The sequence below is a fragment of the Pagrus major genome, chromosome 4 (assembly GCF_040436345.1).
Source record: "Pagrus major chromosome 4, Pma_NU_1.0".
NCBI lineage: Eukaryota > Metazoa > Chordata > Actinopteri > Spariformes > Sparidae > Pagrus > Pagrus major.
This window is the reverse complement of record NC_133218.1, coordinates 23650014-23786122: the sequence shown is the minus strand read 5'-3', so window position 1 is coordinate 23786122 and position 136109 is coordinate 23650014. Positions and strand designations below refer to the sequence as shown.

Sequence of the window (136109 nt, the reverse complement as noted above, 5' to 3'; positions counted from 1 at the left end):
GGAGTTGCACTTTGTTGGGCACCAAATTGCACAAAATGCCAATTTCTACATAATGTTACTTTAAAAGAGAGCATCGAATTTAAAGCAGAAGCTGCTCCATGACCGCTGACAAACCGACAGATATCTTTGCTAATGAGTTCCCAGCTAATGCTAACTAATCCACTGTTGGCTCTAAACTTCAACAAACATGTTGGTGCATCTCTTTAAATTTAATTTAGCTAAGTGCTTTTAGGGCATCTGAAAACACCGTCACTTTCCGTCATGTTCTAGATAGCAGATTTGAGGCCAACACACCACCAGGGTTAACTAAGGAGATGAGCTACACAAAGACATAGTTACTTATTTGATTACATCTAAAGTCTGATTTATTTAATCCTCATCGGGCAAACACAGCGTTATATTCAACAGGCCTGTATCTCATTCACTGAAAACAAAATAAACTGAGCTGAAACGTTGCCTTACACCTGAACAAGTCCATGTTTGTTCTCTCTGTCTGCACATGTAGGGACGTACACATTTCTTCCTCCACTTTTCCCACGTTTGTTTCTTTTTATTTTCATTCAGAAGCGGCCACACGAGTTTTCACTTCACCACACCGAGGACTGAGAATTAAAGAATAATGACGACTCTCTCTAGAAAATATTTGTTCGTAATTCATGGGGAAAGGTGTTTTGTCTTCTTGTGTGTTTATGCTGCTGTATTTCTCTTTGATTATAAAATGTATATGTTGTTACTGACTTTGACTTTGTTTGGCAACCAAAAGGATTTGATATTTTGAATGATTTTCAGCTGGTTTGGCTTTATGACCTTGGCACTAGCAGATCAGAAAATGCTCATAATGGTTGTTTTTGGAAGCTTCTTTGACCAAAACAACAAAAAAACAGGATCTACAATAAAGTCACTAAGGGCTGAAAGCAATTACAGTTTGTCTGTGTATCTTGCAGTAAAGTCTCGAATAAATATAACTCAAATCTTTCTCTCAATTAAAAAAAAAAAAGTTGAATTGTCCTTCATGTTGTTGTCTAAGCAAATGTTCATAGCTAAGACCTCCAAACTGAAGTATTATTATTTCCACTTTCAAACAAATATTTGGTCCTCGTTTCTGTCCCATTTTGCTCATGAACATCCTCGGAGGCCCAATCTCTTTCAGTGAGCAGATACTGACCTCTGCATCTCTGTCTTTTCCCTTTTATAAGGAAACTGAACTGAACTGAATCTGATCAATAAAGCACATAATAAAACAGAATCCACCTGTGTCCTCTTTAGTCTTCAACCTATAAAATCTGAAAAGAAAAACACTCTCCTGATGCGTTCGAAACTGTTGAGGAATGCACTTAGAGCTCGGAGGGTTAGGTTGAATACCGAAAAAACCCAAAAGTACTTCAGAATATGAACTAAACAAGTCCTTGACTGTAAAACCAGTTTGTGTCCTGAATGAAAGTCCTTTATCGCCCGGCTCGTTAATTGAACTTTTCAAGTTTTTAGGTATCAAAGAGTCTAAAGACCAAAAAGCCTTTTTGTATTGAAGATGAGAACATTTAGCTGGGTCACATGTGGAGACGTCTGAATGTTTCTTCTCTCACTTCAGTCGTTAATGGGTCATTTTAAAGTAAAGTTAGTCATTCAACACAACAAATGTGAAGTAAAAAGTCACTCAGAGCAGGTTTAACATAGTTTTTGTAGTTGACGCTATTAATTGACCTCTGTGAGTCTGCCTTTTAATGTATCTTACCTTTTAAATACATAAATACAGGGAATGTTGAGAGCCTCTCGGGGGTCGAATCAGCAAAAAACCATGTATTAATATTATTATTAAGTCTTCAGGAATCAGCTAAAAGTCATGACCTATAAGAATATTTTGAATAATTCATTAATTGTACAAGTTTCTCAGGTGTTTCGTGCTCTCTCCTTGCAGAAAAAAACATGATGAAAAGGGGCAGATTTAGAGTGTTTGACCATACAAACACAGCAAATCAGCAAATAAGGTAATCCTGAATGAGTTTTGTCATTAGCAGGAATATTTAAGATATTTAAGATATTTAAGAGAAACTGCCCCATGGATACAAAATGTATTAACAGTATGTTGGACTAGATATTTCAAAACAAAGCTGGTGCTCTGATTAATTTCTCCCAAGAAAATATGCCACGAAGTCATGAAGTCGCAGCCTACTTTTCAAGAAAAAGTGGTTTCACAGATGTGTGGTGCTTCGATGTGAAGTGCTGTTTTATGCAGAAGTCCCTGCACTTTGTCTGGGGAGCCGTTTGTTTACTGACCCCTTTAATTTCGTCTTCTTTTTTATTATTAAATGACCTTTACTTAAGATGCAAACAGGAAACCGAATAGAAAACAAGTTATACAGTGACAGTGATTAGTGTTCAAGCAAACAGAGCAATCAGAGCCTGAAATTGCAATGAAATTACAGAAGCTGTGAAAGTTGATGAAAAAATATAAAAGCTGGGACGAGATGAATCTAAAAATATAATGTCATTATTTTAGCACTTTCACGCAAATTATCCTCATAAACAGTCAAACACAGATGTCCTAAAGGAGGGAGACCATGCTGGCCGGGCTGCGCGCGGTAATACTGCATTATTCTGCTGGAACATTTGTTTTTACATTTCCTCTGAGGAGAGAATTATAACCTTCACATCACAAAGTAAAATAGACAGCTGACATTTAAAGTGATTTCTTCCCATATTTACAGTATTTTGCAGTTAAGAAGTTGTTATAAGATAACATTTAAACAGACTCAGTTGAGAGCAAACCTCTGCTGCTATATAACATTAAAACAAACATGGTTAAAAAAAAAAAAAAAAGACAGTAGCAACAGGCCCACACATAACGCTGCATCATAAACCAGCCCTCTGTGTCATACTGACAAATGTAAGGAAAGGAACATGTCTGCTTCAGTCCATTTGACCAGACAGCAGCAACATAGAAAACCTCTTTTTAAAAATAGGTCTGTACTCATGATCACGGAGCAGGAAAAGTCCTGTTTTTGCTCAGTTTGTGAAATCTGAAAGGAAAACAGAGAGATGCTTTTTATGTCATCGTAAAACTGTAAATACGAAAAAGAAGTTTGAAGTACATTCACTAATATTTACATTTTAAGCTCCACTTCATCTCAAAGGAAATTTTGTAATGTTTACTCCACTACAGCTGTGCTTTGGAAATGATATGCAAAACATGTTATGGGCTTATAAAATATGATGTTTTGTTAAAGATTAAAGGAGACCTATAATGCTTTTTCAGTTTTTTCCTTTCCTTCAGTGTGTTGTGGTTCTTGGGCATGTAAAAGAGTTAAAAGGTCAAAGCCTGCACCAACAGAAGCTCCTCTCTCCCACAGAAAACACTGCTCCTGAAACGCCTCCTCAGTAGTCTCGCCTTTAATGCCATGACCGCAGCGTATGTACTGTAGCGTATGCGTAGTGGCTAGTATGGCATGTGAGAATTGATTTAGCACAGCTGCTCTTTTGTTGTTTGCTGTGCTGGCTCAGGCGTGTGTGAGCTGACCACACAGAGCAGACTGGGTATTCTGGAGGGGGGGAGGGGGCTTAAAGCAGCGACAGTGTGTTTTGAGCATTAAAGCATGTAAACCTGTTCTAGTAGTAACCTAAAATAAAATTTTGAACCTGAAAATGCATTATGAAAAAAAATTGTTAAAATTAGCTTCACCTAAACTGACTACAACTGTAAAATGCAGAGAAGAAGAAGAAGAAGAAGAAGAAGAAGAAGAAGAAGAAGAAGAAGAAGAAGAAGAAGAAGAAGAAGAAGAAGAAGAAGAAGAAGACGACGACGAATGGAAATTGTTGTTTGGGGAAAACAGGAAATGGACAAATAATAAAATGTGTGCTAAGACCAGAAAATAGGAAACGAAGCAGTTTAAAAGACAAAATGAGCTGATGAGGTTATTAAGAATCCAAAATAACTGAAGGTTAAATGTCTCTATCGACTAATTAGTGCTCAAGAAAACAAATAAAGGGGCTTTTATTTCTTTTGAGTCAGTTGATTGGAGCTTCTGATGATAAAGCTGCATTTTTCTAATAACTGTCCATTTTAACTAACTGTATAACGCAATGATGTTTAATGTTTGACTCATCTGCTCATCTTTTTCTGCCTTTTGTTGGTTTTGTTGCTCCGTAGCTGTTTGCTGCATGGTAATTCTTTGTTTCTTTTGCAGTGCGGTATTTAAACTTCATCCGTCTAAATTTGCAAACATGCCACAAGGTATTCAGTGATCATTTCTTAAATCAGCAATGTACATTTTTATGAATGGGAAGAATGCTGTTCAAGATCCTTGAGCACACCACACGCTGCCTCTCCTGAATTCAACAGGTGCTCGGAGCATAATACAAACATCTTTGATTGCATTTTTTAAAAGCCACCCTGGATGTTCAGACATAAATGCCTTCTAAATAGTTCAGATTTTTGCTTTTATATGAGCCCCAAAATCTCATCATCACTAATTTGAATGTGATGTTTTAATGTGGCCTTGCCGGTTACAGTAATAATTACTTTTGTGCATCATGATTTTTATATATTGTGGAATTTCTCTCCGTTTTATTTCAAAAAAGCTACCATGGAGGCACATCTTAAAAGACTGGCCAGACACTGTGTGGGTCATTGTGATTTGGGTGAACTGTTCCTTTAATACGCTCACAGGGCATTGCCATCGACAATTCTCATGTTTCAATTCAAAACAATCAAGATAACTTCATTCAGATAGGTCAGAGTGACAGTGAGTTTGGCCAGACCTCTCTCGAACATCATGAAGAGATGCTGTTTGTGCTGCAGCTCCGGCGAGGCTAGACTATTTGAAATATCTGGAACCAGCGAGTGAGAGGGAAGAAGACTGAAAGCCTGAAAATGGCCTCTGAATAAAACCTTGGAAAGCACTCCTATGACATGAAACATGCATGAAAACACTGTTCTTGTTACATTACATTTGCATTGGTTATTTCCAGGAACACCCTTCAGTTTGGATGATTTCTTCCTGGAAACTGAAGCATGTAGAACAGCAATCACATGTACAAGCTCTCAAAGCTAAAATCACTATTCTGGTTAATCGATTGTAACAAAAGAAACATATATTTATTAATTTAGATAAAAATGCCACCTAATGTTACAATATGGTGTTTTCTCACATAAAACTACAACCTGCTTTTTGTATTCAATTTAAAAACCATCACACATTATTCTGGGAAGCTGATGGCAACAGATTTAAGATGTTCTCCTGCCATTATTTGATATAATAAGAGATTAAAAGAACAAGAAAAGACAAAACCGAGGGGCTACAGGTGCACAAACCTCTCCATCTACTGGAGAGGAATTAACTGAAAGGACAAGACAGTGAGATGGAGAGCTTCCTCTCCAAACCTCTTTGTTTATGTCTGTGTTGAAAAGGTCATTATTGGTCTAATCTTTCCTGCCGCTGTTCCCACAAAGCTCTGAAGTCAAGTTTACAACATACTGTAGGTATAAGTTGATGTGTAATATGTACTTCACTATGGGAAATTAGACTTTGATTGAGTGCCAGACACTAAAAAATTAGTGAATATTTAAAAGATGTTTTACTAAGGATATATCAACCAGAAAAATGAGAGAGAGAGAGAGAGAGTGGTTTTCGTGCCAAAACCTAACCAGAACATAGGCACAGTGTTGTCACACAATAAAATTAAAAAGTGAGCAGCAGAAGAGACAAGCAAACTATGAAAACCCCTGTAAGTCAAAATTGCGAAATAGTGAACCTATCCTTTAAACTAATGTGCCTAAGCTCCCCTGAGGGAGTGCTTGTGTGTGCATTTGGTTGCAATTATTTAAAGTAAATCTTTTCTTCCTGTAACTTTGAAACCCTTAACGATGTTAAACAAGTCACTCAAACTATGATAGATAGACTGACTCATGAGCGATACTGGTCAGGGTATTACATTTAAATTGACTGTTTTAGCTGAAGTGTTGTGTTGTGTGTGTAACAAAATAAGTAGCTACTCCCACCCACTGTCAGCCTGTGGTGGAATGGTAACTAAGTACATTTACTTAAAGGGTAACTCCACTAATTGTACACATTAAAGTGTGTTTCCAGGTCTTGGGGAGGACTACTGCATGTGTGGAAAAAAAGTAGTGTAATTTGTGGCTCCAGATGAAGCTGCATGTAATCTGATAAATTGCCTCCAGTGATGTCACTGAGTAGCTAAATTGCACTGTGGGTAATGTAGGCACCAGGCTTTGAAATGAAAGAAGAATGTGTGGAATAAAAAAGGGGATATCTCTGGTTCTTGCTAACAAGTTTGCCGTATGAACGTAGTGTCAGTGCTTTCAGTTATTGAAGGTTTAAGTGCATGATCACTGCTGGCGATGCTGCAGGTTATACACTGTAGCACTGCCTCTTAATAACGTGGGTTTCTGCCACGGATGTTTCAACAAGTCTCACCATTTTCTTCAGCCTTTTAGTCTGTAACAGCTCTACTTTAAAAGTAATCATTAGAAATTGAGCTCATTATTAGGACACTGCAGTTCCACACAGTATATCATTTTATTATATATATATATACATTGGAGACGATGATAAAATGCTACTCAGGGCTGTTTCGGTTCATAGCATCATACCTGCTGCTCTTAGTTTTGGTTGAGTATGCTTCTATAAATTGAGCCCTCTATTTCTTGCCTGCCTTATCTCCTGACATTTAAGCTGGGATAGTGACAATGCATTTCAATAGCCCATTGTTCTGAACCACTATCACTATCAGAGCCCAGGACCCAGGAGCTGTGCTTTTTCACCAAAAGCAGAAAATGATCACCCATAATCAGACATCATAAGCAAAGATGTCTTCAACAGGAGCATTTCCAGCCATTAGGTGCAATTACACTCCTGTATCTGCCTTTATATACCACTGTATTCATATCAAATAAGCCTCTCTGCACATGCTAAGACCACAGTCCTGTGTTTCCTTTATATAAGACAGTAGTTAACAAAAACACCCATAAAAAGGTAAGTGTGGCAGGACCGACACTGAGGATGAGTAGTTTGTCTCTATTAGAGGTCCAGGAACTTGTGTGTGTGTTTATTATTGATTTGTGCTAATGCCTCAGAACAGGAGAGTCTATCAAGTGTTATCCATGTTCTCCACCATTATCTCTGCTGTTTCTGCATTTGAACATGCACATTTGTGGTTCTTGATTTTCTTTTTTTTTTAAAATCAATTTCACTGCTGAGATTGTGTGCCAGAAACTGTACTTTACAATCTTTGAAAGCCCTATGCCTTTATTAAAGACATATACCGCTGCTCCTGCAGGAAACCCTCTTAGTTTTGTTTGTATCATACTGTCGGTCCAGCTATTTTGTGCCAGATGGCAGAAATTCGATGGTGCACTGATTCTTCACTGACGGCGGGACATGAAGCTCTGCTCTAAAAGCATGCATCTGTGTGATATCACAAAATCCTCGGCCTCAGATACAATCTGCGTGCACATCTGGTCATAATCACATTTTAAACATTGGTTATGCAATAATCTGTCTTTAATGTCTGTGTCCTGCTGGCAGAACCTTGTATTGAATAGACAACTGAGCTGCCAAAGAGATAAAGAGATTTGTAGGGAACCGGCAGGTATGCAAACTGTTTAAAACTGTGATAAAAAAACACCCAAACAGCTGCAGCTGCACACTGAAACATTAGAGACATTGCATTTGTGAGGATTTTCTTTTTAAATCAAGTGACCCATTTTCACACATTGACCTCTAATAACCTCCACATACAGTACGGTCCAGGATTTTTTGGGGTATTGCTTTTGAGCTTCACACCATTTTTCCACATTGCAACTGTTTTTTTTATTTTTAAATCCTAAAGGGACACTACGTAGTTTGGGAGAACTCAGAATTTTAATATTTACAATATCAATGAGGTAATAACACAAACTCAGAAATATGTATTTTTTTCCAGAACTGAATAAACAAGCTGTTCTCAGAGGAAAATAAGGTTTAAGAACACAGTTTGAAGCTAGAAAGGTGGCAGGGTCCGCCAAATGTAAACAAAGTAAAAACAGTAGGAAATTGTGTTGTCCTTTAAGATCTTTCTGATTTAAATGTCTTCGCCAAAACTACAAAGTGCACCTTTAAGGTTATTAATTGATGTAACTGTAATTACACATAATATCAATTCTCAAAATAAAAAAGAGATGATACAATGTACTATTTCGTTTTCACAGATTCATGCCGGAGCCGATAAACCCTAAAAGCTTCTCAGCAAATCCATGCAAAATAACCAGATAACATATTTATTTTGACTCTTTAACTGTATGTGGGAAAAGAGATTAATTACTAATATATGTAGTAAACGTAACAGGAACATGTCAGTTAATTAAACATACAATATGTAATGTCTGCCGCGAGTGGTCTCTATCAAAACAAGCAGTCGGCGCTGGAGGAGTCGGGTGCAGAGTCAGACCTTCTGGTTGAATAAACACCTGGAGTCACATCAGATTCTGCTCATGATCCAGACCGGTTTACTGACGGGAGGAGAGCTCAGAGATTAGTTTGAAACTTTTGGAATCAAAAAGTGGATTTATCTTCATGAACGTAATGTTACAGACAAGAGAGAGAACCGTAGTCTGCGGTGAGTACTGAGTTCATCGACTGACCTGAATTCAAACACACAGGTACACACACAAAATAACTTACTGCTAACGTTTGGTAAAGTATACACAAGTTATCCCGTGGTCAAACTTGCTTTATTGGTGGTGAACACAGTGTTAAACAGTCACCATAACTGATGAAAATCTATCTGATGTGACTCAGGCACAAATGCCCACAGATGTGTTAATGTTTTAAAGTATTATCCACGTTACATTTGGTGTCATTCGTCGACCCTCTTCCTGAATGAAACGCCTTACCTTGAGCAAACTTGTGGATTTCTCTGGGTTTGAACGGGATAACGTAACTTCACCACTTAACAAAAGAGCTCATTGTTTTTTTTAATGCAGAATTCTTACGTTATGTATTTAATTGTATAAAAATTGTTTGTTTTTTTTATCACAAAGAGCCCTCATATCAAACAAGTCTGCAGTGATGAAATATTGAACGTGATAGGCTACACTGAAGCAATCACTGCCGTGCATCTCTGTACACCATGCGGCAGTAATTTTCATTCATTAGGTCTATTGATGGTCAACTGCAGTCCCACCGCCTATTTAATGAAGCCCTGTCTAAGTGTGTGGGAAGAGCGGTGGGCACCTGGTTGTACTACAAACGTTTATTATATATTGCATAAAATAAATCATCACAGACAGGAGAGTGATTGTGTCAGTCTGAGAGCATGGCATCGTGCCAACAGGGTTTGTGTCTGTTCAGTCAATTTTAGCTTAAATCCTGTTCATTAGTCTTCACTTTGATTCAGAGGCAATCGTTTCTTCCATATTACGACCATGAAGGAATGGTCACTTAATATCTCCAGAGTTGGCCGGTTAGGAGGTGGACTGTTTATTTTAATATGATTCTTGGAACCTGGAACAAGTACAGGAAGTAGTCAGAAGAAGGGAAGAAGGGACATCTCCAACCAAGGTATTTTAAGACAATCCTAACCCTAACCAAGTGCTTTTTGTGCCTAAACCTCACTAGACCATAAGCACAGCATTGCCACAACATTGAATCCAAAATTGAATTGCAATTTTAAAATTGCTCTTGAGTTTTGATGCAGTTTGCACCATTTTGTCCAGATGTCTCCTTTCTCGTGTTGAGGAGTTTCCATACCACACAGGCAGTGAGAAGGTGAGGATGCTCATAATACCAGCATGATAAAACTGCATCATGCCCTCCCGCAATATGGAAAACTTGTACAGCTCTTAAAAAGCAAAATCTTTAGTTGTACCTTGGCAGTTTACATATTAAGCAAATATGATGCTGCTGAATTTTTCAAATCTATTTTTTGGCGCTTTGAGCACCACAAGCTGAGTGTCAACTAGTTCATTATATTCCAAAGGAGACCAAAAACAATCTAAAAGGAAGAGGGAAAAATATGTATTTTTGATTTTGGGGGGGAACTATTCCTTTAAAAAATGCTCAGTTCTGTCAACCAGCTTTTGTTAAACAAAACCCAAAACAGACTTCTCAAATTTACTACAAATCCTTTGCATTCTTGTTACAGAATATCAGAATGACTGATAATGATTAGAAAAAAATTCTTCTGACATTTATATAATTATAACATACAGGAAACTCAGACTGTTGTAGTGTAATGTATTTGTGGTTTACTCATCTTCTGTGATATCTACTCATTTACCATGTGAGAATAAATCCTTATATGTAAAATAAAACAACAACAACAACAACAACAACAACAACAACAACAACAAACAAACTAATACCAGCACTTCAACACAAAAACAATGCATGAAATAATCAGAAGCTCTGCTGATGTGTGCTCCCCCACTCCTATTCATTTAACCCTTAAGTGGCTCTCACTCGTCCTTCTCTTATCTCTGAACAAAGCGAATCAGCGTGGCTGGCTGAGTAGTCAAAGCAGAGAGCCAGGGAAGCACCTGGCCTTGCACAGCTATCTGATTAGAGGAGGTTGCAGGCCAGACTGAACCAGACCAGGCCAGGCAGTGGCAGGGCAGATCTGGGGTAAAATGAACTAAACCAGGTTAATTCTATTGCGCCGCGGTCTCCCTTAGAGGCTTCGAGCAGCAGGTTCAAATCAAAGCAGTGCTGCAGCACAGACCAGCCTTATCAACCCAGGAGTCAGGAATGAGGACGGCGGCGGAGAAACTGTGGCTTCACTGGTTCAGAACAGCTGATTGGTGTTCTCTGAAGCATGCATTTAATGATTAAGGTGTTATTATCGACGGTGTCCCCGAGCTCCCAAATTGGCTTACTATTAAAAAAATGACATATTTTATCTCAGAGATTAGAAAATAAAAGAAATGTTAAGAGTGACACAATATAGTGAATGCATTAGTGAGAGTTCTGTACACACACAAATAAAAATTAAGATTAGAAGAGGGTTTGGAAAGGGATAAGTCCCTTTATGCTACATAAAAGAAAATGAAAGTGAAAAATGTATTAAATCATAACAAAGACGCTTGGTTGGTAAGACCCATGGAATATAGCAGAATTATCAAAATCGGTGCAATTCACCAGAGGTTGGTGACTTGAGTCATATGACTTGCATGACTATCATTGATAGAGATATTGAGAGGTTATGTTCTGTTTTTGAAGCACGCCTGGGTAATTTATATAGTGCAATGCATGCTAACCTAGCAGCCTACTATGAGGCAGCAGACCAGCGGAGGTCAGCTAAAGAGGCAGCTGTCACAGAGGGGGCTAGTCCAAAAAGAAAAAAAGATTGGATTCAAGGGTTATGTTGTCAATTCTGGGTGTAAGAAGAGAACAGCTCATATATCAATGACACAACCACCGCAACATCCAACCACATCTATCACTCCAAAAACCACAAAGAAATGCGAATGTGTCTCACTTATTGCCTGTACAACTGTGAGCTAAAGAGCTCATGTCAAGTTTTGTGTGACTTGCAACTTCCTTGACCTGAGCAACGACTTGACTTGCTTGAATCATAGCAGGGACTTGACTTGAGTCAACGCTTGAAGGTTAAAGGTGTAATTTGTACAATATGGCCAGAATTTGAAGGTAGCCCCAAAAACACAGGGGGCAGCATATCACCAACAACCAGTAACCAACAACTGTTGCTCCTTGCTAGCTATCTTTGGCTCTGGCTTATTAGCTCATGGGTCAGTTAGGTGTGAAGCCAGCAGCCATAGAGTTTGTCTGGACTGTGAGTGAGTTGTGAGTTTATTTTGTTCATTTATCGGTAAAAAAGTGGTCCGAGGACAGGCCGGGGTTAGCTGGTTAGCATGCTAACTTCAGTAGACACAATATATAGACATATTTGACATCACGCCAACACTGATGTTTCTGCACACTCTGATAATTTAAAAAAAAAATGTTTTTAAACTAAAATTCTGGCCATATCTTAAAAATTGCTCCTTTAAGACTTGAGACTTGATTGTGAAGAGCACAAGTGTGACTTACTTCCACCTCTGCAATTTACAGCATGCAGCTGTCATTTAAACATCAGTCACCAGATGCAGATTTCACTACATAACTTACATGTTCAGATGAGGCAAGGCATAACACATATCTATGCACACCTTGTAAGATGCATAGGTAGTATTTGCTAAGGTTGATATATTAATGTCCTGATGTGCTTTGAAGCAGCAACTGAAGGAAGGTTAACAAAACCCTTTACTTGTCACATAATGTAAACCAGTTTACCAGTTTTACAACGAACGGAAAAAGAAAATATGACAATCAAATCAGAGGATAAACCTTTGTGGGTTGAAGGTGGAAGACCAGAAAATATAAGGAGTCATATCATAGGCCTTAAAAAGTCATGACCTTTTGTTGGGCCCATCATACTCATTGATAATAGGAAGTTAGTGATTGTATTAAGCAGTGAAATTCGTACGGAAGTCTGAAAACAGCAGCCTGTGTGTAGACAGAAAGTGTTTACAGTATTACAGCGCAATCCCTGAACGACTGTGAGGCTGTGTCAGGTCAGGGTCAGTTCCATTAGCCTGTTTTTGTTCTGTTTTGGGAGAAAAAATTGACCATTTGTGGGCAAAGTGTACAAACAGTGCAGTGTAAGTGCAGAACAGGAGAGTGTAGGCCTGAGTAATGCAGGTTCCAGGTTTCACCTCTACAATGGTGAGGGCACCGTGACACCAACTGAAATGACGTCTGCAACCACATCGTATTTGTAATTTTTATGCTTTATTACTCATACTGTGTAATTTAGTTCAGCAGAAAACATAAAATTAAGAATGTATTGAAGGTCATTTTGTTTTTAATTAAAATGTTGATGTTTGATTTGTTCATTTCTTTTGTTTCCTTTTACGTAGAACTTTACAGGTTTAGTGAATGTTTTGACCTTCAGGTTCTGTCAAAGTGGGTGATTTCCCCAGGTTTACTGTGTCTCAGCTGTTTTTTTAAATCAACAGTTTGTTTGAAGAGTACAACATTAACTGATATGATAAGGGCCTTAAAGTGGGTCCTGTTTACCTGATTTTGAGGTCAGGTTGGACAAGATACACTTAATCATTTTACAGCACAGGGTTGTGTAACAAATTGTAGTATGTAGTCCCTTTATGCTATTAAACAGAAATGATTAATAAGTCATAAAAAGAAGCATATTTTTCGATATTTTAGTGTGGCGGATGAGTTAAGAAGTCTCACAGCCTACTGAAAAAACTGCCCTGTAGTCTGGTGGTATAGCAGTGGATATTTCTGTATCATTTGTCAGACTGCAGTAGGGTAAACAGGCAGTGACCCTCTGGCCTTCTTCATTTTATACTTTTGCTGTACTTTCATTTTTTATATTCCTAAATTATAGGCCTACGTCAAAATACCATGGCAGCAGATATTTTTGTACCACTTGTCAGATGACAGAAGGGTAAACAGGCATTATCCCTTTGGCCTTCTTCATTTCAATTTTATACTTTTGCTGTACTTTTTCATTTTAGATATTCCTAAATTGTAAGCCAAAATACTGTGGCAGCGGATACTTCTGTATCACTTGTCAGATGACAGAAGAGGAAAAGGGCTTTGATAAGGTGTTCTTTGTTTCAATTTTATACTTTTACTGTGCTTTCATAAATTATAAGTCAAAAATACTACAGCAGTGGGTACTTCTGTATTACTTGTCTGACGGCAGTAGGGTAAACAGGCAGAATCCCTTTGGCCTTCTTAAATTAAATTTTTTGCTTCCTGTTATCTCTGTGTAGTTTGCATACAAATAGGCTTGGAAGATTTCAAAAACAACTTCCTGTTTTCATTGAACTCATACGTGTTGAAGTAAGGCTGGCAGAGGTGTGTGCATTCACAGGTGTGGATTTTCTTACAACCTGTCTCTCATAAGGAGACCATGCGTCTGACATTCTCACATTCATTCGCTCATTCCCTGCTGACACATTTATCCGTCTTGTCTCATTTGCCACCTATACAGCTTGTACCGCTGCACCGCTCATGTGGCCACACCCTGTTACACAACAGCTGAGTGCAAGAACGGCGTCATCGTAGGGTGGGCTTTGTGGGTGAGCTGTTTGTTTTGGAGTAAACAGTTTGGTGGCTTTTCTCCCTCACCACATTCAGGAGTGATGAGGTACAATAACTGCACAGAGTGAACAGAAAACAGAACATGAGGAACTTAGATCCATAATTCAACTGTAATCATTTGGCTCAGTAACCTACAAAACACTATCCTCTCAAATGAGAGCGTTTTTCTGAATACTGACACATGTGATGAGAGCTCTCAGGGAACACCAAGATCAGTTTTAACATGTCAGCTGCTAAATTGCTACTGTACATCTCCATCTGAATTCATGTTTGGGGAAACAATAACAGGGGTTTCTCACTAAAGACGTCATGCAGCTGCCTTTTGATGATAAATAATTTGTTATTGAGGAAACAGCCAACACCCAGGACAATAGATAAAGTGATCTGGCTGCTAACAGTTGCTTTGAGTGGCTAAGATATACCATGATCTGCATTGAAAGACAGTCCCTTTTGAAGAGCATTTAAACTCCACACCTCCCCGTGTTTCACTCTCGGCTAAACGTGCAAAGACGTGTTAAAAGGTGTTGATGGATGTCCTCAAAGGGGCAGTCGTTCATCTTTATAGATCCTTTTCTTTTGAAGGATTGGTGTCAAAACACTGGCTTCTAATGGATGACTTGTTCAGACAGGACCACAGTCATGTCTTTGTCTGGTTTCTTAGTCTATAACTGTTTGAACTCACACTTCAAAAATTGAATCATATAGCAGGTCGGTGAACATAGAAATGTGTGTGCTTGTAGCAAACATGCTGCGTTTATGATATGATAATAGTTGTTTCATAATTTCTTTTTAGGGGGGCTCAGTTATGTTGTGGAGGTTGAAGAATAAAGATTCAAACGTCTTAAAGATGACATATACAGTATGCTCAAGTTTGCCGGAAATCCATAGTGCTGTACGTAATAAATATAGCACAATGCTGACAAGATGGAGAGAAAAAAAAATGAAATAATGCATATCAGGGAATTCAAAATTCCACATGCCACAGTTTGTTTAGGCTATAGCTTCATAAAGTTTCTCCACACCAAATCAGCGTGAAGGCCTACTTTCAACTCTCCCTTCCTCTCCCCTATTTGAATTTGGCCAGTCTTGTTAAGTCAGCTGCTGCCTTTAAGTACTGTAGGAAATATGGTAGCTCTAAACTGGGCGATAAGGAAAAATGAACAAGATGGAAAATGACAGATGACATAGAAACCACAACAGCAATTACATTGTTTGGTATAATTCACGACGCTCTCATTTCGGCAATCTTTTACAGAATCGCAAAGAGATTCAAATGTCAATCACACACCTTCTGCAGCACAATCTAACAATGTTACAATCATGACCACTTTTTGACTCAAATACAGTTGCTTTCAACAAAAAAAATGGCAGTCCATACAATATAATGATGCATGCAGTAGGCCTACATACTCAAGTTAACACAAGTTCATTGGTTAACACCAACATCACAGTTGTCAATGTCACCAAGAAAAAAAATAAGAATCACATTGTAAAGGGTTAAAAAAAACACAGAAACAGAATGGCTTTCTGGTTGAACAATTGTTTTATTTCATATTTATTTCATCCTGAACGATATGGAATTTGATATAAATTTGAATTTTTTTTTAGTAAAAAAACAGTTAAATTCAATATAATGGATACACATGTGTTACGGCTGTGTGTGTTCTGTGCTGTCTGTCCCATTTCCCCTCTAACTGCCCAGGTGTGCTGCAGCTTCATTGCTCTGTGAGGTGCACCTGGCCAGGGAGAGGTGCTGTAAAGCTCCTGTTGAAGCATCAGAGGGGAGAGGCTTCTGGAGTGAGGGCGGCTGGTCTTGATGCCTCTCAGTCAGGGATTTTAAATTGTTATGTTTCAGTTAAGCATCTTGGTTGTTTATTTGTCTTGGTGTCAATAAATCCCATGGATTTGGTCATTTTTAAAGGTGTCCTTTTGTGGTTTATTTGGGTCATTAGTGGAGTTATTGTTCGACACATAGCGCCGTATAATGGTGGGGCTTAGGAACATGTATGATGATTGTCACGGTATACCTTAAAAAGGGTACATTGCCGCAACACTTGTCTGTGATTGAATGAAACTAATGCAATCGCATTAAAAACAAAACTGATTCCAAAAAATAAAATCTGCACAGTATACATGCATATAAATATATAGTTTACTAGTTGTACTTCTGCTACTTAAAGTCATTTACTACCAGAAAATTACACTACTCAAAATGATGTTTGGGATATTGAGATATGGGTGCATATGCATGTGCATGGATATGCAATAAAAGTTAAATGAAATGTGTCGTATTATTTTTGGGGACAAATATATTCACAAAACACAAAATAAAAACTCAGATATGTCACAGGATGAACGATAAAGTGAAATCCTAAAATATCCCAATATCCGAAACTCATTTTAGTTTTTATGATGAATTCATGGCAGTACATTTAATATCAGATACTTTAAGACTTTACTGAAGTAATATTTTAAAACGATATCTTTACTTTTACTCAAGTACGCCTTTTGAGTAGTTTTTACAACACTGACCCTGTTCATATTGTAGCCTATACTATATACAACAGCATATCATATTTATTTCAACTCCTTGCTGTTTATTATTAGTTATATTACCACTATACCTACATTAGCCTGCACTTTACTGCTTTGTGCACATCTAGTTAGATGCTAAACTGCATTTTGGCATCAAAGAACTTGTACTTAATTCTTACACTACTCAAAATTAAGTAGGGATATTGGGATATTTTAGTGTTTCACTTGACTGTTTATTATGTGACATATCTGAATTTTTATTTTGTGTCTTGTGAATATTTTTGGTCCCCAAAAATAATGTGACACATTTCATATATCCACCCATATCCCAATATCACTAATAACTAATTTTGAGTAGTGTAATTTTGATTAACTAATATCAGATACTTTGAGACCTTTACTCAAGTATTACTCCTGTGGGTGATTTTCACTTTGAATAAAGTAATAATTCAAATCGATATCTTTACTTTTACTCAAGTACGACTTTTAGGTACTTTTACAACACTGACCCTAGCTCATACTGTTAATATCATTCATACTTCTGATATTTATTTCAACTCCTTGCTGTTTATTACCACATTACGTACATAAGTGTGCACCTTACTGCTTTTTGCACATCTGATTAGATGCTTAACTGCATTGTGACTTCTCAGAACCTGCACTTACTTCTCATATACGTGAGAAATTGCTTTTTGTTAGGGAAGGTTGCAGGATATCCCAAAATCTCACAGCCAAAGAAAACATATAGCTCCAGCTGTGAGGTTTTCTATCATTAATATAACGCCCCTCTGTCGCTACCTAGTGTAGGCTAGTCATGGTTTTGGTATGCTCGAGGTGAAGTGAGAGGGGTCACGGATAACCGTAGCTGGATCGATACTAATACAAATGGACGGCTGCGTAGCTGTAAAATCGGAGTGTCCCTGAAGGCGTCAGTTCTCGGGATGTGTTGTACCCTCCCTGCCCCTGCTGCCGCTGCCTGCTGCCCAGGCTGGCTGCCGGGGCTCGGGATGACGCCACCTCTCGCTCCGCCCCGGCGCAAACTCGCTCTTTGCGTGCATTTCATTCCTCTTCTCATTCCGAGCATTCTTCGCATCTCTGTCAGTGCGCGAAGCGATTCACCTACACCTTTCCTGGCTGGCCCAGAAACACCAGAATAACTTGACATAGTATTAAAAATACCCCGTAACATCCCCTTACCAAAAGAAAGGGACATTTTTATATGAGATATCAATAACGAGGTAAGTTTCAATGGTAGTTGCAGGTATCCAAACTGGTTGTAGACTTCTTGTTCGTGGGGGTTTAGTTGACGTCTTTGAAAAATACCGGACAATTTATGAAAAATGTCGGCTTTATGTAGGTGTTTACTCTTTATCCCACGGCGTGAAGTAACGATAGGTCGTCTGTTTTCCATCGCAGAGATAGATGGCCGATCCTGGTCGCTGTTGCAACAGGGTGCTCACTTTGAACACTCACTGTTGCAGCCTATGGCTTTGACATAGCGGCGAAAATCTTTGACATTTTTCACATTTTTTTGAAAAGAAGCCCGATCATACGCCCCTGCGAGAGCCTCGGATGCTCGTTCGTGCCCGTGTTAGATCCTCAGAAAGTCCCAAAGGGATCCGGGATGAACTAAACAACACAGCGCACGAATAACAGTTTTTTGGACAAGATGACGATTGAAAACGTTGCTGTTTTCCTCTCCGTAGTTGGCTCAGCCGGGAGTTGTTGGAGATTTCACCGGAGCATTTTCGGACCACCTCGAAGAAAACACAGCGGGGAGACTTGTTGCTTCAACACGTTTGACGGGGCTTTTTTCATCGCCATCGAAGTTTTGTGTAAGTAAATGTTTTTTTACGTGTAACTTCTCTCACGACTCTGCGTGCTGCTCTCCGTGTTACTGTGAGGAAAGGTTAGCCAAAACTCCTTTATTGTTTCACGGTGTGTCCTCCTCCTCTGGGTAACTTATCGTCCCGAAACTAGCAGTGTGTCAAAAACGAGGCGTTTGTGTAGGTTTGTGTGTTACTTTGAGGGGATTTAAGTGACATTAAAAGGGCATAACGTGACGCTTTTACAGCTAAATCTTTGGTTAACGTTCAGTGGGAAAGTTAGCTTAAAGGTGCACTATGTTGTGTTGTGGGAAGAAATTTTAAATCAGAAGAGAAAGATCTTCATGGACTTACTATTCATGCCTAAATAAACAAACTCATTGTTTTCATGACTGAATAAACAGAATAAACAAACTGGCCTGAAAGGACAACACCATTTCATACTGTTTTACTTTGTTTATATGTGGCGGACCCTGCCACCTCTCTAGCTTCAAACAGTGCTCTGGGGACCTTATTTTCCTCTGAGGACAGCTTGTTTATTCAGCTCTGAGTTTGTATTATTACCTCATTAATTTTGTAAGCATTAAAATTCTGTGTTTGAATTTGTTCTCCAAAACTCCACAGTGCCCCTTTAAGATGTGATGTTTATGAGGATTTTATTTGGGGTTTCCTTCATTGTTTTCCTTTTCCTTCCTCCACTTTGGGAAATGCCTGCTCAGCTAAAACTCAACTCCCCACCTCCCTCAACTGCAGGCCAGCTGTGTCACAACATTTTACTCCTTACAATGATTTCATCCCCATAACTTTTTGTGGACTCTGGGAAAATTACACAGGCTATTATGCAAAAGGAGGGATCGGAATAAAGCCAGAAGCTTTCATTAGCAACAGTAAAGTTGGCTTTGGTTAGTCTCCACCTTTTCCCTCTTGACACTATATTGAATATTTGCTGCTTTGAATTGTCAGATCTGGTTTCATTGAACAAGTAGCCCAGTCAGGTCATCAGGTCACAGTTTACACAGCTCAGGTATGCTCCTTGATTCAGTCCAGGAGTCTTTATTCTTAAATACATATCTATATTTTGATGTACCCTCATTTATTCTCTTTGGAGCTCTTCAGTCATGCTTTTTCAATCAGCTGTCTTTTTACACTAATCTTAACATCTCATGGCTTCAATTGTGTTTCATACTCACATTCAGGGAAATAATCAACCACAATAAATTTTGCGAAAGCTGCTGTTTTGTATTATTATAACAGGCTTAGCAGAAGAAGTGACACGACTGAGCAGTGGGGTTCAAAAAGACCTGCACAAGCTTTAAAAGGAGGTTGAACAAAATCCACTTTCCATCCCTAAGACAAGTTTTTGGCTGCAGCACCTACAGCCTCCCCCTCTTTTTGTTTTTAATGTGAAAGCAGCTGGTTAAATCAAGTTCTCTGTCTTGCTTTCATAATGCGAAAGGTGCTTTTCCTTACAGTTAACTACTGGTAAACATTTTATGTAACTTGGTAGAAAATAAAGAGATTAAAAAAAGGGACACAACATTTTTCATTTAATTAACGTTGAAAGGGCTGTTATCATTTCCTGGAAACAGTTTGAATGCAGTGAGGCGTTACCCCCAGACAAGTCACAGTGTAAATCTGCTTGCTTGGAAGAAAAAAAAATTAGGGGTAGAAATAGATGCTTTGTTTTCAGCTTATGCAACCAGTGGACCTGTTGGACGCAAGCCTGCATAACATTTGTGCAAGAATAGGATGTTGTCTTTGTTTGACCAAATGAGACTTTACCTCTGAAAAGGAGTTTCCAAACTCCCTCTGCTTTTTGACGGAGCTTAATGCAGCACATTTATCACCTGTAGTTTGTTAACAAGACTAAAAGACAGACACGATTACAGCCTGGGTCTTTCTACATATTCCAGTTTAGTTAATATTTATTAGATGATTTGGAATTCGTCATGAGCAAAACATATCAGTCATTTACGCAAGATGTTTAAAATTATGCCATCGTATTAAAATTAAAGCAGGCGCTGATAAATATCCGAATGAGACAGGGTTGTGCTGTTGTGGATATGTACTTTCATGTCTTGTTTCCTTCAGGTTTTGTTCCTTTACGCTGCCTTGTTGAGGTCTGAGAGCAGGACTACAGAGAGTGTAGTCTGTCTGTTGTGAAGTGTGGACAGAATAATGTGCTTTTGTGAAGCACAGAGTGGACTGTGTTACTTCTCAGAGAAAAGGGCGAGACTCCTCTTTTCTTTGGTTGTCCATGCTGGATATTGTTCAAGGGTTTCTGACTTTCAGAAAAGCCATATTTTGGCTAAACATTTGTCAAATACCTTTGGTGATTTTATGCCGTACGACATCGCAAATATCAATCACACAATTCCTGCTTCTGCTTTTACAAAGCAAAGATTTAATTTCTCCTGTCAGTGATGCTCTCTTGTGAGCCTGACATCATGTTTATACACACATCAGTCTCCCTGCCAGATACATCTTCATGTTTTTAAAAGCTCTTGCTGTGTTTGTGCACTGACATCAAATTTCATGCAGTCTTTGTATACTGTAATGTCAGAATATCACCATATTTACCAGCGACTTTGAGGATATATTTCACCAGATGCACCATTAGTTATAGTGTAAGGATGAGGCCTGAAACCCTGGACTAATGAAGAGACACTAATAATCTGAATGATGACAAGATCTCAGAATGAAGTAGGAATTCACACTGTCCCTCTAACCAAAATGACATTTTAATTCCACTAGTATTAATTTATGATTGATTATTTTTTTAGGTCCAACTGGAGTTCGGATACAAACAGAATATTTCATAAATTTGGGTTAAGGTTGAGGCTAGATTTAAATAAACATTTTATACAGATGTCTTAATATTGGAATTTTCACAAATTCTAGGTAAATGAAGATCAGTTAATTTGACATTTGGCACAAGAATGCAAATATAACTTTTAGTTACAGTAATTTGTGTTTTCTAGTTTACATATACATGGATGAAGAGTCATGTTATGCAGGTTCAAAGTACACCCAATCGATTTTTGGGGCTGATAATGATACTAGGAAGTAATCTATATTGATATATCAGCCATTATACACACATTTTATGCAATGATCTGTCAAATGTGGTTATAAAAGACTTGAAAGTGTGAAAGATTTGTAATGGACGCGGGATATTTTACTTCTATTGTCAAAAAGGACATCAGTGCACTGAAATATTAAATTTCACTGGGAATTTTTAATAACTATACATTATCCCAAGCATCTTTTTCTGCATTATAATCTCCCAAAAAGTTTTTATCTTGGCACATATATGCCAATACCAGTATACCTGTGATAGACCAACTAATATATCTGTTGGAATGAATATATGCCTGTTTGTGGGTTGCACCCACTTGTTGTCAGGTCTTTGTCAGGCTTTTTTTTTTTGTAGTTCTGATTATATTCATTTATTTTCTGCTGTTAAAAGCTTTGGTAGTTCTCAGTTTTTACATGATTTTTTAACATAAATTCATGCATAAACAGTATGAACAGTAAATTGATGTTCAAATTAAGGCTTTACTTGACTGAAAATACAGATGTCTGTACAACAAGGCATGTTTTCTATTTGTTGTCAGGTCCTTTGAAATTCCTCATGGGAATGTGAACACATTACATGTCCCACATTATAATTGAAATGATAATACACAATATTATTTTTGTTATGAAAATCCTGGGCTAGAAAAAGATCTGCGATCTGTAATTGAATCTGGACACAGAGTCATTAATTGTGTAATTAGATGTGATGTGTGGCAGGGGTAGAATCACATCAAAACATCAGTATGCTCCTTGGTCAAAGCACGCTTTAAAGAAGAGGACACTCCTGCAGGCTTCCAGACTGTGTGTGCCCTGAGGTAAACCCTGGTCTAGAAAGGGAATTTTAGAGTATGCGCTGCTGCTCAGCAGTTTGAGCAGGGCCCACTGAGGCCAGTGGAGAGTGCCACCAAAAAGGAAAAGCTGGCTCAAAGCCACTGACGTCATCTAAGTAAATCTGCTTCAGTGCTGCAGCCATAAAATGACTGCCAGCTACCGAATGCACTTTGGCCCTGTCAACCACCTTAGTAAGTGCAACACAGTTTTTTTTTCTCTCCTCGTGAATACTTACGGAAGACAGGCTGTGTTTAAGTCTAATGCTGTTTTGCTGAAGGAGTAGCAGACTTAGCAACAAGTCGTGTTTGAGCCTTTCCAGTTTTCATAAAATGAGCTTCTCTGACCCTTTTTGAAGTCATATGACTTTAATATTACGGCTTCATAATTTTTACCATATGGCAGACTCAATCATGTGTGCTGGAAAAAGGCATTAGAACAGCATAATGCCATAACCACTCATTACTGACGTGTAGTACCCCAGAAGTTATTTAGAAGCAGGGACATGTACTTTTTCTTCCCATTCTTATTTGAATAAAAAGACAAATAAATGAGCTGCCTTGTGATCGCACACAGATGAAAAGCAATATGCACTCCATGAATCATTAGATGAGTCAGTTTCTGAAACCACTATAAACATTTTGAGTTCTTAACCACAATGAGAGCAGGAAATCTCGGCTTCAACAACTTCCTTTCTCAGTGCTGGCCATAGTAGCAGTAGTGGTGTTCAGCTTCCCCACTAGTGAAAGGAAACCCATGGAACAAAGGCACACAGTCACTTCATTTACAGAAACTGTGTGTAATTTGTGGCTTGTATTCAAACGTGGGTTATTCAGTCTCTCTGGCACCGTATTCCCCAGTCGTTGCTTGTAATAAATTCCCACAAGACCTTTCATCAATGGTCGCTGTATTGTTATCATGGCTGACACAGATCAGGCCAGCTCTCTCTGCCCCGAAGGTGCCCTGGATTCATTGGAGGCGCAGATAGACTGGAGGGTAAGCTCCCAACATTAATATGCAGGCTATGCCCGGTAAATTAGTTTGGAATCCGACCCGAAACACAGCAACGGAGGGCGGTATTGTCCAAACTGTGTTTTTCCCTCCCCTGTTTAATAGAGCCAAATAGACATTTCCAACAAGAAGTCTTGTTGGTTTATAATTACATCATCAACATGGGTAAGCTGTGCTGTCCAAAAAACAATACGTCTGGAATTATCCCTTTTATTTTTTAGAGCATTTATATATTTTTTTGTAAATCAAATTAAAGGATAAAAGATAAGTTGCTGATATCTTATATTTTTGTTATAGTCAACAAAATACATCAAACCAAAAGTCCATTTCTCATAGTTTCTGACATGATTTCCGTGTCATGTAGCCCCAAGGCCATTTGTTCTTGATAGAGATTTAAAAATTGACGTCACAAATGTATATTTTGTTTTAAAGAAGGGCAAAATACTTCTCTAAAACTGCTCGGCACTGTAGTTTTTTGCAAGTGTTGCTCAAACATGAATTAGTAGAGCATTTGTTGGTGACTATTTTTAGCCGTGGATTAATGCACCTTTAGCTCTCTTGTGAATATTTAAGGCAGGAGGATAGTGCAGGCAAGATTTACTCAGAATTATAGTGCACAGGTTTGAAAAGAAAACATGAAGCAGCAGTAAAATATGTCACCCAGTGGAACGTCATGGCTCGTTGATGTGTTTTTAATAGTTTTTTAAAGGGGCTCTGTGGAACTATGTTGTGCATGAAGCAGGTTGTTGATAAACTATTGTTAGCTGCTGTTGCTCTCTGTTAGTGGGGCAGAATGTCTAATTTTTCATGTCAAGTTACAATCCGCTCACGTTTGGCCACGAAAAAAAGATTTTGATTGAGATACAAATTGTTACATATAGCCCCTTTAACTACACTGGAGCTCTATGGCCCAGAGGCTGAAGACATATCAGCCTTTAGCCACTCAGGCAATCAATTCAATATTTATTTTAGTCTTTAAATGGGATAACAGTAAGAAAAAACATAGACATGCGGCAGACTAGGTCTATACAAAAAAACTGTGACTGGTGTCTTCTTGAATACAAACATACATAGACAGATATTCAAGAACACATGGACTAAATTCAGTGTTCACCGTTGGCTACACTTAAGACACATAGTACAGTGTCGAACTTCACAACTACCTGCTTAGTGTCTCACAAAAAATTTCAGCCTTGGATCCCTATTTCTCATTACCCACAAAATGCCCCAAAAATTCCAATTAAAGTGCATTTGTGTTACTCTTGCAGGATCCTTGTATCGCCCCATGTGCTCGTCCTGCTGCTACGTGGAGAGCCTTCGTCTTCATACCGACATTGAACCAGATGAAAGAAGAATTTCGAAAAAATCTCTTTCTTTCTTTTTTTACCATGTTAAACGAGAGTTTTATTGATCAAGCTCTGGTTTGGCTTATGTTGATATGATCATGCCAATACCATAGTGTAGTTAGAGCGGCTTTAATACAAATAAGACACAGGTTTGACTTAATCCTCTGTCAGTACCAAAAAACTGACATAAAAAATGTCCAAGTATTTTGACCGTACATGGCCACGGGGTGAAAAGTCAAAGAACAAAAGATGTGTTATACTGTTTGTAGACATTTTTAATTTCCTTAGAATTTGGTGTTCACTGTCTTCACTAATCAATAATCTATCTTCTATAGACTTTCATGGTTGGAAAAAGTGTAAATAGTCCCTCTTAGGAAGATTTATTATTAAAAACAAGTCCAGTTCAACAGAAAAATGGGAAAAACTGCTTAGCCTTCGAGAGCAAAGCACAATTTAGGTATAGCATCAAATGAGCAATAAATGCCTTTACCTGCTGGGTATCATATGTACATCACTAATGATGATATCTCAAAAATATTTCAATACAAATTGTACGGCCCCTCTTAGTAGGCTGTTTTATTTGTGAAATGAATCCAGGCTGATATGCAGTAGTTGCCAAAGGAAAATAGAAAGGAGCAGAAAAGATGAATGCAGAGAAGCGAGAAAGAAAGAAGTATATAAGGGGATAAATGATGGCAAGAGAGGAAGAAGAAGAAAATAAATGAAAGTCAGTTTGAATTGACAGAGCCAAATGCAAATGGTGGCCTTCATGCTCATCACTGTGATTTGTTTTTTCATGCCCATCCGCACGCGTCCTGAATGAGCCAGCGGCCAGCCCTCGGCCTGCTCTGCTCTCATAACTGTCAGGAGATCCTTTATCTGACGGACCTTTATTTACAGCTTTAATTTCCTGAGCTTTATGTGTTCCGCTCACACTCCTCACCGCTGTGACATGGCTGCATGCTGTCTGGAATGCACTGCAAATTTTTGATAGGCAAATGTCTTCTGAGCTTTCATTACATTTCATGTTTGAATGGGAAATTGTATTTTCTTTTTTATATATTTTGGTATTACTGGCAGGACAGAGAAAGGAAAAATGTTGGTCCCTTAGCTTCACAGTCAATTTTCCCTCTGTTGTTGAGAGAGGGAGACCTTTCAGCTATGCCTCTTTTCTGGGCTGCCAACATATCTGATGTTGTCCAGGTCATGTTGTTGCTACCTGTTCTCAGTCTGAGGCAGGTAGAGAGGGCTGCTTTGACAGAACCTGTAAATCAATCCTATTCTCTGGCAAACAAAGATTGATCCCTCAGTGGCCTGATGGTTGCCGGGCGGTGGGATCCAGGCCTCAGATTTGAGTGGGATGATATCAGACAGATTCACGGCACCTAAGCCTGCCGGTTCAAAGAGGCATGAAATAAACACGAGGCCATTGCCAATAACAGAGGCAGCATAAGTAAGCTTTCTGGGCTCTCCAGTGGACCTGCGGAAATTGGTATTGAAAACCTTGTTTATTCATTCATCTGTACTCCAGATCTGTAGATTTATTCATGAAACCTAAAGGAAAATCCAATACAGGATCGATAGTTTTGCTCTGAAATTCTTCCATGGTTTAATCTGTTTGGAAATGTTTTTCAACATGTTTGTGGTAATTAAAAATTCTCTGCTATTCACCCCAGTTTTCTTCTCCTAAATGTAATTACAATAAGTTAAGAGTGTGCTCCAAAAATGTTTTTTGATTTAAAGGCAGGTTATTCAATGTCACTACTACTCAGTTAATTTAGACTTTTATTAAAACAGGGGCTGCATGCCTAAGCTTTACTTTAAGTGGTTATGCTCTCAGAATGGATAAAATTCTTACAGTATTTCCATAGATTTCTGGTTAATTGTATTTTGCATGTCCCTTTAACTGCATCTCAAGGTCCCCAAAGACCTGCTATCAAAGACTCATTCCATACACATGCCTCTCACAAGGTAATTATTTTTGTTTTAATGACAAAAACTAAATGGAATTTCAGTAATGTCTGTCATTGTAAATGTTCATAGTAGGTTACGTGTTGCTCAAATTGGAATACTTTTGACATCGCTGTAATAATTATGCAAAGGCCAGGATACGTCTTTACAACACGCTGAAAATGTTGAGTTTTGAAATCACATGATAATTATAGTTTTACACACTGTGGCCCTAACTACTGTGGGCCATTATGGGGTGCACAAAAGTCATTCACAGAATCATTATTGCACCCTCTGAGATAACGGCACAAAAGAACTCCACATGGAAAATTACATTTGAGACCTCTCATCTGCTATTTCATTACCTTGCTCTGTCTGATGGGTGAAATGGGTTCTCTTAATTTAAGGAGCTGGATTCCAGCTTGGTGAGTGGTTTATGTAATCTCACAGTAAGTGTAATTTCCCATAATGCCGTGTCACAGCTACTGCTCTGCTTAGCTACCGCATTCACTCATTGCATTGCAGGCCGTCTCCACACAAATAAGACCATTTCTATGGTGTACACCCTGCAAAGACAGAAGTATTCAATTATCTGTAAGTCACAAGTGTTTCTGTAGGTGACATTCATGCCTTCTTTTGACGGACGTAATTAGTCCACAGATTCTAGGGCACTAAGAGACCGCCCTCGTTCAAAACTCTGCCAGGTTATTCACATGTTGCACACGGTGAAAGCATCCAATTGATGTCACTGGATGCAAAGAATCCTTTCTGGGGACTTTAATCCTGTATTATTTCATCTGCATTTGAATGAAGATAATACAACAAACCCCATCTCCATTTGATTTGAGAAGATATAGATAAATTATCAATTTAATACATCAATATATAGGTTGATTATAGGTTTACTGATACTGAAATGAAAAAGAAAATCATGTGCACTCACTCTTTACTGCACACACATAAATAACTGTACCCCACATCCTTTTCCTTCTTCAATACAATCGCTCATTTCCTCTTCGTTACTCCACCACATCCCACATTATACTGGTAATAATATGGTATTGTATAAACATGGAGGAAGAAGAGTTGGGGTGGGATACAAATTCCACTGATTATCTAAACAATAAAACATCTTTGACCTACAAATATGAACAAAACATAGTAGCAAGTCATCAAGAATTGATGACTTGCTACTACTATGTAATGTTTGAATGAACAGCTTTAATCATCATCCAAAGTTATCATGTTAACTTGATTAACATGTCATGTTACCGAATATTTGATAACAATTAATGCTCAAATCTTTCAATTAATTATTTATGAATGGAAAATTGTTGCATTGGTCTCTACCAATGTAGAGGGATGGAATTTGAAAGTTTTATTCAGTTTATTCAGTGTTGTCAGGTTAGATGTGCTATTTGTTTTGGTTGATTTGTTTTGTTTTTCCTCAGATAATCAGCACTTGAAGACAGATTTCATCACATATTAGAGAAAAGACCTCTTGAGAAATATTGTATACGGGGTAATTTTTGGAGTAGAGGTGTATTGCTGAGAGATCTTAGCCATGTTTGGTGATCTAGAAACTTCAAAATTATGTACTTTCTTTTCTTCCCTCTCTAGATGCTCTGTAACACATCTGCATATAAGGGTGGTAATAGTCTTGCTGCGGTAGTCGTTGTCAGTGTTACACGGTCACCGATTACATCACTTGCCCACCACCCCACTGTCATTTTGCTGTTTTAAAATCATAACTTCGTTGGATGACGGATGCTACAATTACAAACTGCTGCAGGTGTATACTCCAGGCAGCAGCGGGACAAACAGCAGAGACGTGGCTCAGAGTAGCAGGAGTCCGGTTTCACTTGTAACGTGACAGGAGTAAGGAGAGGTGAGTGACACGATGATGGCTGAGGATTTGTTGTCAAATTGTTAAAGCAATGGCAATATTTCTGATTTAAACCCACTGCAAACATTAATGGGGAAAATGAGTTGTTTACCTCACTAAGAAGTTGCAGGTGTGCAACCTGTTGCCTGCAGCTCTTCATCAACAGCTTCTTCTTGTTCCATTATCCCCAAAGACTGAATAAAACTACCACTGACATATTTAAATTTGACCCGCTGTCAACAAATGCTGAAAATGACTGATATTTTGTTCTGTAGACACATTTTGATTAACGATAGTAGTGCTAAATTCACTGAACACATTGCATTTCCTGTGACTAGATTGCTTAAAAATAAATGTCAACTTGTGTTTCACAAATTAAATGCTTTTAATGTGAAGCTGCAGCTGTAGGAAGTGTTTGCATTGACCGTACATTTATACTGTGCTCTACAGATTGTGAGCGCCTTTTCTTGTAAAAAGCCGGTGTACTAGGTACGACTGGTGTTGTGATGAAAATTTTGTCTCCGTGGCAACCCTAGGTACAAATAATCAATAAGCCAATACATCAGGTTCTGTTCTTGCGTGAGCAAAAATAAAAGCGTGTCCATATTTTAAGGGGCACATTAGTCAGCAATAGCTACTTGATATTGATGTTGTCCTTACATGAGTGACAGATAGGATAGTAAGTGGCATTGAGGTTTAATAATTCATTGCATGTTACTCTAACAGTATTAACTTCCTGGCATGGCATTGTAGGAAAGCACCTAAATAGGTGGGAAACATCAGTATGTAAGAATCAATCTGGTGTGATGGAAACAAAGTCACTAAAGACTGATCAACATGTTGCTTTATGAACTACATCATAATGTAGCAAAACAGAGAATCAGTGATTATAGGAAAAATGCATGTTTTTCATAAGTGCTTCGGACGGACGTACAAAAGTGTTTGTCAATTTATGGATCAAAGAAGACAGCTTTAGTAGACTAGACATTAAAAAACTTAATTGGAACATATTGGTAGCAACTTCAAAGAAAAGTATCTATACATAGGCATGGCACTTTATAGAAACATATATTTTCTTCTGAACCTCTTCTTGCAGTAAAAATCTAAGCTGGAAGTGATTACGAGCAGCACAGTTCATCATTTGGTTGGGATGAGAGGAGCACATCTAGAAAGAGTCCCAGCCTTTTAGTGGTTGAAATGGGAATTTTTTTCCCCTCCCTCATCAGTTTGTGAGTTCGTTCTGCAGTGTCAGCAGTCAGCACACAAAAACGGAATTCAGTAAAAGCTCTCTCTGCTCTCTGGGAGTTTTTTTCCCCAACAGCTTGCTCCCATCCCCCCTTTCCCCCTCATGAACTGACATGCTGGAAGAAACATATGCTACTATTCCCACTTCCTGACAGCTTGTGCTGCTTGAATAGGGTCTTGCTCAGGGAGGAAACAGTTGTCTAAAAAGAGGGAAGAGATTAAGAAACCTGAGAACATCAGAGAAAAGTATTTTTCATTGTGAATTAAGGGTAAAGACAGTAACAGTCTGATAGTTGACATGAACTCTGAGATTTCTGTATGTTGGAAGTTCAGTCTTTTGATGTGTTTGGATTGCTTGTAAGTAAAACACAGGACGGTGTAGATTATACATTTTTACACCAAAATTAGTGTCTATATGCAGGTTTTTTAAACTCAGGTAAAAGTAGGTCGATATACTCTTTTCTCATTGCCAATGGATGTGTCTACCTTTCTGCTGTGTTTCTGGCATGTCACGTTTGATGTCATGAACGCATCAGAAAACAGGAAACAGTAGAAAGCAGCATGAAGGCCAGTGACAATGTCAGTAGGGATCGACCGATATGTTTTTTTCAGGAGCAATACAATTATTAGTAATCAAGGAGACCGTTAACCGTTATTTGGAACCGATGTACTGTGAAGTACAAAAGAAAATCTTGGTGTCAAAATTGAGAATAACCAGTGATGGATGTAACTCAAGTACAGTGATATTATACTTATGTAAAACTTTTGCGGTACTTGTACTTTACTTGAGTAGCTCAACTTTCTGCTACATTATACTTCCACTTGACTCCATTTTGGAGGCAAATATTGTACTTTTTACTTCACTACATGTAGTTGATAATTTAAATTGCAGATTCAGATTACTAATTTATTTTATTGGCAATTGGACAAAAAAAACACTGATTCCGGTAATTGAAAAAAAATGCTGATTTTGCCATTTTTGGGCTTGATCCATCCGTTAAACCTCTGCCATGTGAATCTTGCAAGTATAAGCTCAACATGATAAAGGATCTGCGGCTCTCACACTGCACATCTCAACACAAAATAATTCTTGTAAGTCAACCATTTTAATAAACTCTAAACCCTAACCGTCAAAGTTGAAGTGCTGGGTCGATCACTGTGGCTGCTAATGCCACTATGTGCAGGATGCTTTCCATTCATAAAGGCCACAAAGTGTATACTGACCACAACACTGCTAAATATCATTGTAACACACCCATGCTTCGCTGGTGCCCAATGAATGCCACGATTGGTCACATCTGTACATTCATGAAGCTGTAGTCTGTAACAGTCCTTTCCCATTATATGCGCTGCTGTTTTATGTTACTGGACATGAAACCCATTCAGCTCCCAATGACGTCACGGGATAATGACCCAGTCCTTAGTTTATTAGCTGCAGATTCACCCAGGAGCTTGTTGGTCTTGTCAATAGTTGCTGGTGAGATGAGAGAGAGTCTCCAGCTGTGTGACCAGCTTGGTAGCAGAGGAGGCTGGTTCTTGGTTTGTGCCATCGTTTGTAAACATTAGTTTTCTTGTGATGCCCACAGGTCTGCAACCTTTTTTTTTTTCCTAAAAAAAGCTTCTCTGTGTGGCTTTAGTGTCTGCTCTCTCAAATGTCTGTGGTTGACTGGTGACTGACGGTGCTGAATAGGGGCACAGAAATGATTTTCAAAATACAAATCTTGAGTCAGAGTAGGCTATATACAATTTACCCGGTGGACCACCTTGTAATCATGAATACTTTTAGCCTGTGAGTGTTTTGTGGACTCCCCTCATTTCTTAGTCATGGGTTTTATTTCCCATAATAGTCTGAAGCAGTACCACAAGTCCATGAAAATGTTAAATTGTTTAAATCCATAACATCCATTGTAAATCAAATCAACAACATTCTTGGCGATGTCCAAGCTTGTTTGGCTACTTCTGCCCCATATTGTGCTCTCACCTAACACTGTGTATACTGTGTTGTTGTTTTGGAAGCAGATGTCTGCCGTTCTGTTGTGGAGAGTGACCGTTGTGTTTGTTTATTTGGGAATTCCAGGTCTCTCCCTAGTCTGCTCCAGGCTTCAGCTTGGAGAGCCCAACCGCCACAATTGATCCCAGCAGCTGGAGCGGCAGCGAGAGCCCTGCCGAGGACATGGAGAGGATGAGTGACTCTGCAGACAAGCCTGTAGACAATGATGCAGAGGGGGTGTGGAGCCCTGACATTGAACAGAGCTTCCAGGAGGCCCTCGCCATCTATCCTCCTTGTGGACGCAGGAAGATCATCCTCTCTGATGAGGGAAAGATGTATGGTGAGTACAGATGTGTGTATGTGCAGGTGCCATGTGCTTGTGCATGTGCATCCAAGAAATGGGCAAAAACTTGCCTTGAAACCTGTAATTTTTCTCTGAGGTGTTTGTATGAATTCACTGCTGGCTGTAGTTTCATATTTAAATGTTCCATATGGTAGAAAGTAAGATTTCACTGTGTAATAAATAGATAGATAAATGTTTATAAAGCAGGTTTAGGTGCTTTATAAATATTGATAAAGTATCAAAAAGGGATATCTTGGAGATTTCCACATAAACCAAGTTCAGAAACTGTGCATCAGGACTTCCGTAAGGTTGTGATGTCACACCGTCACCTCCCTCAACCAACAAGGCTGTTGTTGCAAAAGAATTGGCAGAGCTGATGTAAAAAAAAAACAATGCTCAGGCCTGTGAGAGCTGACCAATCAGAACAGACTTGGCTTTTTCGGGGGGGACCCTAAAGAGACAGGAGCTAAAACAAAGTGTTCATACAGAGAGTGAAGAGAGGTGCCACAGCAATGGACAGTATCAGAAAAATTATGTTTTCTGAAAAGTAAATTATGTAAACATTGTCTAGTGGAACCCCAAAACAAAAGTATGAACCTGAAAATTAGCAGAATATGGGACCTTTTAATTGACAGACATGAGATCGGTGTTGCAAAAAAATGAGTATGCGTACAAAATGTCAAACTATTCCTTTAAAAAGATAAAAAAATGCATCAATACAAGGATCTGCCAAGTAATGTAATATTATAAGACTGTCCGTCTGAAATTTATCAGTGATGTGCTCTGTGATGCTGACCATACAGCCACGACGCTGGTTCACAGAAGTGCAAGTTTATAAGTAAAGCAGCATGAACTATTAGTCAGTAGCAGATGGTACTGCGGCTGCCACCAGCTGTGCCCCCTCTCCTCCCTCCATTTCCCCCCATTCCTGGCTGGGTGATGTCATGGAAAGAGGGAATGTTTTCTCTCTGTGGTGTTGGACTGTCTCGCAGCCTGTCAGTGTCAAGTGAAAGCAGAAAGCCCCTCAGAGCATTCGCTTGCAGCTGTCATGTGACCCCTCCGGCCAAACAAAATGTAAATTCTAGGAGTTGCAGTGAAACCCCTCAGCTGCCACTACAAAGATGTGGGCTCAGACAACAGGACTCTCCCCGCTGTCTCTTCCTCCAATTCCCTCGTCCCCATACAGAGCGAGGCTGCCAGAGAAGCTGTCCCTCTGCTGTGGATTAAAGCATGACAATTCAGGTTATCTGGAGTTATAAATGAGCAGTGCTAAAAGCGCTCAAGTTTTCTTTCTCGAGACTCTTAAAAGACTGCCACTTCAGATAGATTCAAAACCTCAATAACAAGGGCAAAGAAATCCTTTGTTTTTGCGGTCTTAAATCCACCTTTAAATCTGCTGAAGAGACAACTGCAGTGTTGAATAGAGTTTGGTCCTGCCAGATGTGCTCTGTGTCTGGTTACACATTGTCTCACCAGTAGTAGTATCCTTGTGCTGTCTTTCCCACCATTAGTGAGTCAGAACAGATTGACACATAAGTAAAATGAATTTCTTTCATGTTCGAGAGTCAGGAAACCTAGTGCACGGCTGCATGTTGCAAAAACTATGCTGACTGACTGTGTTCAGCTGCTGTCTGGAAAGAGCTGTAGAAAGACAGGGGATGTAAATTTTTAGTTTTTCTCTTTTAAGATTAAAGGTAGAATTACGGATGCAATCCTCTCGCCCAACATATCAGAGTTTGTTGGTACTCTGTAACACAAGACAGATTGGTATCAGTCTGATCTATGGCTGCTTTATCAGCCCTGCAACTGTTGCTGTATCCCTGTGCCAATCCCATCATGCCATGAACTGTGACAATCCCCCAAAGCTTGGAAGGCATTAAAGGTGCCTTGAGTCTCCCTGGGAGAAAGAAAAGGAGCCACGGTTTATTTTGAGTAGATTAAGTCATTTTATTATATGAGTAAAATATAAAATTAGATTAGAGTTATGGCTTTTTACAGTGTATGTGTACACACAGTCACATAGTCATTTAAGTACCAGCAATGGTGACATTGAGAGGCATCAGGACATTCAGTGCCGATGCTCATATTCACTCTGAAGTAGGGTTGACAGTCATCAACTAAGCCCTCTACCATTGTGACATCCTGATTTAAAAGCCAAACAACAAAGGACTGTTTTCTCTAAGGTAGGAAAAAGAGGTTGTTGTTGGTGGTCAGACTACATTTCCTTGTCCATTTTGATTATTTTATTATTAAATCAATTAATTTAGGCGAACTCTCGATGTTTGGTTACATCGGTAGTGACGACGTTTCTTATCTGAGGGCTGCTGTATGTGTGTTTCTTTCAAATGCGCAGCTGTCGTTGGCTTTTTCTTAACTTAGATTCCTCAGTATGGCTAGCCAGCTAACTTTGCTCTAAGATTCAGAGACTAAACACAAGTTATGGGCATGTGGTGCAGAGACAAAGACACTCTTAAACGCGGCACATAGATGAATGCCAGACACAGACAGAATATCCTCAGCTCGGTGAGAGCTGTAGGTTGTTGGAAAGGTAAGTGACTACAGTGGTGAGCTGGTCACTCCTGCCTTACGGCAACTCTGACGGGTCAAACTATCTCATATACAGAAACAGAAAGTAACCCTCTCCCCCCAAAAAATAAAATAAAAAAAAAGGATTTCATCCACTGTGGACACCATCATATGCCAGTTCGGTAGACATCACCCAGCCCTACTCTGAAGACAATAAGGCTGTAGCTGCAGGGAGTGGTCAGTTTGATTTCCTCAGTGTTGAAAGACTTTTGAGGAACGTTTGGAATGTGACTTTGTGTCCTTTACCCCTGTTATTTTCCACATTTTCTATCATATTTACAGTTTTTATGAGCAAATCCTGATGCTCATTGGTGTGGCTTTTGACTGAGGTAATTAATATGCAGCATTATGCAGATCAACAGTCAACAACATCAACATTAACATCAATATTGTAATAGTAACAATGAGTGTTCACTATCTGTTTGCAAAATAGATGTACTTTATTTATAATGTAGGAAATATATGTTTGTATTTAAATGTTCAGTGTCACAGATTTCAGTATTTGGCTTTATACTGTATGAGCCACATGTCTGACCCATACAAATCTCACACCTATCCTGTTTGCTATGGAGAGCAGAAATCTAGGATGTATTGAGATTTAAGAAATTAGGGCTGCACAATATGGAAAAAAAATCATAATGTGATTATTTTGACAGATGTTATGATTTGCGATATGATTCTCGATTAGTGGGAATGTTAATTTTTGCATCACAGAATCCACAATTTTCATGTTCACTGAAAAAAATATTAAAATCATGATGATGTTACATTTGTTGGGGTCTGTACCAAAAGAATATGTTTTCTCACATCAAGAGGACAAGATTTATAGGCCAGGGCATCTCTGCAATACTACAGTACTTCTTTAACATTGTTTTGTCGCACATTTGACCTTTATCAAATGATCGTAGCTTCTGCGATTTGGATTTTTATTAGATTAACATTTTTGTTAATTGTGTAGCCCTAAAAGAAATGGAAAAAAAGCGACGTATGAAGGCAGCTTCATTATTTAGAGAACTTAACTGGAAGTATATTTAATGAAACCAAACCCTGGCTGCATGCCCGCTATAAAAACAAAGATGCCGTCTTAAACTGAATGTGTATTCATTGTATTTTGAGGAGTGCTCCTTGCTAACTCCTTGGAATGCCATCAGAGACGATAAGTAACCATTGAAGTGGTCCTCCATGCTGCTACAAGGGATTGATTTGTCTAAAACAACCAGTGATTTGTCTTTTAAGAGGGAAAGGGTTCATCTAACCGTGGTGAGGCTGATATGAGGCTGTAATCCAGGTCCGTAGGGTTTCTAACAGCCGCAGACAGATGCCACACAAAACCTCTCGTGGCATCTGAGATGAAAGTTGGCTACAAGAAGACAGGTATTTTGTAGTTGAGAGACCCTGGGGATGGCATAGTGTTCCATACACAGAGCTCATCACAGGAGGAGCCGCCCTGAGTGCCCTTAAGCCCTTTGTTATCCTGGGGTAGAGTGCAGTTAATTAGCAACAGTCTCTATAGCAACTGTGTTGCGCTACAATACAATTTCTAATTTCTGCTTCTTAGCTTATTGTGGTGTTTACCTGAAGTGTTGTGGATATGCTGAGACCTGCGTTGGCTGGCACTGTGCCCGTTCTCTGAGGCAATGGAAGACACCACATCTGCATAGGCTTCATCACCTGGCACTTTCCATGGCCCCAGAGTTTACTTGAGAGAATATTTTAAAAAGTAAAGGGAAATAGGGGGCACTGGCCCCTAGCCAAAGGCCTAAGACTCTGCACTTGCATAATTCACCTGCTGTGCAAGGCTGCATTCATTTATCCCAGAAATAGAGTTGATAAATGAAACAACACGCCTCACTCAAATTGTATGTTTATTCATTGTGTTATATATTTGCACTTGCCCCGCAAGCTAAATGACATTGGCGAATTTTTCTCAGTTACGGTTCAAAAAAGGGATTGACTGATTTTTATTCAATTTACTCACAAATAAATTGTAAATACGTACTCTTCTCGTAGGCTTTACCACACCCATGTTGTGTTTTTCTTGTTTTTGCTGGTGAAGGCGAGGCCACCAGTGTATGACATAGTCACCTTTCCAAGAAATTTTAAAGTACCTTTTATAGCTGTGTCATTATGTTTATGAGATAAATCTGGTTCTGATGAACAGTAGCAGAGATCATGGCATTAATTGCAGTTATTTATCCTAAAGATAGGAATCACTGTCACCAATCATCCCCTCATGTTGTGATATTCACCCTGTAGGTGGACTGCTGGACACTATGCCTCTGTCCGCACATGTCTTTTGATGTAAAGCTTTTCCTATTACCACTCTGCTGTTTGCTCTGCCATCTCGTCAGTGATCCAGCCCAGACCCCTCCTGTGGGAACTAAGTGGCACTTGGTTTGCAGAGATGCCAAGGATGAGTTAGATATAATGAGCAGACCTGGCTTGCCCCCGATGGCCCAGCACTGTGCTCCTCCGAGGCTCGTCTCATCGGGCCGAGCATGCTCTGAGACAGAGCGAGCAGACCTGATCCTCCCTGCTGGGCGGATAATGAGGAATTCTGGGATCAGCTCAGGCTCCCCGAGTCACCTACATTCACTCAGAATGGAGTGTGAGGAACTTCATTGCAGGAGAGGCATCGCACACCTCCAGAATAATCCCTCATTTGTTCCCCTGCCATTGTCGGTGTTAGACTACCGTGTTTTCACACACATGGTAGTGAAAAAAGTCCAATTATTTTATGTCTTCCTCAAAAGGAGAAACTGCCGAAAGTGTAAATAGTATTGATGCAGGTATGATGAGGGAGGGAAGAAGTCATTTTGTATTAGGATTCAAGATTTTAGGGTTGTGACAAACTGGTTATTTATTCATCGCGGGTCACTATGGAGATGACTTATTTTAACCTAACAGAGCAACAAGGAACAAACATGTGCCTACGGTTGATGTGAATGGGTTTTGCAACTCTTCTCTGGAACAGGGTGAAACACATGATATACACTACTCAACAGGTGTTTCTATTGTTGTGATTTTGATTAATGTCATTGATGTTAATACAGAATCTGTATCATCAACTATCTGGTTAATGTGAGCAAGAGATATAGACTAAACAGAAACTGAAACTTGATTTTATTTTTTCTGAGATTATGTAATGTGAATGTAATGTATATAATTCTGCGTTCTGTGAGTGACAATATAAAAACTACTTCCAGGGATTAACCAGTGACATCGATTTATCATTTGAAAGCATGTTCACTAGAGAGCATCATACATGAAGTATGAAAGGTCTATTAGTTTGTTTTCCTGTCTCTCCAGGCGTGTGAAACACTCTTTAATTTAGACTGATGCATTATTCAAGACTCAAGGGCACACACAACAGCTGTGTGATTCAAATAGTATATGTTTTTATGTGGTCTTTCCATGTGCCTCTCAACAAACCTTTATCTCACGGTCCTTCGCACCAGTTGTTTTGCACTGCAAATGAGTTGCACACATGCGTGTCAAATATTAGGCGAAAATTGCCGATGATATTCAACATTTCTGCAATTCTCCTTCTCCTTATTTCTTTTATCCTGTTGCCAGGAAAATAAATTAATTGAAAAATTTGGAATTTTTGCTCTAACGTAGCTGCCTCTCTATGTCTATAGTCCACAATGTGTGGTAATGAACAGTGAAGGTGACTGTGCCACAGACGGGGAAAAAGGCAACCCTGCTTTCTGCACCACAACCTGCTGCTGGATGGGGTAACAGATTGAGGACAGGGACTCTGAGAGATGGACTCAAATATTAATACAAAGTTTTACTGGTTTTTATTTACTTTATTCATTTTATAAAACTTTGGGGGGCTACTTCGAGGATTAATGTATTTAAATTTAAGTTAACTCTATAAGTAATGCTGCTGGTTGCTCCCTGCAAGTCTTTTTTTTTTTTTTTCAAGATGATGAAAAATTGTCTTTTGTGTCATATAATTAAATATATGCTTAAAATAAGATCTTTTACTTCACTAAAAGTAGCAATACCACAGTGTAAAAACTCCTGCATTCAAAATTTTACTTCACTTAAAGTACAAAAGTATTAGCATTAATTTTATACGGGATTATAATTATTGATGCATTCATGTGTTCATCACTTTCATGTTGATGAAGCTTGTAAAGGTGGAGCTCATTGTAATTATATATGAATTAATACTAATTACTTTATGTACTGCTGGGTAGCTTAATCTATAATAATACATTATAAGCGGAGTAAAAAGTACAGTATTTGCCTCAAAAATGTAGTGGAGTGGAAGTAACGCAGAAAATGGAAATAATCAAGTAAAGCACGGAAACCCTCAAAATTGTACTTCGTTATATTCTATCACTTATCACTAATCCAGATTTTGAAACTGAGATCTGAATTTTTACCTCAAATGTATATCTGTTCCAAATATCACTCATCAGTCTCCTCGATACTAATAATCTGTATTGGTCGATCCCTAGTAGACACTATTAAAAACATTTTGACAAAAGATAATAAATAATGTGGGATCTCTTGATTTCACCATACTTGTTCCTTCATATCTTTAGCTTGTGGCCCGTGTGTGTTTCTGTGTCTCTGAGAACGTGCAATTAATGCGACTCAGCCCCCAAAATGGATCTACATTAAGAGCTCCCCTGTTGCTGAGCAGCAGAATTGATTTTGAAGTGCATATTATTTCATGGCAGTCTGTTCAGAGGGCAGATTTCAGCTCTAACTCGTGCCCATGTTGCAATGACCAAGCATGACATGTTGTGAGTCGTGTGTGAGATTCCAGTCTCACGCCTCACAGGGCTGCTCACCGTCAACAGTGTTGATAGAGGGGCTCAAGGTGTAAGCAGCACAGATGCTAACCTGACTGTGATGAGATGGACGTAGGGAGAGGATTCGATCGTACAAAAGAGTTGACTTCCAGAGGCAGGGATTGTGGGAAATTGGTGTACTGTCTCACCCTGAAAATGCTGCTGAATGCAAATGTGTCGCACAAATTAACATTTTTGATTTAGTTTCAATATTTTAAGAATTTGGTCCTAGTATTTTTTATACTGCATGCATTTCCAAAACTGCATTGGAAAGAATCTGGACAAAATGATCATTGTGTGTGTGTTTTTTTTGTCAGCCTGTGTGGAAGTGTTTGCACTGAATGGTTGGATAGCAGGCTGTGGCTCTCTGCCTGTCTGAATCAGGAGTACACGGGGTGTGTCCCTGCTCTGAGGTCTGTGTGAGGCCCTCCGAGGCGGGCTTCTGGTTTCAGGTTGCATGCTCCCAATTGGCTGCTTTTGTTGGACTAAAATACAGTGAGACTCTGGGCTTCTTAAAGATGCAGTGTCACCGCCGTGCTCTCTTCTAGAAATCATCTGTTTGATGCTGATTACATCATATTCCATTGATGAAACACTTTTATTCTGATGAGATCATCTCATACTGATGGGACCATTTTGTGTAATCAACATATGAATGGAATCTGAATGCCAGTGTTATTCTCTCATCCAGAGCGCAGGGACGACACTCCACTGCTAACAGAGACAGTCATCTCTTCCTTTGCTTTTTGTGCAATAGAGAAAGGTCTCTCAACACTGAACAGCATCCCTGGAAACAAAGGAGGACTGTAGCCACAGCCATGAAATTATCATACTAAATGCTGTGTTATGGTCTTATCCTAATATCATATACGACCAATCCTATAATTATCTCTGTGCTAGTAAGTGCATGTTTATTAGGTCGTGACTATGAGGAGTATTCCCATTAGCTGTTCGGGACCTCGCCTCTCTCCAAACTTGGATTCAATTACAATTTGCAGTCAAGACTCCCTCAGCTCACGATTACAAAAGAACGTGACATACAAGAACCCATCATAACCACAAAGTTTGACTTTTCATTTATACATATTGGTTGCAGCCAACACGTCTTCCTTTGTGCTCAGATGCTGAATTGATCCTGAGAGATTGAAAATATTGATTTGACTCAGTGTCTTACTTTGTTGTGGGGTGGGGGGGTGGGGTGGCAGTGCACCTTCCTGACTGTTAGCGTCGTGTTCACACATTGGACTCGCCACACAGCCAATTCCTCGGGAGACTCATAATTACAGCTGTCCTTTCAGATTAGTCCAGCAGCTTGTCCAACTGTGGCTTCACTCCCTGGTCATTTATTTCATCCCTTCCCCTCTCCTGAGAGGCACACCTCAACACAATGACCAGGCCAGCCTCTACCATAATGTATGTGATGATAAACACAGTGGCTCCTAATTGATAGAGTGATTCAGACAAGGGCTGCCTGTGCAAATTGGTCCCCTGTGAGTATATCGCACAGAGTTGGGACTAGCGGGTTTCAGCTCTGGTCTTGTTTGAGCATGGAGAGAGGAAATAGAATGGGCTGGACCAGCTGAGTGATAAAGAGGCTGTCTTTGCCTCCTCAGCCCCGTCTGAATACAAGCACAGTTCAGCAGAGGTTGGCTGCTGTAATCCTCTCAGTGTCTCCAGGAAGGCTCAGGTTAGTGACCTGCTGCTTTGTGATGTCTTGTAAGATTTTGAGAGAACACCTCACCTTTAATCCCCCACTGTTCAACTAACACATTAGCTCAACTGCTTGTGACCCAGCCCCTGCAATAAAGCCTTTTATCCAGCTCAATAAGGTCATTTGAAGTTAAGTATTGATTCCTTTTGGTGTCCAGAGAAAAAATGGATTTTTAAAGAGCTGTTAATTACGCTCGCACACTGCATTATATAGAGAACTTAATTTTGCAACGGCTGGATTTTTTAAACCCTGAGTTGCAGGTCACAGTAAGTGCATTTCCATCGACCTGTTTTTATGTGCATTTTCAGTTTGCAAATAAAAAGACCTGAATTGAAATATCAGAAACTTGAGGAAAAGTTGAATAACTGCAGGAAGGTTTCAAGCTCGGCAGAGTTGGAAAAGTCCGTGTATCAAAACAAAGTGTGACAAAGTCCGATGGGATCAGACTAAGTGAGTAAATCATGTCATACAGTACATAAAGAGTGTGACTTCTATGTCCCCTGAAACTTAAACTTTACTGTAGAATTGAAAAATGCAGCAAATGAAAACATCAAATTTGTGTCAATAGACTAGGAGACTGTAACCTTCCTCAAATTGATACATCAGACAAACTTAAATTGATTCTTTGGAATTTGTGCTAAATCAAATTGGATTGAAAGTAGGTCAGTGAAACAAAATGGCTTGGTGAATGAATCCTCAGATATTGCAGCTGATCAGATGTGTGCTCTGTAGTACTGTTTTGTGTATGAGTACTGATAAAGGACATACAATTAGAGAGCTCTCTATTCACAAGAATTATGTACTCCTGCATTTTTAAAGCAGTAAAGCACTATTACACCAAAAGACAGTGGCCTTCAGATCAAATAGAAACACATATCGCAAAGAACAAAAACCCTAAGATGTGCTTTCATGGTCATTAAATAGAGAAAAGTTTCATGGCAAGTCTTGTATTGTCATAAGTAAAAAATAAATATATTCACACAAAACAGAAAACTGCACTCCGTTTCTTTCCTCTATCCATTTTCTGTGAAACAATTCTCAAGCTTTATGAATGATCTGCTCTTAATTGTAGGCTTTCTAAGTCTCTGCCTTTCTTGTCTAAATGAGGACTGAATAGAGTCGTTTCCTGTAGCTATGGGAGGAACACCCTTGACCATGTTAAGCCAGGACTGAAAGAGCCTGTGAGAATTTTATGAGACATTAAAAAGACTGCTATGTGTAAATTAGATTATGCTGCAATTACCATTAAAGTCAGATTAAAATAACCATAATAATCACCTTTCACTGAATCATGTAAGTGTCTAATAAGTTAAAAGTAAATTACTGTACTTACAAAATGTACACGCTACAACAATGAAAATTAAATTGTACTAATGCGCACGTTACACCTCCTGGTTGTTACATGACAGGAACTGAATCAACATGTGATGCATAAATGCAGAGCCAATTAAATGATATATGGGCTTGAACTTTTCCGTTCTTGCCCGCAGGCATTCGGGTGGTGTGTCTGTGTGTGTGTGTGTGAGTTTGAGTGTGAGGAGGAGGGATTTCTATTGTGTCTCAGAGAATAGCTTTAGTGTTTGTGATCATTGTGGCGTCACGCATGGGACGTCTGGCCTTGAAGTCTTTCTTATGGACCCACACTTCCAGTGCGAGGGTCCAACAATACAGGAAGTAAAAGCACTTGTAATGAGCAGATGGTGGCCTGGAGTCAGATGTTATGATCAGAAGACATTTATCTTCTGACTTTCACAAGAGGTTTCCCTGCTGAAGGGGCCTGAATGCTCGGTAGCTCTGACAGGAGAGGAAAGACTTGTAAATGGCTAAAAACAAAGATATTGGCGCTACACATCGGGAAACACCTGCAGGGTGTGGCCAGCTGCAGACATTTTTTATGTAGTTTTAATTGTTTAAGCTTACATTGTGACAGAGTGTGTTCCCAACATAGCAGTTGTGTGTGATTTATTCCTGTAAAATTATTCATCACAGGAACCTTGTTGTCAGCATAATCTTTGGCCTCCCAGACAGGGCTAACATGATGCTAAACTGATAGCATGATTTTTTTCCCTCCAAAAAGGGCACTGTCAGTTTTCTTTCAAGTCACAGGTTCTCCTTCACTTGGCAAGCGGTGGTTTCCCATTGATACAGCAAGTAAAAGGCTTCCTGCCCCTGCCTGCTATTCCCAAAACCTGGGACAAATGCCTTCATATTGTTGGTTTAGTCCATTGTGATGCTAATGTCTGCCTGAGACCCTTGAGTCATCTATCACGGATGACAGGAAAGCTGGGGCCATTGTGTTGGCCCACCACACTCACTCACACACAACCACGCACACACACACAGACACGCACACACATCCTGGACTGTATTTACATAACTTTTAAAGTGGAAGAAACCAAATGGAAAGGTTTGTACCAACAGACCAAATCGAATGTTTGTTAAAATGTAGATATTGTAAAGCAAAAATGTAGAATATCATGTCTTTAACTTTGGGCTGCAACTAACTATTGTTTTCTTGATAACTTCATCATTTATCATAAATAATAGTGGAAAATGATCTGAATGAATGAAAGAGTTCAAGGCAACATCCCCAATTGCCTCTTTTGTCCAACCAACGATTCAAAACGCAAAAATAAACAAAATATGATAATAATATAGAAACCTCACGTTTGAAAAGCTTAAACCAGCAGATATTTGGTATTTGTCAAAATTGTTATCATTATATTTGCTAATAGTTGCTTTCTTTAGAAATGAGTATTGTACAGAATGTAGTGATATATAGCAGGGCTGCACTCAATGCTTATAAAATGCTCATAAAACTGATTTCAAACACATTTTCTTAAAGCGACAGGTGATCCACTGATCAGCCAATCGATTAATCAACTACATTGTTGATGATCTTTTTTTCTAAATAGTCTATTAAGCATTTAAAACTATAATCTAACGAGAATAAATGATTTTGGCTAATTTAAACTAAATGACAAAAACAGATGTCACACTAAAGGCATGTTTCTATAATTTCTAGGTCATATATTTTACTTTTTGATCATCTCTGGTCTGCGTCATTCACACTGTGAATACTGTTTAATCATTTTATAACAAGTGTTGATTAGAAACTGAAGGAGTGATTGAAGGGTTAATGATAGATCTGTCCTTACAGTCTGGGCAGCGTCACATGTGTGCTCTCTGTTCTGTGAAGCTGCCCTCTCAAGCCCTGCAGAAAGAGTGGTAGAAGCCACACACATGTAGGCAATCTGCCGACTGATTCTTGGCCAGGCCCAGCGCCGTCTCATGGCAGAGTGCTGGGCCAGATGTGACTGTGGTTGTGCCTGCATTAGAAAAAAGTGCTGTTACAGGAAATGGATGCTTTTAAAAAGAGGAAAAGAAAAAAGAAAAGACTGGAGCAGAGCAGTAAAATATTGTTGTTGCAGCTCAAAGGACATAACAAAACCAGTTAAATTGTTGAATATGCCATTACTTAAATTAGCCTCATTGTTTGTGTTACACAGGTGCATAAAGGCTTTGATAGTGAGCTCAATGTCAAGCTTTTGTGTTTTACTTGTGATTTTGGCTGTTAATGTTATCTTGGAAATTTTTTAGAAAGATGAAAGAACAAGCCATCTGGGGAATGGAGTTGCCTTCTCTTTTTATTTTATTCTAAAGCCTGTAAAACCTGTATTAATGCACAGATGAAATAGTTAAAGAAGCACCATAACCCTCTTCGGATTAAAACTCTGCTTCAGGACTGTCACCAAAGACCTCTTTTAGAAATAAGATTTTCTTAATTTGTGTCCGGTGGCTCTAAGATGGTCTGTATTAGCTTTATTATTGATTTGAGCACATTTAAGAGGTCGAAAAGCCAAGAGGTGTTTCTGAGATATAAATCACTTAAATACAGGAAAGTTTGTTGCAATCCCTCAAACCTTTCAACATGATTTGAAAAATATTGTTTGTTGAGCTGTGTTACATCCCAGCTCCTGAGGGGAGGGGAAAGGAAAGCGAAATAAAACCAAGTGATTTTGGTCAAAGCAATGTTATTTATTTGCCAGGAGCTTAGAAAATGGTTCCAAACAAAAAGGAGTGAGGCAAAACTACAGAGGAAAGGGCTAATGTGTGCTTTTATTAAAACAAAAAACAAAAAAACAAGAGCTGCTGACTATTCCTTTAATAAACCAAATATGAAAACAAAACCTCACTATCTAACCTAGCCAGAACAGACAACCCTAAATCATGTGTCTAAACAGAAGATATCTAATATTGAAGTGTGTAGCAGTATCAGTTTTTAAAATTAAGCTTGGCCCAGTCCCAGGTAGTTTAGCAAACGTGCCTCAGCCCTAGCTCACACGCTAGATTAACGTCAACACAACAGTGAGTTTACTACTACAAGACAGAACAGGATGACAAGAGGCACTCTGGCGAGCTGGCCAGGCAATAGTAGCTTCGATTTCCCCAAATTGCTGGGCATTTAAAACAAGACATTTGAATATATCTAATTAGGCTATGAGAAATTATGCCTGGCATTTTCAACCAACCAACTGGGTAACAAAATACTCTGTATCAATAATGGAAATATTTGTTAGTTGCAGTCCCTAAATACTAATTGACAGGTTTTTTGTTGTTGTTGTTGTTGTTGTTAAAGCCTGGCTTAATATGCCGAGTATTCTCTAGAAAGAACATTGAACATTGATGACCAAATAAGCAACAATCAAAGTCAAAGTAAAAAACATATATTATTTATTTAAGAATTTAACACTCAGAAACTTGTTTGATTCAAATAAATCCTGATTGGTGCGATGTCCTGATGTGACATCACAGTTTTCCAACAGATTCTTGCTCCCGTCAGAGAGAAAAGATCAGACGAAAACACAAATACAGATTTCTCTCTTGTGAAATAAATGTAGGAGCATACTGCTGATAATAAGACACTGATTGTGAATCCGGGTTTTCGAGGCCTTGAAATATTTCAAGTGAAGCTACAATGGAGATTGATAACACAGCATATTTCAGCTGTGAAAGGTCAGGGTTTGATGTCAGTCTTGAAGGACTAAAGAGCAAAAACTATACTCACTGTTAATCTAATGTTCAAAAATCATACAGGGTGTAATCCATTGTAGGAATGTAATCAGTTTCTTTACTGATAGAAGCCTTAATAACCATCACGCGATGCAGACCTAAACTATGTGGCATCTGGAATGATAGGCATGACTCTCACCATTACTTTATTGACAAACCTCATTCTCATGTACATTTCTCTTCTGTTGTGAGGCTCCTACATCAACAGGCTGATGGAGGCCATTGCTGTAAAGAGACAAAATGTAACATGAAGCCCCGTAGTTGCTCTGATAGCTCTTACAGTTGAACTTTCTAATGCTTGAACACACTGGTGTCAGAGTTTGAGGGCATAAATGCTTTTCAAAAATAACTACACTAAATACACCTTTATCAGAACTGAGGATGATTGCACTCATTTTCGATGTGGTTTTCAGAGTAGCTAGTGAAGAAGGAAAGAAGTCGAGGACAAGGACCTCATTTAGACCAACTCTATGAATGTCCTAACGCGGTGTGATTACCACTACAGATATTCTGCCAGCTTATTTGAGTAGCCCACAATTGTGAATCATAAGCTGTTGAAAGATGTAGCTAAGTAATTTACAAATGGTAGATATTGACCATGTGTGGTAACCAGTCATAATGTATCAATGTGTACTGGCTAATGTAGCAGCTCACCAAACCTACAATGTGTTATATGACTCAGTTATCAGGTAGAGAGAGAGGCCAGATGTTTTTACATAAGGAATCTCAGCAACTATTTTCATTTTTCGTTTCAAGTCATTTTTAAGCTAAAGTACCAACAATTCCCCAGTTCCTCTCAGTTGTGAGGTTTTGCTACTTTTCTTTGTTTTATGTGATAGTAAATTAAATATGAATGAGTCAGGGAATGAGATCTTCAAGCTTTAGGATGATTTACAGTCTTGACAGATGTTTTATGTCATGAAAAATGCAGAAAGACTAAAACATGAGTGAAACCTAATATTTTAAGGATTTTAATCGCTGGACAAGAATTCTAAGCCCTGAACCCTCATGCAAGACTGGCAATGTTATGCATAGAATTAAAAAATGGCAGGTTATACCATAAAGCTATTGACTATCAGTCGTTGTTTCTTCAACTAAGCAGAGCAAGGACATCCTGTTTAATAATCAGTTTCATTACAGAAAGAACTAGGGTTAGCTACCTGGCTACATGGCGGGGGTGGACTGAAAAAGTAGAATTGGCACATTGCTCACGCCCATGGCCTCACCTCTAGTAACACGCAAAAACATGTTTTTTTATGCAAAACACAACTGAGGGGAGATCACTGTGCACCCTTTGTCAGTCTCCCACTCTAGCTATCTGGAGTCCGGAGACACACCTGAAAATTGTGACTTGTGTTGTGCTTATTAGTGTCATCACAAATACTGGAATTTCTCAGTTTGACAAGCCATTTGAAGACGTCATCTTGGTTATTTTTCATTATTTTAAGACATGTCATTGACATGCATTGGTTTATCAAGAAAATCATCATCAGTTTTTCAATAGTTTTTTGTGAAATTCTCTTTTAAAAATGTCTGCTTGGGTGAAGGGTGGGTCAGGTTCAGATCAGGGGATGAGGTGTGGCTCTAGGTTGCAGAACAGAGGCTGAATATCATAAACAAGGAGACAGCCTCTGTACAAAAAGTTATTACTTGTAACTCCTTACTTTATATTTTGTAGTGGTTGTAGAGTTTAGTTCATTAAAAGTTGATTTAGTCACTGAAAGTGTTCAGAGGGGTTATGGGAAGTTATTTCTGGGTGAGGGTGATCCATAGTGGACTTGGACAATACTACACTCCATTGTTATTCACCACGGAGGGATCCTGTCCCAGGTCCATTGGAGAAAGGATGCTGAGGGCCAAACTGGACTTCTGACTGAACGAGGAATCTACTTGGGGATGGTCTAGAGAAAGTTGTGCCACCATGTCTTTGTGGGGCTGCTGCTGGGGCGATCATGCATTTCAGATCCTCCAGAGTCATTGAGATTCAGGGGAGAGTTCACTCTGGCCAGGTGGAGGACCCTCTGGCTGCTTAACAGCACAAATCTGCTCAGGGGTCACACCATAAATATTTAATCCTTTTCCTGCTGCTTTGAGTGACAGGAACACCCCATAAAGAGTTAATTTCCCCTGCCCTCTCCAGCCCTCGCTGCAACTGCGGGATTTTACTTAAGAACTTATTTCAACATTCAGAAACTAACTGACTGACTGACTTGTGCAGTAGTGACTCTCAAAACTAATATGAGAAAACATTTTAACAAGCCACCAAGGCAAGAAGTAGACAGGGCTGACCATAAAATAACCCTTGAGGTAACTACTATAATTACTATTCAGGTTGTCCCAAAAAATATAATCTTTAAGCCAATATACAAAGTATAAAAATAGTAGTATAATCCCTCAGTGTCAGTTTAAGTGGAGAATAGTTGACAAAAACTACAGACAGTCTAATTTAGTTTTAGTCAATGAAAATGTTAATTACATTTCATGTCATTAATGCTCTTTTACATTTTTAAGTTTTGTACTATTTATGATTCGAAACATTTAATCTAACACACTGATAGTTTTAGTTTACTTAATGACTATATTTTGTATTGTAGACTAGACAAAAGAAATGACTTTATTATTATGAATGTGACATTAAATACAAGAAATATTTTGCTGTGTTAAGCTGTCGCAAACTTTAATTAATGAATCTTTTATACTCATCACAGATGAATGTCAATCCCAGCTTTAATGAAATTTTTAAATCTCTCAAAACATTAAGAAGTGGCCTTTTTTTAACCTGTAAATGCAACAAATGAACTTTGATGTTCTCTTGTTTCACTGTATTCTTTAATACATATATTTTGGAGAGACACTGGGACTTTTGCTGTTTTGGTCAAATATCACAGGCTTATATCTTGGTTCTATCAGATTCAACATCATTGCACAAAATGACCTCTTTATCACGTTACCTAACAATCTGTCTCTGCCTCAGTTTTAACTGATGATGTTTGTGGCTCCACTTGCACCTTCGCCTGCAGGTCCCCTTAGGGAAAATAATCTTGATTTCTGTTGTTTAGTTTTTGACACTGAACTCGCCTGCAAACAAACCAACCAGCCAACAAATATATTGTAAGATGTGAAGTGAATTTCAAATGTCAGCAGTGTTGGTGACACTTATTGGCAGTATTTTTATGAAGAAGTGTTCACAGCTGCTGTACGTGCTACTGATGCTGCAGAATCAAGGAGAAATCTTCACTGTCTGTGGAGTCGATGAAATGACACATGCAAAAAAAAAATAAATCAGAATCTAAAATGACTTGGCAACACAAAATGTCAAGACAAAGCAAAGTTAGTATTTCTAAAAGATAAAGTCAGTATATCCTCAGCCTCAACAAAGCTAACTTTATAGTATTTAAAAAAACTCTGCCCTATATTATTTGTGGAAGACAATTTCTTTATTAGTTTGTGGAAACATTTATGAATTCTAAATGGGAAAAGCAGAGTTGTTTAGTCTTGAATGTCACATTTTTGTCAGCGATTGTTGTTTTGCAGTGCAAACACAGGCAGGCTAGCCAGGAGCCATTGAGCTTTTTTATCCAGTCTGGTGTAAAGAATGAATTATTCAACAGTAAGCAAGCTTTCAGCTGGCCATTTGTGTGCTTTGATCTAGGAATCAGGAGTTTGTATGAATGCCTGTATTGTCATGTTATGTTTCCACAGTGTGTGTGTGTGTGTGTGAATTATTGAAAATAATGCAGGCCCCCACTTCATCTGGTAAAGTTTACACTGCAGGCGCGCTGGACAGGCACGCTGGAATTGTAAATCCCCAGATGTTGTTTATTTGTCCTGCAAGGTCATGTGACTGGGTTCACTCAGGCTGGCCTCGCCTAAATGTTCAGCGTGAAAAGAGCTTCGAGGGCAACCTTGAACAAACTGCAGCTCCACGTCAAAACCCACCCCTCCTCTGTTCGCTCAGCCGAACAACAGAATGTGTAGGTGTGGCACGCAGACAGGTGCTGCAGGTATCACACATCTCATGTTGTTGACAGGTTTATATGCTGTGTTTTTATTTGAACTCACAGAGCTTTGATTGAAGCCTATAAAATGCTTTATCAGCCTGAAAATATTTTACATTCATTAACACATTCATTTGTAAACTTTTATTGCATCCATTGACCTTTCGCTTCAAAAAGAGACATTATGAAGGAAACATATGTGGTAGTGCTGAAACAATTAGTGTATGAGTTGATTCATTGATAGAAGAAGAGCTCTTGATTATTCTTTGGTTTTATCTTTTTAGGTAAAATTGGCAAAAATTCACTAGTTCCAAATTGTCAAATGTAAATAATTCCTGGTTTTCTTCTATGATGGATAATATCTAAATAACTTGAATTTAGAGGGTTGCTGGGAAGACGCAAGACCCTCTTGAAGTCAGGATGGACTTTAAGAATTTGCCATTTTTTAATAGGCTTTCACTGACTTCTTCCAACGTACAAACAACAGGCAGATAGAAAAAAATCTACCAATGTTTTCTTGTCTCTGGATTAATGCAACATGTCTGCTCTTTTCTACCTTTTGAGATGGACTCTTGTGCTCTGTCACATTCTGTAAAAACAAGATGCCTTTTCTTTTCTTCTGATTACCTAAGATACGGCTCATTAGCACATGTGTGGTTGTAACGTTGTGGTCCCATTGTGTTGTAACAAAAGTAGAGCCTTTAATTGATAATGAAGGGAATGTAGAAAAATGTTTCATTATATTAAGGGATGGGTGCATTTCATACAGGGGGTAGCGCAGATCCATGGCATTGGTTACAGCTGGACACATAATTAGAGTGCCTCCTTACCTATAATTTGTGTAATAGTTTTGGTTGGCGGCATGTTATTACCATATGAAAAGGCGAAGCAGGGGTCATGTGCATTGCTAGAGCAATTAGAGCAGAGCTGAGGGCAGAAGAATGTTTGGAGCCGTTGTTAATTGGAAATCTCTACAAAGCTATGCTTTAATTATAATTTAGTCAGAGCTGCACTGTTTTAAACCCAATATATTCAGTTGCCATTATTTTTCTGTAATAGTATGAACAGCTAGGTCTGTTTCCTTTCAAAGCGTCGGGCTTTGAAGAGAATTAGATTGAATTAGATTAATTTGAAAGGCTGTGCTGCTGTGAGGTTTTTTTTTTTTTCATGCTAATGTAACATGGTGTTCTCACAGAGGAACTGGATCTGGTTTGTTTAGGAGACGTAAAACCTTCTGATTTGCATGCACTTGAAATATGATTATGGACTTAAAGCTTTGTGTATGATTCCATAACTATTTCCTGCAAAACCTAGTGAATGAACACGTGATGGCTACTTAGAAAGGTTTTAATTATCACGTGTGAAGCCACACATCAGCTTTGCATATTCAATGTTCTCAATTCATATTTTCAGAGGTTCAGAAGTGTTTATTGACTTGTGGATAAAGAAAATAAAAAAACGACTAACTCAATTATTGTTTATTTGTTGTTTATTGACTTAAGCACATAATCTGTAGTTCACTGCAGTTTAACAGGATTAATGAATTACAAGACACGGTTCACTTTCAGTCAAATTTTCAATAGAAAGACTTAATTAACACTAAAACCATGAGCAACCAAAGTCTACATAACATCCTACAGCTAAGTGTTCAGACTGAAGAATCATAGACACATTTATACTCTCAGTAACAGACACACACACACACACACACACACACACACACACACACACACACACACACACACACACACACACACACACACACACACGGCTATGAACCTGACACCATGATGTGGTATTCACAGTGTTTTCTAGAAATTCCCTCTCCTCATTTTATATTCTGAGTTCATCCGAAATGGATTTTCTTGTCAGTATTTTAAAACACATGTTGCATTTTCCTCTTCACGCAGGTCGAAATGAGCTGATAGCCAGATACATCAAGCTTCGCACCGGGAAGACGAGGACACGGAAGCAGGTAAGACGAGAGAGGAAATGTCTCTGTTGCATGAGCGTCGGAGAGCTGTCAAATCTAAATGTGTGCAGAGTGTTCCCTTTGTTTTTGCAGGAGAAACAAATCTAGGACAGTGAATAACACAATGCTTAGCTGTCCAGGAAGACTTCTGAGGCTGAGATGGCCCCTGTCACTGCTGTGGTACATGAGCATGACATTCCAAAAAACTGTCACTCATACCGCCAGTAATTTGTACAGGAAATTGATTCTTTTACATACAAGATGTCAAACTTTAACTCAAAATGAAGCCTTTCATTTTCTACAATAAAGCCGTTACGTAAAGTAGCCTTATTGAAAATTCTATGAAATTATTAATTTGAAAAGAGAGCATCCACTGTAGTATTCTTCCTCATGACTAAACCATGGAGGTCGTGCACTTGGCCGGAGGAGAAGCCTTTATTAATATGAATGTGGAAGCCTTAATAGATTGGTATCACCTCTGATCAAAGAGCATATTAAAGAGCGCAGTCATCGTTGCAGAGTGCATCCTGTCTTCTACCACACACTGTGCACTGCACACAAACAACTCTCACCACAGAGTTGAACTCAGATTCCTGAATCAAATCGTTCATGTTATTCAATGTAAATGCAATATAAATAAAATAATATAGAATACAGGGGTCTTAGTCTTTCTCTTGTGTGTGTAGCACATTAAATAAGATAAGATAAGATAAGATAAGATAAGATAAGATAAAGCTTTGTTAATCCTGAGGGAAATTCTTGTGCCTGAGGTTGCTCAGAAATTACAATAAAATAAGATTAAAAACAGTAGAAAGTAAGTGTAACACCAGTGCCTGATGAAATACACAATATACAATACGAGTAAGTTACATTTAGTAAAATAAGTACACTGAAATTAAACAGAAAAGTAATATTGTACATGAAGTTTTAAAAATAAATGAAAGGACTGAGTTGATTCTTATTTTCTTGTGACCTGATGCTGAACAGCTCTGATGGTGCTTCACTCACCCACTGACTGATCTCCCATCTGAACAGGAAATTCCCTGTATGACCACTGACTTGAGTGACAGTGATAAACAAGCCAGTGTCTACAGTGACGTTCGATCACTGTGCGTGTGCGTGTGTGCGTGTGTGTGTGTGTGCGTGTGTGCGTGTGTGCGTGTGTGTGTGTGTGTGTGTGAATTGATCAGTCTGGAGCAGGAAGGCTGTGTTGTTTCTCTGTGACTCTTCTACTCGACACAGAATCAGACAGAGAGAAGACAGAGTTGTTTACTCACAGCTACACCAAAAAACACAGCTATATTTATCATTTGTTTAAATGTGTAATGTGTGTGTAATTGCTGTTATTTATGTAAGGGCTTCAACTAACAAGTATTTTCAATGGAGCTGAAAATTGGGCGAGATTAAATTAATTAAATTAAAGTTTTGGTAATCAAGCAACTGTAAAGTCATTTATTTAAAGAAGATTTGTCAAATATTCTTTAGTTTCAGCTTCTTAAAGGCTATTTTTTACTGGTTTTCTTAGTCTTCTTATAGTAAACTAAATACCTTTTGGATTTTGGACTGTTGGTTGACATTTCTTGGTATTTTCTGACAGTTATAGTCTAAACAATTAACAGTAAACATCATCAGTTTAATTGAAAATGAAAATAATCGTTAGTGGCAGCCCTGATTTTGATAATGTGTAAATCTGCTGGTTCTTTTCTTGTTTTTGTTATTTTCTCTAAAAAATGTCAGAAAATAGTGAAAAGTGTTCAGTGAAATTTCCAAGAGCCCAAACTGATGTCTTTAAATGTTTTGGCCGCTTGACTTAAAACCCAAAAATTGTCACGTTGGAAAACCAAGAACCAGACAGTGTTTGTAACTTTTGCTTGAAAAATTATGGAAATGATTATTCAAGTAGTTCCTGGTTCATTTTCCGCTGATCAATTAATAATTGTTTCATTCCTAGTTAATGTATCGACTTTATGAGCATAAAGATATGTTAATAATGTAAATATTTGCCCTCAGAGGAAACCCTTGATGATGCCCTTTCTGTTAGATCGCCCCGATTCTGCCAGAAAATTACTCCTGGGTGTGATTTGTGTGAAAATTGTTGGAGAAGAATGTAGATCCGGCCCTCATACCTTTCATCAATGCACATTACTTCTCTTTCAAACTGCTCCTTGCACTGCTGCACATGTGAGAATATTAAATAATGTTGAACTGTGTAAACTTGGCCGGTGAAATGCCTCGCCCCTGCTCCCGTAAGAATACAAGACTAGCCAATTGTCATTCAGCACACAGCAGATCACATCTGGGTGCTCTTAATGTGTGCTAAAGGGGCCTGCATCCTCCTTAATCAGTTCACTTAAGTGACGACAACACACAGCATAACGCTTTATTGGCTGTTAGCTTGGTGTGTGGTTTGGAGATGCTCCTATTACGCACATTATCTCCTTCAAGGGTTTTTTTTAAAACAAAGAAATGTATAATCCACTTTGTACTTTTTTTGTTTTTTCTTGTTTTTTATTTTCCATTTCTCTCTTTTTTTAATGGAGGTGTCTAGTCACATACAGGTCTTAGCAAGAAAGAAAGTTCGAGAAATCCAAGCTGCCATTAAGGTACGTCTGGCTTTGCCCAGTTGCAGGGGGCTTTTCATTGCCATGGTTACAGGCTCTTCCTTTGTTTTCCTCCCCTCCCCTACCCTGCAGGTGTCTAGTCACATTCAGGTTCTTGCCAGAAGGAAATCTCGTGAGTTTCATTCCAAGCTAAAGGTATGCGCTTTTCTGCTTTTGGGCTTGTTGGTTGCTGTGCGTCTTAACTTCCTGTTTCCCGTGGTGACACTGTGAATGCCTGGTGCTCTGATTCCCCCTAACCCCAAATCCTCTGCTGACTGAAGTCTGTTCACATCGTCTAACCCCCCTCATCCGTCTCAGTCCATCTCTCACCCGCTCTCAGACATGCTGTCACTGTCCTGTTTACTTTCATCTTCATTTTTTCACTTTTCACAACGGGGCCTTTGCTTTGAGAGCGGCTGATCATCATTTCCACGACTAAAAATAGTGAAGACATCCTGTTTTTTATTTCTATTAATAAAAATAATTCAATGGATTAATATCAAGCACACCAAATGAATTGATGCTATTTTTTAATTATACAATAACCTGACAGATGCTGGATTTTTAAGGGTAATTCCAATAGTATCAAAAAATATAATAAATAGATATTGTCCAATAAGATTAAAAATGTGTTGGTAAGCATCCCTTAAATGAGTATTTTAAATAATTGTGGCAAAGATACAGTTTGGGCTGGGCCAAATGTTAACATGCTCACAGTAACAATGCTTTAAAGTTTACAATGTTGACAATTTAGTTTAGCTAATGCTAATATTAGCTAACTAGCACTAAACACAGAGTACAGCTGAGGCTGATGGGAATGCCATCAGTTTAGCAGATATTAAAAGTATTGGATAAATTGACCTGGTGATGGCGCTGGATGAAAAGTCAGGGATCACCAATGAAGAGTGTGAACCAGATTTCTTTACCAGTGATCCAATAGTAGATATTAGATAGATATAGATATTTCACTCAAAACCAAAAAGTAAACCTGATATTGGAGAATAGTCAATAGAGGAAAGGTCAGCTGGATCTCTCAAGTCAGTTGGATTCATCCACTGGGGACCAGGAATTCTTCTACCAAATTTCATAGCAATCTATATAAAATTTGTTGAGATACTTCAGTCAAAACTAGTGTTGTTCCGATACAGTTAGCAGTATTGGAAATGCCTCCAGTACTACAGAAAAGGCTGCATCCTCCGATGTGTTAAGTTCAGGTATCAGAATCAGTTTCAGAAGAGGAAATGTCATGAAACATCCCTAATTGAAACCAAAGTGGTGACAAATTGATGGACTGACCATTATTAATAAATAATGTCCAAAATATTTTCAGAAATGTAACTTACTGACCAACTTATATGCCAACACCAGTCATAATAAGCTAACACTGGTCAACAAAAGCAGCCCAGTATCTTCACTGGTCAGTCTTTAATTTGTATTCCCTGTTTGTAAAAAATAAGTTAAATCAAAATCAAAGTGTGTAGCTGTTGGGAAGCATGCTGCCGTTGGCTGCTGGTGAGTGGCTGAGAGCTGACGGTCCGAGGAAATCGGTCTGATGGCGGCTGGCTGTTTTCTGAACTGCCCTCTCTGCTTTCTTGTTCTCCCTTCAATCTGTTGTTAACTCCAGACTCTCACAATGCCGTGGCTGCCAGCCGCTTTCCTTCCCCCCAGTTCGGATGTCGTCATTTCAGAGCGTTCTTGTCAGTTATTTCAGCAATAGTGAAATCTGTTAAAATGACTGACGAAAGCTTTTCAGAATGGCGGATTAAAATGGGAGAAAAGTATTGTGAAAGAAGTAATCTTGTATAATATTGACCTGTAATTTAAGGTATTTTATGAGGTAATGCTTGTATATCAAAGGACGCTCTGTCCATGTGCCATTTTCTTCTTTTCTCGGGGAGCAGACTATACGTTTTGACTTCTACACTCCTGTTCCACTCCCAGTATTCAACATGAATTAATGACCCCTCATTAATCGGTGTGTGTGTATGTGTGTCTATGTTGAGAAACAGAAAGAGTCAGATAAGCAGCTAACCACATGAATGCCTGGTCTTTCAAGGGCGCAGGCGGCTGTCTGAAGAAAAACAGACAGCTTTTGTATGAATCTCTGTCTTTTCTCATTTAAAGCAAATTAGAGTTCAGGGGCAAAAAAAAAAAGAAATAAATACAAGTGTGCCCTTCATTTAAGGGGGCATCAATGAAAACCTGCTGTTTCTTGTCCTGTCTATGGCATTTCAGTGAAACAACAGTCATTATGTTACTGCTCTGTTGTTTTGTCTCAAGTGGAGACTACTGATCAGATTGCGAAAATTATAGAGAGCAAGACACCCCAGAGACTACGGATAATTTGTAAATACAAATTTCATAATCCTTTGTTATTGAGTATTCATTACACGTCTGTGTTGGGTTGTTCTGTGTGAAGAAAGCTTGATATTCTCGATTAAAATACTCTGTTTATTTTACTGATGTTTGGGTCTGAACCACTGACACCTTTTAATTAATCGCTCAGACTTTTGACGGTTTGAAAATGTTGAATTAATCAAAATAGACAAATGTACAATAAAACCATGTTTGTTTGCATTTAGGTTACAAGTATGGTGAGTATTTATTTTCTGTTTGTGATGTCGTTTCTGCGGGGCTGCTAGTTTTGCATTTGCGCTCCTGCCATAGTGACACAATAGTTGCTGTTGTCCCAGTTTATCGGTGTGTCTTTGTGTCATCATACTGTAGCTTGACTCCACCAGTGTCTGTTGCCAGCATGCTTACCTTTAACTTCTGCCATCAGTGAGTTTGCATGGGTTTGCTGGTGTGTATGGGTTGTCAAACTTTGTTCATGCGCATTAACAAACTGCAGCATACAATGTGTAGTGCACTTCTGCAGGCGTTTGTGTTACTATTCCATTAATTGAGCATGGCCTTTTACAATTAATGTAGCGACATCCTGATTGTGTACAAACTTCTTGTCCAAAGACTAAAGAAAAGGAACTAACTGGAGCTGCGAGAACTCTTAACTAAATGGGATTTATGTCCTTCAGTTTTACTTGAGAAATTCTTCACAATGTTTAGATGTGTTTTGACATGAAGTCAAATGCAGCCTTGATAGAAGTGCTGCTGAATGAGTGTTCCCCCTCAGTATTTTAGTGGTAGATTAATCAACAAGCAAACTTTCATTTAAGTGCATACCTCTGCCAACCGTTGTATATTGGAATTCAGTTGGCATTGTTTGACACATTCCTTTAAAAAAAAAGCTTACACGTAAATAGCAACGTAAATGCATCTTCTATTAACGTGCTCGCTGTTCACTGTTGTGAGAGAGGTCAGTGGTGCTTTCACTGTGTTGTTTGGAGTCTGGTTGTTGCTACCCCTGCAACATGCCCCACCTCCCCCCTTCTGTGTGAGTGCTAAGCCTTTTGTGACTGCTGTTAAAGGACCAAGCAGTGAAGGACAAAGCCCTCCAGAGCATGGCCTCCATGTCCTCGGCTCAGATCGTCTCTGCCACGGCTATTCACAACAAGCTTGGACTGCCAGGCATCCCGCGCCCAGCCTTCCCTGGAGCAGGGGTAAGAGCCTCGTCGGCACCCCACTATTGATCCATCCTGTCCAGCTTCACCCGGTGCAGCCATGGGGCCAAGCACGCCGACACCCGGGCCAAATCACATTACACGCCACAGCTTTGCACAACTGCCCCTATCAGATAAGCACATGATCAAAAGGAGTGGTAGTCAAGATAACTACATCCGCTGAACATGGATGAGACATTTTGATCTTTTTACTAACAGCTGCTCACAAATGGATGTTCTTTGTTGTCTATTTATACATCTAGTTATGGCAGGGTATGATATCGGCTGGTCAGCCAGGATCCTCACAAGAGTAAGTGTCATTCTTTGGAGTCCAAAAAGGACAATTTAAGCTCTTTTCAAACAGTAAATTCTATATTTTTTGTGCTATAGAAATGTTTTTTCTAATGAGTGTGTCATTTTCTGTTCCAGTATTAAGCCTTTCACCCAACAAGCCTATCCCATCCAGCCAGCAGTCACAACAGCCATTTCAAGTGAGAATTTACCCGATTTAAAAATATTTCAAGAATTAAAAATGACTCCATGTACATCAAACTTTCCACAATTGTCAACTGAATCAGAAATACTTGAAATGCAACTTGTTTTCACACCTCCACCCAACATCATCTGTCGTAAAATAGTAAAATGTACCAACTCTTTACTGTATTCAGACTCTTCAGTTGTGAAATCTGCTCCTTTAATCTTACTGTGAGAATTGGCAGGTTATCTTGCTGTAAAACAAATACGTTGAAAGAGAAAGGCACAACAATAAAACCAGGTTTTGATACTTTGAACCCACCTACATGTACGCCAGAGCGTCTTATCTACAGTACATGTAGCTTCATGAAGGAGGAGGGAAAGTACAGTTTGAGAATCTGGTTTGAAACTAAAATCAATTTCAGTAACGGCAGATTTTAATTAGTGATGGTGACTTTTTTTGAAGCAGCTAAGGTTTTTATTTGGCTGATTAAGCCCTTCTTGCTCAAATTTTTATAAAATGTAATCAATTAAACTGCAGATAACGCTGTGATGTGACAAATCTAGTCATAAGGATTGTATTTTTCTCTGAGAACTTACTCGTAAACATTAGATGGAAAAAATAAGAAAACATCTAATTCACAAGATTTGCAAGTTTGATTTATTCTTACTCGAGCCCGACCAATATATCGGTGGGCAGATATTATCAGCTGATATTGGCCTGAGGGTAAATTATTATTAATAAATTCCCAGTGAAGTTTAGTGTCTCCCTGCACTGATGTCATTTTAGACAAAAAAGTTTATTGTTAAACTTTACAATATCCTTCCTCTGTGACATATCTTTGTCACAAGGGTTCGATAACCACATTTGAGGGATCAGTGTAAAAAATGTGTGTATTGGCCGATATATTGATACAGGAATGTTTTACTTCCTTACACCGGTATTGGCCCCCAAAAATTGAGTATCACCCGGGATTCTAATTCTTACTCATATAAAGTTTTTTGTGATTTAGGACTGATGATAGATTAGACAGGCACTTCTGTGTAAATTAAAAATAGAAACATTTTGTTTGAAACCAAAACATCTGTTGGCAGATGATATCACAAGGCTGTTCTTTGTTATTACACTGGAACATAAATGTGTTGAAATGGGATGAAAACGCTGAATTTTTCTTTTAAATTAGTATTTTTTCTTAGTTTCAGTTGTGTTTGTTTTTTTCTCACCTAGACGTTGACTACCAGTGTATTTAATTATTACTTACAAACATTTTGGAAATAAGAAAATATCCAAGAATCATCATTGATGTGAAAATAAACAAACAATAACAGTTTATTTGTTAAAATGAAAATATATCCATGATGTGCAGTAAAACAGCAAAGACAGGATGCATCCTTTTATCATTGTGGTGTTCCTGCAGGTTACGAGCCCACAGCAGCTCCAGCTCCCACCGCACCAGCATGGCAGGGCCGCTCCATCGGTACATCCAAACTCCGACTGGTGGAGTTCTCCGCCTTCTTAGAGCAACAGAGAGACCCAGACTCAGTGAGTAGAGCATTGTACTAAAGCATGAAATATCACTATCTCACGGTGTTCATTGCCAGCTCTTATCACCCGCTCCTTCCCTCTATGAATACACTGGGACATTTTCCCAGGCAGAGAGTCAGCTGAGATGAGGCCAAAACAGGCTGAGAGGCCTGCAGGGAAACACAGCACGAAAACCTGCAGAAATAATGATGAATTGTATATTAATCAGTTTCTTAAAAGGCAAGCCAAAACTGTTTTTACGCTGCTCAGTGCGACAATCCACAGACTCACTAGTGTGAGTCGACTAATCAGCAGCTTCAAGTCTGTCTCTCACATTTAATGTTTGCTTCAGCAGATTTTTTTGAATGTAAGTCCAAATTTTCTTGTGCACTTTTCTTTTAGTTTTAATACAGCATGACAACAGCCATTAATCTTACATTCATCTTATTGCTTGATATTGTTGCGTTTGCCCTGAAGGCTCCATGCTGGAGCGGCTGCTCTGTGAGCTTTTAAACTGAAGTACAGCTCCACATGACAGGGTTTCATACAGTCACGACCAGGGCTACAGACCCTCAGACGTTGTTCTCTGATTTGACGCTTCTTTCTGATTTTTCACTCTGCATCATGGGTTTTAGGTTTAACACCACAACAGTTTATATTCAAATTTGTTAAAGCAAATCCTAATAATCTTGGATTTAAAAAAAAGCAAACCTAAATGTTTTATAAAGCAAAGCACTCACCTTTCATTCCATATTGTCAATTTAGGTTGATTGTAGTTGCCTTTGATGCAGAAATATTGCCTTTCATGTAGCTTTTGAGAACATGAATTCTTTCATCATATGGTTTTGCCTAATTTAATACTTGAGATAGATCTATCTCGGTCCGCATTTGTGGTTTCACAGCTTTTTTTTTGCTTTTAATAAAGTCACAACTGAAGCTTATAGACATTGTGTGAAGCACTCCCAGCTTGGTCTAATACAAATGAGGGTTTGTTTCTGTTTGTTTCTTGCTTTAGTGGAGCAGAATGATATTACCAAATTTGTACATCATAAAATAAAAAGATGCCTAAAATCCTGCAGACAGCCAGATAAAAAGCAATGTTGCGTAGGGTTATTTCTCATCATCACAGTGTATTGTTGCCAGTCTAATTCTAGCGCTCACTTTATGGTGGTTATTTGTCAGAATTGGTTTCTTTTATTCTACTAAACCTTTCTGTGTTGATGTGTTGATGTTACACTGTTATAGATCATTTTTATCATTTGTCATTTTATGAGGCTCTCTGTGTTTGTGGTGTTTTCCAAATCAAAATGATACAACCTGAAATACAACACCATATTATCAAGTATGTTTCTAACACAATTTGTCTACTTTTTTCCAGTACAACAAGCATCTATTTGTACATATCGGACAGACAAATCATTCCTACAGTGACGCCCTGCTGGAGTCGGTGGACATCCGTCAGATTTATGACAAATTCCCAGAAAAGAAAGGAGGGCTGAAGGAGCTTTATGGAAAAGGTCCGCAGAATTCCTTCTTCCTTATAAAATTCTGGGTGAGTATAATTTTTCAGCCACGGTGTTACAGCTTGATTATGTTTTACACACATCAGCCTTACATCATTGTGACCTAGTGCACACTGTGAGCCATGTTCAGTCTGTCCAGGTTCGTCTTCAGTGATTGGGTGTAATCAGTCTACACAGAGAAGATTGCTCTCTTAATGTTTGCAGAATGCACTCTCCCGTATTTGGACTTGCATAGCAGGAGAGCTTTTGATCAAAGCACTCACTAATTCAATGTAATATCTCCAAACAATGGAGTGACCTGGTTGCACTCCTAATGGCTGTTTAAACATTGCATGTATTTCCTCCTGATGCAAAATGCTAACTAGCGGCAGCCAACAAAGTAGGAATTTGAGGGGACTTGGTCCAAGTGCATATGGTCCTTTTGAAGTGACCGTCCAATCTAAATTTCAAATGAAAGACAGAATCTGCACAATAATGAATGTATAACTGCGTTGCTTAATGAAGGAGGAGAATGTTGTAGGAGGATGTCTCCTCTTTTTGTATCCGTAATGAACAGGATGTTGAGGGCATAGAAAGGCTGCCCTCCAGGAGCAGACCCGCTCAACCTTGTAAATCAGTCTTTTAACATAACTTCATTGAATCCTCTTTAGAATCTTCTTTCTAATCTGGACACATTAACATGTGTATTCACATGTGCCCGAGTTCTTCTCTTTTGACAGCTCTTGATCAGACAGTGACAAAGAAATTCTTAATGCAGAGTTTGATTTAACATTTTTAGCTGCTACATTTAATCCAAAATTCTGACTTCCTCTATAAGGCCAAGTACAGATGACTGTCTCAGTTTTATACTAAATACTAACCATACATAATATGTACTATATACTATTTTAATAGTGTGTAATTTTTCCAGTGAATATTCAAGAAATCAACATACTTAACTGTTTCTGTGCTGTGATCATGTGAAAGAGTTTGCCCAAAGTTTCCACAATGTCACTTTTTTGGTTCCCTGCCCCTTCTCTCAGCTTCAACTTTGGCCACAACTCTAAAATACCACCTTCTTTACATGTTCAGCACTAGGGCTGCACAGTTAATCTAAACTTAATTCAACTCGGAAAGAAAGGCCCAAGTGTCATATCCAACTCACAGAAGCTACATTTTCTTGTTATAATTTAAAATGTGTGACAAACCAGCACTATAATGAAGCACTGTAGTAGTGCAGCAGAGATGTCCTGGCCTACGAATCTTGTTCTCCAGATGAAAACTTGTTAGTTACAGGCCCCAACAAATGTCCCATCATCAGGATTTTATTAGTTTTGTCAGCAAAAATGAAAATTGTGATGTAATAGTCACTGATTGTGAATCATATCACAATCATAATATCTGTCATAATAATCGCAGTAATCATTTTTGACCATATAGTGCAGCTCAATTCAGCGCCACCATACAGGTAGTGTCATAATGGAGCGTTTAGCTGCTAAAGAGGGAGATATTTCCTTCAGTGTTCGGGAGAGACCAAGGTAGAGCTAAAAGAGAGTAAATATAGGATTTACATTCACCAGGTCATCAGACACATGATGCCGAATGAATGATAATGTTGCTCTGTAACTGCTGGATGTGTAAATAAGCAACTGTTTCCATAGCACCTAAAAAGGTGATAATATGTCAATGTTGTGTTCACAACTTGTTTCTGCTGCCCCCAAGTGGCCAAAACAAATGAGTTATTACAGATTTGATTAAATTATTTCAGCTGTGAGCAACAACTACATTTTCTTTGTACATTGCATTGTGGGAAATAGTGTGCATCAACAGCAGATAAAAAAATCAGAGGGTTTTAATATACTTCATTGACACTTTATGATTAAAATCTGTTGAGAATGAGTATCTAGTAAAAAGCTGATGTTTTATTGCAGATATGTTTGTATCGGTGTGTGACAGAAGAAATTGCAGTATAACAATGTGAAACGAGGTTAGAGATAATTTAGAAACACTGTCCCTGTGACAGAGAGCACTGACTGAATGTTTTTTAATCTCCTGCTGATGAATTTCTGTCATAGTTCTTTAAAAACATTAATCTAAGGGATCAATATCAAAATTGTTTACTCTCTTTTTGAGCTGACAACCGAGATTTGACATTGATTTTCTTTGCATGTTGAGTATATATGCAAAATAATTTCACATAATGGCAACAAACTTTATTTTGTTGGATTTGGATGTTTAAAGGTCCAGTCAGTTGGATTAAATGGCATCTAGTAGTGAGTTTGCAGATAACTATGCTGTGTTTCCTCTACATTCATTCAGGAGTGGTGGACCACCACAACAAGAACCTTACCACCACAGTTAGATAAAATAAACTGAACACACACACATACAAAGGAGCACAAGACCTAGTACACAGAAGCAGCCCATTAATCACGTTCAAGTGACCAAATATAAACCAAATTTTAGTGCTGCAACCACTTAAAACCAAAACTGTCTGTCAGTAAAAACCAACAGGGATAGATGTGGAACAAATACCACAAATTACCCTCTGCCACCACTGTTACAAAACAATTTCAGTGGAAACACTGTTGTATATAAATTATTCCATTTCTGCCCCTTAATCCTACACAATGGACCTTCAGTGGAATGGGTACATTACTAATTTTTCATCTTGTTAACTGGCAGCGCCCAACGATTAATATCTTGTCATTTAAATTGATGTGTTACAGATAATTCAAATGAATCGGTCTTAAAAATATTTTACGGTTTTGTTCTTTTTGATTCTTTTAATTATTAACTGCTTGGTGTCCCGGCTTGAATTACCAATCCGAAGAATGTTTATATACACAGGCTTGTTATTACTTACATTAATGTTGTCACAAAGGTTTCTGTACCTAAACATAATTATTCAGTTAGTTTAGATTTAGTTTTGTCTCATCACTTCTCCTTTACACCTTACTTTTCTTGTATGAAATGGCAAAAAATCTTTGTAAAGACAAATATTTTATTTCAACATTTTAATAAATTGTATTTAACTCCTTTTACTGTGGATGTGTGTCTTAGTTTATTCCCTTAACAAAAATATTAATAACCACTGAATGCTCTCTTCTTTCCTCTGGATCACAGGCTGACTTGAACTGCAACGTTCAAGATGATACTGGGTCTTTCTACGGAGTCACTAGTCAGTACGAGAGCTCAGAGAACATGACCATCACGTGTTCAACAAAGGTCTGCTCCTTTGGCAAGCAGGTGGTCGAGAAAGTTGAGGTAAGGACTCTTTCCATACCGTGAATCAGAAGTCATTGATATGTGCTGCCTCAAGTAAAGTATTTTCTCTTTCCCCTCAGACTGAATATGCACGGTTTGAGAACGGACGCTTTGTCTACAGGATAAGCCGGTCTCCCATGTGTGAATACATGATCAACTTCATCCATAAGCTAAAACATCTGCCAGAGAAATATATGATGAACAGCGTGTTGGAGAACTTCACTATCTTATTGGTAATCACATCATTGACCTGAGTGGGCGAGATACCTCTCCAGGACTCTCATTCTTCTTCTTCTTTTTGCTGTCAGGTTGTGTTGTTGGCTCCAGCTGGCTTAATAAAAAAAAAAAAGAGGGTGTGGGGGGTTGCGATGACTTCCTCTCGCTGGTCCTACATTGCTCTCATTCCACAGGGGATGAAACACAGTGTGAGGAGCCTCATTATCTGCAGGGGAAAAGGGAGGATAAGAGGGGGCAGGAACCCCTGTTATTAACCATCACATGGGGTCTTAAAGGGTCATTCACTGCTACAGAGACAGCAAAAATTAAATAAAAAGACAGACTTATATGTGGGGGGTTGTGCTTGCAAAATAGCAGCCGGGGCTCAAAAGAATCTTAAGGCTAAGATCATCATAAATCCATCCAACGAATATTTTTAAGATTAAGTGTTTCCTGAAAGCATCGTGATATAAGATGCTTTTAGAGATTATTGTAGATCAATGATTACCTACTTCCTCTTCGTAGAAGATTAAGAATATCTTAAGAAGCTCTAAAATCTGCCGCAGGAACTGAAAATAATGCATTTCAGCCAAGTTTTGTTTTTGGTAATGGACTTCGTCTCTATACTTGTAGTTTTATGACTGTTGATCCTCTCTGTTCAGTGATGTTTGATGTAAAATAACGAAAAGAAACAAACATTTTCACTTCACCTAGAGGATAATGATCATGATGACAGCACTGTTTTGTCTTAAAGTAAAATAACATCTACCTGTTGTGTTAAAACATATTGAGTGTTCTCATCGCTCATACAGAAACAGTGAGGTGCATGTTCGTTAATTTTATAACATCAACGCTGCAGTGGTAGAAAGAGTACAGTTACATTACTGAAATATTACTCAATTACATGTAAAACTACTGGTATTAAAATAATACTTCAGTAAAAGTACAAAATATTTTTCTCAAACTACTCAGAGTATTAGTTATTTTTTAACCATTGATGTTTAATGCAGTATTAATGGCTCTCTTCTGCTCAGTGCTCATCGTCACCTCTCAGAACCTGCTGCACAGTTTAGTGTTTTCTCTGTATGTCAGGTTTTCATTGGCCTGTTTGTGATCAGGTGGTCTTATCGTCTACAAAAATGCCGATGAAAGGTTTAGACATGAATTCAAATTGTACTCAATTAGGATTTTAAAAGTAATCAAATAGATTACATGGTGCAATGTACACTTAAGTATGAATACAATTACAGACTTGAAAAAAGTACCCCCAAAAAGACTTAATTACAGTAATCTGAGTCGCTGTAATTAGTTACTTCCACTCCTGCAAAGCTGGTTGGTTTGAGGTTTCAGGGTAATTGTTAAATCAGTCAGTTAACATTAACATAACATTATTTCCACAGGTGCAGGTACTGACAGCTGTATATGGTTGACTGCACATGCAGCTACATTTTCATACTGAAGGAATCAAAGTGTAAAACATTTCTATTTTATCTTTTATTATGTCATTAATGCTTTTAAAATTTCAGGGTTTGCAGGTCCTTCAAGTCTTAAAATGTCTTCAATTCAATGTGATAAATATTGGGTCTTTGTATTTGTGAGGTTTAATAACCACAAACATTTCATCAAATTTCATTTAATCATCTTTTAATTTCTTTTTGTCTAATTTCTGTGTGAAAATTCACATTTCTGATGTTACAAATCTTTAAATATACCGCTGGACCTAATGATATTTACTTTAACCCTATAAAGATACTAATAATAATAATAATAATTAATCTTCATTTATGTAGCACCTTTCTTAACAAGGTTACAAAGTGCTCGTCCAAATAAAATCAAATACTATACAGATTTAAAAGACAAGTAAGACAACATAATGCAAAACACATAAACCCTAAGAAATGAAATACTGCAAAAGCTGAGTAAAAACAAAAAAAAGCATTTGACAGGATTTTGCAGAAACACCACACCAAAGCTGAAACAGTGAGAGAAAACCAAGAAGAACGAGCTGCTACCTTAGGAATTTGAAAAAAAAAAACGAAAAGAGATTTAAAAAAGTGGGTACAGAGATGTTGGCAAAATGTAGATTGCACTAACTCACTCTAATAATCATTTTCCTCCATAAAACCCACCTCTGCACGGGACCGCATATATACTGCGTACCTTAACTTGTAACAAAATAATAAGAAAAAGATGATTGGTCCAAAAATCATCTTCATTTTTTTTTTTATTATCTTGAAAAGGTGTTAAAAAGCATTAAATTTAAGTGCACATTCACTCACTTTTGAATACTGTTTGGGAAACGAGGAAAACATTTTGAAAAAAAAGCACAGCTTTTGGTTCTTGTGTTGTTTTGTTTAAAATACAGCAACTCTCATTTGTTCAGTTAAAGATTACTCTGAGTGCTCTGGATGCTGCTTTTGTCTGCTAAAGAGTGACCGTCTCTTCTGTTGCAGGTGGTGACGAATAGGGACACCCAGGAGACGCTGCTATGTATGGCGTGTGTGTTTGAAGTCTCAAACAGCGAGCATGGCGCCCAGCATCATATCTACAGACTGGTAAAGGAATGAGAGGCTCCGAGCTTCCTCATCTCCCTCCCCACCGCTCAATCCCCACTCCCCCCCTTTCATAGACTTACCAACCTCAAAACAAGTGGCAGTGCCTCTACCTGAAAGTCACACCTACAATGCTTTTTGGTCATCGGGTGAAGTCGGTTGTTATAAATTTGTTTTAATATAAAGTGTTTGTTATTTGACTGCAGCTGTGAATTGCGGTACAGTTGTTTTATGTTTAAATATGGGAATTCTTGTTTAAAATATGTTCTCCGTTGGGTATAAATGTGGCCGTTGTTAAAGAATTTACTCGATTGATTTGGTAAATGGAAATATGTATGTTGTCTCTTTCTGCTTTGTTATGTAGACTAAGAAAAAAAAAAGAATGCTGCCTTTTCTATCAGCGGCCTGATGTGGTCTGTGTTAATTTGTTTGAGTGTGTTTTGTACGTCTGTACTTCATAATTTCGTGAGCATACACACTGTCGATATACAGACGTGCACCCACAGCCAATAGATTTTCCAAAGAAACAAAACTAACAACACTACAAAGACGGTAGTTGGAGGAGAGTAGTTGTTAATCTTGCAGAATTACTGCTATTTCTTTAAAACCAACCCAGCTTTCATTACTATATTTATCCCTGTTGAAGCACTCCAAGTCTTAGACACTAACAGAATTAATGCACTGTGAAAATAACTACAAACATTTTTGCATTTGCTCGACAAAAAGTCTTACCACCTTGCTAAGCATTTCTGTCCTGCAAACGAGTCTTTCCTCTGTGACAGCTGACAGGAGGATAATTGGGTTTTAGACAGATGACTCTCATCTCGTCCAAAAGCACTTTGTTCCCCTTCCTGAGCTTGCCTTAGTGACGCTTACTTTCCCCCAGTTACATCTGTGGTTTCAGAATAGTAGTTTTAAAAATCCTAACACTATGAATCACTTGTAAACGGCATGCCTGGCTCAGTCCGCTGTGGCTTCGCCCTCCCTGGAAGACTCGCCTAGAATAACTCCAAGCCAGAGTATTGCTGCCTTTCACACTATGTTCACATGTTTCTGTGGCCTACACCGATCCCCCAGCCTTAAACATGTTATAGCTGTGTGAACTCCAAAAGATGCCACTAAAACTGTGATCTCTACACGGGAAGACTCTTTATACGTTTGTGTGAGAAATTCACAATATTATCTGCCAAAGGGTAGATGTACAGTGCCTTAGACTATACTCTAACGTTACCCTTTGTTTTCTGTGGATGAAACAGGCAAAAACAACTCGCATCTTACAAATCACGTTTCTTATAACTGGTACACTCCGAGGAATACAGTTGTTGTTGTTAAGTGGCAGTACACTTATGTGACATTAAGTTATAATAAGAGTTATAATACAGGTTATATTTTCTCTAACGCTGTAAGCCTTTTTCAAAGAGTGTACTATAAACACAGACTGACTGCCTTTCCTGTTGTAGAAGACCAAAAAAAATACAGAGATACAGTCAATCTTTTGTCATGTCCTGCATGGTAGCAAGGAAGTGCCTTTGGTTTTAAAATTTCCAGCTTCAAAAACATCAGACAGAAATTACAAATTAAATGTTGCTAGACCAAAAAATGAGACATAAGTGAAACCAATCACCACATTGCCTTTGAGAAGGATTGTAATGTCGGCAGAGGATAGCTGGTTACTGGTAATAAATAAATAAATGATATATTCATTTTTATTTTGAAAATTGATTTCACAAATTGAGTATTTGAAGGAAAGACTGAAAGACCTGCTGATAACGTACCGCTGCTGACTGCATGCAGGACTCGTAGAAACACTGCAGCTGTCTGCTCCGTGCACACTTGCAGGTTCAAGTGTTTTTTTTTTTTTGGTTGTTTTTCTTCCCTCTTTCCCGCGACCACACGCTCGCACGATTTGAAAACCACAAACATCACACTTTCACAATGTTACCGTTGATGATGCAGCTGTGATGTCGGCGTGGCAGAGACCAACTTTTTTATCATTTATTATCTTTCAGGGCGGAAAGTGAAAGGTTATTTAATTCTAACAGTCGAAACTGTTTTAATGCGGTCACGTCTGAAACTGTTTGAGATGCCGTTTCAGAAACTAATTTTTCACAACTGCTAATGTGGACGAGGCCGTCAAGGTTAATACTTTTCACCACAAAGACCATAGCTATTCAAACATTTAATTATAATCATCTAAAGTATTTTAGCCGAAGAAGCTCTAAATAATTGCAGACAATGTCTCTGGTGGATGCAGATAAAGTTCAATCATTCAGTATTTTGCCACAGTCCTGTGGACGCTGAGGCTTTCTTTATGTTTACCCTGTGTATCTGTTCACATTTATTGATTATTTAGTGAGACGTTCCTGTTTTCTTATTGTACTTGTATACAGTTGTACTTGGTTTTGTGATGACATCATCTGTATATTGCAAGCCGAATAAGATGGTAATGATGTTGCTGCTGCACTGCTGGTACATTTTGACATGTCGTTTCAACACTACAACAGCAGGACTGATGCCTTCGCTGGCACGAATGTCTGGTGGACCATTCGAGGAGGAAATGGACACGTTAAAAAACAAACAAAAAAAAACGTTGAGGAATCATGCTACAAACATATCAGCAGTTTAGCTCTTGTTATTTGTAATTATGTTGAAGAGTAGGTACTGGTACCTTTTTGTTTTATGACCATTTTTCAGATGGTGGCTTTAAAGTGACTTTTCACACAGCTCACATAGTTATCATACACACATTTTGGGTTTTGTGTGCAGACTTGTTTTTGTAAAAAGGTGCTTTGTACAAAATTATATCTTAGCTTTTTTCTTGGTACAGATGTGTGATATCTTTTCGTATCCCTGACAGTAAAAAAGTGTTGGAGCAAAGGAGAGAAAAGAGGCTCTGCGATGTTTCCGTGTTTCTGCATTATGGTCTTGTCTTTGCTCCGTAACATTATGATGCCTTCTTGATAATAGTAGATATTTTGTAGCTTTCTAGATACTTTGTATGTATGCAATATTGAAGTTAAATAAATCTGAAAAATATTGCCTCCTTTTGTTGTCGCTTCGAATTATTACCGAGCTGAAGTAGTAAGAAAGCAGTGCTCCGGTCATGACTCTGTCGATTTAACTCTTTAACTGCAGAAACCTCAGATCAACAGTAGATGGAGCCTCTGGCTGGCTTTATATTTTACTGCTAGTGTCACAGCTTCACATGTCAGGGAACATATTTAATGTACACCACTGTAGTAACAGAAGCCACCACCAGAGGGAGACATTGTTTAGTTTAAAAGTATCATGAGTCCCTTAACTTGTACATAACGACACCAGTAACCTGTAGTATAAACCGTGTGATTAAAAATACAGTCATATTAGCATCTTAAATCAAATCTTGTAGCAGAAATGAGATGATAAAAGTAATAAAAGGCCCAAACAATAACTATGACCATTTAAACTACATGTATCAGAGGTTACTCATTTAAAAATGAAAATATTAGCTTATTTTCTTGCAGTGTTTGCAGACATTATTGATGAAAACAAAACATTATCCATTTTATTTTGGTTGTTGATTGACAGCCAAGCGTCAGGTAGTTTGGGAATGATATCAGCTGCAATTTCTATACTGGAAAATTGTGACGTTACATCTAGGCAAGTAGGGTTCTCAAACCACACTGCTAGTACACATCCTGCAGAAAGACTTTTGGTGTTGATAATATATGTGAAACACTACCCAACAATAAAGTTCAATAGAAAGTGGTTCCAGCATTCAAGAAAATCTGATTAGTTCTTGGAGTATGTAGCACCACCCCGTGGCCGATTAAAAAGCTCTTCACACTTTCATTAACACCTCCTGAGCTGTGAGGGGTATCAGCAAAATTATAGTTCTTGGTTCTTCAGTAGTTCAACACCATCTTTCATGTGTACATACGTGTGTGTCTGATCTGACAGATTATGATGACATTTTAGGAGGTGCTACAACAACAGAATACCTTTAATTGGCCGTAACTCTGTCTGACTTTTGAATATTGTCATTTATTTCCCCCCCAAAATGTCAGAATGATTATCTCAGTCCATGGTTGAATGAGGATTGTTGATGATGAGTGAAGATTGAAAATATTTTATTTTAATTATCACATTGGTCGACAAACGTTTCCCACCTATCCCACAGTTTTTCAATCATTAAAGCTACAAAGAACTTATTATTGGTGGATGTCGGTGGCCCCAGGGACAAAAACATTACCACCGCCTCCTGCAATAAAAATTGATCTGGCTGGTGTGTGCCTTCGTTTTGGAAGCAATAAAAACATCATGGCAACATATCTCAAATTATGTTTTTCTGTTTTCAACATCTGTTTGCAGGATGCATGACGGTGAGGTAATGTATCTGTGAAACAAAGTTAACTTTGTTTTGGTGCCACCAGACAACAGAGCAGCTTCTCTCCTCAGACTGTGAGACTCCTCAATTCATCCTGATAAAAAAAGATGACTTATCCAGCAGCATACGTCAGAGTCTGACCTGGTGACAGACGCTGAGAAAAACCATAATGATTATACAGAAATAGCCAGTTTACCTGCTGATGGTCTCGCATACTTATGTAGGTCATTACGGAGACTGTTAAACCAGGTACAAACTCCTTGTAATGTGTTTAACTACGATGGAGGAAACAACTAATAAAACTGATCCAAATTCAATTTTAAAGACAGATCAGCATGAACACATCAGCAAATTGTTCTTTGTTTATTTTCCTACTTAAATCATATTCATTTGCCTTAGTTTCGCTTCATATTCTTGACCATTTCTGTCATTTTTGGGCGAACCTATCCTTTAAAAACAAGATCTATCATGTATTTTAGCACCACAGGATGCACGTCCAAAAACTGGCAGACATCTTTTACCACGAGTTTCGATAAATGTATCAGATGTTTATTGTTGTGTCTCTGGGTTTACATGCCTCCTGTGAGGACAGATCCAGCAGCAGTGACAACCCAAACTCCAGATAAAGTCTGTCTGTTGGCCCGTCTCACAGACAGAAGTGAGAAGCAGTTTGCTCTCTTGCTTTGCGATTAAAGTTCACGAGTGAGTTCAAGACTCGCCAAGGCTGAAATCTGTCAATGAGAAGAAAAAGGATAATCAACTGAAAGCCAACAGGGTCCAAATGATGAATTAGTCCTCGACATAGCATTTTAAAAAGACATCACTTGACTTTAAGCATCAAGGACAGACACAGCCTCAGCTGACACTCGTACACATTCAGTTCAGACTCAGCCGCTCTCCTTTAGTGCTGCAGCACAATGTTTGGAACCCTCCTCACTGTAAACCTTTAAATCATATCAACAAAAGTGAAAGAGAAGAAAAAAGATAATCAACTGAAGCCGATCACTTGACTCCGCCACGCAGCCTTGGCGACTCTCTCTTCTTTCTTCTTCTGTGTGAGTCTGAATGATAGTTTTCATTATTTGAAAGTGTTTCGCTGTTGATATTTCACTGCATCACAACCACCGGCTGCATCAGATCACAAGATTCAGCGATCAAGTCCTGACCTGTAAGGAGTTGATGTGGCGATTTAATATTCCATAACTAACTAAAATCTGTTGTGTTAAAACTCGTGGGCTTTCTCACTCCTCTCTGAACCTTTGCTGAACACGTATTGCAAATTACAATCATGTTGTCACCAGTGTTGGATGGAGCAGGACACCTCTGGCTCTCTAGTCTACACTGTGTGGCTCTACCCAGGTGCAGCACTACAACAACTTGCTGCACCTCTAATTCTTCTCCTTGTTTATTGACAGACTGCAAACCAACTTTAGAGGAACATGCTGCCACTTGAGTACATGAATGCTGAGCTTGTTAAGTCAACAAAAGCAATTTGGCTTCATATTATTGGCTCCATTTATCGGCTATAATTTCACCGCTACCAGTATAAAGCTGATATGACAAATTTCCCGATACTGGGCCAAATATGGGGCCTAGGATTTATCACGTGGATATTTATTGTGCATCACTAATCACAGTAACACCAGAGTTAGATATAAATTCTGCTACCAGTCCATATCAACCCAACCAGTATCATATAACCAGTATCAGTTTCTTTTATTTCCCATTATTTTGTTTGTTTGTTTGTTTGTTTGTTTTCACACTCACCTTAACTTGCTTACCTTTGACCGTTTCATTAGAAACTGGTGGATACAGCCACAACAGCATCACACAAGACACATCCAACACACCTCAGAATGTAACATGTGATTAATACGGCACTGAAATCCATACATGTGTGTAACTAAAGTACATTTACTCAAGTTACTTTTGAGGTACTTGTACTTGAGTTGTTTTTTTTCATTTTCCGCTACTTTATACTCCCACTCCACCACAGTTTTTGATAACTGAAGTTACTTTGCAGATTTCATGCTGCATCAGAGCCAAAGGGTCGACCCATACAGTATGTACACACGTTATTACGTAATTTATTTCCAGAAAATTACTTTTGATACTCATCTGTACTTAATGTGCTCGATATCTTTACTTTTATTTCACTTTTGGGTACTTCTTTCAACACTGCTGACATCATCCTGGCTCCAGCGGCTCCTCTCACCAGAAAATCACACATGACAAACTGAAGTCCTGTTTACTGACACTTGCTGATGGGGGTCATGTGATCACAGGGCAGCAAAATGTTTCCTTGTCTCAGAAAAGCGCCCAGAGGGACACATGGAGCCGCAGACGCGTCTGGGACGCAGCGCGCAGGCACACAGAGGACATGAGTGTGGACGCATGCGGATTTAAAACAACTTTAAGAAGGACTTGTTGTGATTTTTTTTATTGATGAGAGGTAAAGTTTAGCAGACACTCATGATGGAGTCGGAGGAGGGTAAGATTTCAGTGTGGGTCTGCCGAGAGGAGAAGCTCATCTTCGGCTTGTCGAAGCGCACAACCTGCGCTGATGTGATCAAAGTGCTTCTGGAGGACCAGAACTCGCAGCTCGGCCTCTCCGCAGGACAGTCTTACTGCCTGGTGGAGAAATGGAGAGGTTTCGAGAGGATTTTACCGAACAGGACCAAAGTGCTGCGTCTGTGGGTGGCGTGGGGAGAGGAGCAGAGGAACGTGAAGTTCGTGTTGGTGAAGAGCGACGCGTCTCTGGCGAACCACGGAGCCCGGAGCGCAGAGGCGCGCGTTGTGCTCAGCAAACACAGCCCCTGTGTCACCACGGGCACCGCGCGCCCTCCCATGGGTGCCATCTCACCTGAGAAACATCGTCGGATTGTTCGGAAAGCTTTCAGAAAGTTGGAGAAGATCAACAAGAGGAAGAGGGTGCAGAAAGACGCGTCTTCGGCGGAGAGGATGGAAACTCTGGCTCATCTGGTGATCTCTCAGGATCACACCATCCGCCAGCAGATCCAGAGGATTACAGAGCTGGACGCAGAGATCGAAAGGTGCGAGGCGAAGGTGCATCTGGACAGGATGAGAAGACACGGGATTAACTATGTGCAGGACACGTATTTAGTGGAGGCGGCTGCAGCTTCCAGCCGAGAGGCGGACAAACTGTGCTCAGCTCAGACTCTCGCCAAGTTTGAGGAGTATGTGCGACAGTGCGAGGAGGTGGTGAGACTGGAAGAGGAGCTGTGGCAGCAGGAGGCCCTCATAGACACCATCGGGACGCAGGTGCAGGAGGAGCTGAACCACCGCTGGATGGAGCGGAGGACGGAGGAGCTGCGGAGCAGAGACGCAGCAGGAGACACGGCAGCATCAGAAAACGAGCTGCTTTTGGAAGGAGAGAGGCTCAGGACGCAGCTAGATGCGAGTTTGTACATCGGCCTGCGCCTCAACACGGATTTAGAAGCAATTAGGAGCGATTTAGAGCTGACCCAGGAGATTTGTGTGGCGAGGGAGAAGGAGATGAGGGATTTGCTGGAGAAAGTGAACACTTTGGACATAGAGGAAAGGACGGAGGGATGTTGCCACGGGGAGGATGTTAAGACGGGGATGATGAGCACTTTGGAGAGGAAGAGCGAGTGGGTGGAGCAGGCCAGGGGTCTGTCGAAGACCCACAGTGGGAACGACGACGACTCAGACACTGGCTTAAGTTCTCTGCACAGTCAGGACTCAGACAGCCAGCCGGTGTGGGAGTCACTGGTTTAGGATTGGATCTGACTGTTAATCATTTTTAAAGAACTGCTACACTCTCAGGGATTATTAGGACTCTAAAGCAACTGAAAACACACTTTATTTCAACATGGATGACAGAAAACTGAGCTTATCTTTGTGTGGCATCATAATAATCCCCATATGTTCCCTTATTTTTATAACATCCCTTTTAAAACTGGTTCAAGAGCTCAACAAGAAAGTTGTTTTAACCACAAAATTAAAACAGTTCTTGAAGCTCGTTTGTTCCTCTTTTCTCCACAAAACTGAAAAATGAATCTGAAACCCTCGTGCATGTTTGAGTCAGGACTGCAGCGTGATAGCACATCACTTCCATCACTTCCACAACCTCTGCCGTGCTAATCCACACCTCAGAGACAGCTGCAGCCAAAACACCAAGTCAAAGGTCTTCGGATTACTCTGTGAGCAACATCTCAGCTTTCACCGAGTGATAAAGAAAACCTCTTTGCTGTGAATCACAGAGTCATAATAAGAATATCTGCAGTCAAAACAGGCACAAAGCTGATGTTGGAGGTCTACATCCTGGACTAAACACAGATGATAAGTTACATTTTATACAGACACACAGTGTTCAATGGTTCTGTGGGGTTTGGGACAGTAGCACACAGCCTCCACATTTTATCCATCAGCTGCGTAAATAAAAATGGATACGGTAAAGGCCAGTTCAGCTCTGTGATGTCTCATGAATTCTTGCTCAGTCTATAAATGGTAACAGGGAGGACAGCTTTGGTGGTGGGGTGGAAACCAAATCTGCAAATCCACAAAGTGTCGGGAACAACTCTTACGCAAAGACAATTTTCATGTCAGCTTTATGTGTTTACAATCAATCATTTTACTGTACTGAGATTACTTTGCCTTTAAAGACACAGTGATGTAATCTGCAGACTGTAAATCTGTGAGGTCAAGACGAATTTATTCCCTTCACTCTTCACTCCCTACTACTCCCGCAACCAATCAGCACCGGTCATGATATATTCGTGGTATATTTGAAACTCTCTTGATCTTCCTGAGCTGTGATAAACTCTCTTTCCTGCAGCATTAGTGATTCTGTTTGACAGCCAAGACTAGATCTACTCAGCCTCATGCCGATGGAAAGTCAGGTGACGTTTCATTGTCCACAAAACATTTCTGGAGCTTCACAGCGAAACAGCTTTGCAGCATTCTGCTGAACAACTGAAGTAAATGGGGACTGTATTAAAAAGTGAAAGTGCAATTGACAAAAAATAATCATAAAATGGCTCCACACAGTTTGTCTGGCCTCATCCAAGGCTCCAAAATTGATTTGAAAAGACACTATTTACACCCTCTTCAGACAAGGTGCGCGTTAACACTTCTAGTTTAGCAGCTACAATGAAGATCTCAGCTTAAAAGTGGTTGTAAATAACATCATTTTCTCGGGACACTGGAGACTTGAATTACACCAGACGAGCTGTATGGGACCGTTTTTCTTCAGTTGTTTAGGAGAAAGCTGCAGCTCTGTTTTGCTGTGAAGCTTCAGAAATGTTCTGTGGACTACAACCTGACTTTCCATCGACATGAGGCTGAGAAGATAATGACTGAATTTTCATTTTTGGGGTGAACTTCAGCATTCTTCAGCAGTCATTATGGAAACGACACTGTGGCCCAAGTGAATATTATTATCCTCACGTTGATCACCAAAGATGCACTGATTAGATATGACACTGGCCAGTTACGTTCGTTCTGTCACAGCTCTTAGTGCCACAGCACGCCCTGACCTCATGTTACTTCACATTAAACCGATTCCAATGAGTTGACTGGGGTGTACAGATGTGAGTGTGGGGGAAAGAGAGCACTGCTATGGGATCAATACTTGTGTCAAAAGATATCCTTATTAAAGTATCAATAGAATCAAAGACAGAAACGCTTCCCTTTTTGCCTCCTTCTTAAAAACTTCAAACCACAGCCATACTTTTGTAATCATTGCTGCATACGTACACGTTACAGTCTAATACAGGCTGTCCGAGATGTCTGGCAGCATTGTTGTGTGATGTTTATGAGCCTAAGCATACTGTAAACTGGTTTACTCCAAATAATTGTAAATTCAGTTTGCAAGAGACCTACATGTTTACACTAATATATATTAGTGTCATTTCTAGTCAAAAACATCTTAAAATAAGACACAAACACCTCAAAAGTCCAGTGATCAGTGAGATAAATGTTCACAATGTAAATGTCCCACTGGCAGATTCCATTTATTAATTATAAGCAAGAACCTTGTGTATGATTTATATAGCCCAAAATCACAATCACATTGCTTCGCTGGGCTTTACAATGTGTACAGTGAAGGACATCCTCTGTCCTTAGACCCACGATTCGAGTGAGGAAAAACCTGCAGGAGACGGAAGAAACCTCAGGAAGAGCCACGGAGGAGGGATCCCTCTCTCAGGACGGACAGACATGCAACAGATGTTGCATGTACAGAACAGAACAACAAAATCACAATTTACAAATTGCATTGACAGAATATCTGATACAAGTGATATAATATATGTAAAGTGTGCGGATCCAGGAGGACGACTGAGCAGGCTGAGGCATCGCCAAGTGGTGCCGGAGTCACACGACCTCCACTCCACCCTGGTGACCTGGAGGAGGGCAGGTCATGCAAGATAATTAGCAGTAAAATAGAGAAGATCGGAGTGAAGAGGTATCAAATTTTCCATAAATACAGATGTAAGGAGATAGTAAAACAGAGGAGAGAATGATCCAGCGGAGCCCAGGGTATGACGATCCAGATCTGTCAATATGTGAGGCAGCAGGAGCCAGGAGAGGTAGATGGTCCCAGGGTCCCGAGGTCCATCAGGAGGGAGCCTGAATGAAAAGAGGAGGAGGAGAAAGCTATAGAGAGTGAGAGAGTGACACAGCTTGCAGCTGGTGGGGACAGAAAACAAAAACAAAAGTTAGAGAAACGCAATGTTAATCAGAATAAACAGATTGTTTCTCGTCGGCAGGACAATGTGAATTCTAATACTGTAGGTAACTCATTGAGACTGAGACCGACCCACTGAAGAAGCTAGCAATCGAAGTCAAGGTTAAGTCAAAGAAATACGTTTTGAGTTTAGATTTTAAAGGCGTCAGTAGAGCCAGATTGTCTGATGTCTGAGGTTCTCTCTAACCCTGGGAACCGTCAGGAGCCCTGAAGTCTGAGAGCGTAATGCATGAGGTGGAATATATGGTAATAAGATCTGACATGTACGACGGGGCAAGGCTGTGTACAGTTTTGTATGTCATCAGCAGCACCTTAAAGTCTGATCTTATATGAATTGGGGAGCAGTGAGGCTAGGATTGGTGTAATATGATCAAATTTCCTCGTACGTGTTCAGACTCTAGCTGCAGCATTCTGAACCATCTGAAGACTTTAAGTGTTCTGGTGGTGGATTTATTTTATAATGCAGCTGAACTGGCATCAAACCAACACTGTGGCCCACAGAAGTTCAGTTTGATTTGCAGCCCTGAAACATCGTCCAAGGCCTTTCACATAAACAGAAACGCTCTGTTTATATACAGTGTACTTCAGTGCAGTACGAGACGTTCCTGCTGTCATCTGCAGCCACTGACAAACAGCTTCCACCTGCAGCGAAGATGGAAAATAGGATTATTTTGCTCACAAAAAGTTTCCTGGCTCAATGTTCGAGAATAAAACAAAAACAATAACAGCACCAGAAACAGTATTGAGTTTCTACCCGTGATAAACCGCCCTTTTTAACTGAATACACAGTGATACTCAAGACAACACAAAAGTATACATTACTACCTGTGTCCTGCCTGGTTAATAGGTGTATTGAATTATTCAAAACCACAGGAAGAATAAAAGACGAGCTACGTGGTTTCTCAGCAGATACAGTGACTCAGTGACACAGCAGCAAACACAACGTTACATAACTCTCATATACATGTGAACATTGGAGGATCATTCGGGGTGAAGTCTGTGTTCCCAGTGTAGCGTGTTACACAGTCATCTATCATGTTTTCACTCCTCAGAGACTCTTTTTATCATTTTAAATGATTGATAAGGCAACATCATATAAATCACTATGATGTGTAGCACAGAGGTTTGTCTAAAGAGCAGAGAAGTTGCTGTACTTTCACCACTCCTCTAATATCTGTGCAGACTGGCAGGGTTGAAGCACCGCTTGCTGATGTTAGCCTATAAATCACTGCTAGTGTCCAGGTAATGAAGCAGTGCTCTTTCTTATTTGATGACTTGATTGATAGCGAGAAGTTGTGAACAAATTGCGAGCGCGCTTGCTTTTCTATCTCCATCAGATAAATGGCAAACGCCATTGTGATAATGCCGGGAGCGGCACGGTAACACGAGAGAAATCACCACAGCTGAAGACGGCAAAATGTTGGAAATGTCCCGTCGCGTCTGTTTACATAAACGCCATCGACAGTGAAGGGTCATCAGTGTCATAGGGGGGATTTCAGCCACTTTGTAATGTTGTTCTCAGGGACAAGGGGGCACTCAGAATAGAGGGGTAGATAGTATAGAGGGGTCCTCACAGTCAAGGTCTGAAACCCAAAATGGTGCTCACAAAGAAATGACAGAAAAAGACACACACGGGGAAGTGCTGTATTACATGCCCTGTGAATGGCAGCCTTCCTGCCTCTTGACACACAGCAGCACTCTCTCATGTGGCTCTCTTTTCATTTGCCACTTTGTCACACAGATGAACATAAATTAGGCTGACCTGACAGAAAAAAACCCCTCTTTATCTCACATGCGACTAGTGTGAATGTAATACTACGTACAGTTTTATTCCCGCAGGAAACCACGAGCACATTCCTCCTCTTTTGTTTCACAGGTGAAGTCTGTGAGGAGTGCTTCCCACATCGCTGAATGGAGTTTTTATAAATGTCAAGATGATTATGTGGAGAGTCCCCAGACCTCTGGAGCCACTCGAGAGGAAATTCAGGAATCTGAAGTGTGCTTCTCTAAAGCTTTTCGCTGAGCTGGCCTGATTAAAAGGAGACAAAAGGTTTAAAGGAACATCTGTCATAAGTTTGAACATTTTTCTCTCTGGTATGCAGTCTGAGTTTTCTGAAGCCTGTCTGAGAGCCTCTTTCGTCTTCATTATCACACGAGCATAGATCCAACATTGTGTCTTTTGTTACAACTTCCTCACATGTACGTAAACATGCACAAGTCACATCCTTGTGCATGCTAACAAAAACATACCAGGCCCCAACAAAGACGATGTCACAGTCTTTGTTCGGGGGTCATCACAGGGTTCACAGGTCATATTATCAGAGGTTAAAGTTACTGAAGCATCGCTGCCATTTGACTCTTTGCGAGGGGGTGGGGGTCATGAAGGTGAACAGTAGGCGAGTGGGAGTCAATGAAGGAAGCACACTTGAAGCAACAGGACTAGCCAACTCTAGCTCTTCATGGACAGAACAGCAGGTTTCATGTGAAGCTAGCAGAGGTCTGCTGCACGGCCACTAAATCATAATGTCACCGTAGTTAACTACATAAACAGCTGTGAGAGTCTTTCCATGCATCCACTTTGTCTTAATAAGGAAAAGAAATCCTGATTATTGCACTTATAAATTCCTCAAATTAGTTATCTTAGCAACAGGTGGAATTGAAGACTGCATTGTAAGACACCTAGATCACTGGTCGTCATTAAACTGAATCTGAAGAATGAATGAATTTCTTAATGTAGCTAGATAACAAGTTGTGTTTCCCTAAAATAACAGTGGCAATGGTGGAGGACAAGAGTGAAACAACAGTTTTGTTGAAGCCTACGATGTCAGAATTAAAAGTTCTGATAGGTTAAGATAAAATACTTCACGTTCATTTGTATTTAGGGTCACTTTTCTTTCTTTTACTTACTTTTTTTTTTTTACATCTTTTAACAGTAATTCATATAAACTCAAAATATGATTGTGCTAATTTTGTTCGGTAACCTTGAATTTGTGGTGATTTATTAGTCGCATATCTAACTGATGGAAAACCAGGGAAGGGAATTAAATTGTGCTGGAGAAAATTCAACAAAGGAAAACAAACTCACTTTATATCTTTAAAGTCATGTAGATTTTCTAACAATTTAATGCGAACGTTCAACTTTTAAGACTGCCTCAGATGTGCAAAGCACAAAAATGCCGCCGACATGGCGAAACATGTCTACACAACTTCAAACTACATCAAACTGTTGAGTGGAAGAAAAATCACCTCGTCAAATGAATTACGCGGAACTGTGTTATTTCTCCTGTTGTCAAAGCAAATTCCTTGCGTGTCAAGAAAATAAATTAACTTAACCTGCCAGCGTTCTCTAATCCCTGGAATGTGTCACTTTGTGTTCCTGGGAGCCTTTGTTCGGCCTCACGGAGTGATCCGCCATGAAGTCACTAATGAAGGTATTGACTCGAGAGCCAGGACTTCACTACAGGCGCTGAGGTGTGAGCCACTCAGAGAGCACTTGGCCTGCTGCTAGCAGACTGGGGCCGCCAGCGTGCGCTCATTAGACCTCATTGTGCCAGTGGCAGGTGTGTTAATCCTGTAAGGCCGGGTGCTGACCCAAGGACCTTGCCTGTGGGATACTGTACAACCTCTTTTTGAGCGTCTCAAGGCCTGTCACCTCCTGTAGGAGCAGACGTAGCCCAGATCTGTCAGCAACAGGCTCATTACCCTCCAATAACCTTCTTCAGAGGAGCTGAATCACAACTAGTGCAGTGACAAAGTCTAGGACAAGCAAACCTCAGAAAGCCATAATCACGCTGGTGTCATAGATATCTGACTGCAATCTGAATAAACCATGCAAAGTCATTTATAAAGAATCCGCTGTTTTGGAGAGAATTACCTTTGCAAAAATCATTTTAGGCAGATAAATCTAAAAGCCATAATGAATCATCCCACAGTCATCTCTCCACAGCAGGCAACACACTCTTTTAAAGCTCTTCAAACAAAGATCCTACTTTTACTGAGGGAACAGTGTCTGTGGCAAACTTGAAGACATTTCACTCACAGTGGATTCAAATGGAGATTTCAGGTTTTCATGGTAGAAAACTTGTCACTTATCATCACAAGAGCACACTGTAAATTCACCGACATAATCCAAGGTGTCCAGTGGGGCATTTCTTTAGGGATTAGCAGGTCAAAAGGTGTCTAGACGTCTAGGTTACAGTTTTGTCCATTTTTCGGATGCCTTGTCAGAAACAAGAGATCTGGTTTTGACAACAGGTGATACAAATAATGTATTCCTCATTGCAAAGCAGCAAATTATGATCAAGACTGTTTTTTTTTTTTTAAATAAAATGTCAGTGGGGGAAGATGGACCTTGAATATTTTTGGATGGGATTAGGACAATTTCTGAACTCTGAGGTGAAATGTTCATGTGCGCCTGCATCCGTTTTGAGTAGCCTGCAAATCATGACTTCTGTGTTAGTTGTGTAAAAAGTGGATTGTGCAATAAGAAATGATTCAACTTTAAGTGAATGCATTTGAAGTTTTGATAACTGCATAACTTCGTTTGGAGTCTTAAACCACAGCTGGTGGCAACATAGCCAAACAACACAGAGAAAAGCATCTTTAACTTGACGAGTCTAAGAGTCTTCCACCATGCTAGTGACTCTGAGAGCCTGCACTGAAGGAGAGCAGTGCTTTGAGTTAATGCTGTAGCATTAAAACTGTAGCATGCTAAAATGCTCCCATGGCCGTACCCAGCATTGATGTCACCGAGGTCCGGACCTCGGTATTTTTTTCCAAGTACACATCATAAAAGTTGTCCAATAATTACCTAAACAATTAATTGAATTAAATGCTGCGGTCAGTGAAACAAAGTATTACTTTGTGACGGTCCAAATGTCCGCAAATACTTCAGAACCATGGCTGGTGTAGTGCTAGACTCAAACAAAGTTTCTTAAAATCGACTCACCAATAACAGGCGGTGAGCCGAACGCGTTTTGTATGTATGTATGATATGAAATGAGTATTAAATCTAAGAAAAAATTTTGACAGCCCTGGTTTGATCAAAAATTTTACGTAAATTTATATTTTAATCAGTCAGTCCAGCTGGCGCCAGGTCAGTGTGTTTGCCAAAGGAGAGGCAGAGACGTACTTATTAACACAGTTTCGAAGAAAACCAGTGTCTATACAGCATCAGTTAAAACAGGTTTGGTAATAAAGTTACAAAAACAAATGCAAATTTACTGACTGTTACAATGAGTGGTGTAACAATATAGAAACGTTGGTGCTTTTTCATCCTTGGATTGCATCATCTGTGTAAACTCTGCCTAGTAACTAGCCTTGGTATTTTCATGACTTAATTCTAGCAGATTGTGGTAGCATGTAAATAGCCTATCAGTTGACCATGTGTTTACTTTATTCACTGAAAGATGCCACCGGACCCCCCTTGCACGGAGGGGGACCCTCTACTACATAGCAAATTTGAATTTTGGACCTCGGGATTTTTAAAATCCTGCGTACGGCCCTGATTGTTCCTCCAGAAAGTGTTTAGGAGAGTGTTTCAGGCCGTTTGGAGCGTGCTGGTGCCCCTCTGTACAGACACTTTTTCGGATCTGGGGTCAGGGTTGGAGGCGGGCCTGCAAAGTGATTGGGACTGACATTGCACTGGACCCCCTTGCATGGAGGGGCCCGAATTTCTAGTACCCTCCACCACATAGCAAATTTGAATTTTGGTATTTCTAAAATCCTGCGTACGGCCCTGAATGCTACTGATTTTTGTTGACCATGTTCGTCATAGTTTTGTCTGTTAACATGTTAACATTTGCTAAATGCACCAAATGCAAAGTATAGCCGAGGCTAATGGGAAAGTCAGTTTGTTGGTAAATCGGACAGACATCTATTGGGCCATTTTAGTGCCTGCTATGTGTTTGTACAATGTTATTCTCAGACAATTATGATTAGTTTTTTGTTTTCAGTCTTGAGTCCATTGTTACGGAAGCCCTAAAGGGCCATGCATTCATACATTTTATTTCCTCCGTTTTCCCGTGATAACAAGTTAATTTCATTTGTTTTCTCGAGATCTCGAGTTATTATCTCGAAATAACAACTGCCGTTTTCCCGAGATAATGGGATAATTTTCTCGAGATCTCGAGATAACGAAACTTTGTTTTCCTGAGATAACGATATGATTAATTCAAGATCTTGAAAAAACAAAACGATAGTGTAGTATACTAAATCATTGCAGGAAACATCATTCAGTGTAGCAATGTCAGAGGAGCAGGAGTATATTGATCACCGCGTCACATATCTTTTCAATCAAGGCCTGACACAGGCTGAAATAGCATTATGCCTTGCTATAACAGATAATATACACATTAGTGTGCGTAATCTAAAAAGACGGTTAGCAAGGCCTCAGATATATCGGTGGCGCAATCTAAGTGAGCCTGATGTTGTCGTTAACTACATAGCTGACCAGTTACGAGGTCCCGGGCATCTCCATAATCTCAGGCCTATCATATCACAGTCATTATCTCGAGATCTCAAATTAATTATATCGTTATCTCGGGAAAACAAAATTTCGTTAACTCGAGATCTCGAGAAAATTATCCCGTTATCTCGGGAAAACAAAATTTCGTTATCTCGAGATCTCGAGAAAATTATCCCGTTATCTCGGGAAAACAAAATTTCGTTAACTCGAGATCTTGAGAAAATTATCCCGTTATCTCGGGAAAACAAAATTTCGTTATCTCGAGATCTCGAGAAAATTATCCCATTATCTCGGGAAAACGGCAGTTGTTATTTCGAGATAATAACTCAAGATCTCCAGAAAACAAATGAAATTAACTTGTTATCATGGGAAAACGGAGGAAATATGAATGCATGGCCCTTTAGGGCTTCCGTACATTGTGACTGTAGCTCCTGGATCATCAGCATGCTCAGATAGCTGCATATCTGCCAAAATATAAACTAAAACAGCTACAGCCACAGTTTAAATAGCCCTTGCACTGCAACACTTGGTACATCCTTGCTGTTTTGATCCTATTTCAGTCTCCACTGTACAGTGTGTGTGTGTGTGTGTGTGTGTGTGTGTGTTTGTGTGTGTGTGTTTTGAAAGGAGAAATGGTGTGACCCATAAAAGTAGTGCAACACAATCCATTCCCATTATATGTGAAACCAAACTTTCCCATTAGGTGATAAGAAGGGGGAGAACACAGCGATTGTTCTGCAGAAAAGATCTTGTGATTTTTGCCTAGAGCAGGATCCATTAACTTTAATGGAGAGAAGGATAATTCAGCGAATTTCAGAAAGTCCCAGACGCCTTCGTGAGTTTTTCTGTAACTGATACAACAAGCACACCCTTGAAATCCTCTGTTATTGTCAATAAGAGAATGTCTGGGTGTTCGTTGGAGGAGACAACTGAGCCACCAGCTGGGCTGTAATACACGTAAGCTCTCTTTTCTTCACTTATGGGTGTGTCACGTTTTGCCACAGACTTCCTGAAGTTGTTGAACACTTGTAAGATGTATTGCGGTGTATCATTCCACTAAACCCTGAAAGTACTTCACTAAAACTACCAGGATGAGGCGCCAGGCAAGGAGCCATGAAGAGCCAACTGAGATTAGTTTGGCCAAGAGGGAGTGTATCGAGAACAATAGCCACAAACCAAACCTCTCCAGGCTCTTTTTGTTAAAGCTTTATGTTAGCCATGCTAGCTGCACTTTCCATCTTTGAACAGTGAAGATCATGCCCATAAACAGAGTAGGCACCATCTGTATAAACTGTATATTTGGTCCAAGTGCTCTACTTGCTAAATAACAAGTTTAGGTTTCAGTTACATTATTTATCATACTGATGACGTAAAATTGAGGCTTAAAAAAGTAACTGTCTACATGTGACTGTACAGAATTTAGTCACCGCTGAGAGGGTAAAATCTGTCACATTGATGGTAAAAGAAAGTATTTCTTCCTCTGACTTGTATGGTAATCGTCTGCAGCTTTTTTCTTGAGACTTACTGAATTTCTTTTGTGCTCCCTGCCTCAGAAAAGTAGTTCAAGAATAATTATTATGCTGCGATTTGTGGCTCTCCACAGATGGTCTTGGCCTGAATAACATGCATGCTGATGAGCCTTTAAAACAGCTGACAGGAGTTCAGTCACAGAGAAACACTCTCCGTCTTTGGAGAGGACGGCTGAAAGCCCTTTAACGGCAGTGGGGTCACATCTAAAATGTATATTGCGTGTCTGGGAAGCTGGAGGCCTTTTGTCTATTATTACTGGGAATAATGAACACATGTGCACTTTCTTAGCCTAAATTCATAATGGTGAAGCCCTGCTCATTGCTGGATGAATTGAGTGATGGAAGATGAAGCTGCTGGTTGCTCATTAGGAGCACATATAATACCTGCTAAACAGAAATAACATGACAACTTTGGTCACCGGTTTGTTAGTTGCATGTTGATTTGAATTTTTTATTTTTATTTTAATTTTTGCAGGTTTTAAAATCTCAATTGACGAAATACCTGCATGACAGAAAATGTCTGGATTCTTCAGGTGAATCAATTTACTTCTTGCTGTTCATTACAATCCATCCACACTACATTGAAATACACCTCGCTTGATTTATTTTGGTTTGTTATTCTCTTGAATCATTCATTGCTACAGAAGCCCTAAAAGGTCAGGGGTCAAACATTATTCCCTCAGTTTTCTCATGATAAGTTAAATTGAATTTGTTTTCTTGAGATCACAAGTTATTTATGTCATTATCGCGGAATAACAAATGTTGTTTTGCAGAGGATAATTTTAGAGATCTCAAAAGATCTTTGTTTATGTAATGACAAAATAACAAATGTTGTCCCGAGATAACGAGATCATATATCACAAGAAAACAACTTCATAAGATTCAGAGTGGACCATTACATACACACACTGCTCTGTGGGGTGGGTTTTTGGGAGTTTCAAAGCAAACCAAAAGATGACATAAGCAAAATAATAAGGATAATGACATGAATAACTTGAGATCTCGAGAAAACAAATTAAAACTCTAATCTAGAGAGGATAATAGCTGCAACAGCACTCAGCACTCCTTGAGTTGTTTAAACTGACAAAATTCCGATATTACAGGAAGACAATTTTGGCAAGAACTTAAACAAAAGTTAACAAAACTGTATTTATCTTAAATTAAAACATAAACAAGTTTTCAGGAGGCCACCATGTTGGAATGTTAATTCTTCAACCAACAAGTTCAGATTACACACAGTAAAAATGATTTTACAACACAGAGGTAGGAGGAGATGGCTGTATAGTTATATATAACTTATCAGTAGAAGCAACCAGACGAGACACAGCTCAACACTGAGTGATGTCATCTGACCTCAAAAGGTCACGTTTACAACACAACTGCACAGCTCATCAGACCTCAGAAGGTTTTTTTTCCAAAAGGTGTTTTGCAAATTCCTGATTGTTCACGAAGTCCGTATAATCAAAGAGATAAAATATTTTGTTCGTCATCAACTTCAAAAGCAGACATTTGACCATTTGAACAAAATGTAATATGATAAACCAATTCTGGCATGAGGGGAGACAGGATGCAAACCAGGAGTGGTTGTTTTTCTGGAGACAACAGTCTGATTGTTTTGGCTGATTATGAGATTTAATCTACTTTAGACTGAACTTGAAACGTCAGGGTTGTAAGAGGTGTGTCGTGTGCTGATAGGTCTCTATGCATGGCCGGATAGTTTTTTCCATTTTCTAACTTTTTCTTGGAAAGGGTGTTTAGAGAGAAAAAAAGCATGAAAAAAAGGCAGCCCGTCATTCATTTGGATGGTACTGCAGCAGGGTGCCTCTGCCTTGATTAACAGTGAGTGAAAGATGCTTTGCTGAAGCAACGGCGCAAAACTTTAGAGACCTTTAATGCCATGATAAGAAGTAAAAATATTTTCGGATTATTATGAATCTGTGGCAGGACAAATTAGACTTTGATGGTCTGCCACAGTCGAGGCTAATCAATGGGAAACACTGACATGGAAGAGATCATGCACAGCAGATTTTGTTGTGGATAAGACTTCAAAGGGCAATTTTCTTTCAAAGCCCTCTCCTTCATACCCTCACCACAACCCCTTTCCCAGGTGTATTTCATGCTGCTGGACACTATTCCAAAGATAGAGAAGCAAATCACGAAATCCACAAAGTAAGCTTACTTCTATCTTTGGAGCCACAATCACACAGCAGGTTGGCTTTCCGTTGGTCAGTCAGCAAATAACTCCAGAGATGATGCTGATCAAAGATGTATCATCAAAGATCATATGTCCACACTTTGAAGTGAGGACTCTGCTCACTCTCTGGTGAAAACTCTCTCAACATGCTGAGTACAGCAGTGCATACACAAACATCAGCCAATCTTTTGGTTTCTTTATTCTTTGCTTGAATTCAAAAGAAATGTGTCCTTGTAGGACACGTCATAGAAACGTCATAAAAAAGCTTAAAATGCTCCAAGAATAAAATCTAAAGGCCTTCATGTAGACTGCTTCTCATTCAGAGAAAAACATCTACTCAGTGTGCAAATAAGGAACAAGGAATTTCTGCCAGATCAATATGTGCAGGCAGGAGAGCACTCTTGACACTCAAGTGCAAACCTCCCTGATTTGATGAAAGGTGGAGCCTATTTCAAGCTGAAAATGAGTGTTTTCGTGGAAACCAGTCATCTGGATGTCTGTGGGAACCCACACACAAACTAAACTAGACTCTACAGGTGAAGAAAGGAGAAACATAATAGGGGGGATTTATTAAAATGAATTTTGCCATATATTTCTTTCAAATTATAGTCAAGGGGGCTCTTCATTTTTTAAGACAGGCTTTCATGTTACCTGTTGTAAGTGTACTGATATATCACATTTTTACTTCGGTCCAAAATGGAGGAGGACGGATTCAGAGAAGAAGCAGTGGTGCTGTTCAGAGAGCACTGAACACTGGACAGTGTGATAAAAACCGATGTGTTTTAAAGCGTGTAAACGTATTCCAGTAAAACAAACTGATGAACCTGAAAATGAGCGTAATATGTTTCCTTTAAAATGGTTTTGAAGCTGTTATTGTAACAAATTTACATAATGTTGCTTTAAGGTTATAAATGTAAATTGTCAGAGTTATATACTGTATACACTTTTAAGCAGGATAATGGTGTGAAACTACTTTATTAGTGATGGTGACGCGACATGTTTAGTAGAACTGTCGATATGGTTCGTAGCCTATGACGCGTACCAATGTGAATGTATCAGTGGTTTGCAGAAACGTTTACTGCTGTAGGATTTTGTTTCATATATACAACATGTTAATATTGATGTTCAAGGCTTTTTGATGCTTCTCTACTGTATTATATCTCAAATGCAAACTGCAAGAATTAAGTATAGCCTATAGACAATTCAATAAAAATCGAATTGTTTTAATCTAGGTGCTGTGTCATAGGCAACTGGACTTGTTTCAGTTTCTTGAAGACGTTTCAGCTGTTCAGATGTTCAGCTCTTTAAGGACATTACTTCTTGTACTTTTGGCTTTTCTATCTATAATACTTTTGGAAATATTCCACTTTTTCTACAAAATTTTGCCCATTTATTCTTATGGGGAATCTTTCAAATTTCGTTCTGCTACTACTTCAGCATACGTTCAGCTAGAGAAACCCTTCAGCTATCAAAATGTTCAGCTTTTTTTAGCCTTTCTGCCTTTTTTCAGCTACTACTAATACTTCTACTAACACTACTACTTGTACTACTACTTCTTCTCTTACAACTACTTCTACTACTACTAGTACTACTTGTACTACTACTACTACATGAAGGTTTTTCAGCAGAGTAGTGCAATGTATTATAGTTTTATGCATTTCAGGCAATTATTCAGGCAATTTCAAGCAATTATTTTCCAGTATATTCAGGAGATTTTTCCAAATTCACTTCAGCTGTCAGCATTCACACTGTATTTTCGCAGGAAATACAAATATTCTAGTTTGTATCTAATGTGCCCCCCTACTGGGCCTAGCATACATGACCTCAGTATTTCTAAAATCCTGGCTACGGCCCTGCCTGCTCTATACTGTATGCGTGACGTGGGCCTCCCTGGGTTCATCTTGCTGGAGTCCACGATAGTCTCCACTGTCTGCCTGCAATCATCGCTGTCACCACACAGACCGACTGACATTGACCAGCCGTTACAATCCAGAGGGGCGCTGTTTCACTCGTTCCAAGAAACAAAAAAAAGTGAAAAATGATTCAATCTCTGTATTTAAATTACAGTAATAGCCAGTTTAAACTGTAAGGCTTGCTTTGGTTGCCAGTACAACACACCACTACATTTTGAGAGGGTCACAGGAGTCAAAGCTTGTTGTCAAGGCCAATCCAGAGGTGATGAATATAATAAATGTACATTTTAAGGCCTTACGTGACAGGCCAAACTTCCATGTTGCATAAAATGATCCTGCTTTAAGAAGGATGAGCAGAGATCTGACGGACTGACTAAAATGTATGCAATCCTGTCCCTCACTGCAATAACCTTATTACTTACACTGCCATTTACTTTTTGAACACAGTCTGCTACACCCAAAAGCAGAATTTTAAGAGGAGCTTGTGATTTGTACCACAGCAGGTAAAGCTTTCTAATAATCATCCTCATGAAAGTAGTAGCAGTGTCTGACTAGATGTAAAGTAATATAATCAGGTGCACAGATGTTAGGATATCTGTTGCTTGTTACCCGATGGCTGCCGGCTGCTTAATCTGTCTTCTGAGAAATAGGACACTAGTTTATGAGCTGAAACAATCATTGTTTTAAATGCTAGCACTGTGCAATTTCATTAGATTTTGGTGTGTTTAACACTGAAGAATTGCTGCAAATAATATGTATGAAAAACAGAACAGAAAAAGAAAATTGTGAGAAAATTGCAAGCATTAGCTGTGTACGACACATGTAGTCATAAGGTTGTGTTTTGACTCCTTTTTAATCTGTGATTCAACAGCCACACAGTTTTCACCAGCATGACTTGGACAGACAATAACACAGTTTAGTCATCGTCTGATCCTGGTTGCCATGAGTCTTTTCGATCAACATTTCTCCACAAAACCCAAACATGCAACCTTGACATGCCCTTGGATATGACAAGAATCCTCATGACTCACTCCTGACAAAAGGAGAGGTTTAGTGGGGCTCATGATAACAATCAACAAGAATTTTTATGTCCGAACAGAGATTTTGAATATTTTACATAAGCAGGGATGCTCTTCATTTTATATCACTCAGTAGGTCTAATTGCATGATAAATTTACACTCTTATTTTTCCATCAAGAGGACAAAGTAATTCCCTTAAAATATCTCCCTGTGAGACAATAGTTGTCATACACACACAGGCTGTGTAGCTGAAATACACACGATGCTGTTTAAAATGCTGACATCACAATCACATTAACATGCTTATACTCCACTGTAGCAGAATGAAGCCTTAAATCTGATGGATGTTCTCATATGGGACAGTCACCATACACAAATCTGCCCATTAGCACATTTTGTCTCAGGTTACTTTTGTCTGACTTTGACACTTGACCTTTTGTGTTGTTGCCTCGTCTCTGGTTTCACTTTGTGTTGTTTTGTTTTTCTTTTACTTTATAAGAAAAAAATAGAATACAAATTGTTTTTCGCATTGTTTTGATGGTGACCGTTTCCACATTTAACTTTTCTTGAGCTTATCCTGTATGACTTTTTGTCAGCCTTTTTTTAGTATAAGTCTTTAAAGATGATGGACAGCAGAGTGAATGTTCAAGGCTTTTTTGTATCTAAATCAATTTTGCTAATGTTATTTCCACTTATGGTTTGATATGCTGAGCGGATATAAACACATATAACTGGAGCATATTCTTCTTTATCCTCAAATATAAACCGTGGAATGAAAGCAAACTAAAGCCGTGTGACTACCTTGCAATTTATTGTGGGAAACACTATAAATAACATCATGATTGATTTAACTCTAGACAAGACTCCAGAAAATGCAGCATTAAAAACAGGCCACACACTCTCTCATGTCGATGTGTGGCACACTGACACTTTATCTCACAAAAGGAGCAGATGGTTGGATCGGGATGGGGTTGAATAAGATATAATGTTGCATGTTAACATCTCTCTGCCTGAATTATATTAAATTAGACGACACCACAGTCTGTCCTCGCACAGCTGTTGGAAGAGGGGGATAACAGCCAAAAGGTAGTTCGTTTTACAGCTCACTTCTGAATCTATGTCTTACATTCAGCTCCACAGTTTTATGTTTATGCTTTATTGTGATGATATAAATATTCACTTGACTCTTTCCAAGATCTTTCTGCTTTTCACTAACTATGAATCGCTCTAGTCTACTCTAGTCTGTGCTGATTGAGCTTTCCTGCCCATTTAATTATGTATTTTCCACTGACTGATGTTTCATGACTTACTGCAGACACAGTCTGAGGCTATTAAACAGGTTGCCATGTCTGAGATCCAACACTTTGTCATCTATGTTCATGCTCATGTATCTGATTCTGCTAAATGAAAAAATAAATAGCTTGTAAGTGGTTTGGTTCGAACACTGATACCACCCAAGATGTTATCTCCTTAACTGAACAGGAGGGAGAGTTTGGGGTAGAGTCAGTATATCCTGTGTCTAAGGATATCATGTCTGACTATCTGAGCCAAGTTAGAGCCCTTGTCATTTACAGACAGTGGGCATCAACACTTACCAGTGCATAGAGACTCCTAGTGGACTATCTACATATAAGCAATCACAACACAGGGCTGGTTTAAATCTACAGTGAAATTAGGCTTCTCTAATAGGATTTAATAATACTGTGCAGTCGATGAGGACATTATTTCAGCTCTTTCCCTTGTGTCACACATTTGAGTAATTAATTAAAAATATTCTGAGGTGTTCACTTTGTATGACATGACACAAGTTGTTGACAAGTTCACCCAAAAATGAAAATTCAGTCTAGTGACGGAAAGTGGGCTGAAGTTTCGTAGTCCACAGCTTCACAGCAAAACAACATTACAGCATTCTCCTAAACAACTGAAGTAGGTGGACTGAGATCCCACTTTCATTTTTCAAAGACGTTATTTACGCCCTTGACATGTGGTTGAGCTCATGAAGCCATTTCAGATGGACATCATGCTAACACTTTTAGCTTAGCAGCTACAGCAAATAAAAGCAATTTCGGCTTTAAAAAGTGTGAAAAGAAATTCATGTCAAATCAATTTGGGATCTTGGGGCTTCTGGAGACTTGAATTAAATTGGGCAAGCTGTATGGAGCCATTTTATGTTTTTTCAGTTTGCTTTTTAAAGTTTAAAACAAGTTGCCATCTACTGCAGTTGTTTAGGAGAATGCTGCAACGTTGTTTTGCTGTGAAGCTCCAGAAATGCTCCAGAAACCCAAATAATGACTGAATTTTCATTTTTGGATGAGCTTAAGAAGACTTTATTGATTTTATTTACAACTCCAGTATCACACTATCATGTGATTAATCATTCTTCCAATACCTACCAACCTATTCAAATGCTGATTGTGAAGTATTGTTTCTGGTGACATATAATTTTATGATCAATAATTTGACTGACACATCTTAAACCTGTTAGATGAGTTGGATGTACAGTTAGTAAGTGTGGAGATGTTTCATCTGTTTGTTGCGCTCTACTGCCAGCATGTGGTAAGAAGAGGCGACGACCCAAAAGTCTCTGCAGGCGAGACATCGTCTCTTCCTGAGGATATATAACAATATTTAAAAACCTGTAAACTGTGTTTGAACGGAAACCTTTTGATTTCTTGATGTATATGTATATGTATATTTGTTACCTTTTCTCTCCTTTTTGTTCTCACAATGAAAACATAGGTTTACAAATACTACTGGTGCTACAAACAAATGTTAATAATCACAGTCAGCCAGATCACCGTGGTCTGTTGAGCAGTGACATCACAGTCTGCCTGTTTTCTGTTGAGACTGACTTTTTTTCCTAAGGCCATTTAAGAAGCATTTTTTCTTGAGTCAAATGAAAGTAGGGGGAAGTTGCTCATTTCTCTGAGACATTTCATCAAATCAATCCAATTTTAATGCCCTGTCTTGTGTCTATCATCAACAGAAAGAGTGGGTGAGTCCCTAAACAGTGGGTGTACAAGGTATATCAGCCCCAGCTAACTCTTCAGTTAAACGGCACGCAAGGCCTTTATTGTTCGATTCACACATTTACGATCCACGTGGATCACTGCATCCACTCTGAATTGTCATCTTTCTGGTTCTATGAATGATGTTAATCTGTAGGATTAACAACAGTTTCCATGGAGCTTTGACAGCTTTACAATAACTCCATCAGTTTCATTTCCCCCAGAAACTTACTGTATGTTGTCTTGTATCTCAGCTCCATTTTGTTCTGTATTTGCTTGTATTTTCTCCTTTTGCATTGGATAGAGAAGACAGGTCTCTTAAAGAGACGTTCACTTTGATATGATAAAACCCAGAGATGCTGTTATATAACAGTAAAGGTTAAAAACTAAGCTAATAACAATGTTGGAAAAGGAATTATGATGTTTAGTAATACGAGGATGTTGTGTTGCAAACTGGAAGGACAAAGTAATGCTTTAATCTCCGGAGGGGACCAAAAGCTCATATGACTCTGATAATGTGAAATAATGTGCAATTACTCCTCCTGCCATCTGTTCTCTCTTTGTTCAACCTGTTTTATTTTAAGGCTCAATCCCTCTCTTTTTGGATTTCTCCAATTGTATTTATGAAACATTTTTTTAAAAGTGCAAATGTTCATCCTCAAGGGAGAAAATTGTTTCTAATTGACAAATCAAATGTAGACTTGATGTGTTACACAGCCTTTTGCATAACCAACAAGGATCCTTTGACATCACAGTTACATCAGATCCTGTTCATTATCAAATTTCATTGTCAGATGTATCGAGTCTTATGCAAGACTGATTTTGATCTTCAGTTAAGGAACACATACACGTCCTCTTAAAAACATGCATCAGACGGTTATTTCATCTCAGTTTACACAGTTGATATTGCTCAGCTTAAAGGGTTTTACCATATGTGGAGGTTCAGCTTCCTTTCATTCCTCTCAGCTGTGTGTGCTGACTAACAAGCAGGTGAATGCAATGTATGGAGAGCCTTTGCCTCTGTGAAATCTTTCTTGGTCTCAAGAGTTAAGTTAAGAAGTTGGGATGTAGGAAACATATCAGACATAGACTTTTGCCCCAAAATTGTATTTATCTATGTTTTATAGCATGGCCCTTGTAGTGGACGTCAGGTTAATCTTCCAAAAAAAAGTACATTGCAAGGCATCTATTTGGTAGGGATGCACGATCTATGTAGGTCTGATGAATTTATCGGTAAGACTCTCATAAACAAACAAACAAACAAACAAACAAACAAACAAACAAACAACATCCTTATTTGGAACAGAAACAACAGATTATTGTAAGTTCGATCACTTCCCTCCCTCACTGCTATAAAACATGTTTGCTACAATTCCTATTAGCAAAGACAGAAGATGTGCTCTGTAAGTCAAACCCCTATGTGTGTTACATCACTAGAGAGCCAACAGGACTGAGATAGATTGCATAAATGGTGCTTGATTTACTGTAGAGGTCTCACACTCATGTCTACCACAGAGGACAAAAATAAATTGATGCTGCAACTCCCAGCTGTTAAATCTGTTCATGCTGCTCTAAGTTTGAAATCTAATAGTTTTATAATGACCTGATAACTGGGTTTAATGTAACAATATTCTATGAAGTTGTCTTCACATGGACTTAATAGATGGACGTTTCATCTAAGATGAGCAGGTTCACATCCTCACGATCAACAAACCTGATCAGCAGCTCCACTAAGACCTTCTCTCTCAAAAGAAAAGAAGGCTACACCATGTAAGTGAGTCTACGGACGCAGTCGTACTCTGCATCACACCTGAAAGCTGCTCACATGTGACACTTTGTTCCCCTTCTGTCAATTTACAAAATTGTCTAGATAATATATCTTAACTTCACCTTCAACCTCACAGTATTGGATTTGGATTTTTCACAGATATTTATTTACAGATCTTGTATCCTTCAAACACTAAAAAGCTGCAATGCAATATAGAAGAATTACTGTGCATTGAAGAATTAAGATAAATGTGCTTAGAAACTAAACATTGCTTATGGCCAGACTGCTCATTAGTTAGTTAGACACCAGAATACTATGTTTAGTACACTTTTCTAGTTAATTGTAATATTGTATTCTTATAAATAGTCTTACAAATAGTCTTACATCTGTAAGACACACACAAAGAAGCTAGGTTTTAGTCATAGAGTTTGGTACTAAAATACCACCACTTTTTCATTTTATTTTGTGTGACATGTGGATTAAAACAATGCTTTACTGTTGAGCTGAATGTGTTAAAAGTGTCACTTAATCATCTTTGTCATAATTATTTGCATGGGCTAACGTACTTTATTATGTAAGGCCGTACATGCCATAATTAATTCTGTCATTGATAAAAATCAAGGTAAAGTCGTCGTTCATGTATACAGATTTTTTATGGGCTACAGCTGTCATGGTAATGAGTAAGAAACAGTCATAAAAAGCACTTGGCTAGCATTTATTTGTTTAAAAAATTCTGTGAATTTGAAAACATCAAGAGGTGGGAGAGAAACAGGAAAAGTGCAAAGGGATTTTCTTTCTTGTGGCAACAAAAGGAATGGGGAAATACGGTGAAATTCTTACACTAACAAACTAATTTGAAAACATAACTAAATAACAGATTACTTGGATCACCTAATATGTAACATAAAAAGTGATCTGAGTACTCATTTCCCCCAATACTTTCTCAGAGTACAGATTATATATACAAAATGTGTAAATATATGAGAGTCTATGTGTGTATGTAGACATATACTGTCATGCGTGAAGGCCAGAATGAATTATGGCTTGTACAGCTCCTCATACATCAATATTTCAACAGGGTCGGTGACGACCATCAAGGCTGCAATAAGAAAGCCAGGTGACCAAAGCTGCTTTTGTTCTCATACAGGAGGAGTCACAGTCAGATAGAGAAGAGACGCAGGGACAAAATTAACAGCTTTTTCGATGAGCTGGCATTATTAGTGCCTACATGCAACAATAAATCACACAAACTGAATTAACAATTACAATAGATATATTTTTCATTCTTTATCCACGATGGTCGACCTACCCTCTGTATTAGACTGTATTAGGTGTTCTAGCGCCTCATCTGAAAAGACCACAGGTTTGGGATTAACTTCTGTGTAATGGTTGACAGCAGAACCTGCTTTTCAGAGACAAAATGTTAATCATCTGTGTAAACATGACTCATCTCCAGTCTGCAAAACTGTAAAAATCATCATCTGTCACCTCGTTTCCTTTATTCACAGCTGATCGTAAGGCCTTCTGCACCTTTCACAGCACTGGATACTTAAAAAGTTGGTCCCCCACCGCAGTGTGGATCTGTATGAAAATAATAACCTGGACAATGATGGATGTAACTTCAGCTGTCTGGTGGCTGTTGGTCGGTTGCATCCCCGCACTGTTTCTCAGCCAGTGCAGAATCACGTCAAGCTCAAGCCCATGGAGTTTGTTTCACGTCATGCTATTGACAGAAAGTTTGTCTTTGTGGATCACAGGTCAGAACTCTTACCACAAAGCCTGTTTTTACAACAGTATATTTGAATAAACTTGAATTTAATGTTAATGTACAAACATATCTTATCAATCAGTTTTCAGATAGTAATTTCTTGATCTTGAAGTATCTCTACAAAGAGCAACAGCTGTCGGTTAATCTGAATATATGCTGCCCTGGACATATTTTCCAGATTAGATCTTTAATTAGTACTGAAATATATTAAAGATAAAATTCCATGTGAATACGTGTTTTTTCTTTTCTTTCTAAGGGCCACCGCCGTTTTGGCTTATTTACCTCATGAGCTGCTGGGTACTTCTTTTTACGAATATTTTCATGAAGATGATATTACTCATTTATCAGAATGTCACAGGAAAGGTAATGTATGCATCTAACAGAAGGGACAACACCACACCTGATTAACTGTTCTTGCAAATATCTACAGTATATATATAGGACTCTGCTGTCCATGTACAGTGATTATATTGATTAATGTACGGTGGCGTTACAGTTTCAGTAGCAGAATGGAGCAATGTGTGAAAATAGCATTGTAATTCATCTCACCTGTGGACAGTTCATCCATTACCTGTCCTTGTCCCCCTCTGCTGCTGTTTGCTGTAAGCGCTACAGATGAGAGAGAAGATCAATACCAACTGCTACAAGTTCAAAATAAAAGATGGCTCATTCATCACAGTGAGAAGTGGTTCAGTTTCATGAACCCTTGGACCAAAGAGGTGGAGTGTATTATCTCTACCAACACTGTAGTCACGTAAGAACAAATTATCCTTTATAGCTGAAAATGTTACATCATGTTTTATAATCCTATTGTATGACATCTGTCCTGTTTATTATTAAGCATTAGATTGCTACCCAGACTTACCATATAGATCTATTGTTTTATGTGTTATTACATTGTATCCTCTCTGTTGAGATATCCCACATACCTCTCCCCCTTTTCTTTTACTTTTTTATGACAAAGCAGTACTCCAGACAACCCACCTGAGAGCAGTTATCATCTGTCCAATGCCTCCCAACACACAATGGGCGCTGCACTGATGCCAGGTGACAAAGCCCCTTCCTTCTTGTGTTGATTCTGAACCAACAAAGCAAAGCAGCAGATAATACAGGTTACAGCCTCTTCTTGATGCAGGTGAAGGGAGGCCGGGTGTCCAAACAGAGACTGGAACGAGGACAGGTGCTGGGAGGATTGGGCAGATGATTGCAGAGGAACTGTTGGAAATCCAGAGGTATAACCATCTCTTGGCTAATATTGACATTTGTTTTTTTGTCTTCTTAGTTCCTTTCAATGTAAAATTATTCATATGAGGAAAGTAGAAAATTGAACACACTTGCCCTCAAGAATTATAAGAGCATATGAAATGAAAAGAGAGAAACCAAATATTGCAGATTGTTTACTTGCATAAACAATTCCTTGTTTGTTTACCGGTGAAAGGATGGACATGTCCACTGTGACCTCGGAGGGCCAGACGGTGTTGGAGGAGGCGGTCTCATCTCTGGTGTCTGTGGCTCTGGAGAGGGGACAGGGGAGGACGGGTGGAGAATATGGCCAGAGTGAAGAGAAGAGGCAACCTAGCATGAGACTAGTGAGCCACAGCTCTGACTGAAGAGGATGTTTTTGAAGCACTTGAGGCTGGACAAGAGGTTTATACCGAGAGCTCAGGGCTTCAGGACAAGCTAAAGGAGGTCAAGACGTGAAACTGGTGTGATCATCTATTGAGTGGCCTACATATCTGCCACCAAACATATCATTAATAAGGCTGGTTAGTATGATCACACTAATCCACTGTTTCTAGATACCCACGGTACAAATTTGTGTTATTTTGAACAAAGGTTTCTTCTCTTTGCCAGAAGAAGAGGTAAAGAAAGACAAAAAAATACAGTAATCTTTCAGGGAGTTTAAAAAAAATAAATAAATAAATAAAAAAATAAATATCAAAAGATCTTTCTTCATGTGAGGAACCTCTGTTAGTTTTCCTGTGCAGTCATTAAACTGTAGCCAGTCTTTATTTGTCCAACATATGATAAGGCTATAATAGTGTAAGGACATAAATCTCTCTGATTGATTCTTGTTTTAAGGGATTTACTTTTGGCATTTAATCTGTCTTTGGTTTTTGCTTCTGCACTAACTGGATAAAGCATATAATCTGTACTTATAGTTAGAGCCAAGTTGTATTAATTTTCAAAATTGCTTAGTTTTCATTTAATCCAAATCTAAACCAAGTCATGTCCATAGATAAAAGCTTTTTGGGTTTGCTCCTGGACTCTGGTATTCCCTTGGTACGAAATGCACACCAGCAGCACACAAGTCTTGTCTCGTTATCTTCCATCGACTGGGGAAATATGCAAGATTGTGATCCATTCTGGTTAAGACGTCCCTCTTGAGTGTACAGCACTGTTCACTCCCTTCCTTTCTTATTCCTCACATGTGGCTTCGCTCCAATCAATCAAGGATCAAATATACAAACATGTTATTTTGATGTCTTTATTTGATGATTTGACGTTTTATTTTTAAACAACAATTTCAAGCTTTGCACAAAAAGATTCTGACCACAACAGCCTGTGCTCTGCTTAATATCTTGCGGGAGGAGCATAACATCACATATCAGATCCAGCCAATGACTACATACCCAATTACAAGATTCAAAGACATCTGAGAGAAGTTCAACTGTAGATCATGACACTAGGTGGTGATGACTGATTTTCTCCATGATCAGAAAGCCAGATTTTCTCCATTTTCTTGTCTCCTTCCCCCCAAAGCACATTTAGTAGTTAGGCCACCCGAGAGAATCAAAAATCAAACTAATCAGTGAAATAAAACCTGTGAGACAACAGTGACACCACAAGAGTGCTCAGCCAAACCCATCAAATTAAGGTACAATAACATTGCAAATAATAATGTTAATAATGATAACAATAATAATAATAATAATAATAATAATAAGTGTTTTACTGATTCCCCCCCCCCAAACAGAAAAATAAATTCCTTTGGTCAAGTAAAAAACAAAATCAAAATAATAGTGAACACTTCTTTTCACCAGTCTTATGTCCTTCATTTTCATTCTCTACAGTCAACCAGGTTCTTGAGGCTCTAAGGCTGCAAAGGAGGTGTCAAGGCAATATGGTTATGGTGCCCCTGGCGCTCCATGCTGCAGCATGCTGGGAGGAGGACTAGGGGAGGCGGAGAGAGGCAGAGGCATTGAAAAGAGGACTTGTGTGTCCTCAGACAGCAGGTGAAGGTGCATCAGGGTCAGGCTCATTGGAGTAGTTGTTGCTGTAGTGATTCCCACTGGGTGGGTGATTAGGCAGGATGTCCAGTTCATCCACTTGGGGGCCAGGGTGCATCACCACCAGCTGGTCCTGGGGGATGTCAGCTGCTGCCGCCGCCAGGTTGGTAATGGACTTTGACTTAACACACTGGAAGTCCACATGGCGACTTTTACCCTCTTCCTTTTCCCAGGACATGCGGATGAAGGGCCTCTGGACGTAGTTGTAAATGACCTCTGGACGACCTCCTGGTCGTTTTTTGACCTTCTCTTTATATGTAGGATAGCCTGTGAAGGAACAGTGTAGACGAGTCATTAACACAGTTTGTTATTGAGTCTTGTTCACTCGAATACAAAAACACTAGAATCATAGGACAAGAGCTGATTAACCAGTAGGAGAAGTGCTCAATATACTAAAGAGATTTCAGTGCTTAGAAGTAGTTCTAATTTATATTTTCACTGTGACAAGAGTTGGGTTTTAACGTCTGGATTTATTTTGGATCTGGTTGGTAACTCCAAATTAAAGAAAATTAAGTTACTTTCTAATCAGTTCACTTGTCATTTTCACCTGTTAACCGATCAGTTTTAAGCCATGCATTGGTTAAGGGAAGCAGCACCAGCAGAAACTTATTACATTGAACAAGGAAAGATAAAAGCATTATCTTTAGACATCTTTATCCAATCATATAACGCACTCACACACACACACTTGGGGGGATAACTATATGCCTTAAATATTGCAATACATGAAACAGAATTGTATGTCTCAACATTTCCTGTATTTACAAATTAGATAAAGTTTTGTCTACTTCTGTCCATTACGACTAGCATCTTTAAGTAGCACACTAGGCCCAATCACACCATGAAACAGGATTTTTTTAATACAACATTACATCATTACTGTGGATGTTTGACTCCTCCTCTATCACTTTCACCCATTTGGGGTCAGACTCTAAATAACTGATGCTTTTTTTAATGCATATTAATATTTTTCTTGCCATACCCAATCTGCAACAGACAAATCTGTCTTTAATGCATCTTCCCTTTGCCTTTATACTGGATGACAGTTGTCTCATGAAAGCCTTGCTGCCTAAAATAAACACTACTTTAAATGTAGTATTCTGCAGTGCTATTAATGAAACCACTGGATTGATTTATGAGTCAGAGGTTTTCCTTTCAGCATCTCAATCTGTGACTTGTCTGAATAATAAGCATTTCACTAGAAGCTCACTCCACTGACAAGACAGATTAAAAACGCCTATATTTATAATTAGAGGCTTCAACTTACCTTCAATGCCCAGTCTTATTTTCTTTAATCCCCTCTCCTTTAAGACTGATTTGGCAACATCTCGGTTCTCAATATACTTGAAAAATCTGTACAGTTTTGTGCTGTAGATGACTGCAAAGAGAACAAATCAAAACAGCATTTATTAATCAAATATCTGTCTTTCATGTATGTGCAGACCTGTGTGTCTCTATTTTGTACTAGTGTGTACTCACTCTGCGAATACTCTTCTCCCATCTGTGGTGGATATTCTTCATCCCAGTCAACCACATCATCATCAGTAAGGACTACAATGTGACATTCCCTCTCTCCACTCTGGGCACTGGCCACCATCAAAGGCAGAACCATTTCCTCCAGGTAAAACTCAAATTGTCGCCGAGCTCCGTCATTGGAAAGCTCGTGCATCAGGGCACCTGAGAGTAAAGGAGATTGAGATGATCAGTTTGAAGATGTGAACCTCTTTAAACTGTCCCCCACGAGTTGAACTTGTGCAAAGCCTTAGAGGATATAAAAAAACATTTCAACCTATAATAGAATAGATTCATGATTATGTGCTTTATTTTCTGCTTGCCATGTTTTGTTTTCTGTTAGGCTATAGAGGCTTAAAGTGACAAGGCAGGTTTTTGTTCGCGCTGACTCAAACTGCCACCATTAATGGGTAACACTATCCGCTTCAGCGCCCCAGAGGTAATACTCACTGAGGTCTCTGCATTTGATGGTGCTGTAGTCGAAGGAGATGCATAGATAGTCACACGCCTCCCGCAACTCAGGGATGGAGATTCCATCAGGACAGCGGATTATCCCAGATTTGTAGTAATCCTGTCAATTACACAGAAATCACATAGAAGGTAGTCATTTCAAACACTGCGTTAATCCGTTGACTCAAAACATTAAGAAATACTTTAAAAAATCAAGTGCCCAGACTTAACAAACGCTTGAAGATTTCAATAAAAGATCATGAGATTCAACTATGTAACAGGATCTTACTTCAGTATAACATTTTGCCATCTAATGGAAGATTTAGAGTTCAGCAGGTGAGACTTGTTACAAAACACATTAATTACTCAATCTGTCAAACTGTTACAAGGCGGGTTGTCAGCAGGCCAAGGGTAACATGCAGTCAGCCAGGAAATAAGACTCAAGTTTTAAGACGGTTAATATGCAGTATCAGGGCTCCAGGGTACAACTATTTTGGTTGCACATGCTCCCAAAGATCTGTCAAAGGCTAAACATTTTCATCGGACGCACCAGTGCGCCTGACAGGTCCGATTAAAAATTGTGTTGTCTCAGGTCTCTCTCTCTCTCTGGAGAGTAAAGTATGTTTAAACATTATGAAATTACTACTCTGCCAAACCACCATATTTTAGAGCCAGCTCTAGTTTGTAGTTTTAACACAAAGTCTAACCTTTTTACCACTTTATGTTTTTTTTTATAATTGGCCAATAATAATTGAGGTTGCTTATTTAAGTTTGTCAAGCACTTTAAACATCAGTGCATGTACAATCAGCAGTCAGTCTCTTAGATGTCCATGGCTGAATGTAATGCAGGCAACACAAAACAGCCCTGCTATGAATCCCTTCTTCATGAAGGTTATAATGCTCATCTTTTGTTGACACTACCAAAGAGGGGTGATGCTTAATGTATAGACTTTTTGGTGGCTGTAAAGTAGTTTGTGCTGCTGTTGAATTGTAATGTTGTACTGTAAAATGTGTCTAATTTGTAGTCTACCATCACTGATATAAAAAGAGAAACTGACCAGAATTGCTCGAAAAACTGTTGAGCTAATGCCCTCAGCCACCTCGTACTCCCCCTTCTCGTTGGGCCGTGTGAAATTATGTTCTCTTCCAGATCCAAACATTCTGAAATAAAGAAGTTTTGGTTCAATCTTTGAAACAGAGAAAATGAAAATCCAACATTTATACATTTCTATGCAGTCATTTAATGTATACATTACTAGTTATTATTAAAAGACTATAAGTTGATGTGGCTATAATGAGCAAAGACAAATAATAGTACCTGCCCAACATGGTGTTGGGTTGTGCAGTGAAGATGGAAGGATCGACTACAAAGCGTGTGTTGTCAACAATCAGAGTGACTCTTTCTGAGGTCCGAATGTTTCGGTTTCCGACGGTGGCACATGCTCCTCCCTCCTTGGGATTCTCGTAGACAAACACCATTTCTCCAACTCCCAAGCTTTTGAAGGTGCCTTCAGTGCTGGACAGGCTGCTGTTGCGGCTGCTCACCACCCCGCTGCTGCTGGAGCCACTCGGAGAAACTCTCTGAGGCCGAGGACTACTAGGCCTCGATGATGGGCCACCATCTCGTTCACGGTCTACAGACAGACAGGCAGAACGACATCCCATCAGAAAAAGTAGAGACTGAATGATTGACAGTTTCTTTGGTATTCATGTGAAACATTATTGAGCAAACCATCTTTGGCATCCATTTGATTTATGGTGATCTAAAACAGCCAGAATGGAAAAGGCCCTACTCAGAACATGTGTATTACATCCAGACAAGCAAACTACTTAGCTTGGCTTAAACACAAACAGGTGGATTAGTGCTGACTTGCTCCATTTACAGCCTAAAACAGCAGAGATATATAACATGTCTAAGCTGTAAGTTGATAAATGCAGTCAGCTGTTCTCAACAGTAGCTGCCAAGAGCTGTGGACCTTACATGACATCCATATAAGCCCTCTATTCTTTCCATGCACACTCACCGCTGTTGTGCTGGCGGGTGGGTGAGGTGACGTTGCGAATGCAGGGGGTGAGTTGGCCTTCTCTCTCGTGTGAGGAGTCCCTGGAGCGATCGCTGGAGCGGCGGCGGTCACGTGAGCGTTCACAGCCTCCACTGGCACCATGCAGGCTCATCTTCCTCTGTTCGGCCTCCACTCGAGATGCTCGGGCCTGGCTGCTGCTTTTCAAGACAAAAGCATACTTAACATTCATCGCTCTTGCTAAGGGCCACAATTCATTGCTGTAAAGTTATAGCACACAGGCACACACATTCCAGGTGGACAGACTCAGAGCTGTACAGATGTTGTGCACACTATTTCAGAGCACTTGTTAACGATGTTAACATCACTGTGCAATTGTTAACAGAATCAAGTTATATATATAAAAAAACACATCTACCAAAACAAGGTATCACTTACATCACATGATTTACACACAACTGGTCACTACAGTTAGGGAAGTATTAACCTTATTAAATTACTTGTTCAAACAAGAAAAACACTCACTCCAACAAGCTTACATATGAGGCCTTAAACATAACAACCAGACCGACCACATTCTGTAATTATGACACACACACGTTTAGAGCGCAGCGCAGTCACACTGCCATCCCCTTGGATGTTTAAGCTGATGAAAAACCAAACCAGAAATGGCTGAGCTTTTAAAACACTTCTTGTGTGATCTTGTCAAACTTTGTAAGCAGGTACACCTAAGACTCAAGTGTAGAAAGATTGCAAATGCGCCAGAAGACATAGGACAGTGAACTTCGCAACTCTCCATTTAATATTAGTTTCTGGCAGGTTAAATCTGCTTACCGACAGAAAACATCAGTTTACATCTTAATGATTACAACAAAGGGAGAAAGGGTAGCGGTGACAGGCACAGCTGCCAGGTAACATGTGATCAGAACCAACCCACCCACCAACCACAGGCAAACATCACAGTACACAGGCACACCCCCCTGTGGCTTCAGATCAAACCAACCACATTGATTCATCTCTGTTGTGTATAAAGTTACATCAGAGTTGCATCACTCCTTACTTGGTACTTTTCAAAACCTACATTTCCATGTTGGAGACTAATGCCGTCATTAGTTGCACAGACATGATGACATATCGCAAATAATAGTTTTGTAATATATTGCCATCACAGAATTGCCTGAATCATTATGCTGTCATTATTGTGGGGTGGGGAGCGAAGTATGGATCAAATATTCTATCATGCCATGTGTAATTCTCAAGCTTGATGTCCATATAAAGTTAACTTTATACAGACGCATCTGATACACCGTAAATAATAGGGGTACACCGATTATTGGCCCTGGACGATTATTGGGCCAATAATCAGCATTTTCTGATTTTCTGTATCGGTGATAAATTAAACTAATTTTAAAATGAGCGACTTTGGCTCTTTTGCAGAATCCTCTCACACAATGTCCCACCCACAACACTATCTGATTGGTAACACGTCATAATTTATAGCCTATCAGCACTGAAAAATCAAAATCTACAAAGTAACTAGTTACTAAATGTATCAAATAAATATAGAGGAGTGAAGTATAAAGAAGCAGAAAAAAGTACTGAAGTACCTGAACATTGTTCTTAAGAATAGTGCTTGAGTAAATAGTACTTTATTCCATTCATCATTTTTACTGCAAATATATAGGTCACAAATATTGTTTTTGAGTTTCCTTGATTTCTAATAATTGGTATCAGCCCTGAAAATTCGATATTGATTGACCCCAAGTAAATGCATTAAAAAATACCCAAATGGGGATCTCTGTTTTGGGCAAATCCAGTGAATTAAATACCCAAGGAGTTTCATCAGATTTAAAAATTTAAAATCAAATATTGTGTTAAAGCAGTCATGCTAATTGGTCTGTGACATTAACAATAATGTCCTCATACAACCAGTGATATTTCAGAGGTACGAATTGACCAAATTTTTGACCATTGACAAATTAATTTTGTGTCACTTTGTATCTTGTCTTATCCTCTAATCTTATTATGGACTTCATTATAGCATGGTCTCATCTCTTTGTTGCTTTTAAATTAGCTTTACAAACATGTTTAACTGTACAGTGAAGGTACGCCTTATCTAATATAAGACAGAACCCATGCACAACATACAGATATGTGATGAACAGATATATACTGTTTGGATACCATCTGATCTAGCTGAAACAGCTTTGAGCAATACCTAACAATTTCGACTTGTATGCCTTATTGTCCCATATAATGATTTCAAGACTTAAATAACTAATGCGTGACTAATCTATAATCCAGCATCAGTCCTGTTAACAGTGAGTGACACTAAATTGCTGCTATGGATCTTTCCCATGAGGTCTGACAGATTTTCAGCTGGCTCACCTCGAATGCTTGCAGAGTTTGCGAGGTCGGCTTGTTGCTTTTCGTTCCCAGTTTTCGGTGTCACTGGAGTTACTGTCATATGACTGCAGACTCGCTGCCATCACCCGTACAGAGGGGAGTCCGGTCTGGATCTTTCACCGTTCATAATCTGGCTAATGGCGAAATCAACAAGTCAGTTCGATCTAGCACCTAAGTTAGCACACCACGGGCTAACTGCTATCAGCTATCGTTACCAAAATAGTTTGTCAGTGACTTTAACGTTAGGTGTGCTGTCGACTTGAATGTAAACGACGATGGGTGACCGCGGTTATCATGTACGTTGAATGTCTGATGATTACAGAACAATCAACATATCAATGTTGCTCTCAGACTGACTCAGCCTACGATTATGTTAGCTAGTATGCCGTGTTAGCATACCTAGCTAGCTAACATTAGCTGACGTTGCTAGCGTCACGATATAACACTATTAATATAATATTCTGAGACAGCTATTTGACAAGTGAAGTTTTCCCAACAGTTCTGACATAGTAGCTGTCATATTCTAGGCAAATATGGCAAAATATAGAAAAAATAGCTACCCAGTTAGCTACGTTTTCCGCTGTAGTGTAATCCCAATAGCTCAGCAGCTAACCAGCATCTCCTTTCAAAACACTCACCCTGCTGACGTCCAACGTGACAACCGTTAGTGGCTTGACGTGCTGACGCAGACACGAAGATGAAAATTAAACCTATTGCCAAATTTGCTAATTTCGTTAGCTTTGTCCAAAGAATGGATTCAATTTAAAAATGAAAATGTTTTGAATGAAGCTGACCTGTTTTTTAACAGCTGGTAGAACGAGTTTAACTTTTTCCTAAAAAGGAAATCGAGAGTTGACCGACTCTGGCAGTTCTCGCGATATTTGGCCATATGCTTTTTTTGAGGACACAAAAGCTGCTGAAGCTGAAAGTCTTCATCATCTCCAGTGTTCTGATATTCATTGTGGAAAACAGCAGCTGCAAGGAAAAAAAATTACGTTTGCTTTGCTTTTAATCTGAGAAAATGTTGGAATCTGAAAATAAATCAAGCAGCATCTTGCCATAATGTTATTGTGAGTGTGAGAATGTGTTAAAAAACATAATTGAAGCAGAATGTGCTCTCTGGGTGAACAACTTCTCTCTTTCTTTTTAACACCTGTCCTTGATTTGAGATATAAAGATACAAATATTTCTTTACAAAAAACATAAAAACTTTGAAGAGGGATTTCAAAAACCATGCAAAGGAGCCACTAATATGGAGTAATAGACGTTGTGAGTCCAGTAATAGGCTTGTGGGACCAATATCAGATATTTAAAGACCTGGTGAATGGCTGGGGCCAGGCCAAGCCCTTAAAGACATCCCTGGGAGACCAGTGCAGCTCAGAAACGACAGGGCGTCGGGGGACAGAAGAGGACAGACCTCTCTGGATGTCCAGGAAGGCATACTGCTAAGCAGTGATAGGCTTTATAGAAGGTGGTGAGGAAATATTCTTGCAAAAATGGACATAATTGCATTACATTTGATATAACTCCATTCTGTGCCACAGCCCCTCTGTATAGAGATGGCATTGAAGTTTCCGATTACAGTTACATTAACACTTCTCTACACTATATAAAAAATCCACCAAATAAGTTTATGGGCACTTGTAAGACAGTGAGGAATAAATCAATAGAGCCAGCCTCTGTAATAGCAGCTAAGAGTTTGTTCAAGAGAGTCAGTGTGGTAAGAGAAAGCTCTGCTACTATCTAATATTGTTGTATTTTGTCTTTATTTTAAGATAGGGACATGCAAAAAAAAACAAAAAAAACGTGGGTTAAAAAGGTCCTCTATGTATTGCAGTGAGATGGGAAAAAGTTCTGAAGTTCTCAATATGGACCTGAGTGTTAGACGTTCAATGGGAGCTAAAACCTTAATGAAAGATCAGCATTGGACATTTGATATGAAGCAAATGAACCATTAAAAATAATTAAAGTAATGCAGTATAATTCAGACATCTTATTCGCAATATTTGATGGATGTAGGAGGAAAATCAGATCAAATTAAATATTTATTACACCGAAGCTGGAATCAAGTAAAAGGCTATACTTCATCATTATACAGCATATAGGATATGAAAGGGGAAAAGTCAGCATTTATGATATTAATTTAAACTATTGCATCATCAGACCCTGGATGTTTTATCCAATATATTCTTAGAGATACAGGCAGATGGGAAGAAACGTTACAGATTGTTGTAGATTACGTTTTGCTACATCGCGGTCATTTCGATTCATTTACTCAAAAATGTTGTGATATGCTGAAATGATGCAAGTTGCTAATATGTCATTCGAGTCAAGATAATGAGTATTATGCGTAATTTCTTGACTCAATAAACATCTTAGTTAAATTTTTGGAGGATCCGGCTCATAAAGGCTCACAGGAAAACAAAGAGGTCAACAGCTCACAGCGCTGTGGATAAACAAACTGAGATTTACAGGATTATCAGAAAAGAGCGAGGCGAGGGAGTTCCAGCAGAGATTTATTCAGAAGAGGTTTTGTGGAAATAATTTAGTGACATTTGCAGGATCAGAAGAAGAGAGGACAACCTGACAAGCACAAGCAAAAAAGATCAATGCAGTTAAAACTAGAATACCATCAAATCATTCCTATCCCTGTTAGTAACTTTGAAAGGATGTTGTGCAAGTGAAACAATATGTAAGACTAGCTGTTGAGTTGGTCCTTATTTACATGTTACAATATACAGTAAAAAATGTTTTAAATAGTGAATTTTGACTCCGAAGCAGGAGAGTATTAGATAACATTTAACTTATAAAATGACCAGTGTGCAGGATCTCGGTGATCTATAGGCAGAAATGGAATATAATGTTTAAGATAATGTTTTCATTAATATATACCTTAATCATCTGAGGCTAAGAATATTGTGTTTTTGTTACCTTAAAATGAGTCTTTTATATCTACAAGGAGCATTTCCTCTTCCACAGAGTTGTCCATGTTGCACAACCATGTTCCAGTAACCCAGAACGGACAAACCAAACAACCTCACTGCTCGATCCCACTAAATCCTACATACTGGTCCTTTAAAAATCTTTTCAAAAACCTAGTTTTTCTTCCATATGATGGCCTGAGATCTTGACTTTAATCCTATTGTTAGACATTGCCAAAGAATGTAAACAAATTGGTTGAATGAAAGATAATTTAAATTTTGAAACATAAAAGTAAAAAATTAATAAATGAGATGAAAATAAAATAAAACAAAAGAATAAATAAAAGCTTCAATAAATAAATAAACAAAATAAATTAACAATGAAAAAGACATACAAACATACAAAACGATAACAGCTAGAAAAATTAGTTTCACTGTCGGATCCTCAGATGTTTCATTGGGGCTTCTTCATACAGGAGAGCAAACAGGCTGCATTCAGCTCTACCACGTGTTCGATCCAAACACATCATTTGGGAAAATATTGTTAATATTCTGTGATTGTCCGTGTTGTGGTTTGGCGCTGGGAACAATAATGTCCTTTAACTTTTCCTGAAGCCAGTCCTGTCTGTCTCCCACTTGTTTGTGTTCCCGAACGTTGTGCATGAGCTGCACCTCACTAATGCTTCTCTTTCTGTGGAAATAGAAAATACCACTGTCAACACAGGCAAGTGAATTATTAAGTTTGTTATTTTTTTCACTTTTTTTTTTTTACCAGATTTACCTTAATGGTTTAGCCTCTATGTTTAGACTGATGAGGAAAAGTATCAGGATCAATGTTTCCAAGTGCCTCAAAGAAAACATGTTGACTAACTGAAACAAATGAAATCAAATATGGGTTAGAAAACTTATTTCATTGCTTCCCAATTTAACACTTTCTAACAATATTTTCTTTATCATTTCCAATTGTACAACTACATACTGATCTACCATCATGCCATTCTTACCAGTTTTTTCTGTCCTTATATCCAGGAGAAAGAATGGCAGGTTTTGTTGAGATGGTACCTTATCAGTGCGGCAAAGAAAGTCAAACTTGTTGATCAGTCTTTGGTGCGAGGAGGGTTCTCTCCTTTATATACAGTGTAGCCCTCCCCTGGTCATCAATGAGCCATTTTCACTGTTGATGTTGATGTCACTTTTCCAATGCATCGATGGGGACAGGCATCTGCATGACACCACCTCCACCAGCGCTCACTACTAACTCATCTTTCAACACCTCCTCAAAGTGCCCTGTTCGTCACACTGTTTTTCAACTTGTTCCATTTTCACTCTTCGTGCTCAATAATGAGACTTTTGTTGCACGTGTGTCATCCGAAACACTCTGTGAAACACATTCTGGTGAGAATATCTCTAATTAGATAATGTCTCATGCTGAGGGACCGCAGTGAAAACATATACTCTTTGAAATGGCAGTGACTGTCAAGCTTTATTTATTAGCAATGCAATTTATTTTATGGTTCAACTCATGCAAGCATCTAAAGGTCGTGACCAGAGAAGAAGACGAAGAGATAGCCACTTGTATCCAGTGCAGGATGTTCATAGAGTCAGGAGGCTGCACCTGCTCTTTCACTGGATTTCTACAGATCATCATGCAGAGTCGATGACGAGGTCCCACTGTAGAACAGACAGATATCTTAAATCAACGGTGGAGCTGTCACAGGCGCCTTTATCAAGTAAAGAGCAACTAATTATTCACAACTTAATTAAAACAACAAATCACTGATCATTTTAATTGCTTTTGGTTGCTAAAAACTGAGCCAAATTTGAATTTCTGCATATTTTCTCTTTTGAAAGAAATCAGCTGTGTGACGCACACTCGTTTGAATGTGTATATACTTGCTGTTATTCTTTTTACATGTGTAGCATTGCAGTTGTATGATGTATGGGTTGTGGATCACCTTGTCACAGTGTCACAAGGAGCATTAGGTAACCATGAAAGACATTTTCTAAATGTGGCAAAGGAATGGCTATGCCATGACTGAAGGAATAGGTGCCACAGAAGGACCTATATCTTTCTGTCATTAAGGTTCCCTGCACAATATGCTTTGTATTAACAGTGTCCTCTAACAATTTTATACATTTTCAATTTACTCTTTCTTTGTTTTTTGGGTGTCATTAATTTCAGTTTTACAGTCCAATTGATGATTCAACTCCTAAATCATTAAACACCTTTTTTTATTTAACGTAACAGTCCACCATTAAAAGTCATAATCAAGTTTTCTTTTTGAAGGTTACAGAGCTTGAAGTGGTTCTATGTTACTACACCATTAGAATATATCATTATCCAATATGTCACTATCCTAATTTAGTGTAAATAAGATCTACAACATTTGCACCACATATTGGAAACAGCTCTGATCTTCCATAGAAATCCATATAAGGATGTAAGGTTGTTATAACACCTGATTCACAGCAGGATTGGGTACTTGTACGGCCATATCGTTGATGCTGACCTGTGTCTTCTCCATCATGCACAAAAACAGCACTGAGCACCACCTGTGGTTTCAACCAGGCTAGATTTTTAGTACGTGTGTAGTATACTCAACCAAGCTGCTCTCATTACCTCATGCGTCCACAATGTGAGCCATCTCAGTAATGGTATGCAGCTGGTGTGCAGGAGGACTTGACAGGGATTGATGGGAAGAATTGCACGCAAATCATTAACTCGGGTCACCCCCATGTCACAAAGAAAGTAATGCACATAAAAATTACTCATCTCTTTGAACTATATATAAGTGCATGGGCTGTAAATAGGCTGCCTCTGTACATATTAGGGTTTTGAAACATGTTCATTGATTTTCAGATGGTTATTTTCACCTTACTTCCTGTTTATTAGTGTCTTGTCTTAACTGTTTGTTCTGTGTTGGTTAATAATAGCAGTTTAATTTATTTTAATCCAATATGCGAGATGTATTTTCAGATTTTTTTTGTATGTCCAGCCAGCAATATATATTTAAATATCTGGCCTCTACATTATATGTTTATGGAAGGACACCAGGGTCATATAATGCTTTCCCAGAAATGTAAAAATGGAGTTACTTTTTTAACGAAATGAGGTCACCTCACTTGAAGATATCATGTAACGAAACAGGATATATTTAGATCGGCGACATCATCCCACCTTTGCCTGTGAAACCAAACAAACACATAGAATACATATCTGTATCATAACGCTTGGATACCGATTTATTGCTTACGAAGGAGGCAGAATCCAGTGCAGCGATAAATCATTCAGATGCGTGTGCATCCAAGTCTTCTTGGAGCTACTCAACAGTTTCTTTGCCAAACCAAATGTTTGTATTCCTCCATGAAACAGGTTTGCAGGGATACTGTGTGCCAGTTTTGTCGGTGTCATTTTATGGGGATACCCACACTCACATCAATCTATCACATACTTTTGCAATGCCCATTTGACTACCCGGCACAGGTGGTGTTGGTGTCAAGTTAGTAGTTAGTATCTCTTCACTGTTGTGCACGTAGAGTATTGAGTCTGCAGACTACAAAGGAAGAGCCGGGCAGAACAGGGCCAGCAGCGAACTAGTCAGCTTTTCGTCATTATCATCATAATCATCACAATTATTCTCATAGACAGCGTGATAAATATCTATACAATAATCTCTGATTAACTCCTGAGCATAAACTTTCCCCCTTTTTACTGTTTAAAGGGGAAATTCACTGACTTTTATGCAATTTCCTCATGGGTATCAATAAAGTCTTTCTGATTCTGATTTACACATCAAAGTCTATTTACAGGTTTTAAGGAGTAAAACTTTGTGTGAAAAAAGTTATATAAAGCCTCTTTAGGTCCAGAGGGAGCTGAATAAATGTCCTCATGTGATGTCACTTGAGTCAGCTTGGAAAAATCTGGTTCTGCTGCATTGATTTCAGTGAAACTGACCATCATGACCAATAATATTATAGTAGGTAATGCTAAATCAGCAAATATTATTTGAAAGTGGGAATCAAAGCGTAACTCATGATATGATACAATTCACGATATGTTTCGCAAAATGATATTTGTATCACGATACAGTGATTCTGCAGTTATCGATACACTTAACTTTTGAAATTGAAACATTTCCCCAAAATTCCACCTGACATATCTGGTTTCATGGAAGGGTTTTCAATCATTAGCCCACCAGATTCTGGTTTTCAATCATTAGCCCACCAGAATTTTCTGTAGGTTTGATTTTGTACACTGAACAGTATGAGTTTGTGAGGTGTAAGGGGTATATTTTAATACAGCAAATTAATTTAAGTAATAAACAAATGGCAATCTATGAAGAAAGAAGCAAAACAAAAACATTCATATAGAACATTGACACAAGGGTAAATCTGTGCAGGAGACTGACAGAGCAGCAACCTGAGGGACTGTTTCTGCTCTGTACAAAGTTGTTGTAACACCTTTAGTTTTTCCTGCTTATGCTCTGTAACAGGTTTAGAGGAGTAGCATTGTTATGAATGTTAGTACATTTGTAATTTGGGTATTTAATCTGCGGTATTATATGATCTCAACCAGTCTGAAATGTCAAACATTGTCTTGGGCAGTTTGTTGATCCATGCTTCTTTCTGAAGTATAGTTGTCACATTTACCCACAACTGCATGTCATAACTTGCGGCTTCGTCCACAAGAGGGTGCTGTGATCCAACAGTTAAGGCAGAACAAAAGTGACTGTAATTCCTCTTCAGAGATGGTATTAAAATACTACGCTTGAAAGACATCTTGAATCAATATGTCTACAGAAACACTGAGTTTACACTCAACAATTCAATCTGCAATTATGAAATGTTAAAGCAGAGTGATATGAAACACAGAAAAAGTGATAAAATAATGAAAACAGGAGACTTTCGTCTGTCAATAACAATAAAACCAAGAGAAGCAACACAGAATAACAGTCCAAATTTATAAGTTTAGGGAATTTGATCCACACGAGCTCTGAAAGCCTTTAAAATTGGCTTTAAAACCATAACATCTATTTGAAGGGTTTTCTCTGGTTTGTCAGAAATACAAAGAAAACACCTCACAGCAGTCAGCTGTAATTACAGCATGCCATGTTTTTGATTGCTCCTGGACTGTCAATCCATGTCTGCATTAGTGCCATTTCCACAACTGTGCCCAAACAGCTCTGGTCAACATCAGTGCTACTGGATTTGTGAATTTGAATTTTTCACATTTCATTGCTCTCATGACGACAGATCCAAATTAGTGTGTCATTCATGTAGACAAAGACAATTAACGGTGAGGTGACCAATGCTGGTGAAAGATTAATATTATTATTACTGAGTCTCAGTATCTGAGGACCTGGGAATGAGATTCAACAATTAACTGTCTCCTCCAGAATTGCTTACTCCACCTTTAAGGCTGCAAGGCAAGTTTATCTGTACAGTACCTTTAAACAACAAGGTAAGCACTTTAAAAAAACAGCCTTTTCAATGATTTTACTTAAAAATGGGAGGTTTAATAAAGGCCTGTAATATCGTTATTGGGTTGTCTAGATTATAGCCTTAGAGAGGATATCTCTTGACTATTTGCAGGAGATCTGATGCCACGCAGTTAAAAACAGCTCTGAAAAAGCCTGTTGGGAAAACATCAAGGCAGCAGGAGGATGATTTCAGATGTTGCACAATTTACTCCAAGGTCAGCCCAGTCGTGAGGATAAAAAGATGGCAAACCACTGATACGTTCACATTTGTACATGTCACTGGCTCCAAACCACATTGACATTTCTACAAGACATGTCATATCACGTTCATATAGCATGTTTATGACCTGTCAGTCCGGGTAGAGGAGGGGATGCTGGTGGAGGCAGCCAAGCCAGTGACCGCAGTTCAAGACGTTCTCTCAACATTTGTAAGTATGACGTCATTGGATATTTTTAGGGATTTTCTAGGGACAATTTGCAGCCGCATTTGTGGTGACAGAAAACTGACGAGATGTCGGGACACCTCCAGCTGTGTTGAACGGACACCAAAACAGGTATTTTAAGCCAAAACCTGAGGTTTTCCTGACCCCAACCAAGTGTTTTTTAACCGGATCACAAGCAAAGCGTTGACACAACATAAAGTAGAAAATTCAACCTAAAGAAATGTCAAGTTTCAACATGCCTGGTTTTCAGAAATATACACTGTTGACATTTATTCTTTCAACTTGGTAACCAAAGGTGGAGGAACTGACAGCTCATCTTATTTTCAGCATCTTGTCAGTGAGAACATTCACTGTGTTATTTAGTGGATAAAAGATCAGGGGCTGGTTACCTTTGAGAGTTTTTTCAGCCTGTCAACAATAGCAAATTATTACTGCATTTTACAATGATGCCAGAGAAGAGGAGGGATAGCCTTGTGTTTGTCAGTACACAATTAGAGATGTGTCTCTCTTTATAGATGTTGTAATAAACCTGGAGGGTTTGTTTTCACCACCTGAAGTTGGGTTTTTGACAATCTCACTCTCTCTTCTTTCTTTTAACCAGCGTAGCATTCTTCCGCAGTGCTGTTTTCTTACCTTGACCTTAGTGGGGGCAATAGCAACTGAAATTATTGACAAAAATCATTGATTGTGTCCCAGGCTGGGGTACTGTAGGTTTGGAAGAGAGAGTCTGTAGTTCTGATTAACTCTGATTGAACATGTGTGTGCACAGAGATCTCAAATAAAACACAGGAATTCTTAATTCTCAATCCTTTACTTTTGAAAAGCGAAAGTGCACATTAATCAACGTTCGAAACAAGTGTATGCACCCCATTTAGCTGAACAGCTAGTTTTCATCGGCAGTCCCTTTGCCAGACGTTAATGGGCGTCCTAGAATAATAATTAAACAAAACATTATGGCATGTACAACAGGTAAAAAATGCAGTAAACAATGTTAAAACATATAATACAGTTAAATAACATGAGAGTGCAAAGTCCATTATCAGACGATACAGGTGGAGTATCAGTGTGAATTATCAGAATTTCTACACAGTGGGAACCATCAGTAAAGTACATTCAATTTAGGCTTATGCACACTATGCACAATTGCAGATTTACACAGATTTACATACACATTTAGTGGTTAGCTTCTGCAGTTTCAGGTAAATAACTGCCAGATTGCTCAGTCTTTACCTGATAAACTATTTAACAAATGTACATATTGTTAGAAAGGACTAATCAAACTTGGAAATGTTCTTGTTTCTCAAATAACCTTCCCTAATATATGTTCTGGCTTGTGAAATGAGGTGGGTGAGGCAGGATAAACAACGGTTTCAGTGGAGTGAGTCATGCGAGTTAAGCGTGTGTCTGCTTTTAGATGAAATAGAAAATGTCACAGCAGCATTGTCTGGGGAAAAATTGTTCAAAAACAGAAAAATATTACAGTACTATACTGACATCCACTTTTAGACCAAGTGAAGAACACCTCCTGCTGGGCTTCTCCAGCTTTTTCAGGTAGTCAGTGGAAAGTTTACACCCAAATCCCATGTGATTTGATAGGAGTGAAAGACAGAGGCAGGAAGAGGGTTTCAGAGCAAATTAAATTTAAAGTCAAAGAGGTTTATCCAGGTATAAACGAATTAGTGATGATATTGAGCCAGAGAGCGTTTTAGTAGTATCTCTGCCAAATCACTTGTTTTATAATGCCCAAAGCTGCTGCTCTGTGTTTCCTGTTCATGTTTTGGATTCATACCTCTTACATTTTGTGCTTTAAAGTCTCACATTCAAGCACTGGTGATAGCGTTGGATTGTTAAGTAACATACGGTGGCATTTGTTATACTTTCAGACACGTTGGAATGCAGTTTGTTTTCCTACCTTAAGAACAAACTAGCAGCAAAACAACATGGGAAACACTATAACAGCAAAATGTAACACTGTTTGTTTGTTTTCTGGAAGAAATGTGCTTAAAATGCCTCTTCATTGAATTGACAGTGAGGTGACAGCACTGATGCAGTATTCTGTCAGACTGTGAAAACATACTCCATTTTATTGTCAGTCCAGAATCAGATTAACTTATTTTTAACTGATGTAATGTATCAATAAACTTCATTTTATATTCATAATACACCCAACTATTCTTTTGTATTGCCTTCTCTGTGATGTAGCCAGTATACTGTTGATTGAATATCCCTGAACACAAAGGCCGTTGTCTGTCAGCTGCCGCCTTTCCAACAAAGGCTTTTCTTGCTTTCGTTTGAATCCGTGCCACCTAAATGTTACCTTGATAATGATAATGTATACTGACTCAAACTGAGCTGCTGCTGTGCAAGCAAAAAGCCAGAGTTGGCTCACCAACTTTTCCTGCTGTGCGGGATGCAGACTGTAGGCTTTACTCACTAATCTGTTGGACCAGCTCCATCACCTGTGGCTGCTAACTACAGAGTCAATGGTTCATAAAAAGTCAACCTATCTATACTGCAGGAAACAAGACATCGACACAGCCTTTTTAAGTTGATTTGGCAGACTTATTAGCGGACACATCCAGCAGTTAGGAAGTTACATTACAATTCACTGTGGAGTCGTATTTCTGTTCACCTTAAAGTCCAATATTACATGTCTTAAAGGAAATAGCTTGGTATATGCTGCGGCTGAAAACCATGCTGTGATAGTGGTGTGAGTGAACCTAAGCAGTGAAGTTTCCACCGGACTGCTAAACAATGAGCTTGTTAAAGCTACAAAAAGCTGAGAGGAGCTGCAGAGTCAGGTGATATTTCATTATGACCAACCAGTTTTGACATTGTCACTTTGTTTTCCCAATGCCATTTCTATATATGTGAAGCACTTTTAAAAAGTGCTATACAAATAAATGATTGTATTATTACTTCATACTTTATTATTATAAAAATATCAATTGTAACATCTTTAAATGTAGTTTATTTTAGGCTGCATCACACTAAATGGTCAATACTCCCAACTACATTACCACTGAGCTATAACAACCAGGATTAAGCATCATATTATTATTTATTCTTATCATAAGTACTGACTTTTTGTCGAATTATACATTTGTAGTTCAAGATACCTAACTGTTTTGATGTTTGTCAAAGATATAGTGTACCTAGATAGTTTTGAGGATCTTGGTAAAGTCTGTTTAAAGGAGTACTTTACAGTTTTTGCTTTCTTTCCTTGGGTTAGTGCTTCCCAAAATCCCAAACAATGGATTTAAGTCCTCATTTAATTTCTGTGTCCTCTGTTATAAATATTGTTTCACAGTGAATTACAGGTGGTGTGAGAGAGGCACATTGTAACAGTTCTTTTGTTTGCTGTTACGTTTAAATATTGTTGGTATTGTCGATGCGCTCCCTGCTTTCACTACAGGTATATTTCAGAGGTAAATGCACAAACACCTACTCATAGGTCCAGCCTTTGCTGAAGTGCTGTTATTAAGCCTGCATCAACATCACAGTAGCACAACCTAAGTAAAAAAATACCCCCAAACCACAGAAACACGAGATTAGGATGGCATTGTTTGAGATGAAAAACCCTCCAGACTCTCCTCGCTGGTGTTCTGCATCACGTATTGATTTTCTCTCAAATCTATTTACAAAGATTGTTGCATTGCTCAGAGCCCAAAATGAAATTCATGGGAGTCCAAATGAAATTCATGGGAAAATACTGGTTCCAGAGCCTGTAATTAGTTGTGATCAGTGTGTTTAACGTTGGAAAACAATTTAGTGTGATTGATTTTCTATCCTCTCATGATCTGTAACTTCCCCAGCCTTTTAAAGAAATCAGCACTACAATCTGAACAGCTCTATGTGCAAAGCTGACAAAGGCCTGACACCTCTGCTTTGTCTAACATGAGCGATACAGCTGGATTGCTTGTATACATGTTTGCATTTAGACAATTCATATAGTAACGACTGGGTAACAATATTTGATTTGTAAGTTTATTTAGTACAGTTGTTTGGCAGTGTTTGGTTGGCACTCTCGTCTGTTTACACTCCTACACTGAACAAAGCTGAGAGCAGATGCAGTTACTGTGCGATTCATCATTTGAAGCCTTGAGCTTTCGATCATTTGAACATTAGTGAATTTTAAAGTGCACACATTTGATACTCTCAGTGCCTTTGCTGCCTCAAAAAAAAAAAACAGAGCCTCCCCTCAACATGGCTTTGGAGCACACCTCGTTTATACGTGTTTGTGTCATTCCTTCAAAAGCAACAATGTATCTAAATTTCACCAAATTTTACTCAGTCCCGACACATCCTTTTTTTTTAACGTGAATGGAAACTTTTTCTTTCCAGCCGATGAATATTTAATGCCGTGAAAGGTTGCTTTAATAAAACAGTGTGCAGGCAAGTCAAAGACATGTTGGACCAACGGTGTCTTGGGGGAGCTTCTGTTGCTTCTGTGAAAGAGAAATATCAGCCTGTGAATACTAAAAGGGACAATAACAAAGCAGGGAGAAATACAGGGAGAGAAAGAGAGGAGGAGAGATTCATCTGCATATTTATGTGGCAAGTGAAGGAAGTGAAGTGAAATCAGTTTTGAAAGCCGATAATTTTGTTTTCTGAAGTTTCTCCCCACATTCTGCCACCATTGATTCTGTAAATTAATCATCTATTTTTCTCTCATGGGTTTTAAAATGTGGCTCACAACTGTCTGCTGTCACTTCACTGAGCTGTCATGTAATAAAAATGAGCAATGAGCTATTAAAGTGTGGTCAGCATCTTTGATTGAGTCTCTCAACAGCACTTCACCATACAGTATGCCACAAGAGGGAGTTGAGCTAATGCATACAGTTTTTTTTTTAAACGAACTGGGAGGAGAAGACAAACACACACAGACAGAAATGAAGTTAAAGCGATTCACTGAGACAAAGCTCGGTTAAAGTCTCTCAAGCTAGTGTCCATTGATAAGCAGTCTGAAACACATTAGCCCAACAGAGCTAAATAAAAATCACTGAAAAATGTGTCTCCAATGTCCATATGAGGGCATATTAACAACATTATACATAAATGTGAAACAATTAAAAGACTCTTACCATGTGCGCCTCTTGGACCACGTGTAGAATAATGTTATTTTGGAGCCGTATGTTCTTCCTCTGCAGCCATGTTGGTTCTGACCCATACTGCTACTGAACCATGACCTCACCACACAGCATCACATGTCCAACTACGCCCTCAACTAAACTGTGATCCTGTTACATTCTGCATGAAATAAATACCTTACATAAAAGGCAATATATTTCAACCAAACATTTTTAAGTATCTTTTAGACACATATCTTAACAAGCGTTTTACCTTTTAAACACCTTATTTCCCACATTTTAATTACCTGTAAACAACTTTATGAACTCAAATAATTATGAATTTATGACTGAAACATACACGATAAACATAAATTAATCTGTATCTAAGACAGTAACACCTGGCATCAGAATGCCTCTCCCGCACTTTAACTTGCAAAAATATAATGCATTTACGAGTCTTGGTACAAGACTTTTGTCAGGCATTCCCCCCTTATGCATCTGGCTCATGAAAAAGATGTGCAAAGTGTTTTTCTGATTGTTGATGAAGGTTCTCAGTCATCCAGGTCATGTTATTCTAAGTGCTGTATCGTAGGCAGCTGGACGTGTTTCAGTTTCTTGAAGACATTTCACCTCTTCAGTTCTAACTAACTGGAGGGGAGTTGGCAGGCTTTTAGACTCTGTGTGGGTGTGACCTTACAGAGTCGTTAAGGACACGTTGTGAGCTCTGAGTTTCAGAGTTGTTAGGGCCAATTGTGGGTCATTGACCCAACCGGCCTTCATGTGGGTTGCTAAGGCTAGGCGAGCCCAGGTGTGAATGGTTGTTAAGCTGTCTGGGGAGAGAACTCAGTACTGCATTGTAGGTGGGTGATTGGTATATTTTTCTGATTAGAACGAGTCTTCATGTGTGTCCCAAGTAATCACTTGTTATCTGATTTTACTTTCCGGCTCTATATGCAAATAAACACATTCATCATTTCTGTTTGAGAGACCGCTGTTGTTTTGCATTTTATGGCAAATAGTTCAGCAATTGTCATAGACAACGTTTCACAAAGTTCTCCTCACTCAGCAACTCCCAAAATTGTGCAATTTTGTAAGGGAGTCTGGGGATACTGCGTTTACCAGCTCAGTGGTGAAATCAAGTGAAACAGACAGTGTGTTCACAAACATCTGCTGCTTACCTTGGCAGGTAATCTGCATTACAGAGAGCCAAATGGAAATCAGACAGCCTGTTTTGTGTGTTAGACAGAATTGAGTCCTTCACCGTGGCCCAGGACACATCTGGGTACACACTGCTAAAAAAAATATTGTTGTATACAGCCCAGACCACCTCCAAAGGTGATCTGAGTGATTCTGTGTCAATGCGTCCTCAATTCATCTCGTGTGCATTCACAACAGGGCTTCAGGAAACTATGTAAAAATAATTTAAACAAAAGTCAACAGCTTCCAGATCCACTATGGTATGACTTAAATGAGCTACTGGGACATGAAAAAAAAAAATTAAACATTAAAAATTATGAAAAGTCATTGCCGGGAAATTAACTCCTGGGTCGTGTTCTAATGGCACCAGTAAAAATTTACTTCCCAATTGCTGCAGGGTATGTAACTGACATGCTCAACCTTAGAAATGCCAGCAGTCCAGCAAGTTTTCAGGAGCAGAGAACAGGCAATCTGGCAGAAACTGGCATACTGTATACTCTACTGGACTGTATGCTGCATTCACGTCATATTATTCAAACTGTTATTATGTGCAGCTGGGTGGGACACATTGCTCATGTCAGTCTTCTGGTTGTAACTGGAAATATTGGGGATTTCTGACAGCCACAACATCTCCCTCATGGTGAAAAGAACTACTGACGTGTCCACGAACCTGCAATGTGGTGAAATGCAAAGACACCATTACCATCAGTTCCCTCTAAATGAAACATCAACACTATTACAATTCAGATAGTTCAAAGCCACTTTACACCGTTTGTATCTGCCTTAGTTTGTTTTTTCTTTTTACAAATAAGCAACACAACAAATTCATTACTCAAATGATGTGACTACAAGACCAGCAGTGGAAGCATCCATCTGGAATGAAACGTGAACAAGTTTCCTGATCCTCCCAGCGTCCCAACAGTACACAGAACAAGATCAAGTGATTGGTTAAGTCCGTACGGTAACACTGTCTTTACAGGTGTCTCTACAGCTGGAGTGGATTCAAAACACTGCTGTTAGAGTCCTTACTAAGACCTGGAGAGGTCACATCAATCCAGAGGACATCAATCCAGGTCTCAGATCTTGACATGATCTTGAGTGTGGCCTGACTTTTACATTCACAAATCTCTACTCTTACATTTTTGATCTGCTGAACTGTCCACAATCAAAACACGGAGATTCAATATTCAGCTGTCATGCACCACACATCTGGAAAACACTCTGCGTCTTTTCATCCCTTATGTGCCTTTTCTTAATGTTCGTCACACTTTGCTGTTGAAAGGTGCTATACAAATAAACTTGCGTAATGATCCTTAATTAAATAGTTTGACACAAAATGGTTTTAACCTCTCAACAATGTACTTTTGTCTAAAAATAAAAAAACATTCTTTCTGTAGCACTTTTTTGAAAAGGCGTGTCAAAATCCCCCCGCACTTTGTATAGTCAATAAATTCTTCACAGATTAACTAGTGGGCAAAATGGCCAATTAAAAAAGGCAATTACAGCAAAGTTCAAGCAATCAATCCTGCGTCTGAATAAAATTTTAGGACAGCAATAGGCGAGGGACGGAGTAATTTTGGCTCAAGGAAAAAAGTTGAAGACACAAAGCTCTGAAAAATAGAGAATAAATAATTTAATCTCTAAAACAAATACGCAGCCAGAGAAGAAAGGCTGCGATTATTGTCTCATTTCTGCTGCAGTTTGCCTAGAGCGCTGCTTCGTCCACAGCAGAGGGAGTTAAAGGTAGTCTAGACGAGATGAGATGCATGGATGGATGACCTTCTCAAGGTTTGTGGAGGAAAGACAGGAGCCCATTTCAGAGACGTTCTGCCTCACCAAGGCTCAGTGAGCAATGGACCATTTTTGACTGTGGTGTGCTGAAAAATGATTTGGGAAGATGTGATTATTTTTCATTTAAAAAAAAATTAATCTGAAATATCCTTGAAGCTATGAACTTTGAGCTCCATTTCGTGCGATGTCTGTTTTGTTTGAACATTTCGTCTCACCCTCGTTTAATTATTAACTAACAAAGCAAAACACAGTTTACATGCTTTTGTTTGGAAAAAAACAAAACATTTTGTTATGGGGATTGTTAAACTCCCACAATAAATAATGAATATATTTTTTTTAATAATAAGATAATAAAGCTGTACTGTAATTATAACCCATACACCTCCATTAAGCTGTAATTAGAAACAGCACATAATGTCTTGTTAGACCTAAAATATAATCTACTATTCTGAGACACTATGTTGATGTTGATGGACTGTGTATACCTGAACTTTTAATGTTAAGTTGACGACCACATCATCATCATCACCATCTTGTTCCTGTTTTCTTACATTCACATATGTGGATATTTGTGTTCATGTGCAGCTTCGGCAGCCTACTCTTGTCACAGATGAACAGGAAGGGGAATTTTATTGTAAGTATTGTGTTGTGAATAAAGCTGTGTGAATAAACCGTTTTACCATTAGTTGTCGGTATTGGGAAGTTGACTCAACTCGTAAAAGCAGACTCAATTCATCCACACGTGGTTACAATAACGAGAAGTTGAAAAAATGAAAGCAATGAAGACTTAGGACGGCCACTACATTAGGCTTGTTATACCCTATGAGTGTACTTGGGGTGCAACTGTGTGTAACGTCTACTAAAGAACACATTTTTATTCAGTTTGATACAAAAAAGCATCAGGTCTTCTGGGTGACTCATCAAGTACAGTATGTACCAAACAATTCAGTGATATCCCTTCAGTTGTGGTCTTGACCTGCCTTTAAATAAATTCCAGAGTCCTCTCTATCTGAGACCGAGACAAGGCCGAGTGTAAAATGTGTTTGTTCTGAGACGAGACCTTCAAAAAGCGTTGCTCAGACCAACGCCAATCTTGAGTACTACAACACTAGTATAAGCGAAAACTGTCAAGAATTTGAACATTCTGACATTTTTCTAACGTTAACAGATTAAGCTGCATACTCACTACAAAAGACCTAATATGAATTAGTGATTCACGATTTTTGTGATGAAGAGGAATTTGGAGCTCTCTCCTTTCTTCAGAGCAGACTGAGTGCTCGGGTTCAGGAACTGATGTCTGTTTCATTCATGAGCAAGAGTCCCCAATTCATTTTCAGTTTCTTTCAGTTAACTCAGCACACTTTAGATAAAACGACCCTCACATTTTGACTGTTCGAAGAAATTAAACAACTCCATAAAGAGAGAGTTACAATGAAAAGAGACGTCTTTGTAGATTTCCAGGAGCCTAAACCTTTTACATTTTAAATTTTATGGGGTACTTAAAGGAGTAGTGTGACATTTTGGGAAATACGGTGATTTGTTTTCCTGCTGAGAGTTAGATTAGACGATCGATAACAAGCCTGAGCGTTGTAATGTTATCGATCTTTCCATCTAATTCACAGCAAGAAAGCAAATGGGTGTATTTCCCAAAATGTTGGACAATTTCTTTAAACTTCAACTTATTATATAAATTATTTTTAATTTCATTGCCATGGAAGCTAATAATATTGTTTTTCTGGTCTCCTATCTTTGTCCATGCCCAAAAAGAATCAAGTGTGTGCGTGGAAAGCAGTGAAAGCACTTGAGTGTAATAACAAACCCCTCACAGGATGTTTAAAAGCAAAATATTGTGCCCTTGTTGTTTTTGTTGTATTCAGTAGGAGGAGGAGGTCAGTCAACTGGACTTATAAACATTCAAATGAGAGGAAATTTGGCAGTGGAGCGCTTTATTTCCATGAGTGTACACTGATGATAACGGTTATGAAACATAAGGATAAATCTAAAATGTATTTTCATGTATCTGTTGTCTTTCAGGATGAAACATGTGATTTACATTAGATATCTGGTCAAAGAAATAGGGTTTTAACTGTGTCTTACCATGTTGTCATTCATTATGTGTCTTTACAGCAGCCTCCTATTGATGACACAACAGGAGTTAATACGTTAAGAAACATATATCCACTTCAGCTACATTATATTGTGTTAAGGGCTGTTTATTAAGTGCTTATATACTGCTCATAAATGCTAAACAGGGGGATTAAAGCAAAATGTTAGGACTGGAAATATGAACATGACCATAATAGTTTAGAGAATAACTGACAGTGTTTTATAATGTTGGGTTACCATCATTTGAACATTGACTCCACAGTATACAGATCTAAGAATAAACATGATGAGTGCTCTCTAATCAGCACTACTGAAACACAACTTTAAACAGTTATATTTATTGTATAAAACCCACACTGTATGTTCTCTTAAATAAAACAACTACCACTAAAAGAGCATTTTTCTGTATTGGTCAGGAAATGGGCCTGTTACTGTGCAGGTCAGCCCTGCAGGGGTTTCGGTTTGTCTTTTTTTGCAGGTGAAATAAAGAAGCATAATAGCTTATTTGCAGTTTATGTTAGAGAGCCTTGCAGAAAAGAAAAAGCTGGCAGTGCTATACTGCTCTAACAAGTAGTGATTCCCAACCTGCAGACTGGAGCAGGTGACAGAGAAGAGTGCTGAGGCTGAAATAAATTGCAGAGCTGTCAGCTACAATAAACCACAGAGCTTACTGGCAAACTGTCCCCAACTGTTTGAGTACAGGAGCGGCTCTGTGCATAAGACTTCACCATGGATGAAAATATAAAGTGTTTTTCTTGGAGTCCTCCAGAGATAATGCCAGTAAGTTCGGTCTGATGCAGAACTATTTTCAGTAATATGTTTCAGTGTCTGTTCTTCCATAAACCAAGACTGAGAGCTTTATGACGTCCGAGAATTTTTAGATTAGTTTAATACCGCATGAAAATCCCAGCAGTGGAGCTATTTTGAGAAAGTATCCCCACCAGACAGAGGAGCATGCAAAACTGAACAGCCTTCAAAGAAAGTAAATGACAGCCACTCACATTCAGTGCAACACAGCAATCCACCTGTAAATTGCAGCCAAATGGCGGTCTGCAGCGGAGTTTGAAAGTGTTTTACTTTGTTGGAGGCTGTATGAATAAAAATGGTTAGAATAAAATTGTTCTGATAGATTGTCGTCTGAACAAAATGTTAGAGGGGTAAACAATGACCAAAGGATAAACACAGAGAATAAAAGAACAGAGCTTTACCCTGGAGAATCACAGTTTTGACAGACGTTAGTATCTCTTTATGCCAATCAGAAAATTGTACAGCGTGGAAAGTGCATAGGGATACAGCACGGCTGCTTGGTAGGATCTTTACTTGCTGTGCAACTTCAATATAAACTTGAAAAAATTTATTTTATAGATAAAATTAGAGTAGGACTAGTGCACTACATTCATTCAAGATCTGAGATTCAAAGGATGTGTTTGTTACATGCTCACACATACTGGCAAAAAAGTGAACGTGTGCAATAAAGAGTAAACTTTGAATCAGAGTGTATTATAATTACCCTCAAACACTGAGAAACATTATGGGGGTCGTGACTCTTTTCTATTTATTTGGTTTTTCTCCCCTATCAGTATCAAGTGCCATACATCATCTGACTCAGGAGAACCTTAAGTTTCAGTCTGGCTCATTTAAAAGTCCCATTTTTTCATTTGCTTTGTCTGAGAAACATAAATATACTCAACTTTTAAAGTGTTTTTTAGATTGCCTCTGGGAATTTCAGGTTTTTTTAAACAGATGTACTTGGATATTTTAAATGTCCCTATTCAGGTGTTTTATAGTGAAAAACTATATCTAAAATCCTATATTTAATTTACTGATCATGTAGTTTTGTCCACAAAGGTTCAGAGAGTAGATAGAAAGTTTTTTTAAAATCATAACAGAGGACATTGAAGCAAAAGTGATTTTTTCCAGAGAATTGTATTTTCCACTGAACATGAACAACAAAAGTAGCTTGACTACAACCATTGTCCATCCGCCTAGAAAGAGAAACTACGTGTTTCCGTGATGAATCAATGCTGCAGAACACGATGGCGTAAACAGGTCCACCACGGAGCCCCTGAAAAGCTGAGAATCTTCGCTTTAGCAGCATATGGATTGGATCAGTGGTTCAAAAGTTATTAAACATTTTAGAACAATAGCTATCTCTAGTCACCTGTAGCTGTCTGGGTCTTTGAGGGTTAAAGTAAATATAAAGAAAAACATTTTAAAGAGAAAAAATTACAACATGTAATGTTAATATTCAAATGTTACAGTGTTTATTGTCCTGATTTGTAGGTGGGTCGTGCATTTATATGCATTTTTACATGCAAAATGTAGATGTGCAGTGCAATGCAAAGGATTCAGAAAGGACAACAAGGCTGAGCATATACAGAGGTCAGAGGTCACCATCCTGGTCTTTTTTCTGAGTCTCTCTGTGTGGGACTTACAGAAGTGTTTGACTGAGCACAGAAGCTACAATCATCCACTGCTGAGGTGGTGAGAATCTGTCATAATCCTTCCAGCTCCGGTGTATGTAAGTCCAGCAGAGTGGGAAACGGAGATCCACGGTCTCTTGGCTGAGTGCATCATTTTCTGTCTTGCTATGCGATCCTGAGCTGTTCCCGGATCAGTTGCTTTCCACATAACCAGAGTAGAAAGTCTTTAAGACCCCAGAGAGCTGTGTGTGTACCGGGGACCTCCCCTGATCTCTTTGGTTTTGCTGATGTTCAGTAAGATGTTTTTGGCCATGCGCCAAGTCCAGATAATGAGAGCTAAATTGAGCATTGAGTAAGTGTTTAAAAAACCACTCACACCATTACAGCAGCTGGAGAAACAATGTAGGTGTTTTGTAGTGTCCTGAAGATGGTTGCAAAAGTCAGAAATATACAGAATCTCTCTACTGACAGTATACACTGTGAATGCATTTGTAACACTGGCAAGGCCTGTTATCATAAGTACTCCTTCAAGTGTCATTCACTTAGCTTAGCTTACATTATACACTCATGGCTTGAACCACCAACTTATCTGCTGAGACCCACCAATTTGTCACAGCCTATGGTTTGACAACCACACGCTTGGACTATAAAATAAAATTCATTATGCATGTCTTTACAGTTTTTTAATCTTTAAAGGGTGTAAGTGAATAATTTTCCTTACGAGGGAACTCTGGCTTTTGAGATTAGGCTCCCTACAGCTCTGAAAGAATTTTAAATTTGAGAAACGTGCGTGCACTGAGTAACTGCAGTCTCCTATGCACGCTGCTATCAGAGAATACCTTTGTTCTCAAAGGTGTATGAGCTTATAGGCCACAACTTTCCTCCAGGCCTGAAGTCAACAAAGACGGGATTTAAAGTTTTGTTCAAAGGTGATGTGTGCTGAGGCTGTTTGCCAGGGAAATGGATAATAAAAACTATGCTGTATACCTCTATTTGCAATATGTGCAGTGCTTAAATACCATTCAAACCATTGCTTAAGTCTGTGTATGTATTCCTTGTTGGACAGTTTTCTCACTGATCTCAGTCTCTCCTCAGGAAAATCATTATTTCTACCTTAGAGCAGAACGATTATGCAACAAAGACAGGTATTGATCTGAAGCTATATGGAACACTCAAATACTGCAAAAGACTGAGATGTGTATTCAAGCATTGAAATTCATCCTGACTCTAATGTCCATTATGATGAAAGTTGGCTTCTTTTGCATATAAATAATTTGAAAAAGCTTCACATTTAGCTATCAAAATGTTCAAATGGAAACCATTTTTTATTGATAACCAATGTTTTATTATCCGCTGCCTCTTTCAGGGGGCATTCGTAAATCCAATCTGACGCACTACAAAAAAATGTGTGAGTGTCTGGTCAAAGTAGTGGAGCGTGCTTTTTCTGTATGAACATCTATCAGAATTTGGATGAAAGCAAAACCTTCCTGTCGATATGTGATACAATACAAAATGTAACTCTTGTGCAGGAGCATGTTGAGAGTGAGGAGGATGACAATACGTGTGTGTCATTTACACTGGGGACATGTCCCTATCACTTTTAAAAAGCATAATTTGTTTTAAACATTCCTGAGAAAAAGCTCACACCAAGAAATGCTAACTGACAAATGTGAATGCTTTGCTCTTGAAATTATGACAAACCTTTTACCCAGGACATAAAATGTACAGTACACTATAAATTACGTAACGTGTGCAACCTTGTGCAGGAAAAGTCGTATTGTTTATTAGACAACAAACTGTGAGCATATACTGTAAAATCAAAATGTGATGAATTAGATTGACTGATTAGGTGGCTGGAGTACCGGAAGCTTTGCAAACATATTAAGATCCGGAGTGTCACTTTGCATTGAGAGGTGGTGGGGACACACTTTTCTCATGTGCGTTAAATCATTTTGGTGAATTCACCCATCGGTCCACAGTCACTACATTCAGCTAGGACTGCCATTTTAAATCTTCATTAAACATTTAAAAACACTAAACACACTCTCTGCTGCTCCGTAGTGCTCGGACTGTGTTCTGCCGCTCTGAGAGTGTGGTGCTCTGAATAACTGAACAATATATCCCAACAGCACTCTGAAAAGACCCCAGGTAAAGCACAGGTGGAATTTCTAACCTCACTGATAGGTGAACTAGTTTCAGGGCTCTGGCATTGTGCATGTTCACTTAATGACATCGGTTAGTAGAATGGAGCCATCGTTATCTTTATTGGTCCTACTTTGACAGGTCACAATGTCTGCTGTGGAAAGGGTTTATTTACAAATGGTCCAGTTTGTGCCAGACTGCGCTCTGTCGCTTGTAGTGACTATTTTTGAGCGCAATCTCAAACAAGTAAACTCAACAACTGTTGCCAAATTTAGCCAGTTAGCTTTTATTAGCTAAAATCAACAAAGCCAACATTATTCTGAATCTACCAGCTAGAGGGGACAAGTGACAGATGGTGAAAGATGGCGATGACGTCACTGTCATGAAAAGCAATTTTATAAATCAGCAAGCAAAATGAAATAAAAGCAGACTTTTGAAAAAGTAATAAAGGTTTGGAAACATTAGAGCAAAGTGGCTTTTTTTTTAGTTTGAATTATGGTGGGGTGAGAATCAAAACAGCACATTGCTCATCTAGAAGTCCTACAGTTCAAGATTGAAGGACTACTTTACCAAAATCATTACATAGTGCACCTTTAATTAACACTGTCAGCCTCCATACTGGAAATTCATTTTTCAATTACTTATATTCCGTCAAATTAATCATTAAACCTCAGTAACGACTGTAATTAAGCATCACAATCGTACATTTAGTTTGTAGGCTTTAAATTTGGCCCCCTGAATACCTGGAGTTAAGGCTGAGTAGTTTCCCATCATCCTGCCTCCTCCGTCTGACAGTGAATTTACCTGCTGGCCTATTTTTTAAAAACTGCATCTTTAAAATTCAAAACTTTTTTAAAAAAAAGTGCTATATCGTAGGCAACTGGACCGACTTGACTGTCGCAGAAAGAGATTAAAAAGAACCTTTGCATACATTTTCCTGTTGTTCTGCTGTGATAGAATGACTTGGCTGCAACAGTAATTGTAGATTTTCCACCCTCGACTCTGATTTTCGGGAGGGGGTGAGCGTTATTAGCATTTTTGCTCTGTTTCCCTGCCAAAGAGACAAATTAGAAAACAGCATTTTGTTGTCAGTTGTCACAAAGCATAATGTAAACACCGTCAAACACAGGGGGTTTCTGTTGAAAGAGTTGTTCTGTACCTACTGCATCTGAAAACAGCCACCATTCTTCACGGCAGTGTTAATATGAGAGAGCGGGCTTTTATGCCACTTTCTTGGCAAACCTGTAATCTTTACCAACGCTGGTTAAGCATGACTAGAAGCACTGTAAAGGGTATAAATACTAGACCCAGAGGGATGTAATAATTACATACACTCAACAGTCCTGCCTGCTCTATAATGTGCACTTGAATGTCCATTGTAGCATAACTGAGCATAGGCTATGAATAATACACAAGTCCTGGTACAACATAAAGACTACAAGTAAAATAATGTGTGCCACTGGGTTGGCATGAGTCGCACAGTTTCATCGAACCAGGCCCTGTATTAACACTCATCAAAAGTAGAACTATTTAAGCTCTACTGTTTGTCTCTTCATTAATTTTCTTAATTCAGTTACACTCTGAGTTATCGGCCCATTAGCTGAAGACGAAAAGTCTATGACACGGCTGATGCACAACCCATCCAGTGTTTATTTATCTTTATTTCTGGGATTTTGCAGGATCAGAACTGATGTCGAGTCAATCCTTCAGGTCCTCAAGTCTCTACAGAGTCAAATCTCACAGCAGTTTTAGGCAAGTAAGTATCACAAAAACATCAGAAAATATCTAAACTTTAACAGTTTTCATTTGGCTACTTTGTCCAGGAATCTTTACAAAATGAAAATCATCACTTGCTGAACATTTACTTTCATCTAGTTTACTACTCGGCACAATAAATGGAATCACCTTCCAAATGAGTGCAACACCACTGTGGTAAATACAAATCACAGGTCCGTAACAGTTGAAAACATGTATGTTGAAGTAAACGTGTATATAATGCTGTGATCCTACCCTCTCACTGAAGTTACATAGTGGAGAGACATGTCATAAGGGGGCGGAGTGGCTGAGAGAGACACCATTGCCCCTTTTACAAGACACTGTATCATTAACATGATTCTGAAGCTGTTATTTAAAAGGTAAAAAATGTTACATAATGATGCTTTAATGGTCTCTATTATTATCACCCATGACCATGTCTAAAAGAAAATTGACTGAAATGATAATAGCAAAGATGGGTGAAAATTGGAGGGCACTTTAAAGACCTCTTTGCTCGTCTCATAAAATGAAACCATATTGAAGCGAGAGTAGCCCACAAAAATGTGTACTTATGAGACGCCTCAGATAGAAAATCACATTTTAATGTGGTGTGGCCACCGGTGCAGCAATGAATACATGGAAATAATTGTCTTCTTCCAGGAAATGTATTTTATTATAATTACAATAAGGGTCTCTTCATCCTCTCCAATTTCATTAATGCATATGCTACTTATGTGGACTATTTCTTATATTTTCAGGCGTGCACATGGAGACATAGACACCGCAGGCTGTGTCAGCAGGGGACAGAAGGATTAACAGCTTAAAGAAGGTAAGGAGGACTTTCCTTGTAACCGACTTATAATATGAGCTGGAGTTACACAGTATCATACAGGCTAACTGTCACACCCTCAGTAACTCCTTTAGAAACAGTTTTTACATATTTCTGTTGCAACATGGCACATGTAACATTCGCCAACATTATCTGCACAATGATGGGCTACAATGTGCTTTTGGTTTTGATTGAAGACCATCACACCATTGTCCACACTCTTGAGACTTTTTCTTGCTTGCAATTGAGCCCATGATGCAAATAGTTTCAGTCATCTGGGACGAGAAGAGAGGAGAGCAGAGAGGTACAGTTTTAGAGCAGACAAAGACAAAAAAAATGTGAGAAAAAGACAACCCCTGATGACATTTTTAATCACTGTCAGTCATAGAGACACGTCTGCAGGTAAACACTGCATGGCTCATATACAATGTGAGTGAAAGATGACAGCTGCATAATAGAGTAAAATTAGATACAGCTTAAATCATTGCAGACAAAGGTAGTGATTGTTGTTCATCTGTGTAGTGTGTAGCCCAGAGTACCATACAACACGGTATAATAGCTCTGGGATACAGTAAATGCTACCTTTGTGAAGCCTTTATGTTCAGGTAGTCAGCTGTTCATTCAAGTCCAACCGAAACCGGGGGGTGGGGGGGGGGCTGTCTGCTACATAGAAACTCATCTGCTTTGTCGATCACTTGTCCTGTATGTAACATCTGCTGAATTCCAGCAACAAAAAAAGGAGGACTCAATGCAGACAAACACGCAGAAAGCACAGCATATTGGATGATAGGAAATTCACTTGAGGCGGTGGTCATGAACAGGCTTGGCAGGTTGACAACAGGATGGAAGTCAGAAAAAACAAACCCAAGAGGGCTGAGGAACAGGTGAGGACCAGGTAACAAATCAGAATACAGGAACAGATGGCTTGATTCAGGGGCGCTGAGTGACAAACCAACATTGACAACGTGGCAGGAAAGGAGTGAAAATGTGCCGGCGATGATCTCATGTGGCCAACACATCCTTATAGCTAAATGACTAAATTGGTTGATTGCTTCTGACTGCCAAAATGACATGACAGGCATGCTGGACCTTCGTCATACAGGCTGGACACACTGGATGCCTGTGTGCTGCATGGTGGCTGCGTAACTGAACTGCTGCTGCTCACTCGCCTGTTTGTGTTCACATAGGCTGTGCTGCTGCTGCTGCAGTGCGGCTCCTGCCTGCCCCGTCTCTTTACATGGAGTTTGCCTTTGATTATTATCGATAAATATGATGACGTGATTTTCCTTTACAAAGAGCAAAGCTGGAGGTGGAACGAGAGGGAGCGAGGGAGAGAGAGTGAAAGTGAAAGAAAGAGTGCACAGGAAAGAAACTGTTTCACCTGCTGTGTGTATTCTCTTCATGTCTGTGACATATTCTACATATACAGACATTAAAACCGTAGTGAAACGCTGGTACGATGTCCATGTGACTGTCTACAGGTTGTTTTCAGGTCGATTTTCACT

The 136109-nt window shown here is 38.9% G+C and overlaps 3 protein-coding genes across 12 annotated transcripts; 2 read left to right on the top strand and 1 right to left on the bottom strand.

The window, feature by feature from the left end:
- The first annotated feature begins 17755 nt into the window (after window positions 1-17755).
- tead1b (TEA domain family member 1b) lies at window positions 17756-71048 on the top strand. 5 transcript variants are annotated; one of them, XM_073463772.1, is made up of 15 exons: window positions 17756-17896; window positions 18365-18493; window positions 28490-28585; window positions 31905-32157; window positions 52250-52314; window positions 54852-55067; window positions 57494-57505; window positions 58337-58468; window positions 58732-58778; window positions 58898-58959; window positions 60361-60485; window positions 61846-62019; window positions 65096-65236; window positions 65317-65469; window positions 67906-71048. In XM_073463772.1, exons 4-15 carry the CDS (start codon window positions 32001-32003, stop codon window positions 68017-68019), a joined length of 1398 nt encoding a protein of 465 aa, XP_073319873.1. In that variant the 5' UTR covers window positions 17756-17896; window positions 18365-18493; window positions 28490-28585; window positions 31905-32000; the 3' UTR covers window positions 68020-71048. The 5 variants fall into 5 exon arrangements, with proteins under 5 accessions (XP_073319873.1, XP_073319875.1, XP_073319872.1 ...); XM_073463774.1 differs by lacking the exon at window positions 28490-28585 and having other exon boundaries at window positions 55005-55067; XM_073463771.1 differs by lacking the exon at window positions 28490-28585.
- Window positions 71049-74842: 3794 nt separating this feature from the next.
- On the top strand, window positions 74843-76129 carry rassf10b (Ras association domain family member 10b). The gene has a single exon (XM_073465271.1). The coding sequence runs from the start codon at window positions 74843-74845 to the stop codon at window positions 76127-76129; it is 1287 nt and encodes a 428-aa protein (XP_073321372.1).
- Window positions 76130-101240: 25111 nt separating this feature from the next.
- On the bottom strand, window positions 101241-109232 carry btbd10b (BTB (POZ) domain containing 10b). Of its 6 annotated transcripts, none has more exons than XM_073465051.1 (9): window positions 109084-109232; window positions 108428-108579; window positions 106043-106239; window positions 105337-105652; window positions 105077-105179; window positions 104019-104139; window positions 103536-103733; window positions 103324-103434; window positions 101241-102323 (listed from the first exon to the last, which is right to left on the bottom strand). In XM_073465051.1, exons 2-9 carry the CDS (start codon window positions 108526-108528, stop codon window positions 101992-101994), a joined length of 1479 nt encoding a protein of 492 aa, XP_073321152.1. In that variant the 5' UTR covers window positions 108529-108579; window positions 109084-109232; the 3' UTR covers window positions 101241-101991. The 6 variants fall into 6 exon arrangements, with proteins under 6 accessions (XP_073321152.1, XP_073321153.1, XP_073321149.1 ...); XM_073465052.1 differs by having other exon boundaries at window positions 106043-106236; window positions 109006-109086; XM_073465048.1 differs by having other exon boundaries at window positions 109006-109084.
- Between the last annotated feature and the right edge of the window lie 26877 nt (window positions 109233-136109).

Excerpts from the sequence above, each read along its gene's own strand:
- btbd10b (XM_073465051.1), bottom strand. The coding sequence starts at position 108,528 with ATGGCAGCGAGTCTGCAGTCATATGACAGTAACTCCAGTGACACCGAA. Across the intron at positions 103,734-104,018 it reads CATCAAATGCAGAGACCTCA|GTGCCCTGATGCACGAGCTT; the intron begins GTGAGTATTACC and ends CTTTACTCTCAG. Across the intron at positions 102,324-103,323 it reads AATAAGACTGGGCATTGAAG|GCTATCCTACATATAAAGAG; the intron begins GTAAGTTGAAGC and ends GTTCCTTCACAG.
- tead1b (XM_073463771.1), top strand. The coding sequence starts at position 32,001 with ATGGAGAGGATGAGTGACTCTGCAGACAAGCCTGTAGACAATGATGCA. Across the intron at positions 58,960-60,360 it reads AGTCACAACAGCCATTTCAA|GTTACGAGCCCACAGCAGCT; the intron begins GTGAGAATTTAC and ends GTGTTCCTGCAG. Across the intron at positions 65,237-65,316 it reads AGGTGGTCGAGAAAGTTGAG|ACTGAATATGCACGGTTTGA; the intron begins GTAAGGACTCTT and ends CTTTCCCCTCAG.
- rassf10b (XM_073465271.1), top strand. The coding sequence starts at position 74,843 with ATGATGGAGTCGGAGGAGGGTAAGATTTCAGTGTGGGTCTGCCGAGAG.